The 143,783-nt window shown below is 53.2% G+C and overlaps 2 protein-coding genes across 2 annotated transcripts; one reads left to right on the top strand and one right to left on the bottom strand.

Annotated features, from left to right (window-relative positions):
• Positions 1–55,892: 55,892 nt before the first annotated feature.
• On the bottom strand, positions 55,893–58,309 carry h2bk1 (H2B.K variant histone 1). Its single transcript, XM_085992091.1, has 2 exons — positions 58,101–58,309; positions 55,893–56,239 (listed from the first exon to the last, which is right to left on the bottom strand). Exons 1-2 carry the CDS (start codon positions 58,218–58,220, stop codon positions 56,003–56,005), a joined length of 357 nt encoding a protein of 118 aa, XP_085848217.1. The 5' UTR covers positions 58,221–58,309; the 3' UTR covers positions 55,893–56,002.
• A 39,756-nt stretch (positions 58,310–98,065) lies between these two features.
• Positions 98,066–142,699, top strand: LOC147114487 (SWI/SNF-related matrix-associated actin-dependent regulator of chromatin subfamily D member 3-like). Its single transcript, XM_085992196.1, is given in 15 exon segments — positions 98,066–98,403; positions 110,382–110,575; positions 115,081–115,123; positions 116,799–116,921; positions 117,390–117,494; positions 117,496–117,513; positions 118,968–119,042; positions 119,045–119,065; positions 126,288–126,389; positions 128,265–128,426; positions 133,509–133,606; positions 134,372–134,507; positions 135,796–135,918; positions 137,715–137,816; positions 140,899–142,699. Coding segments are annotated over 15 exon segments (1,434 nt in total). The 5' UTR covers positions 98,066–98,325; the 3' UTR covers positions 140,953–142,699.
• The last annotated feature ends 1,084 nt before the right edge of the window (positions 142,700–143,783 follow it).

Here is a 143,783-nt window from a genome sequence, read left to right as displayed (position 1 = left end):
ATTCAGCCTGTCCAGGCCTGCCATAATTTTATATGTTTCGATGAGATCCCCTCTCAATCTTCTAAACTCCAGTGAGTACAAGCCCAAACTATTTAATCTCTCTTCGTAGGTCATTCCCGCCATTCCAGGTATCAGCCTGGTGAATCGCCGTTGCACTCTTTCCATGGCAAGAACATCCTTCCGCAGATGGGGCGACCAAAACTGTACACAATACTCCAGATGCGGTCTCACCAGCACCTTGTACAGCTGTAGTAAGGTATCCCTATTCCTATACTCGAACCCCCTTGATATGAAGGCCAACATACCATTTGCCTTCTTAATCGCCTGTTGCACCTGCATGCTCTCCTTCAGTGACTGGTGCACAAGAACACCCAGGTCCCTCTGCACTTCCCCATCTCCCAATCTATTGCCATTTAGATAATAATCTACCCTCCTGTTTTTACCCCCAAAGTGGATAACCTCGCATTTATCCACATTATAGTGCATCTGCCACGTATCCGCCCATTCCCCCAACCTGTCCAAATCGCACTGTAGCCTCCTGACATCCTCATCAGAGCCCACCCCTCCTCCTAGTTTAGTGTCGTCAGCGAATTTGGAAATATTGCATCCAATTCCCTGATCCAGATCATTTATATATATTGTGAACAGCTGGGGTCCCAGGACAGATCCTTGCGGCACCCCGCTGGTCACTGCCTGCCACTCCGAAAACGAGCCGTTTATTCCAACTCTCTGTTTTCTATCCGCCAGCCAGTTCTCTATCCACGTTAATACTTTGCCCCCAATTCCATGAGCCTTAATTTTGCATGATAATCTTTTGTGTGGAACCTTATCGAAGGCTTTCTGGAAGTCAAGGTACACCACATCCACTGGCTCTCCCCCATCTATTTTACCAGTTACTTCCTCAAAAAATTCCAGCAGATTAGTCAAACACGATTTACCCTTTGTAAATCCATGTTGACTCTGTCCGATCCTTTCCCCATTTGTCAAGTGCTCCGCTATTTTATCCTTAATAATGGACTCTAGCATTTTGCCCACAACCGATGTAAGGCTTACTGGTCTATAATTCCCTGCTTTCTCTCTACCCTCCTTTTTAAATATTGGGGTAACATTAGCTACCCTCCAATCCACGGGTACTGTTCCCAGTCAATGGAGTTCCGGAAGATGATCCTTAGAGCATCTGCTATCTCCAGGGCCACCTCCTTAAGTACCCTAGGATGTAGTTTATCAGGCCCCGGGGATTTGTCGGCCTTCAGTCCCCTCAACTTACCCAACACCATATCCCTAGAGATACTAATTTCTGTCAGCTCCTCCCTCTCATTAGTCCCTATGTTTGCCGATATTCCTGAGAGGTTATTTGTGTCCTCCTTTGTGAATACAGAACCAAAGTATGAGTTTAATTGGTCTGCCATTTCCTTATTCTCCATTATATATTCTCCCGAATCGGACTGCAAGGGACCGACTTGGGATTTTACCAGTCTTTTCCTCCTGATATACCGATAAAAGCTTTTGCAGTCTGTCTTTATGTTTGCTGCAAGTTTACTTTCGTATTCTATTTTCCCCTTCCTGATTAATCCCTTTGTCCTCTTTTGCTGTATCCTGTACTGCCCCCAATCTTCCGGTCTGGTGCTTTTTTTTGCCAGTTGATATGCCCTTTTTTTTTATTTTATGCTGTCCCTAATTTCCCTCGTTATCCACGGTTGAGTCACCTTTTTAGGTTTATTTTTATGCCAAACCGGTATAAACATGTTCTGGAATTCTTCCATTCTATCTTTGAATGCTTGCCATTGTCTATCCACTGTCAATCCCCCCAGAAACACCACCCAATCAATCTTACCCAATTCCCGTCTCATACCCTCGTAATTCCCTTTATTTAAGTTCTGGACCTTAGTCTCTGATTCAATTTCCTCACTCTCCATCTCGACTGAGAGCTCGATCATATTATGATCGCTCTGACCCAAGGGGCCTCATACAAGAAGATTGCTGATAAGTCCCTTCTCATTGCACAATACCCAGTCTAAAATGGCCTGATCTCGAGTCGGCTCCTCGACATATTGGTCCAGATAACCGTCCCGAAAACATTCCAGGAATTCCTCCTCCTCAGAATTTTTACTAATTTGGGTAGTCCAATCAATATGTAAATTAAAGTCACCCATGATGACAGCTGTGCTCTTATCGCACGCTTCTCTAATTTCCCTTTTTATGCCTTCCCTCACCTCCATATTACTATTTGGAGGCCTATATATCACACCCACTAACGTTTTCCTCCCCTTGCTATTTCTCATTTCTACCCATACAGATTCCGTTTCATCCGAGTTAATATCCTTCCTTTCCATTGCATTAATCCCCTCCTTTACCAGCAATGCTACCCCACCTCCCCTACCTTTTTGCCGATCCTTCCTAAATATTGTATATCCCTGGATGTTAAGTTCCCAGCCTTGCCCACCCTGCAGCCACGTTTCTGTAATCCCAATCAAATCATACTTGTTTACCTCTATTTCCACAACTAATTCATCCACCTTGTTCCTAATGCTTCTAGCATTAAGATACAAAGCCTTCAGGCTTGCTTTTTTCACACTCTCATTATGAATTAGTTTGGCCCTTTGTGTTTCTCTCCTTTGCTTATTGCTTCTCACCTTTCTACCATCTATTTCTGACTTCATATGACTTCCCTCTTTTCCACTACCTAGGTTCCCATCGACGAGACTACGAGCGGCTATTCTCACACATACCCTTGAGAGAGACATCCATCGTCTTGACAACGTATACGGGGCAAAAAGTATACCCCAGAGGAAAAATAAGGGTGCCTGTCGAATACAACGACAAGAAAATACGGAAATTGTATCTCTACATACCGCAAAATGGTGGACCACCGTTATTGGGACGTGAATGGATCAGGAAGATAAGCTTAGATTGGCACTCCATTCATGCAATGACGGTGGACGGTAAAAAAGATGAAGACGTCACTCCTGGACGATTGTCAACAATCTTAGCTAACGCCAAAGAGGTATTTCAACAAGAACTGGGCACTCTTAAAGGCGTAACCGCCTCGATAAAAATAGAAGAGAATGCAATTCCCAAGTTTTTCAAAGCAAGACCGGTACCATATGCAATTCGCCCAGCCGTCGAGGCAGAGCTGGAGAATCTGGAGAAGGCAGGCGTGTTGTCTAAGATCGACTGGAGCGACTGGGCGACACCCATCGTTCCTGTCATGAAGAAAACATTAAGCAATAAGTCTGAGGAGCCAAGGAAGGTTCGCATCTGTGGGGATTTCAAGGTGACGGTGAACCCAATCCTTCACACAGTACAATATCCTCTTCCAAGGATAGAAGACATCTTCGCCTCACTGTCTGGAGGGAAGCGTTTTACAAAACTTGACCTAGCACAAGCATATTTGCAGATGGAGGTTGAAGAATCCTCTAGGAAGTATCTCACGATAAACACTCACAAAGGTCTTTACCAGTATCATCGATTGGTATTCGGAGTAGCATCAGCTCCGGCGATATGGCAAAGAGCGATGGAACAAGTCCTGCAAGGGATTCCGGGGACTCAGTGTTACTTGGACGACATCCTTGTGACAGGTGAAGATGACAGTGAACACCTTAACAACCTAGAACAGGTGCTCACTAGACTACGGGAACATGGGCTACGAGCCAACCGCACCAAGTGCGAGTTTTTTAAGAAACAGATATCGTATTGTGGCCACGTGATTGATGAAGAGGGGTTACATAAGTCCCCTGACAAAATTGAAGGGGTTGTTAAGGCCCCAGCGCCTGAAAATGTGTCGCAACTGAGGTCATTCCTCGGATTGGTAAATTACTACCATAAGTTTTTGCCGAATTTGTCGACAATCCTGCACCCACTGAACGACCTGCTACGAACGGGGGTAGCATGGAAATGGAGCGATGATTGTAAGCGGGCCTTTCAGAAGAGTAAGGACTTAATCACTTCAAGAGAAGTATTGGCTCACTACAACCCAGCACTGCCGATCAGGCTGGCGTGTGATGCGTCTCTCTACGGCATTGGGGCGGTACTGTCACATAAATTCCTTGATGGTTTAGAGAGGCCGATAGCTTTTGCGTCACGCTCGTTAACTTCTGCCAAGCGTAACTATGCCCAGATTGACAGAGAGGCCCTCAGCCTAGTGTGGGGGGTGAAGAAGTTCAATCACTACCTGCACGGTCAAAAATTTACTCTACTAACCGATCATCAACCTCTTGTCTCCATTTTCAACCCTCAGAAGGACGTACCAATAATGACAGCGCAACGGCTGCAGAGGTGGTCCCTTTTCCTAGGGGCACACCAATATGACATCAAGTACAAAGGAACTAAACAGCATGGGAATGCTGATGGATTGTCACGCCTACCGTTGCCGACGGTGGAAGAAGAAGACCTTGCAGTGGATCCAATGGAGTTATTCCACTCGACAATAGTCGAATGTCTCCCTGTGACGAATGCAAACATAGAAAAGGAAACACGGAATGGCCCGACACTATCACGGGTCTATGATTTAACGGTGAAGGGATGGCCAGCACATGGCGAACCACTGCTGCCAGCATTCTCGCCGAGAAGAGAACAGCTGTCAGTGTGCAGAGGAACCTTGATGTGTGGATCCAGAGTAGTAATTCCACCTAAGTTGATGGATAGAGTGCTCCATGAGCTTCATGAGGGTCATCTGGGTAGGGTAAAAATGAAGAACTTAGCCAGAGCGTTTGTGTGGTGGCCGGGAATCGATAGAGAAATCGAAGAGATGACCAAGAGCTGTGCAGGATGCCAGAAGGTCCAAAACGCCCCACCACAAGCTCTTCTACATCCATGGGAGTGGCCCTCATCTCCATGGCAAAGGGTGCACATTGATTTTGCTGGTCCCTTCATGGACTCGATGTTTTTAATTGCGGTGGATGCACATTCAAAGTGGCCAGAGGTAATAAAAATGTCTTCAACCACCACGGAAAAAGCTATCACAGTTTTACGAACCATATTCGCCAGGAATGGGCTGCCTGAACAGATTTGCTCTGACAATGGACCACAGTTTGTGTCTGAAGAGTTCCGGAGGTTCTTAAAGAACAATGGTGTTAAGCATTACACATCTGCCCCATATCATCCAGCCACTAATGGATTGGCCGAGAGGTTTGTTCAAACATTCAAGAAGGCTATCAAGGCAATGTGTAATGAAGATATACCCCTACAACACAAGGTGGACAACTTCTTGTTTGCCTACCGGAATGCGACACATGCGGTTACCAACCAAACTCCAGCCATGATGTTCTTCAATCGAAGACTACGATGCCGCTTGGATTTGGTTAAGCCAAACGTCCGAAGAGAATATGAATATTTCAGAATATGAATGAAAGGCCGACCAGGAGTTTTAAGATAGGTCAACCAGTTTTGGCCCGAGACTACCGCACGGAGAAATGGCAGCCAGGAACAATTTGTACACGGCAAGGACCTCTAATGTATACCATGGACGTTGGAGAGAGCATTGTAAGACGCCATGCTGACCAGATTCTGGAGTCACTGGAAAACGTCAACTCCACACCACGATCTGATACACCTGGTAATGAAATCGACGTACCAATTGCAGCTACCGCAGAATCGGTGATATTGGAAGCAGATGAACCAAACAACGACATTGATCCCAACTCAACCTTGCCAGAAGAACCTGATACCCCAAAGAGGCGCTATCCAGACAGAATCAGGAAGCCTCCTCAAAGACTGAACTTATAATTGCTTAAGCTTAACCAATGTATTTGTGATTGTAATTAGTTATCATTTAGTTGTTAAATGAATGTTATGTACTGTTTATCTAAAAGGGGAGGAATTGTTGTGTATGTACCTTTAAGAGAATAACTGGTCTCAGACTGCAGTACCGGCAGTGACCACCCCTGTATAAAAGGCGCTAGTAAGCCTCTGTAGTTTCAGTTTCTCGATTGACTCCATTCAGTAAAGACTTGTTTTGTTCAGCTCCTGCTGTCCGTGTCTCAATCATACACGGACATAATAAAACCGAGGAACGATGGAGAAAGAAATCGGGTGAATTAAAGTCAAATCAGGTGCAGAAAGATAAATAAAGAGGGGGAAAGAAAAATTGGATTGAGAGAGACAGAAAGAGACAGAAAAAGCAAGAATAAAATTTAAAATTTGATTTTTTTATAATCTTCAACAACAATTGACTATCTGCAGGAATGAGACTCCACAGTTTAAATTTTTTTTATTCGTTCATGGGATGTGGGCGTCACTGGCAAGGCCAGCATTTATCACCTGTCCTTAGCTGCCCTTGAGAAGGTGGTGGTGAGCCACCTTCTTGAACCGCTGCAGTCCGTGTGGTGAAGGTGCTTCCACAGTGCTGTTAGGGAGGGAGTTCCAGGATTTTGACCCAGCAACGATGAAGGAACGGCCGATATATTTCCAAGTCAGGATGGTGTGTGACTTGGAGGGGAACTTGGAGGGGGTGGTGTTCCCTGTCTAGGCCAGAGAGGTTGATTGGTATTGCATTAACAATCATCAATCATCGATAGTGGGGAAAATGCTAGAGTCCATTATAAAAGATGTAATAGCAGAGCACTTGGAAAACAGTGACAGGATCGGACAAAGTCAACATGGATTTACAAAAGGTAAATTATGCTTGACTAATCTACTGGAATTTTTTGAGGATGTAACTGGTAGAATAGATAAGGGAGAACCAGTGGATGTGGTGTATTTGGACTTTCAGAAGGCTTTCGATAAGGTCCTGCATAAGAGATTAGTGTGCAAAGTTAAGGCACATGGGATTGGGGGCAAGGTACTGACTTGGATAGAGAACTGGTTGGCAGACAGGAAGCAAAGAGTTGGAATAAACGGGTCTTTTTCCGAGTGGCAGGCAGTGACTAGTGGGGTACCGCGGGGATCGGTGCTACGACCCCAGCTATTCACCATATATATATATATATATATATAATTAATGATCTAGACGAGGGAACTAGATGTAAAATCTCCAAGTTTGCAGACAACACAAAGCTGGGTGGGCATGTGTGCTATGAGGAGGATGCTGAGAAACTCCAGTATGATTTGGACAGGTTGGGTGATTGGGCAGATGCATGGCAGATGCAGTATAATGTGGATAAATACGAGGTTATCCACTTTGGTGGCAAAAACAGGAAGGCAGATTATTATCTGAACGGCAATAGATTGGGAGATGGGGAAGTGCAACGAGACCTGGGTGTCCTTGTGCATCAGTCACTGAAGGTAAGCATGCAGGTGCAGCAGGTGGTTAAGAAGGCAAATGGTATGTTGGCCTTCGTAGCGAGAGGGTTTGAGTACAGGAACAAGGATGTCTTGCTGCAGTTGTACAGGGCCTTGGTGAGACCACACCTTGAGTATTGTGTGCAGTTTTGGTCGCCTTATCTGAGGAAAGATGTTCTTGCCATGGAGAGAGTGCAGCGAAGATTCACCAGGCTGATACCTGGGATGGCAGGAAAGATGTATGAGGCGAGATTGGGTCGATTGGGCTTATACTCGCTGGAGTTTAGAAGAATGAGAGGGGATCTCATTGAAACTTATAAAATTGTAACAGGACTAGACAGACTAGATGCTGGAAGGATGTTCCCGATGGTGGGGGAGTCCAGAACCAGGGGTCACAGTCTAAGGATAAGGGGTAAGCCATTTAGGACAGAGATGAGGAGGAATTTCTTCACCCAGAGAGTGGTGAACCTGTGGAATTCTCTACCCAGAAGGCAGTTGAGGCCAATTCATTAAATATATTTAAGAAGGAGTTAGATATATTTCTTAATGCTAAAGGGATCAAGGGATATGGGGAGATAGCAGAGACAGGGTACTGAGTTTGGATGATCAGCCATGATCGCATTAAATGGTGGAGCAGGCTCGAGGGGCCGAATGGCCTACTCCTGCTCCTATCTTCTATGTTTCTATGTTTCTATCATGTTAAAAGGGTCCTTAAACAGTTAATCACCAGCCCTAACTTGCTGCAGCGAGTTTAACGGGCAATTAATGTGCAAATCCAACAATTCTTAAAAATAACAGAGGCGGAGGGCGAGATGCCATTTGTGCGTTGTTAACAGCGGAGCGGCATGAATCGACCAGCAAGTTCTGGAGATTGGTAACTCACGGCTGTTGTGTATTTTGAATGTTGTATTTGAATTGTCCCACATAGCTTACCGTAGTTGTGATGTGCAATGCACTATGGGAAATAGTGCATGAAGTTGAGAAGATTCTGGAAAGTGTTGGCTGTTAACTGAACTCTGTCTCCTGCGTACTCTTTTAATTGTTATACAAGCAAGGTTATTAAACTCTTGAGATTTAACAAAAGTGGCGACGAGGACGTCTGAACGTACGTGGCTCTGCTGTGCGGAAGATAGTCGGGTTTTACGTGTTTAAAACTGTTATTTTTGCCGTGGACAGTTAATTAAAGTGAGGCTGGCTCGAGGATAAAGGAGCTTGCAATGGCGGGAAGACGAGACGGCGTATAAGGTACTAACGACTTGAGGAAGGGGAGGAAAAGCAGTGAGTAAATCGGGAAGGACATTTATTCAACTGCGAAACGATCTGTGAATTGAAGCACTAAATAACTGATAGTGATTTTAGTCGAGTTCAACATTGGAAGGATCCTTAGTGAATGATAATTAGGAGCCTGAGAGAAGGAAAATGGCTGGAATTATCGGTAACATTGGACCGTTTGATGAGAATGTCGAACAATGGAGCTCATACACAGAACGATTTGAATACTTCACACAAGCAAATGACATTGGAGGGAACAAAGTAGTACCTACATTGTTAAGTGTGATGGGCCCAAAGACTTTCAATCTTTTGCGTACTTTAGTGCATCCAGATAAACCAGGGACTAAACAATATAGCGAAATTGTGGAGATACTAAAAGGGCATTTTTCACCCAAACCCCTAGTCATAGCTGAGAGGTTTAGGTTCCACAGGCGTAAGCAGGAAGAAGGAGGAACAGTGACCATGTTTGTAGCTGCACTAAAAAGACTATCAGAGCACTGTGAGTTTAATGACGTGCTAAATGATACTATAAGAGACAGGCTAGTGTGTGGTATGAGAACTGAAGCCATACAGAAGAGACTATTAACAGAGAGTAATCTGACACTACAAAAGGCCATTGAAATCAGTATTTCCATGGAATTAGCAGCTAAGGAAGCTCAACAGTTGGGTGCAACAGAAAAAGTGCACAAAGTAAGAACAGAGAGCCAAGGGCCATGCTTCCGTTGTGGCAAAACGGGGCATCTTGCATCTGCATGCTGGTGTGTGGACATGGATTGCCACAGCTGTAGTAAAAAGGGACATATTCAGCGCACATGCAGAAATAAAAAGGACACAGAGAAAACGTCAAAGACGGAAGAAAGACAAAAAACATTCAGACAAAAGACAAAGCAGCATGTCCGCTCTGTAGAACAGGACAAAACAGAGGCAAGTGACACGTCAGAGGAGGAACTATTACTGAACATGCTGACTGTAGCTGGGGATTCGCATGGCTACTGGGTCTCACCCTTGCTAGAGGGGCAGCCAGTGCGAATGCAGATCGATACCGGGGCAGCAGTATCTCTTATGTCAGAGACAGTCTACAAAAAGACATTAAAGCACCTTCTACTTCAGCCAGCTAACATAGCGTTAAAGACATATACCGGTGAAAGAGTAACCGTGAGAGGTATCACTGAGGTCACAGTTCAGTTGAATGGACAAACTAGGAAGTTACCACTCTACGTAGTTAAAGGAGACTACCCCTCCCTGCTGGGACGTTCGTGGATGGAGAGAATAAAATTAGACTGGTCATCAGTCTACATGATGTCACACAATGATTCAGGCTTACCCGCCATCTTAAAGAAACATGCAGAAGTCTTTAATGGAGAACTGGGTAGCATGAAAGATATTACTGTGAAACTTCGTATTAAGCAGGATAGCAAACCCAAGTTCATGAAGGCACGACCCGTACCTTATGCCATCAGACCAAAAGTCGAGGCTGACTTAGAAGCCCTAGCAGAGCAGTCAGCGTGAGTGAATGGGCAATGCCCATCGTACCAGTGCTCAAGAAAGGGGGTGGAGTTAGGATATGTGGAGATTTTAAAGTAACTGTTAACCCTGTATTGTCAGTGGAGCAATATCCACTCCCCCATATTGATGATTTGTTTGCGGGACTTGCTGGGGGCCAGAAGTTTAGCACAATCGACCTCTGTCAAGCCTACCTGCAAATGCATGTCACGAGAAATGCTGACTATTGTGACGCACAAGGGCCTATTTAGGTATCGTCGGCTTCCTTTCGGAATTACATCAGCTCCAGCGCTTTTCCAACTTGCTATGGACCAGATCCTTAGTGGATTGCCTGGAGTCCAGTGCTACTTAGATGATATCACCTTAGTTACTGGGTGTGATGACCAAGAACCATCTGCGTAACTTGGACGCAATGCTACAGAGACTGAGGGATTATGGACTCAGAGTTCGCAGGAATAAATGCGATTTTTTTTTTTCAGGCATCAGTTGAGTACCTCGGTCATGTGATCGATGCCACAGGCCTTCACAAGGCACCATCCAAGACCAAGGCAATCGTGGATGCCCCAGCACCTGAAAATATCAGCCAGCTGTATTCTTTTCTAGGGATACTGAACTACTATGGACGGTTCATACCGAACCTAGCCTCGATGCTGAGGCCGCTACATTGGTTGCTACGTAAAGACAAGAAGTGGGAATGGACTAACAAGTGCCAGGAGGCGTTCATGACAGCAAAGGACACGCTCCTGAAGTCAGAGGCTTTGACGCATTTTAACCCTTCATTACCAATACAGTTAGCTTGCGATGCATCGTCATATGGTGTGGGAGCGGTCGTTTCTCATATCATGCCAAACGGAGAAGAGAAGCCGATAGCATTCGCATCTAGGACTTTGAACAGAGCTGAAACTAACTACGCCCAAATAGAATGAGAAGCACTGAGCATCATTTTTGGCGTTCGCAAGTTTCACCAATATTTGTACGGGAGACAGTTCACCCTACTGTCGAATCCATGAATGTTAATGGGCCAGATCAATCTTAGTGAAGCGTTTCCCTCCAGATAGCGAGGCGAAAATATCTTCAATCCGCGGAAGTGGATATTGTACAGTGTGAAGGACTGGGTTCACTGTCACCTTAAAATCCCCACAGATGCAGACCTTCTTTGGTTCCCCAGGCGTATTACTCAACGACCTCTTCATTCCAGGAATGATGGGTGTCGCCCACTCGCTCCAGTCCACTTTGGATAGCACTCCTGAACGTTCCAAACCTTCCAGCTCTGCTTCGACGGCTGGGCGGATCGCATAAGGTACCGGTCTGGCCTTAAAAAACTTTGGGCTTGCATTTTCCTCTATTTTGATCGTTGCTGTTATGCCTTTTAGTGTTCCGAGTCCCTCCTGGAACACTTCTTGTGCGTCAGTTAGCATTTTTGACAGTCGTCCCGGTGTGACGTCATCATCCTTTTTGGCATCTACAGTCAGTGCTTGTATGGAATGCCAATCTAGCTGTATCTTCCGGATCCATTCACGCCCTAGTAATGGTGGTCCTCCATCTGGCAATACATATAGGTCCATTTTTGGTGTTTCCTTGCCGTTGTATATCACTTTCACCCGTATTTTTCCTTTGGGGTAGACTTTTTGCCCCGTGTACGTCTTCAAGACAATCTCTATATCTCTCAAGGGTATATGTGAGAATAGCCGCTTGTAGTCCCTTAGGTTTATGACTGTTAGGGCTGATCCTGTGTCCAATTCCATTTTCACTTGGACTCCGTCTATCTTGAGCGTGGCCCAGATAGTTTGGTGATCCTCCGTTTTGATTACATGATGTAGTTTCAGACAACCCAGCTCCTTGCTTCCGGAGTCTGTATCACTTTTCTGTTCGTCTGAACTACTCTCCGTCACCTTATATACCTTTTTGTACTTCTCCTGTGGAGATTTCTTGCTGCTGGTTTTCTTTCCCGACCTGCAGACACTTGCTCTGTGTCCTACTTTTCCACACTGTCTGCACACTTTGTCATTGAACCAACAGTCCTTGTGGTTGTGTGTTGTTTTGCCACAGCGATAACACTTCACTGCTCCATATGACATTTCATTTGTGCCATATTCTTGCAATCTCCGTTGTATCTCTGCAGCACCCCGTGCGGCTGCTTCGTGTGATACTGCCATGCTGAAAGCCTTGTCCAGCGTAAGATCCTTTTCTGATAGAAGCCGTTTCTGGGTTCCTTCACTTTGAAGCCCACACACAAACTTGTCCCTTAAAGTATCTGCTAGTCCCGTTCCAAACTGGCAGTGTTTCGATAGTTTGCGCAGTTCCGTTAAATACTCAGCATTACTTTCATCTTTATGCTGGTTCCTTTTGTGAAACTTAAATCTTTCGGCTATCAGCAGCGGTGTGGGGTTTAAGTGGTCCTGTAGGATTGCCACTATGCTTTCAAAATCCTTTTCCACTGGCTTCTCTGGAGTTATTAGGTTTCGCAGTAAGCCGTACGTTTTTGCACCCATGGAATTCAACAATACCAGTGCTTTCCTGGCATCTGGCACTTCATTCGCCTTGCAGTACACTTCTACACGTTCTATATATGTTGCCCAATCTTCGACTTCATTGTCGAATGCTGTGACACTGCCACTCTTCTGCATCCTTGGGTGTGGTTAGACTGGCTATAAATGGCGTCTCCCGCGCTCTCCCTTCTTCTCCGCCGGCTCAAAATGGCGTCTCCCGCGCTTCTTTCCTCCCCCGCGGACGCTGCTCAGCCCTTGAAACCCCGGCCGCGCTCTGCATGTTTTCCCTTCTCTCATTGACGCCGCTCGGTCTTCAAACCTGGCTGTGCCCTGTGCGCTTCACCCTCTCTCTTACCCCGTCGATGCTGCTCGGCCTTTTTGTGTGCTGACGATCAGCTCCAGCCGCTGCCGTCCGGGAAGGGTCTGCGCCGTACCTGCTGCCAGCCCGCTGTACTGGATCGTCTCGACTGGGGAACCAAGCCCAGCTCTCCACAGCCTCCTCTGCGATGTTCAAGTCCTCTCCGGATGGTCAGCGCCTGCACTGGTGGAATCGGCCTTCTTTTACAGAATTGCAGGTAGGTTCGAATCAACTCATCACCACTGTTGAATCCGTGAATGTTAATGTATGGTATTCTTCAATAAATCGACAGAGACTGCAGAGGAACAATTAACAGGTGTTTACTGGATGCAGGTTACTCAAAAACTAAAGTACAGATCCCTACTCAGGGTTTATATACCGGTGTGGTCACTGCCAGTACTACAGTATACAGGAGCTGTAAAAAGTAGTTCTCCCCTTAAAGGTACATACACTACACCTACTAACCCTCTCACGACCATCTTCGGGCCACATACAGGGATTCCGTCACTTACTGCGAGGGAACTGGCTGTCAGATAGAAAACAGAGAGTTGGAATAAACGGCTCATTTTCTGAATGGCAGGCAGTAACAAGTGGGGTACCACAGGGATCTGTCCTGGGCCCCCAGCTGTTCACAATTTACATTAATGACCTGGATCAGGGAGTCGGATGCAGCATTTCCAAATTTGCAGACGACACTAAACTAGGAGGGGGGGTGGGCTCAGAGGAAGAGACCAGGAAGCTCCAGAGCGATTTGGACAGACTGGGCGATTGGGCGGATAAATGGCAGATGCACTATAATGTGGACAAGTGCGAAGTTATCCACCTTGGGTGCAGGAACGGGAGGGCAAATTATTATTTAAATGGCAATAGATTGGGAGAGGGGGAAGTACAGAGAGACCTGGGTGTTCTTGTACACCAGTCACTGAAGGCGAGCATGCAGGTGCAACAGGCGGTCAAGAAGGCAAACGGTATGCTGGCCTTCATAGCAAAAGGGTTAGAATACAGGAACAGGGATACCTTGCTGCAGCTGTACAGGGCACTGGTGAGACCACACCTCGAGTACTGTGTACAGTTTTGGTCGCCTCATCTGAGGAAGGATGTTCTTGCCATGGAGGGGGTGCAGCGGCGATTCACCAGGCTGATACCAGGAATGGCGGGAATGACCTATGAGGAGAGACTATGTAGTTTAGGGATGTACACACTGGAGTTTAGAAGATTGAGAGGGGACCTCATAGAAGTGTATAAAATTCTGACAGGTCTAGACAGACTGGATGCAGAAGGAATGTTTCCCTTGGCGGGTGAGAACAGAACTAGAGGACATAATTTAAGGATAAGGGCTAAACCATTTAGGACAGAGATGAGGGGGAATTTCTTCACTCAGAGAGTGGTGAACCTGTGGAACTCATTGCCACAGAGGGCAGTGTATGCCAGCTCATTAAATATATTTAAGAGGGAATTAGATATATTTCTACGGGCAAAAGGGGTTAAGGGTTACGGAGAGAAGGCGGGGACGGGATACTGAATTAAAGGATCAGCCATGATCTCATTAAATGGCGGAGCAGGCACGAAGGGCCGAATGGCCTACTCCTGCTCCTATCTTCTATGTATCTATGTATCTATGAATGCAAAGGTGGGCGCTGCTGTTGTCTGCACACACATTTGACATTAGATACCGCAAGTCTGACCTGCACGGCAACGCCGACGGTCTTTCCAGGTTGCTGCTGCCTGTCACCAAGCCTATGACGCGTAGCATGGGCATCTGCTATTTTAGGCAGGTGGAGAACGTGCCTGATACTTCGACACAGGTTCGACAAAACACCAGAAACGACCCAGTGTTGTCTGCAGTGCTGGACATTATCGTCAGGGGCAAGCTTGACAGCGATGTCCCAAACCTGAAACCATATCTCTTAAGGATAAACGAACTGTCGGTGCAATCTGGATGTTTGCTGTGGGGGAGGAGAGTGGTTATTCCACCATCGCTACAGAAACCAGTGTTACAGCAACTACACTCCGGACACTGCGGAATGGTTCGTATGAAAGAAATAGTTAGGAGCTACTTCTGGTGGCCGGGTATGGATGGACAGATTGAGGACAAAGCTAAAACCTGTTCCTCATGTCAGAGAGTTTGTAATGTGCCACAGCTTGCACCTCTTCACCCCTGGGACTTTCCGGAGGAAGCATGGCACCGCATCCATGTAGATTTTGCAGGTCCATTCGAGGAGAGAATGTTCCTGGTGGCTGTTGTCGCACACAGTAAGTGGCCAGAGGTTGTTGGGGACTCTTGAATTTCACCTTGACCTGTTCTCCGGAACCACAGCTGCCACGGTCCAGTCCAGTCTGCACAATACACGTCTAAAACACGAGTTTGACATGACTGCCGGAAGGGGCATTGTCCCCGAGAGGCCCACAGCACAGGAGGTAGACATTCAGCCCATCTTATGGGTGCCACCTCTTTGCTAGAGCAATCCCAAACTAATCCCAATGTCCCGCTCTCTCCCCTTAGCTCTGTATTAATCCCAAACTAACCCCACTGCCCCACTCTCTCCCCATAGCCCTGTATCAATCCCAAACTATTCCCACTGCTCCGCTCTCTCCCCATAGCCCGGTATCAATCCCCAAACTAATCCCACTGCCCCCCTCTCTCCCCATAGCCCTGTATCAATCCCAAACTAATCCCACTGCCCCACTCTCTCCCCATAGCCCTGTATCAATCCCAAACTAATCCTACTGCCCCGCTCTCTCTCAATAGCCCTGTATCAATCCCAAACTAATCCCACTGCCCCGCTCTCTCCCCATAGCCCTGTATCAATCCCAAACTAATCCCACTGTCCCGCTCTCTCCCCATAGCCATGTATCAATCCCAAACTAATCCCACTGTCTCGCTCTCTCCCCATAGCCCTGTATCAATCCCAAACTAATCCCACTGCCCCACTCTCTCCCCATAGCCCTGTATCAATCCCAAACTAATCCCACTGCCCCACTCTCTCCCCTTAGCCCTGTATCAATCCCAAACTAATTCCACTGCCCCGCTCTCTCCCCATAGCCCTGTATCAATCCCAAACTAATCCCACTGCCCCCTCTCTCCCCATAGCCCTGTATCAATCCCCAAACTAATCCCACTGCCCCGCTCTCTCCCCATAGCCCTGTATCAATCCCAAACTAATCCCACTACCCCGCTCTCTCTCAATAGCCCTGTATCAATCCCAAACTAATCCCAATGCCCCACTCTCTCCCCATCGTCCTGTATCAATCCCAAACTATTCCCACTGCCCCGCTCTCTCCCCATAGCCCGGTATCAATCCCCAAACTAATCCCACTGCCCCGCTCTCTCCCCATAGCCCGGTATCAATCCCCAAACTAATTCCACTGTCCCGCTCTCTCCCCATAGCCCTGTATCAATCCCAAACAACTCCCACTGCCCCGCTCTCTCCCCATAGCCATGTATCAATCCCAAACTAACCCCACTGCCCCACTCTCTCCCCAAAGCCCTGTATCAATCCCAAACTATTCCCACTGCCCCACTCTCTCCCCTTAGCCCTGTATTAATCCCAAACTAACCGCACTGCCCTGCTCTCTCCCCATAGCCCTGTATCAATCCCAAACTAATCCCACTGCCCCGCTCTCTCCCCATAGCCCTGCATCAATCCCAAATATAATCCCACTGCCCCGCTCTCTCCCCATAGCCCTGTATCAATCCCAAACTAATCCCACTGCCCGCTCTCTCCCAATAGCCCTGTATCAATCCCAAACTAATCCCACTGCCCCACTCTCTCCCCATAGCCATGTATCAATCACAAACTAACCCCACTGCCCCACTCTCTCCCCATAGCCCTGTATCAATCCCAAACTATTCCCACTGCCCCACTCTCTCCCCTTAGCCCTGTATTAATCCCAAACTAACCCCACTGCCCAACTCTCTCCCCATAGCACTGTATCAATCCCCAAACTAATCCCACTGCCCCGCTCTCTCCCCATAGCCCGGTATCAATCCCCAAACTAATCCCACTGCCCCGCTCTCTCCCCATAGCCCTGTATCAATCCCAAACTAACCCCACTGCCCCACTCTCTCCCCATAGCCCTGTATCAATCCCAAACTAATCCCACTGCCCCGCTCTCTCCCCATAGCCCTGTATCAATCCCAAACTAACCCCACTGCCCCACTCTCTCCCCATAGCCCTGTATCAATCCCAAACTAACCCCACTGCCCCATTCTCTCCCCATAGCCCTGTATCAATCCCAAACTAACCCCAGTGGCCCACTCTCTCCCCATAGCCCTGTATCAATCCCAAACTAATCCCACTGCCCCACTCGCTCCCCATAGCCCTGTATCAATCCCAAACTATTCCCACTGCCCCGCTCTCTCCCCATAGCCCTGTATCAATCCCAAACTAATCCCACAGCCCCGCTCTTTCCCCATCATCCTGTATCAATCCCCAAACTAATCCCACTGCCCCGCTCTCTCCCCATAGCCCTGTATCAATCCCAAACTAATCCCACTGCCCTGCTCTCTCCCTATAGCCCTGTATCAATCCCAAACTAATCCCACTGCCCTGCTCTCTCCCCATAGCCAGGTATCAATCCCAAACTAACCCCACTGCCCCACTCTCTCCCCATAGAACGGTGTCAATCCCAAACTAATCCCACTGCCCCACTCTCTCCCCATAGCCCTGTATCAATCCCAAACTAATCCCACTGCCCCGCTCTCTCCCCATAGCCCTGTATCAATCCCCAAACTAATCTCACTGCCCCACTCTCTCCCCTTAGCCTTGTATCAATCCCAAACTAATCCCACTGCCCCGCTCTCTCCCCATAGCCCTGTATCAATCCCTGTGGTAAACCACTGTTTGTATTCCACTGTGTACATGCCTGGACATGCCTCGGCTGACTCCTCCCACAAGTCCTAGTATAAAGGTGACTGCTCCCCAGCCCTTTGTATTCTGGACCGGTCGACCACTCGAGGCAGACCTTCATTCTTTTGTTAATAAAAGCCTTTAGTTACTCTCTTAACTCTCAGTCTTTTATGAGTAGTTGATAGCGCATCAATTTTATTAACAAAATTTTTATAATGGAGAAGATCCTCACACCAGCATGCCTGGACTTAGATCATCGGGAGGCGGACTCATCCACCAAGTTTACTCACTGGCTTAAGTGTTTTGAAAAATTCCTGACCGCCTCCGCAGCAATCAAATCGGACGAGGACAAACTGGATGTCCTGACCTCCAAAGTGAACCACCGAGTGCACTCGGTCATCCAAGACGCGACCTCGTACGCGGACGCTATCAAGCTCCTCAAGGACCAGTACACGCGCCCAGTGAACGAAGTGTACGCCAGGCACCTTCTGGGGAGTCGTAAACAACAACCTGGGGAATCGACCGTGGAATACCTTCAGGCACTGTCTGTGCTTGGCCGGGCCTGTGGTTGTAAGGATGTAAAGGCCGCCGTGTACACAGAGGAACTTATCCGGGACGCTTTTGTAGCGGGCCACAGATCCAATTACACCCGACAGCGACTGTTGGAGCAGAGTGACCTCGACCTCAACAAGGCCTCTGAACTCGCACTATCATTGGATGCAGCCTACCAGGGCATGGATGCCTACTCCTCTGCACCGTGGACGCCGCGCGGAATGACAGCCTGGGACACGGTAGGACCGCCTCATAGCGCCGTGCCACCCCAGCCACACCCCAGCAACGGCCCAACTACCGCAGCAGTGTCCCAAGGCCAGACAGCAGTCCCCCAAGGCCAGAAATGCTACTTCTGTGGCCAGGCAAAACACCCCAGAGCGCGCTGCCCAGCGAAAAACGCGATCTGCTCGGGCTGCGGGAAGAAGGGACACTACGCCAGCGTCTGCAGGGCCAAAGCCACCCCGAACCCCAGCAGCGCCGCGTGTGGGCCATGCGGGCCGCCATCTTGGGCCTCCCCGGCCATGTGCGAACCACCGGTACAGCAGCCATTTTGGACGCCTCCAGCCACATGGGGATCATGGACGCCGCCATCTTGGACAACAGCCGGAACGCAGCAGGCCCCCAACACCGCCTCATCTGATACCCGCAGCGACACACCGACCCCTATGCTGGCATCCGTTACACTGGACCAAGCGAGACCGCACCAGCTGGCCAGTTCCACAATGGACATTAAGGTAAATGGTCACGATACAATCTGCCTTTTTGACTCTGGGAGCACGGAGAGCTTCATCCACCCCGACACGGTGCGGCGTTGCTCTCTCCCAGTCCTGCCTGCGCACCAGCGGATTTCTATGGCCTCCGAGTCCCAGTCGGCGGACATCGGCGGCTACTGCGTGGTGACACTCGTAGTAGACGGGACTGTGTACGATCATTTTAAACTTCTGGTCCTGCCCGACCTCTGCGCTGCCGTCCTGCTGGGGTTAGATTTTCAGTGCCACCTTAAAAGTGTTACGATGGCGTATGGAGGACCCCTACCCCCACTCACAGTCCGCAGCCAGCAGCTTCCAAATTGCCCGCCGCGCACCAGGTGCAACCTCTCCACACTCAGAGTCACCCCCCCCACACTGTTTGCTAACCTCACCCCCGACTGTAAGCCCATCGCCACAAAGAGCAGGCGATACAGTGCCGGGGACAGGGTTTTCATTAAAACCGAAGTGGAGCGGCTCCTGAAGGAAGGGATTATTGAGGGCAGCACCAGCCCCTGGCAAGCCCAGGTTGTGGTCGTTAAGACCGGCGAGAAGCAGCGCCTGGTCATCGACTACAGCCAGACAATAAATCGCTACACCCTGCTGGACGCCTACCCACTCCCCCGCATAGCTGATATGGTCAACCAGATCGCGCAGTACCGCGTCTTCTCGACCATTGACCTGAAATCAGCGTACCACCAGCTCCCTATCCGCCCTGAGGACCGCCAGTATACTGCCTTTGAGGCAAACGGCCGCCTCTATCACTTCCTTAGGGTTCCCTTTGGCGTCACCAACGGGGTCTCCGTCTTCCAAAGGGAGATGGACCGGATGGTAGATCAAAATGCGTTGCAGGCCACTTTCCCATATCTGGACAATGTGACCATCTGCGGCCGTGACTTGCAGGACCATGACGCAAACCTTGAAAAATTCCTCCGCACCGCCCAACTCCTGAACCTGGCATATAACAAGGAGAAGTGCATATTCCGCACAAACCGCCTCGCCATCCTTGGCTGTGTTGTGGAACACAGAGTCATCGGCCCCGACCCCGACCGGATGCGTCCCCTTATGGAACTCCCACTGCCCCACTGCCTCAAGGCCCTGAAGAGGTGCCTAGGGTTTTTCTCCTATTACGCCCAGTGGGTCCCCTACTATGCGGACAAGGCCCGTCCGCTGATCAAGTCCACCTCTTTTCCCTTGACGGCAGAGGCCCGCTTAGCCTTCCACCGTATCAAGGAGGACATTGCCAAAGCCACCATGCACGCAGTGGACGAATCCATCCCCTTCCAGGTGGAAAGCGACGCGTCCGACTTTGCCCGGGCCGCTACCCTCAATCAGGCGGGGAGACCCGTGGCCTTCTTTCACGAACCCTCCAAGGCCCGGAGACCAGACACTCCGCTGTTGAGAAGGAGGCCCAGGCGATTGTGGAGGCTGTGCGTCATTGGAGGCACTACCTGGCCGGAAAACGATTTACCCTGCTCACTGACCAGCGTTCAGTTGCTTTCATGTTTAACAACAAGCAGAGGGGCAAAATCAAAAATGACAAGATCTTGAGGTGGAGAATCGAACTTTCCACCTACAATTACGAGATCTTGTACCGGCCCGGGAAGCTCAATGAACCCCCGGATGCGCTATCGCGTGGCACCTGCGCCAGCGCGCAGATCGATAGACTGCGGGCCCTCCACAATTACCTCTGCCACCCGGGGGTCACCAGGTTCTTCCACTTCATCAAGGCCCGCAACCTGCTTTACTCTATTGAGGAGGTCAGGACCATGACCAGGAACTGCCAAGTCTGCGCTGAGTGCAAACCGCACTTTTATAGACCAGACAGGGCCCACCTGATAAAAGCCACTCGCCCCTTCGAGCGCCTGAGCGTTGATTTTAAAGGGCCTCTCCCCTCCTCCGACCGCAATGTGTACTTCCTCAATATTATTGATGAGTACTCCCGTTTCCCGTTCGCCATTCCCTGCCCGGACATGACCAGTGCCACGGTCATTAAATGTCTGAACGACCTCTTCACCCTGTTCGGTTTCCCCAGCTATATCCATAGCGACCGGGGCTCATCGTTTATGAGCGACGAACTCCGTCAGTACCTGCTAACTAGGGGTATTGCCACAAGCAGGACCACCAGTTACAACCCCCGGGGGAATGGACAGGTGGAAAGAGAAAATGCGACAGTTTGGAAGGCCGCCCTGCTAGCCTTAAAGTCTAGGGGCCTTCCAACCTCCCGCTGGCAAGATGTGCTCCCCGATGCGCTCCACTCTATTCGGTCACTGCTCTGCACTGCCACTAACGCCACCCCTCATGAGAAAATGTTTGTCTTCCCAAGGAAGTCCACATCGGGGACATCGCTACCGCCATGGCTGACGTCCCCAGGGCCGGTCCTACTGAGAAGACACGTGAGGACCCATAAAACGGACCCCCTGGTCGAGAGGGTCGACCTCCTCCACGCCAACCCCCAGTATGCTTACATTGCACACCCGGACGGGCGGGAGGACACAGTCTCCATAAGAGACCTTGCACCCTCGGGGGCCGCAGTAACCCACTACCCACTACCACCCCCCCCGCCACGATCCGATATCCAGCCCCAGCAGACGGCAGACCTGGGCCCCGCGACCCGCTCGACATCTACGAGAACGACACGCCTGTGCCACAGCCTACGCAGGACTCGACGCCGGAAGCTCCACTACCCCTGCCGTCGCCACGCCGATCACAGCGGCAGACAAGACCTCCGGAGAGACTCCAATACACTAACTTTTAATACACTTCACCCCGCCGGACTCAATTTTAAACAAGGGGTGAATGTGGTAAACCACTGTTTGTATTCCACTGTGTACCTGCCTGGACATGCCTCGGCTGACCCCTCCCACAAGTCCTAGTATAAAGGTGACTGCTCCCCAGCCCTTTGTATTCTGGACCGGTCGACCACTCGAGGCAGACCTTCATTCTTTTGTTAATAAAAGCCTTCAGTTACTCTCTTAACTCTCAGTCTTTTATGAGTAGTTGATAGCGCATCAATCCCCAAACTAATCTCACTGCCCCACTCTCTCCCCTTAGCCCTGTATTAATCCCAAACTAATCCCACTGCCCCACTCTCTCCCCATAGCCCTGTATCAATCCCAAACTAACCCCACTGCCCCGCTCTCTCCCCATAGCCCTTTATCAATCCCCAAACTAATCCCACTGCCCCGCTCTCTCCCCATAGCCCTGTATCAATCCCAAACTAATCCCACTGCCCTGCTCTCTCCCCATAGCCCTGTATCAGTCCCAAACTAATCCCACTGCCCCGCTCTCTCTCCATAGCCCTGGATCAATCCCAAATTAATCCCACTGCCCTGCTCTCTCCCCATAGCCAGGTATCAATCCCAAACTAACCCCACTGCCCCGCTCTCTCCCCATAGCCATGTATCAATCCCAAACTAATCCCACTGCCCCGCTCTCTCCCCATAGCCCTGCATCAATCCCAAACTAATCCCACTGCCCCGCTCTCTCCCCATAGCCCTGTATCAATCCCCAAGCTAATCCCACTGCCCCGCTCTCTCCCCATAGCCCGGTATCAATCCCCAAACTAATCCCATTGCCCCGCTCTCTCCCCATAGCCCTGCATCAATCCCAAACTAACCCCACTGCCCCACTCTCTCCCCATAGCCCTGTATCAATCCCAAACTAATCCCACTGCCCCGCTCTCTCCCCATAGCCCTGTATCAATCCCAAACTAACCCCACTGCCTCACTCTCTCCCCATAGCCCTGTATCAATCCCAAACTAATCCCACTGCCCCACTCTCTCCCCATAGCCCTGTATCAATCCCAAACTATTCCCACTGCCCCGCTCTCTCCCCATAGCCCTGTATCAATCCCAAACTAATCCCACTGCCCCGCTTTCTCCCCATCGTCCTGTATCAATCACAAACTAATCCCACTGCCCCGCTCTCTCCCCATAGCCCTGTATCAATCCCAAACTAACCCCACTGCCCCACTCTCTCCCCATAGTCCTCTATCAATCCCAAACTAATCCCACTGCCCCACTCTCTCCCCATAGCGCTGTATCAATTCCAAACTAATCCCACTGCCCTGCTCTCTCCCCATAGCCAGGTATCAATCCCAAACTAACCCCACTGCCCCACTCTCTCCCCATAGACCGGTATCAATCCCAAACTAATCCCACTGCCCCACTCTCTCCCCATAGCCCTGTATCAATCCCAAACTAATCCCACTGCCCCGCTCTCTCCCCATAGCCCTGTATCTATCCCCAAACTAATCTCACTGCCCCACTCTCTCCCCTTAGCCCTGTATCAATCCCAAACTAATCCCACTGCCCCACTCTCTCCCCATAGCCCTGTATCAATCCCAAACTAATCCCACTGCCCCGCTCTCTCCCCATAGCCCTGTATCAATCCCCAAACTAATCTCACTGCCCCACTCTCTCCCCTTAGCCCTGTATTAATCCCAAACTAATCCCACTGCCCCACTCTCTCCCCATAGCCCTGTATCAATCCCAAACTAACCCCACTGCCCCGCTCTCTCCCCATAGCCCTGTATCAATCCCCAAACTAATCCCACTGCCCCGCTCTCTCCCCATAGCCCTGTATCAATCCCCAAACTAATCCCACTGCCCCGCTCTCTCCCCATAGCCCTGTATCAATCCCAAACTAATCCCACTGCCCCGCTCTCTCCCCATAGCCCTGTATCAATCCCAAACTAATCCCACTGCCCCGCTCTCTCCCCATAGCCCTGTATCAATCCCAAACTAATCCCACTGCCCCGCTCTCTCCCCATAGCCCTGTATCAATCCCAAACTAATCCCACTGCCCTGCTCTCTCCCCATAGCCCTGTATCAATCCCAAACTAATCCCACTGCCCCGCTCTCTGTCCATAGCCCTGGATCAATCCCAAACTAATCCCACTGCCCCGCTCTCTCCCCATCATCCTGTATCAATCCCCAAACTAATCCCACTGCCCCGCTCTCTCCCCATAGCCCTGTATCAATCCCAAACTAACCCCACTGCCCCACTCTCTCCCCATAGCCCTGTATCAATCCCAAACTAACCCCACTGCCCCACTCTCTCCCCATAGCCCTGTATCAATCCCAAACTAATCCCACGGCCCCACTCTCTCCCCATAGCCCTGTATCAATCCCAAACTATTCCCACTGCCCCGCTCTCTCCCCATAGCCCCGTATCAATCCCAAACTAATCCCACTGCCCCGCTCTCTCCCCATCGTCCTTTATCAATCCCCAAACTAATCCCACTGCCCCGCTCTCTCCCCATAGCCCTGTATCAATCCCAAACTAACCCCACTGCCCCACTCTCTCCCCATAGCCCTGTATCAATCCCAAACTAATCTCACTGCCCCACTCTCTCCCCATAGCCCTGTATCAATCCCAAACTAACCCCACTGCCCCACTCTCTCCCCATAGCCCTGTATCAATCCCAAACTAATCCCACTGCCCCACTCTCTCCCCATAGCCCTGTATCAATCCCAAACTAATCCCACTGCCCCGCTCTCTCCCCATAGCCCTGTATCAATCCCCAAACTAATCTCACTGCCCCACTCTCTCCCCTTAGCCCTGTATCAATACCAAACTAATCCCACTGCCCCGCTCTCTCCCCATAGCCCTGTATCAATCCCCAAACTAATCTCACTGCCCCACTCTCTTCCCTGAGCCCTGTATTAATCCCAAACTAATCCCACTGCCCCACTCCCTCCCCATAGCCCTGTATCAATCCCAAACTAACCCCACTGCCCCGCTCTCTCCCCATAGCCCTGTATCAATCCCCAAACTAATCCCACTGCCCCGCTGTCTCCCCATAGCCCTGTATCAATCCCCAAACTAATCCCACTGCCTCGCTCTCTCCCCATAGCCCTGTATCAATCCCAAACTAATCCCACTGCCCCGCTCTCTCCCCATAGCCCTGTATCAATCCCCAAACTAATCTCACTGCCCCACTCTCTCCCCTTAGCCCTGTATCAATACCAAACTAATCCCACTGCCCCGCTCTCTCCCCATAGCCCTGTATCAATCCCCAAACTAATCTCACTGCCCCACTCTCTTCCCTGAGCCCTGTATTAATCCCAAACTAATCCCACTGCCCCACTCCCTCCCCATAGCCCTGTATCAATCCCAAACTAACCCCACTGCCCCGCTCTCTCCCCATAGCCCTGTATCAATCCCCAAACTAATCCCACTGCCCCGCTGTCTCCCCATAGCCCTGTATCAATCCCCAAACTAATCCCACTGCCTCGCTCTCTCCCCATAGCCCTGTATCAATCCCAAACTAATCCCACTGCCCCGCTCTCTCCCCATAGCCCTGTATCAATCCCCAAACTAATCTCACTGCCCCACTCTCTCCCCTTAGCCCTGTATCAATACCAAACTAATCCCACTGCCCCGCTCTCTCCCCATAGCCCTGTATCAATCCCCAAACTAATCTCACTGCCCCACTCTCTTCCCTGAGCCCTGTATTAATCCCAAACTAATCCCACTGCCCCACTCCCTCCCCATAGCCCTGTATCAATCCCAAACTAACCCCACTGCCCCGCTCTCTCCCCATAGCCCTGTATCAATCCCAAACTAATCCCACTGCCCCGCTCTCTCCCCATAGCCCTGTATCAATCCCCAAACTAATCTCACTGCCCCACTCTCTCCCCTTAGCCCTGTATCAATCCCAAACTAACCCCACTGCCCCGCTCTCTCCCCATAGCCCTGTATCAATCCCCAAACTAATCCCACTGCCCCGCTGTCTCCCCATAGCCCTGTATCAATCCCCAAACTAATCCCACTGCCTCGCTCTCTCCCCATAGCCCTGTATCAATCCCAAACTAATCCCACTGCCCCGCTCTCTCCCCATAGCCCTGTATCAATCCCCAAACTAATCTCACTGCCCCACTCTCTCCCCTTAGCCCTGTATCAATACCAAACTAATCCCACTGCCCCGCTCTCTCCCCATAGCCCTGTATCAATCCCCAAACTAATCTCACTGCCCCACTCTCTTCCCTGAGCCCTGTATTAATCCCAAACTAATCCCACTGCCCCACTCCCTCCCCATAGCCCTGTATCAATCCCAAACTAACCCCACTGCCCCGCTCTCTCCCCATAGCCCTGTATCAATCCCCAAACTAATCCCACTGCCCCGCTGTCTCCCCATAGCCCTGTATCAATCCCCAAACTAATCCCACTGCCTCGCTCTCTCCCCATAGCCCTGTATCAATCCCAAACTAATCCCACTGCCCCGCTCTCTCCCCATAGCCCTGTATCAATCCCCAAACTAATCTCACTGCCCCACTCTCTCCCCTTAGCCCTGTATCAATACCAAACTAATCCCACTGCCCCGCTCTCTCCCCATAGCCCTGTATCAATCCCCAAACTAATCTCACTGCCCCACTCTCTTCCCTGAGCCCTGTATTAATCCCAAACTAATCCCACTGCCCCACTCCCTCCCCATAGCCCTGTATCAATCCCAAACTAACCCCACTGCCCCGCTCTCTCCCCATAGCACTGTATCAATCCCCAAACTAATCCCACTGCCCCGCTGTCTCCCCATAGCCCTGTATCAATCCCCAAACTAATCCCACTGCCTCGCTCTCTCCCCATAGCCCTGTATCAATCCCAAACTAATCCCACTGCCCCGCTCTCTCCCCATAGCCCTGTATCAATCCCCAAACTAATCTCACTGCCCCACTCTCTCCCCTTAGCCCTGTATCAATACCAAACTAATCCCACTGCCCCGCTCTCTCCCCATAGCCCTGTATCAATCCCCAAACTAATCTCACTGCCCCACTCTCTTCCCTGAGCCCTGTATTAATCCCAAACTAATCCCACTGCCCCACTCCCTCCCCATAGCCCTGTATCAATCCCAAACTAACCCCACTGCCCCGCTCTCTCCCCATAGCCCTGTATCAATCCCAAACTAATCCCACTGCCCCGCTCTCTCCCCATAGCCCTGTATCAATCCCCAAACTAATCTCACTGCCCCACTCTCTCCCCTTAGCCCTGTATCAATCCCAAACTAACCCCACTGCCCCGCTCTCTCCCCATAGCCCTGTATCAATCCCCAAACTAATCCCACTGCCCCGCTGTCTCCCCATAGCCCTGTATCAATCCCCAAACTAATCCCACTGCCTCGCTCTCTCCCCATAGCCCTGTATCAATCCCAAACTAATCCCACTGCCCCGCTCTCTCCCCATAGCCCTGTATCAATCCCCAAACTAATCTCACTGCCCCACTCTCTCCCCTTAGCCCTGTATCAATACCAAACTAATCCCACTGCCCCGCTCTCTCCCCATAGCCCTGTATCAATCCCCAAACTAATCTCACTGCCCCACTCTCTTCCCTGAGCCCTGTATTAATCCCAAACTAATCCCACTGCCCCACTCCCTCCCCATGGCCCTGTATCAATCCCAAACTAACCCCACTGCCCCGCTCTCTCCCCATAGCCCTGTATCAATCCCCAAACTAATCCCACTGCCCCGCTGTCTCCCCATAGCCCTGTATCAATCCCCAAACTAATCCCACTGCCTCGCTCTCTCCCCATAGCCCTGTATCAATCCCAAACTAATCCCACTGCCCCGCTCTCTCCCCATAGCCCTGTATCAATCCCCAAACTAATCTCACTGCCCCACTCTCTCCCCTTAGCCCTGTATCAATACCAAACTAATCCCACTGCCCCGCTCTCTCCCCATAGCCCTGTATCAATCCCCAAACTAATCTCACTGCCCCACTCTCTTCCCTGAGCCCTGTATTAATCCCAAACTAATCCCACTGCCCCACTCCCTCCCCATAGCCCTGTATCAATCCCAAACTAACCCCACTGCCCCGCTCTCTCCCCATAGCCCTGTATCAATCCCCAAACTAATCCCACTGCCCCGCTGTCTCCCCATAGCCCTGTATCAATCCCCAAACTAATCCCACTGCCTCGCTCTCTCCCCATAGCCCTGTATCAATCCCAAACTAATCCCACTGCCCCGCTCTCTCCCCATAGCCCTGTATCAATCCCCAAACTAATCTCACTGCCCCACTCTCTCCCCTTAGCCCTGTATCAATACCAAACTAATCCCACTGCCCCGCTCTCTCCCCATAGCCCTGTATCAATCCCCAAACTAATCTCACTGCCCCACTCTCTTCCCTGAGCCCTGTATTAATCCCAAACTAATCCCACTGCCCCACTCCCTCCCCATAGCCCTGTATCAATCCCAAACTAACCCCACTGCCCCGCTCTCTCCCCATAGCCCTGTATCAATCCCCAAACTAATCCCACTGCCCCGCTGTCTCCCCATAGCCCTGTATCAATCCCCAAACTAATCCCACTGCCTCGCTCTCTCCCCATAGCCCTGTATCAATCCCAAACTAATCCCACTGCCCCGCTCTCTCCCCATAGCCCTGTATCAATCCCCAAACTAATCTCACTGCCCCACTCTCTCCCCTTAGCCCTGTATCAATACCAAACTAATCCCACTGCCCCGCTCTCTCCCCATAGCCCTGTATCAATCCCCAAACTAATCTCACTGCCCCACTCTCTTCCCTGAGCCCTGTATTAATCCCAAACTAATCCCACTGCCCCACTCCCTCCCCATAGCCCTGTATCAATCCCAAACTAACCCCACTGCCCCGCTCTCTCCCCATAGCCCTGTATCAATCCCCAAACTAATCCCACTGCCCCGCTGTCTCCCCATAGCCCTGTATCAATCCCCAAACTAATCCCACTGCCTCGCTCTCTCCCCATAGCCCTGTATCAATCCCAAACTAATCCCACTGCCCCGCTCTCTCCCCATAGCCCTGTATCAATCCCCAAACTAATCTCACTGCCCCACTCTCTCCCCTTAGCCCTGTATCAATACCAAACTAATCCCACTGCCCCGCTCTCTCCCCATAGCCCTGTATCAATCCCCAAACTAATCTCACTGCCCCACTCTCTTCCCTGAGCCCTGTATTAATCCCAAACTAATCCCACTGCCCCACTCCCTCCCCATAGCCCTGTATCAATCCCAAACTAACCCCACTGCCCCGCTCTCTCCCCATAGCCCTGTATCAATCCCCAAACTAATCCCACTGCCCCGCTGTCTCCCCATAGCCCTGTATCAATCCCCAAACTAATCCCACTGCCTCGCTCTCTCCCCATAGCCCTGTATCAATCCCAAACTAATCCCACTGCCCCGCTCTCTCCCCATAGCCCTGTATCAATCCCCAAACTAATCTCACTGCCCCACTCTCTCCCCTTAGCCCTGTATCAATACCAAACTAATCCCACTGCCCCGCTCTCTCCCCATAGCCCTGTATCAATCCCCAAACTAATCTCACTGCCCCACTCTCTTCCCTGAGCGCTGTATTAATCCCAAACTAATCCCACTGCCCCACTCCCTCCCCATAGCCCTGTATCAATCCCAAACTAACCCCACTGCCCCGCTCTCTCCCCATAGCCCTGTATCAATCCCCAAACTAATCCCACTGCCCCGCTGTCTCCCCATAGCCCTGTATCAATCCCCAAACTAATCCCACTGCCTCGCTCTCTCCCCATAGCCCTGTATCAATCCCAAACTAATCCCACTGCCCCGCTCTCTCCCCATAGCCCTGTATCAATCCCAAACTAATCCCACTGCCCTGCTCTCTCCCCATAGCCCTGTATCAATCCCAAACTAATCCCACTGCCCCGCTCTCTCTCCATAGCCCTGGATCAATCCCAAACTAATCCCACTGCCCTGCTCTCTCCCCATAGCCAGGTATCAATCCCAAACTAACCCCACTGCCCCACTCTCTCCCCATAGCCCTGTATCAATCCCAAACTAATCCCACTGCCCCACTCTCTCCCCATAGCCCTGTATCAATCCCAAACTAATCCCACTGCCCCGCTCTCTCCCCATAGCCCTGTATCAATCCCCAAACTAATCTCACTGCCCCACTCTCTCCCCTTAGCCCTGTATCAATCCCAAACTAATCCCACTGCCCCGCTCTCTCCCCATAGCCCTGTATCAATCCCCAAACTAATCTCACTGCCCCACTCTCTCCCCTTAGCCCTGTATTAATCCCAAACTAATCCCACTGGCCCACTCTCTCCCCATAGCCCTGTATCAATCCCCAAACTAATCCCACTGCCCTGCTCTCTCCCCATAACCCTGTATCAATCTCAAACTAATCCCACTGCCCCGCTCTCCCCAAAGCCCTGTATTGATCCCAAACTAATCCCACTGCCCCACTCTCTCCCCCAGCCCTGTATCAATCCCAAACTAACCCCACTGCCCCACTCTCTCCCCATAGCCCTGTATCAATCCCAAACTAATCCCACTGCCCCGCTCTCTCCGCATAGCCCTGTATTAATCCCAAACTAACCCCACTGCCCCACTCTCTCCCCATAGCCCTGTATCAATCCCAAACTAATCCCACTGCCCCGCTCTCTCTCAATAGCCCTGTATCAATCCCAAACTAATCCCACTGCCCCACTCTCTCCCCATAGCCCTGTATCAATCCCAAACTAATCCCACTGCCCCGCTCTCTCTCAATAGCCCTGTATCAATCCCAAACTAATCCCACTGCCCCACTCTCTCCTCATAGCCCTGTGTCAATCCCAAACTAATCCCACTGCCCCGCTCTCTCCCCATAGCCCTGTATCAATCCCAAACTAATCCCACTGCCCCGCTCTCTCCCCATAGCCACGTATCAATCCCAAACTAATCCCACTGCCCCGCTCTCTCCCCATAGCCATGTATCAATCCCAAACTAACCCCACTGCCCAATTTCTCCCCATAGCCCGTTATCAATCCCAAACTAATCCCACTGCCCCACTCTCTCCCCATCGTCCTGTATCAATCCCAAACTAATCCCACTGCCCCGCTCTCTCTCCATAGCCCTGTATCAATCCCAAACTAATCCCACTGCCCCACTCTCTCCCCATAGCCCTGTATCAACCCCAAACTAATCTCACTGCGCCACTCTCTCCCCATAGCCCTGTATCAATCCCAAACTAATCCCACTGCCCCGCTCTCTCCCCATAGCCCTGTATCAATCCCAAACTAATCCCACTGTCCCGCTCTCTCCCCATAGCCCTGTATCAATCCCAAACTAATCCCACTGCCCCGCTCTCTCCCCATAGCCCTGTATCAATCCCCAAACTAATCCCTCTGCCCCACTCTCTCCCCATAACCCTGTATCAATCCCAAACTAATCCCACTGTCCCGCTCTCTCCCCATAGCCCTGTATCTTCCTCTACTTTAAATATTTACCTTCATTTCCTTAAAAGATGCGAAGGTCTCTGCCTCAACCACTCCCTGTGGAGAAGCATTCCATACTGCAACAACCCTCTATGTAAAGAAGTTTCTCCTCACTCTCTCAGAGACTATTTTAAACTGACGTCCCCTCGTCACTGACCAACCACAGGAAATAGTCTTTCCCTATTCACTCTATCAAAACCCTTGGTAATTTTTTTTTAAATGTATTCGTTTATGGGATGTAGGCGTCGCTGGCATTTATTGCCCATCCCTAATTGCCTCTTGAGAAGGTGGTGGTGAACCGCTGCAGTCCGTGTGGTGAAGGTACTCCCACAATGCTGTTAGGGAGGGAGTTCCAGGATTTTGACCCAGCCACGATGAAGGAGCGGCTGATATACTTCTAATTCAGGATGATGTGTGACTTGGAGGGGAACTTGGAGGTGGTGGTGTTCCCAAGCGCCTGCTGCCCTTGTCCTTCTCGGTGGAAGAGGTCGCTGGTTTGGGAGGTGCTGCCGAAGAAGCCTTGGCGTGTTGCTGCAGTGCATCTTGCAGATGGTACACATTGTAATTATAAATGCTCTATTAAATCTCCTCTCAACCTTCCCTGCTCCAGTGGGATCAGTCCCAGGATCTCAAGTCTCTCCAAATAACTATAGTTACCCATCCCTGGGATCACCTGGTGAATCGCCACTGTCCACTCCATGCCTTTAATGTCTTTTCTATAACGGGCACCCAAACTGCACACAGTTTCGAACTCAGGCCTGAACAATAAACTCGGCATTACCTCTTTCCTCTTTGACCTATTAATTAAGTCCAAAACTCTACCGGCCTTTTATTTGGCTCTATTTCCCTGCACTCACACGCTGAATGATTCTGCACTTGATCCCCTCGGTTTATCCATGCCCTTTTCAGGGAGCGTATATTCCCATTCTTTCACTTATACCCAAAATGTTTTGATTCTCACTTACCCGCGTTAAACTGCAGTTGCTGTCTGCTGCCCACCCCACGAATCCGTCTAGGCCTCCCTGATCAGTCCTCATCACCCCATCCCAAACCTCCTACCGTTTGTCACCAGTATATTATGAGAATGTGCTCCTTATGCCCAAGTCCCAGTCATCCACATATACTCTTCAAAAGGTCAGTGGCCATCAAGCACTTTGGGAGAGAGCTGGGTTAGCAAACAAAACGAATTGAATGCACGGATACGGGAGATGCAGTGATTGTTTTACTGGACGAGTAATCCCGAGAACGGGAATTCAAATCCATCTCTCTTGGCAAGTTTGAGAATTTGAATTCAATTTAAAAATAAACTGGTCTCAGTAAAAGTGACCGTGAATCTCTCGGATTGTCATTAAAACCCATCTGGTTCACTGATGTCCTTTAGGGAAGGAAATCTGCCGCCCTTCCCCGGTCTGGCCGATATGTGACTCCAGACCCACAGCAATGTGGTTGACTCTTAACTGCCCTCTTTTTTTAAAATTTATTCGTTTATGGGATGTGGGTGTTGCTGGCAAGGCCGGCATTTATTGCCCATCCCTAGTTGCCCCTCGAGAAGGTGGTGGTGAGCCGTCTTCTTGAACCCACATCCCAAGAATGAATAAATGAATCTATAAAGTCAGGATGTTGCTCGTGACTCATACTGATCCATCGCCACCGGGCTCCGCTCCTCATGACTCGAGTTTGCTCTGATATATTTTTCACTGAAACACCTCACGGGAATCGGGTTTCATATTCGGAGAGAGTATGAGAATAGATTCGCAGGCAACATCAAAAGGAATCCAAAAGTCATTTACAAACACAAATAGTAAAAGGGCTTCATAAATAGAAGACATAGGCCTAGAAATTCGGTATCGCCCCGTTTGGGGCACTAGTCCTGGCGAAGCGCAAAGTTTAGCGCCAGGCGCAATTTAGCGCCACCTAGCGCGATATTGGGCTGCAGCGCCCCTAAAGGTGATTGCGCCGCTAAATCAGGCGCTGCACGCTACTCTTAAGGCGCTAACCCGGTGGCTGAACCCAATTTCGCGGCGGCGGGGCGCAGCGAGGGTGCTTTCAATAATCACTTTCCCTGAGACACACTGGCGCCGGCCACCTCTTAAAGGGGCAGGTCAATTGGCATCACCAGACACACTCACTGCCTTGTAGGCCTTCAAAGCAGTGGGAGCCTACCTGTGGCGCACCAGCCTAGCAAGACATGGAAAGGGTGAGGCAGAGGGCGGAACGCCTCACTGATGGGACATTGGATGCTTTGGTTGGCGCAGTGGAATCAAGGCCAAGGAAGATGGTCGGAATGTGATTTATGTTTTGGACAGTCTCCCGGGTGTGAGAGGCAGTTATGTGTCAGTGTATTAGTTTTGCTTTCTGTTGCCATTGCTTTCTCATGTTTGAAGGAATCACATTTTGTGTAATGAAACACTTTCTTCATTTACATTGGCTATGCCTGCTATTTACATGCATCTTGCCCCTCACGGGCTTGGGGGTATCAGACCGGTTCCATTCCTGTTCTTGGAATGGCAGCAAGCATTCCGTGAGAGGGGCCTAGAAGCTACTTCTGATCAGCCTCTGACGCGCAGCCTGAGAAGAGCCGCTCATGTAGAAGTTCAGGCCAGCAGGCATCTTCTCAGCCACCGACAGAGATGTCCTGCATTTTATCTGAGGCTGCAGATCTGGCTGAAACAGCTGGCACAGCTCAGTCACCACCTCCTTTCTAAATCGCAGCCTTCTGACACACTGCTCCTCCGGCATGTTCACAGAATCACAGAAACCCCACAGTGCAGATAGAGGCCATTTCGGCCCATCGAGCCTGCACCGACACATATCCCACCCGATCCCCGTAACCCCTACACCAACACATATCCCACCCTATCCCCGTAACCCCATGTATTTAATCCCCCTAACACTAAGGGTCAATTTATCATAGCCAATCAACCTAACCCGCACATCTTTGGACTGTGGGAGGAAACCGGAGCACCCGGAGAAAACCCACGCAAACATGGGGAGAATGTGCAAACTCCACACAGACAGTCGCCCGAGGCCGGATTCGAACCCGGGTCCCTGGCGCTGTGAGGCAACAGTGCTAACCCTGTTCATGTAGGAAAACTGCTGTCGGGAAACCCTGCCAGCTAAGGTCTGCTGTGGCGATGTCTGTTGGTCCTTCTCCGTCTGGCCATGCCTGCCCCCCTCTCCCAGTGTCTCAGTGCTGTAAAGTCCGCGCCTCAGTAATACACGGACTTCGGGAGAACAGTTTAACAGGTACTTTACTGAACAAGAAGCAGCTTGAAACTGAAACTACAGAAGCCTGCTAGGGCCTTTTATACAGGGGTGGTCACTGCCGGTACTGCAGTCTAAGACCAGTTATTCCCTTAAAGGTACATACACAACAATTCCTCCCCTTTTAGATAAACAGTACATAACATTCATTTAACAACTAAATAATAACTAATTACAATTCCAATTTTCTCAGTAATATATACATCAACTGAAATAGTCATTTATAAGTTCAGCCTTTGAGGAGGCTTCCTGATCCGGACTGGATAGCGCCTTTCTCGAGTATCCTGTTCTGGCGGTGGAGTCAATTCTGGCTCATTGTCATTGGTTGGTTCGTTAGCTTCCAATACCCCTGCTTCTGAGGTAGACGCAATCTGTACTTCGGGCTCATTACCAGGTGCACATGCTTGTGGTACAGGTTTGGCTTGTTCCTGTGACTCTAGAATCTGGTCAGCATGGCATCTCACGACGCTCTCTCCAACGTCCACTGTGTACATTAGTGGTCCCTGCTGTGTGCATATCGTGCCTGGCTGCCATTTTTCTGTTCGGTAGTCGTGGGCCAAGACTGGTTGCCCTATCTTGAAGCTCCTGGTTGGCTTCTCATTTATGTGCTGGAACTGCTTATCCTCAACATCTCGTCTTATGTTTGGTTTGAGCAAATCCAAGCGACATCTTAGTCTCCGGTTGAAAAACAGTACGGCTGGAGTTTGGTTGGTTACTACATGTGTCGCATTCCGGTAAGCAAACAGGAAGTTACCCACCTTGTGTTGCAGTGGTATGTCGTCATTATACATTGCCTTTATGGCCTTTTTAAAGGTCTGAACAAACCTCTCAGCCAATCCATTTGTGGCTGGATGATATGGGGCAGATGTGTAGTGTTTCACCCCATTATTCTTCAGGAACCTCCGGAAATCCTCAGACACAAACTGTGGGCCATTGTCGGAACAGATCTGTTCTGGCAACCCATTCCTGGTCCTTAGGACTGCAATAGTTTTCTCTGTGGTGGTGGAGGACATTTTAATGACCTCTGGCCATTTCGAATGGGCGTCCACAGCGATTAGAAACATTGGCCTAGAAATTGGGTATAGCCCCGCTTGAGGCGTTAGAACTGGCGATGCGCAAAGTTTATAGCCAGACGAAACTTATCGCCGCCTGCCGCGACATTGGGTTGCATCGCCCCCAAAGGGGATTGAGGTGCTAAATCAGCCGTTGCACAGTGCTCTTAAGGTGCAAAAGGTCAGGCGCTACTCAATATTGACGCGGACGGGCGCAGCGCAGGTGAACTCAATTACGGGAAAGCACGAGACCTCCAGGCGCCGGCCGGCTCTTAAAGGGGTGGGTCAGTCAGCCTGAGCTTCAACACCCAACGCCCTGTAGGCCTCAGATTCGGCACTCGCCCTTGTCTGGCGGTACAAACTTGTTCATCATGGAGAAGGTTAGACAGAGAGCAGAGCGCTTCAGCACTGAGGCTCTGGACCACTTGGTGGCTGCAGTTGAACACCGTCGAGAGGTCCTGTATCTGGATAATGGCAAGAGGCCGAATCAGAAGGCTTACCGACGATCTTGGAGGGAGGTTGCTGTGAGGGTGAATTCCAGCAGCATGGTGACCAGGACCCCTGTTCAGTGCAGGAAGAAATTCAACGACCTCACATGGATCGTTAGGGTGAGTGATGGGTTACCAAACTTGTGCTTCCCTCCATCTGCAGCTGACTTCGGGCACCCTGTTGCCATGATGCCCCAATGGCCATCTGTCAGCAAGCACCCATGGCCCTTTCTGGCCACACACATGGACAGATGTCTCAAGGCCTCATGTAAGGGCTCTTGCACCATGGGGGGCATGCGATGAGGTCTCAAGGCCTCATGTAAGGGCTCTTGCACAATGGGGGGCATGCGATGAGGTCTCAAGGCCTCATGTAACAGAACCTCCCCTTCTTTCCCCTGCAGTCCAAGCTGGCGATGATTCGAAAGGAGCAGCGTCAAACCGGTGGCGGACCTCCACAAGTGGTCACTCTCACGGATCTGGAGGAGAGAGTGCACCAGATACTTGGAGGACGTCTGTCTGGTCCTGTGACCACTGCATCTGCCGACCCCATTACCGACAGCGAGGGTAAGACTTTCACCTTTGCCACCTGATGCCTTCCACTTGGTCCCCCCGCCAGCATGCATCCTCAGTATGCAGCCATGTCAGAGCCTTGCCGCAATCTGGCATGCCTTTCAGCAAAGCTGTCCTTTTGCTAAAGCCACTCTTCCACCTCCCACTTTCAGATGAAGCAGCACCAACTCGGGCTCAACGCGCTGAAGCTGCCAGCGCCAGTGCCACCGGAGGCGAGGACCAGGAGGAATCTGGACCAGCCATTGCAGAATCCGGGGAGCTGAGACATCTGCAGACTGGGGATAGTAGTCCCCTGGAGGGGAGGGGGGGCGCTCTGAGGATGAACCAGTTGCCGGACCAAGCGGCATGGAGCAACGCAGGGGGGATAGGCAAGTGCGGCCACCGTCTCCCCGCAGGGCAAGGCAGGTCGTCATGACTGCTGCACAGAGTGCAGATGAGGTCCGTTGCCTGGCTGAGATGAGCAAACAGGCCCGGCTCAGACACACGGAGCTGATGGCTGCAGTGGAGAAGATGCCTGAGTCAATAGATTCATTGGCTAGGAGTATGTTGGACTTCGGGGCAACAACGGAGAGGACTCTGCAGGGCTTTGGGGCAACAATGGGGAGGTCTCTCCAGGTGTTCGGGGAAACAATGGACAGGTCTATCCAGGGCTTCGGGGCAACAATGGACAGGACTATCCAGGGCTTCGGCCCAACAATGGAGAGGACTGTCCATGGCTTTGAGTCGGCAATGGAAAGGACTGTTCAGGGCGTCGGACAATCCCTGGAAAGGTCTGTGCAGGGCTTGTCTGAGGCAGTGGAGCGGTCGGCACCTGCCTTGTCCGAAGCAATGGGAAGAACTGTCCAGGCCTTCTCCGAAGCACTGGCACCTGGCACACAGGTCCTCACTGTTGCCACGCAGTCACTTGCTGGGCTCCTCCACAGCCAGATTGACGCAACGCGATCTCTCACTGCAGCCACCCTCTCTGCATCAGACAGGATCACCCCGGGCCCTTCCACTCCCGTACAATGCCAGGAATCCGTGGAGCATGCGATTGTGGCGGATGAGCTGAACCGCTCCCCTCAGATAGCCAGTGTGTCGTCCGACCATGGTGCAGGTGTCCTCTCTCGGCAGGAGACCATTGCACATGCCAGCGCTGGGATGCCTGCATTGCAGCTGCCACCACCTGCAGGCCACACTGCTTCCAGCCATGGTCACAGCAAGCATCCTGCGTCCGCACCCTCCAAGCCCAGAGGTCGGCCAGCCCGTCCCTCAGGGGGTTCTGCGCTTCCAGTCAGGAGGCGTCCCCCAGCCTTGAGCCCGCCACTGGGGTCCAATTACGTAGGAGCAGCAGGGAGGGAAGGGGCCGGGCGCAAAAGAGAAGTCGTTCTCCCTCAAGGGGCCAGTTGTAGAGGGAGGTGCTGAGACGTTTGTTTGTCCAAATTCAAGGACACCCTCACCTGCTGTTATATTTGCAGAAGATTGGTTGAGTTTTTCGGCTTTGCCGAACAGTTCACGGTTATTTTGAAAGTTATGGTTTCTGCTGACATTACGTTGTTTAGCTGTAATGAAAGACTTTTGTGTCAATAAACAGAAGTTTCAATGTTGCTTGGTGCATGTGACTACTTTCAGTGATGCTGGCATTCAGAGGCCCTCAAACATCCAAAGTGCGCATGAGTTAAGACTCTCATCATTCCGCCACAGGGGTGTCGACAGGAGTCCAGAGGAGCCTCTGACGTATGGACCTTCCACTTTCAGCAGCCCTTCCATCTTCCTCTTCCTCCGCCTGCTCTTCCTCCTCATCCTCCTCCTCATACTCCTCCTCTGCCTGCTTGTGCAGGGTCCGAGGGAAGGTAATGAATTAACGCGTTCGCCTATAAAGGGCATCTGTCACTTGCCGGATGCAACAGCGGACTGCAGCCTGAGCGTCAGTCGCATTGTCCCCAATGGCTGACTGAAGGCCTCCATTTTTATGCCAATGGATCCTATCAGTCAGTGTAGCCATCACGGACAGAGAGGTTCTGCAGCGTTCACACGGCTGCAGATCCTGACCAAGCAGGTGGCACAGATCAGTAACAATGTCCCTCCAGATTCGGAGCCTTCCCAAACACTGCTCCTCCGACATGTCAAGGCTTGTCACCTGCTGCCTAAAGACCCTCGCAGCATCCCGTCGGATTGGCCGACCTCCATTGCCCCTCCTCCTTCTGGCCAATCCCGGCCCTCTCTCCCGCCGTCTCTCTGCCCCTTCACAGTGTTGGGCGATGAGGCCGTCGCCCTCCAAACAAGCTCCCATTCCGATGCCAGTTGGTCAAAAGGCTTTTAGGTGTAGTGCTGCAAGTGCTTCGGACAGGGTTGAAGGTCCCAAGTACTGTGAAGCTCAAATCCCAGAACTCCGCTCCACATTAGCTCGCCAACTCTCTCTAGCAGCGTTCGCAATGAGCAGGCCAAGTGGCAGAAGATTCTGCACTAGAGCTGTCCCCTTTAAATAGCGCCCCCCTACTCCGAGAAGGGCCTGTTAGCCCTCCCTCGAACTGTCACTAATAGCGCTGGGCGCAGAAGCTCCGGGCACCACCCAATATGCGCTCAGGCGCTCCTAAAAAGCGTTGCACACTGAAATGGCATCATGAGCTGCTTGCGCTCGCGGGCGCGCGCAAACACTTAGCGCAGGCGCTAAATGTATAGTCAATATCTGAGTTGGCGCTATCCTCGTAGCGTCCGCCCCAACATAGGGCTTCGCCCCAATTCTAGGTCTCTTTAGGCGCTCAGCGCCGGCGCTACCAACCCAATTTCTAGGCCATTGAGTCCATAAATGGACCAGCGAAATCAATGTGTACCCGCTGCCATGGAGATGAGGGCCACTCCCATGGATATAGCGGGGCCTGTGGTGGAGCGTTTTGGACCTTCTGGCATCCTGTGCATCTCTTGGTCATATCCTCGATTTCTTTATCGATTCTCGGCCACCACACAAATGCCCTGGCTAGGCTCTTCATTTTTACCCCTCCCAGACGACCCTTGTGAAGCTCATTGAGTACTCTATCTCTCAACTTGGGTGGAATTACTACTCGGGATCCACACATCAAGGTTCCCCGGCACACTGACAGCTGTTCCCTCCTTGGCGAGAATGCTGGCAACAGTGAGTCGCCATATGCTGGCCATCCCTTCACCGTCAAATCATAGACCCGAGAGAGTGTCGGGTCATTTCGGGTTTCCTTCTCAATACTTGCATTTGTAACAGGCAAACATTCGACTATGGTCGCATGGAATATCTCCACAGGGTCCACTGCAGGTGCTTCTTCCGCCGTAGGCAACGGTAGGCGCGACAGCCCATCAGCGTTTCCATGCTGTTTCGTACCTTTTTACTCTATGTCATACTAATGTGCCCCTAGAAACAGTGACAATCTTTGCAGCCGTTGCGCCGTCATCACCGGAACGCCCTTCTTTGGGTTAAAAATTGAGACCAGGGGTTGATGATCAGTCAGTAGGGTGAATTTCTGCCCGTGCAGATAGTGATTGAACTTCTTCACCCCCCACACCAGGCTGAGGGCGTCCCTGTCAATCTGGGCGTAGTTACGCTCGGCTGAGGTTAGCGAGCGTGATGCAAAGGCTATTGGCCTCTCTGAACCGTCACGGAATTTGTGTGACAGCACCGCTCCAATGCCGTAAGGTGACGCATCACATGCCAACCGAATCGGTAGTGTTGGGTTGTAGTGGGCCAATACTTCTTCTGAAGTGATTTGGCATTTACATTCCTGAAAGGCACGCTTACACTCATCACTCCATTTCCATGTTACACCAGTTTGAAGGAGGGCATTCAGTGGGTGCAGAATTGTAGATAAATTCGGCAAGAACTCATGGTAGTAGTTCACCAACCCGAGGAACGACCTCAGTTGCGACACATTTTCTGGTGCTGGAGCCTTGACTACAGCCTCAATCTTGTCCGGTGACTTATGCAACCCTTCCTCATCAATCACGTGGCCACAATACGAGATTTGTCTCCTGAAGAACTCGCATTTGGGACGGTTGGCTCGTAGCCCATATTTCTGTAATCTAGTGAGCACCTGCTCCAGGTTGGCAAGGTGTTCATTGTCATTTTCGCCCGTAACCAGGATGTCGTCCAAATAGCACTGGGTCCCCGGGATCCCTTGCAGGACTTGTTCCATTGCCCTCTGCCACATAGCCGGGGCCGATGCTACCCCAAATACCAGTCGATTGTACTGGTAAAGGCCTTTGTGAGTGCTTATCGTGAGGTATTTCCTAGGTGCTTCTTCCACCTCCATTTGTAGATACGCTTGAGCCAGGTCAATCTTTGTAAAACGTTTCCCTCCAGATAGTGAGGCGAAAATATCTTCTATCCGCGGAAGTGGATATTGTACTGTGTGCAGGAATGGGTTCACAGTCACCTTGAAGTCCCCACAGATGGGAACCTTCCTTGGCTCCCCAGGCGTGCTGCTCAATGCTTTCTTCATTACAGGAACGATGGGGGTGGCCCACTCACTCCAGTCCACCTTAGACAGCACCCCCGAACGCTCCAGACTCTCCAGTTCAGCTTCCACAGCTGGGCGTATCGCGTATGGCACCGGTCTGGCCTTGAAAAATTTTGGGGTTGCGTTATCCTCAATATTTATGGTTGCCTTTACTCCTTTTAGAGTCCCAAGTCCTTGTTGGAACACCTCTTCCGCATCAGATAGAATTTGTGACAGACGTCCAGGTGCGACGTCATCATCTTTTTTGTCAGTCACAGTTAGTGCCAGAATGGATTGCCAATCCAATTGTAGTCTTCGGATCCATTCACGTCCCAATAATGGTGGTCCTCCATCTCGTAGTATATACATGTATAGTTTCTGTGTTTCCTTTCTGTTATATTCAACTGGCACCCTTATTTTTCCTCTGGGGTAGACCTTTTGCCCCGTGTATGTCTTCAATACAATTGACGTGTCCTTTAAGGGTATGTGTGAGAATAGCCGCTCATAGTCTCGTCGATTCATGACAGTTAGGGCTGATCCTGTGTCCAATTCCATCTTCACTGGGGACCCTGCTATCATGAGGGTGACCCAAATGGTTCGGTGATCTTCTTTTGCAATCACGTTGTGTAACTTTAAACAACTTAGTCGCCTGCTCCCGGAGTCCTTATCACTCTCCTGATCTTCTGAACTACTATCTGTCAGTTTCTTTATTTTCCTGTACTGTTCCTTAGTAGTTCTTGTCATGTTGGTCTTCTTTCCCGACCTGCAGACTTTGCTATATGTCCTATTTTCCCGCATTGCATGCATATTTTGTCTTTAAACCAGCAGTCCTTCTGCTCATGGGTTGTTCTGCCGCAGCGATAGTACTTTTCGGCTCCATACGCCATTTCGTTAGCGCTGTATTCTTGTGGTTTCTGTTGTATTTCCGCAGCTCCCCGTGCTGCTGTTTTGTAGGATACTGCCACGCTGAAAGCCTGTTCTAGCGTCAGGTCCTTTTTTGAAAGTAGTCGTTTCTGGGTTCCTTCACTCTGGAGCCCGCAGACAAACTTATCCCGTAAGGTGTCTGCCAGTCCTGCTCCGAACTGGCAGTGCTTCGATAACTTGCGTAGTTCTGTAAGATAGTCAGCATTGCTCTCATCTTTGTGCTGGTTTCTTTTATGGAACTTGAATCTTTCTGCTATCAGCAGTGGTGTAGGGCTTAGGTGTTCCTGTAAGATATGAACAATCTCCTCAAAACTTTTCTCCATTGGTTTAGCTGGGGTAATTAAATTCCGCAATAGGTCGTATGTACTCGCACCCATCAGATTTAATAATACCGATGCCCTCTTTCCATCAGCCACCTCATTTGCCTTGCAGTACACTTCAATTCTTTCCACATACGTGGTCCAGTCTTCTACCTCGTTGTCGAAAGCAGTGATACTGCCACTTTTCGGCAACTTGGGCGATTTAAAATGGCGCCTCCCGCGCTTTTGCTTCTTCCCCAATGGAATAAAATGGCGCCTCCCGCGCTTTTGCTTCTTCCCCAACGGAATAAAATGGCGCCTCCCGCTCTTTTGCTTCTTCCCCTTACTGCCACGCTGCTCCTAGCGTTCTACGGGGTAATGGCGGCGACCCGCAGCTTCGGCGTGTCTCGCTTTCCTTCCCCCCCGTTTAGTTTCTCTCCGCTGTCCTGTTGTCGAGCACCGACATCGCCCTGTGCGCTCCACCCTCTCTCTCTTGTTTTCTTTGCCCGGCAATGCTGCGCGGCCCGATTTGTAGAGCCGCTCGATCGAGCTTGAGCCCGCCGCAGTCCGGAAGGGTCAGCGCGCTACCTGCTATCAGCACAATTCGCTGGAACCACAGTCTCTCCCGCAATTCTCCAAACACCGATGGATTCTTTGGGCGGTTGCCCTCGGTCGACGCCCATTGCTCAGACTACGACCTTCCAGGACCTTCCTTTCAGGCGAGATCCCCGTGAGATGATGCCACACTGCAGGTGAGTTCGAACTTACTCGTCGCCACTGTAAAGTCCGCACCTCAATAATACACAGACTTCGGGAGAACAGTTTAACAGGTACTTTACTGAACAAGAGGCAGCTTGAAACTGAAACTACAGAAGCCTGCTAGGGCCTTTTATACAGGGTGGTCACTGCCGGTACTGCAGTCTAAGACCAGTTATTCCCTTAAAGGTACATACACAACAAGTGCTCTTTCCAGATAATTCAGCAGCAGGACGTTCCCCTCCAATGCAGCCCCCATAATAAGTGCCCACAGGAAGGTCCCCTGTTGTCAAGGCTCACCAACAGCAAGCAGATGGTCAGAAGGCTGAAGATCGTCTGCCTGCGCTGGCTCAGTGGTCAAATGGCTCTCAGTGTGCAGCTCAGCAACTCTTTGTAGCTCTCGAGAAAGTTGTGCTCCAAAAATGGCTGCCGCTTTTAAACCACACCGGTCCCCTTTAAATAACGCTCCTCCAGCCCGAGAGCGACTTGGTAAGGTTCCAGGTAAGCTGTCACTATTAGTGCCAGGTGCTACGGAGGGGGGCGCCACTGAATTTCTGGTCCGGGGCACCCAAAAGGCGTTGCACACTCAAATGACGTCATAATCAGCCTGCGCCCATGAGCGGGCGCTAAGATTTAGCGCCGGCGCTAAATGCATGCTCAATATGGGGCGAGGCGCTAGGCGCCTTGCGCCCGCCCGGAAATTGGCTAGCGCCCCACTTCTCGGCCTCTTTAGGCGTTAATCGATGGTGCTAACAACCAAATTTCTCCCCCAGAGAGTACAAAAGCAAGGAAGTTACGATGAAACTTTATAAAACACTGGTTCGGCCTCAACTGGAGTATTGTGTCCAATTCTGGGCACCGCACTTTAGGAAGGATGTGGAGGCCTTAGAAAGGAAGCAAAAACGATTTAAGAGAATGGTTCCAGGAATGAGGGACTTCAGTTACGTGGATAGACTGGAGAAGCTGGGGTTGTTCTCCTTGGAGCAGAGAAGGTTGAGAGGAGATTTGATCGAGGTGTTCAAAATCATGAGGGGTCTGGACAGAGTAGATAGAGAGAAACTGTTCCCATTGGCGGAAGGGTCGAGAACCAGAGGACACAGATTTAAGGTGATTGGCAAAAGAACCAAAGGCGACAGGAGGAAAAACTTTTTTACTCAGCGAGTGGTTATGATCTGGAATGCGCTGCCTGAAAGGGTGGTGGAGGCAGATTCAATTGTGGCTTTCAACCGGGAATTGGATAAATACTTGGAGGAGAAAAAATTGCAGGGATATGGGGAAAGAGCGGGGGAGGGGGACTAATGGGATTGGTCTTCGGAAGAGCCGGTGCAGACTCGATGGGCCGAATGTAAAGTGCTTTGGGATGTCCTGAGGTGGTGAAAGGCGCTATAGAAATGCAGGTACATTGTGTGGTTCTTTACCTGTTTACCCCAGGGGCTTCCGAGTGTTGCAGCCTCGTGCGTCTGATCCGAATAATTAATTTGCATCTCCAGAGTCTCAGACAGACGTCTGTGTTGACGTCAGTCACCAGGCAGCAGTCTACCCCAGCACAGGAAGGAAAAAGGGGTAAAGATTTTTTTTTAAACTTGGTTACATCCAGTTTTGGGGCAAGCTCGGAGCCCTGTACCCCAACCAGGGAGGCCAGAGGCTTCATCCAGAACTAGGCCTCGGCAGATTAGGTAGTGGCAGCTCAATCCATCGGCCGGCATTCCGGTTTCAGGCCTCCTGCCTCACGGGTTACACCCCCGGGGCAAGTCCCGGGGGAAGGGGGCAGGTGTGGGAGGGGCGATCACCAATTCTGGTTGTAACATCGCCCGTCTCCGCTCTTGCCTCAGCTCATCCGCTGCTGAAACCCTCATCCAAGCCTTTGTGACCTCTAGACTCGACTATTCCAACACACTCCTGGCTGGCCTCCCATGTTCTACCTTATGTAAACCTGGGGTCATCCAAAACTCAGCTGCCCGTGTCCTAACTCGCACCAAGTCCCGTTCACCCATCACCCCCTGTGCTCACTGACCTACATTGGCTCCCGGTTAAGCAATGCCTCGATTTCAAAATTCTCGTCCTTGTTTTCAGATCCCTCCATGGCCTGGCCCCTCCCTATCTCTGTAACCTCCTCCAGCCCCACAACCCCCCCCCAAGATATCTGCGCTCCTCTAATTCTGCCCTCTTGAGCATCCCTGATTATAAATCGCTCCACCATCGGTGGCCGTGCCTTCTGTTGCCTGGGCCCTAAGCTCTGGAATTCCCTGCCTAAACCTCTCCACCTCACTCGCTCTCTGCTTCTTTAAGATGCTCCTTAAAACCTCCCTCTTTGACCAAGCTTTTGGTCACCTGTCCTAATTTCTCCTTGTGTGGCTCGGTGTCTTATATCGCTCCTGTGCAGAGCCTTGGGACGTTTTACTACGTTAAAGGCGCTATATAAATACACGTTGTTGTTGACATATTCCAGGAGGATTCATCAGGCGACCTCCCACCTCCAACCCTGCACCCAGTCACATGGCCGACCCCCACTCCCAATAAATTCACAACTAAAACTAGAAAGTGTTTTTAATTGTCCCGGTGAATTTTCTCCCAGGTTTTGCTCTCCGCCGTGACCAGGATATTAATCTTTAATTCCTGGAGACCCTAGGGGTGTCTCCCTGGAGCAAGGGCTTGATTCGGTGTTAAATTACGTTCCGGTGGAGAGCGCGGCTTAGGTCACAGTGACCACTGAAGAATCCCGAGCAGAACAGGCCCGAGCCCGAGCCCGGTCCGCTCAATCACTCACTAATTTAGTGCCAGGCTCCCCAGACAGGAGTTAGGCCCTTCCGTATATAAATGAGGAGGTTTAAGAACATAAGAAATAAGAGCAGGAGTTGGCCATTCGGCCCCTCGAGCCTGCTCCGCCATTCAATAAGATCATGGCTGATCTTCTACCTCAGCTCCACGTTCCTGCACTATCCCCATATCCCTTGTAAGAAGTCACACAACACCAGGTTATAGTCCAACAGCTTTATTTGAAATCACAAGCTTTCGGAGCGCTGCTCCTTCTTCAGGTGAAGTGGAGAAATGCATAAAGACACAGCTTATATAGTCAGAGAATCATGTCAGATGTTTACAGGTAACCTTTCCAACTGCCATTTATCACGCCTCGGCAGAGAGATAATCACAGCAGTCAAAGGTGTGAATGGTGTCCAAACAGGTCAGTCAGGGAAACATTACATCAAAGAACAATGAGGTGGGGTCACAAGGGGTCAAATATTGCAGATGCTGGGGTCTGTATGAAAAACAAAAAAAGACAAAAAACATTTTTTTTGGCTGGAAATCACAGCAGGTCCAGCCGCATCTGTGTAGAGAGAACAAGCCAATGTCGCTCGAGTCTGGATGACCCTGCATCAGGTGGGGTTACATGTAGCGTGACATGAACCCAAGATCTCGGTTGAGGCCGTCCTCATGGGTGCGGAACTTGGCTATCAGTTTCTGCTCGACGATTTTGCGTAGTCGTGTGTCTCGAAGGCCACCTTGGAGAATGCTTACCCGAAGATCGGAGGCTGAATGTCCTTGACTGCTGAAGTGTTCCCCGACTGGGAGGGAACACTCCTGCCTGGTGATTGTTGCGCGGTGTCCGTTCATCCGTTGTCGCAGTGTCTGCATGGTCTCGCCGATGTACCATGCTCCGGGGCATCCTTTCCTGCAACGTATGAGGTAGACAGCGTTGGCCGAGTCACATGAGTATGTACCATGTACCTGGTGGGTGGTGTCCTCACGTGTGATGATGGTATCTGTGTTGATGATCTGGCATGTCTTGCAGAGGTTGCTGTGGCAGGGTTGTGTGGTGTCGTGGTCGCTGTTCTCCTGAAAGCTGGGTAATTTGCTGCGAACGATGGTCTGTTTGAGGTTAGGCAGCTGTTTGAAAGCGAGTAGTGGAGGCGTGGGGATGGCCTTAGCGAGGTGTTCATCGTCATCGATGACATGTTGAAGGCTGTGAAGAACATGCCGTAGCAGGAAAGGATGCCCCGGAGCATGGTACATCGGCGAGACCATGCAGACACTGCGACAACGGATGAACGGACACTGCGCAACAATCACCAGGCAGGAGTGTTCCCTCCCAGTCGGGGAACACTTCAGCAGTCAAGGACATTCAGCCTCCGATCTTCGGGTAAGCATTCTCCAAGGTGGCCTTCGAGACACACGACAACGCAAAATCGTCGAGCAGAAACTGATAGCCAAGTTCCGCACCCATGAGGACGGCCTCAACCGAGATCTTGGGTTCATGTCACGCTACATGTAACCCCACCTGAAGCAGGGTCATCCAGACTCGAGCGACATTGGCTTGTTCTCTCTACACAGATGCGGCCGGACCTGCTGTGATTTCCAGCCAAAAAAAATGTTTTTTGTCTGTTTTTTTGTTTTTCATACAGACCCCAGCATCTGCAATATTTGACCCCTTGTGACCCCACCTCATTGTTCTTTGATGTAATGTTTCCCTGACTGACCTGTTTGGACACCATTCACACCTTTGACTGCTGTGATTATCTCTCTGCCGAGGCGTGATAAATGGCAGTTGGAAAGGTTACCTGTAAACATCTGACATGATTCTCTGACTATATAAGCTGTGTCTTTATGCATTTCTCCACTTCACCTGAAGAAGGAGCAGCGCTCCGAAAGCTTGTGATTTCAAATAAAGCTGTTGGACTATAACCTGGTGTTGTGTGACTTCTTACATTTGTCCACCCCAGTCCAACTCCGGCATCTCCACACCATGGCCCATATCCCTTGATTCACTTAATATCCAAAAATCTATCGCTCTCTGTCTTGAATATACTCAACGACTGAGCCTCCACAGCCCTCTGGGTTAGAGAATTCCAAAGATTCACAACCCTCTGAGTGAAGAAATTTCTCCTCATCCCAGTCCTAAATAGCCGACCCCGTATCCTGAGACTGTGACCCCTGGTTCTAGACTCCCCAGCCAGGGGAAACATCCTCCCTGCATCTACCCTGTCAAGCCCTGTAAGAATTTTGTATGTTTCAATGAGATCACCTCTCATTCTTCTAAACTCTAGAGAATACAGGCCTAGTCTACTCAATCTCTCCTCATAGGACAATCCCCCCATCCCAGGAACCAGTCTGGTGAACCTTCGTTGCGCTCCCTCTATGGCAAGTATATCCTTCCTTAGGTAAGGAGACCAAAACTGTACACAATACTCCAGGTGTGGTCTCACCAGGGCCCTATATAATTGCAGTAAGACGTCTTTACTCTTATACTCAAATCCTCTTGTAATAAAGGCCAACATACCATTTGCCCAATTAAGGTACCTAGACCCCCCCCCCACGGCACTGCTCAGCACAGGGGGTGATGCTCCCCCAAAATTGCCCCTCTTTACACCCATTTTACAAGTGTGATATCGGGCACAAGGTCCAACCCCCCCAGAATCGGAGAACTCGTTCACTAAACTTGTTCCTATTAAGGTTCTGGGTCAATGTCCTAGGCTGGCACTGCCCCCTGCTGGCTGTTGATTAGTGAGCGCCCACCTCACTGCTGCACAACCTTGGGGCGGCCAATCCTCAAACACAACTTCGCACAAAGACTCGGCGCCCTGGTGCTCGTGTCCCAGAGTCGATCTGTTCCCCAGCACACAAACCCTGGGGCCTTCGGTTTATGCATTTAGCTTTTATCATAAATTGAAGGAGAAGGAGGCAACGTGAGGGAGCGAGGATCAGGGGTGGATCAGGGACAGGAGCCGAGGCCCTCATTGTCTCTACCCCACCAGTCGCACATATTCAACAATAGAGGAGGTGGCCCTTCGGCCCATCGCATCAGTGCTGGCTCTCTGAAAGAGCTCTCCTTTCAGTCCCATTCACCTGCTGTTTCCTATGCTGGGGGAGTCCAGAACAAGGGGGCTTAACCTTACAATTAGAGCCGGGTCGTTCAGGAGCGATGTCAGGAAGCACTTCTTCACACAAAGGGTGGTGGAAATCTGGAACTCTCTCCCCCAAAAAACTGTTGAGGCTGGGGGTCAATTGGAAATGTCAAAACTGAGATTGATAGATTTTTATTGAGTAAGGGTATTAAAGGATATGGAGCCATGGCAGGTAAATGGAGTTAAGATAAAGTTCAGCCACGATCTAATTGAATGGTGGAACAGGCTCGAGGGGCTGAATGGCCTCCTCCTGTTCCCATGTGGCTAATCACAGGGGCTGATGGGCTGAATGGGGAAAGTGAATGGGACGGAGGGGCAAGCGATTTCAGAGTGAGGGTATCAGGAGGCAATGGGCCAAATGGCCTCCTTCTGTGCAGTGCAAGTCTAAAGTCCCGGGTCTGTCGCCTGGGCCTCCTTCAGTCTGCCTCCAGGAGGCCGCGAGGTGGCTCCCGGTACTGAGGCAAGTGGTTGAGGGGAGGGGGGGTGGTTAAAGGAGGGCCTCGCGGTCAGTGGGAAGGGATGGATGCCGGGGACGGGGGAGACCTAAACTTCCCTGGTGGGCCCAGAGAAGAACACAAGAACTAGGAACAGGAGCAGGCCACGCGGCCCCTCGAGCCCGCTCCGCCGCACGAGCCCGCTCCCCCTCACGGCCCCTCGAGCCCGCTCCGCCGCACGGCCCCGCTCCCCCTCGAGCCCGCTCCGCCGCACGGCCCCTCGAGCCCGCTCCGCCGCAAGGCCCCGCTCGGCTGCACGGCCCCGCTCCCCCTCGAGCCCGCTCCGCCGCACGGCCCCGCTCCCCCTCGAGCCCGCTCCGCCGCACGGCCCCGCTCCCCCTCGAGCCCGCTCCGCCGCACGGCCCCGCTCCCCCTCGAGCCCGCTCCGCCGCACGGCCCCGCTCCCCCTCGAGCCCGCTCCGCCGCACGGCCCCTCGAGCCCGCTCGGCCCCTCGCGCCCGCTCCGCCGCACGGCCCCTCGGGCCCGCTCCGCCGCACGGCCCCTCGAGCCCGCTCCGCCGCACGGCCCCTCTCCACCGCTCGGCCCCCGCTCGGCCCCTCGAGCCCGCTCCGTCGCACGGCCCCTCGAGCCCGCTCCGTCGCACGGCCCCTCGAGCCCGCTCCGCCGCACGGCCCCTCGAGCCCGCTCCGCCGCACGGCCCCTCGAGCCCGCTCCGCCGCACGGCCCCTCGAGCCCGCTCCGCCGCACGGCCCCTCGAGCCCGCTCCACCGCACGGCCCCTCGAGCCCGCTCCACCATTCAATAAGACCATGGCTGATCTTCGACCTCAAATCCACTTACCCGCCCGATCCCCATATCCCTCGATTTCCTTTAGGGAAAGAGGCTCTCCTGTTCCTCCTGGCCCCACACGTAAAAGGATGAAAATCTGGTCACCTCTGCCAGCCTCTCCTGGCCTCAGACCCGCCTCCGGTCAGGCCCATTCTGTACATTTAAAAGAAAGGGCCCAGCACCAGGCCCCAATTGCGGTTGGACATATTCCTGCAGGTTTCATCACATGACTTACGCACTCGGTCAAATAGCCTTTCCCCACCTGGCCTTCACTATTTTTATAATTAATAAACCAAAAAAACACCGGTGGTGGAGGGAGTGAATGTTTAAGGTGGTGGATGAGGTGCCAATCAAGCGGGCTGCTTTGTCCTGGATGGTGTCGAGCTTCTTGAGTGTTGTTGGAGCTGCACTCATCCAGGCAAGTGGAGAGTATTCCATCACACTCCTGACTTGTGCCTTGTAGATGGTGGAAAGGCTTTGGGGAGTCAGGAGGTGAGACACTCACCGCAGAATACCCAGCCTCTGGCCTACTCTTGTAGCCACAGTATTTATGTGGCTGGTCCAGTTAAGTTTCTGGTCAATGGTGACCCCCCAGGATGTTGACGGTGGGGGGATTCCTGGAGAGACCTGGGGGTATATGTGCACAAATCATTGACGGTGGCAGGGCCGGTTGAGAAAGCGGTTAAAAAAAAACCACACAGGGTCCTGGGCTTCATAAATAGAGGTATAGAGTACAAAAGCAAGGAAGTTATGAAGAATCTTTATAAAACCCTGCTTTGACCTCAACTGGAGTATTGTGTCCAATTCTGGACACCGCACTTTAGGAAGACTGTGAAGGCCTTAGAGAGGGTGCAGAAAAGATTTACAAGAATGATTCCAGGAATGAGGGACTTCAGTTAAATGGATAGACTGGAGAAGCTGGGGTTGTTCTCCTTAGAGCAGAGAAGATTGAGAGGAGATTTGATGGAGATGTTCAAAATCATGAGGGGTCTGGACAGAGAGAAACTGTTCCCATTGGCGGAAGGGTCGAGAACCAGAGAGGACACAGATTTAAGGCGACATGAGGAAAAATGTTTTTACGCAGCAAGTGGTTAGGATCTGGAATGCGCTGCCTGAAAGGGTGGTGGAGGCAAACTCAATCATGGCTTTCAAAAGGGAGTTGGATAAGTACTACAGCGAAAGGGCAGGGGAGTGGGACTAGCGGAAATGCTCGCAGAGACCTGGCACGACGTGCTGAATGGCCCCCTCCTGTGCTGTAACTATTCTATGAGGTAACGCCATTGAGTGTCAAAGGGAAGTGGTTAGACTTTCTTGTAGATGGTCACTGCCTGGCACTTAGAGCAAATGTTACTTGTCATGCATCAGCCCAAGCCTGAAAGTTGTCTTGCTGCATGTGAGCACGGAGTGCGTCATTACCGGAGGAGTTGCGATGGGAGTTGAACACCCCCACTTGACCTTATGTTGGAGGGAAGGTCATTGATGAAGCAGCTGAAGATGTTTGGGCCTGGGACACTGCCCTGAGGAACTCCTGCAGCGATGTCCTGGGGCTGAGATGATTGACCTCCAACCGCCACAACCCTCTTCCTTTGTGCAAGGTCTGACTCCAGCCAGTTTAACTGGGAGCTTTTCTTGTTTTCTCCACCCCGCTGCCCTGGAGACTCATTATTCATTCACAGGATGTGGGCATCGCTGGAAAGTCAAGCATTTATTGCCCATCACCAATTACCATCGAGAAGGTGGCTTGCTGGAGGGCAGTTAAGAGTCAACTACACTGTTCTGGATCTGGAGTCACATAGAAAACATAGAAGATAGGAGCAGGAGGAGGCCATTCGGCCCCTCGCGCCTGCTCCGCCATTCAATGAGATCATGGCTGATCATCCAAATTCAGTACCCTGTCCCTGCCTTCTCCCCATATCCCTTGATCCCTTTAGCCTTAAGAAATATATCTAACTCCTTCTTGAATATATTTAATGAATTGGCCTCAACTGCCTTCTGCGGTAGACAATTCCACAGGTTCACCACTCTCTGGGTGAAGAAATTCCTCCTCATCTGCCCTAAATGGCTTACCCCTTATCCTTAGACTGTGACCCCTGGTTCTGGACTCCCCAACCATCAGGAACATCCTTCCTGCATCTAGTCCTGTTAAGTTTCAATGAGATCCCCTCTCATTTCTTCTAAACTCCAGCGAATATAAGACCAATCGACCAATTCTCTCCTCATAAGTCATTCCTGCCATCCCAGATATCAGTCTGTTGAATCTTCGTTGCACTCCCTCCATGGTAAGAACATCCTTCCTCAGATAAGGCAACCAAAACTGTACAATACTCAAGGTGTGGTCTCACCAAGGCCCTGTACAACTGCAAGACATCCTTGTTCCTGTACTCGAACCCTCTTGCTACGAAGGCCAACATACAATTTGCCTTCTTAACCGCCTGCTGCACCTGCATGCTTACCTTCAGCGACTGGTGCACAAGGACACCCAGGTCTCGTTGCACGTCCCCTTCTCCCAATCTATTGCCAGTCAGATAATAATCTGCCTTCCGGTTTTTGCCACCAAAGTGGATAACCTTGCATTTATCCACATTATACTGCATCTGCTATGCTTCTGCCCAATCACCCAACCTGTCCAAATCATCCTGGAGTTTCTCGGCATCCTCACAGCACACACGCCCACCCAGCTTTGTGTCGTCTGCAAACTTGGAGATATTACATCTAGTTCCCTCGTCTAGATCATTTATATAGTGAATAGCTGGGGTCAGAGCACCGATCCCTGCGGTACCCCACCAGTCACTGCCTGCCACTCGGGAAAAAGACCCGTTTATTCCAACTCTGCTTCCTGTCTGCCAACCAGTTCTCTATCCAAGTCAGTACCTTACCCCCAATCACATGTGCTTTAACTTTACACGCTAATCTCTTATGCAGGACCTTATCGAAAGCCTTCTGAAAGTCCAAATACACCACATCCACTGGTTCTCCCTTATCTATTCTAGGCCAGACTGAGTAGGGAAGGACATCTGCCATCCTTAAAGAACATTAGTGAACCAGATGGGTTTTTAATGACAATCCAATAGTTTCATGGTCACCATTACTGATCCTCACTTTTTTTTTTTTAATTCCAAATTTATTTATTAACTGAATTTAAATTTCCCAGCTGCCGTGGTGGGAATTGAACTCATGTTACTGGATCATTAGTCCAGGCCTCTGGATTACTAGTCTAGTGACATTACCACTTTACTACCATTCCCATGTAATCCCAGAGGGTGAGTAACCCTAACTCAGTCAGCAGGTGCCCCCTCACCCACATCAGGTTAAGCTTGGAACCCACAGGCAGACAGTGGGACCTCAGTGGGCCAAACCCCGTGGGCCATTCTAACCGTGGGTCAAACCCCGTGGGCCATTCTAACTGTGGGCAAAACCCCGTGGCCCATACCCCGTGGGCCAGCCAGCCTGGTTCCCACCCTGTTGAGTTGGGTTAAAATCAGCCCGTAACAAGATCGATTTAGTCCCCGGTGGAGGGCAGCCATGAGCACTCGGCATGTCCGGGAGCCGAGGGTGCGGCCGGGGCCTCAATGTGCCAACTTCCTGGTCAAAGATGGCCCAGAATCAGTGGGAAGCAGCCACTGGCTGTTGAAAACAGGCAGTTTGGAGGCTGCGGGGGGGGGGGGGGGGGGGGGCAGTAAACAGGCCCCTGGACAAGATCAGTGGGGTTTGGGAAGGAGAATCACACTCGGTATCAACACTAGGGGGACAGCAAGTCAAATTGGATAAATACTCGTTAGCGGGGCTGTGGGACTAATTGAAGAGCTCTGTCAGAGCTCGCACGGCACGATGGGCCAACGGTGCGAGATCAGAAACTTGGCACGTTTGTGCTTGTGCTGGCTATGCTTAACCCCACAGCCTCCACTCGTGTCGGTAACCATCAGTTCCTCATCAAGCACCCACCTCCATTAAAATTGATGCAATCAGCTTCCACCACCTGGTCAGGTCGCGCGTTCCAGATCCCGACAACGGAGGTGAAAATTTCTTCTCTCCGCTCTCAATCTTGTTCCAATGATTTTGAATATCAATCGATTCTATGAAGTAACCAACCAGGATCCAGCGACCAGAATGGGGGTCACCACCCAACCAGCCATGGACAGTCTGCGGCACATCGCTTCAATTTAACTACACCTTCCTCCTCCTCTGTTGTCCAACTCATTGATGAGCTCGCTCAGTTCCAATCTTCCCTAATCAGCCATTGCATCTTCAACAATGGCCTCTCTCCCAGACAGGATATATCCAGATTCCCTCATCAACACCATCTACAGCCAGGGTCGGCTTCCACCGCCCCCCCCCGCACCATCCCCACTGCCAACATCCAGTCTGGGAGGAGATTCAATTTTCCAGATAAGAGTTGGGAAAGCCATAGTCTTCCATCGCCACCCCATCACCCTCCCCAGACACAGCCCCGAGAGCCAGACTGTTGGCAATCTGCATTCCAGTTGACCCCCTCCCCCTGCTGAATTTCTGATCCCATCATCCTCGCCATCACCAAGACTGCCTAATTTCACCTCAGTAACATCACCCGTCTCCATCCCTGCCTCAACCCATCTGCTGCTGAAGCCCTCATCTATGCTTTGTTAACATTAGTACATTTACACCAAATGAGTGTGCAGACAACCTCAGCAAGTCTCTGCTCTGCACTGTACAAGAGTGAAGACCAAACTAAAGATGGAGCAGGGCTACTGCCAGTGAAGAGGTACAATAACTCCAAGAGTGCGAGTGCACAGGAGGAGGCCATTCGGCCCATCGCGCCAGCTCTTTGAAGAGCTCTCCAATTAGTGTCACACCCCTCGCTCTTTCCCCACAGTCCTGCAATTTCCCCCCCCCCCCCCCCCCCCCCCCCAAGACCACATTTATGCAACTCCCTTTTGAAAGTTACTATTGAATCTGCTTCCACTGCCTTTTCCAGCAGCACGTTCCAGATCATAGTTTGCTAACATTTCTCATCTCACTTGTTTCTTTTGCCAGGATAAAGTGGCACTTGCTGTACACAGGAAGGTCTGGAACTCACCTCAAGTCACCCAAGCTGGAGGCCATTCAGCCCCTCCATATTTATTTATTTATTTTTAATTCGTGCACGGAATGTGGGAGTCTCTGGCAAAGCCAACATGTTTTGCCCATCCCCAATTGCCCCTTAAGGTGGCGGCAAGCCCCCTTCTTGACAACCAAGTGTCACGCTAGGCCATTTCAGGGGGCCGAGAGAAAGCCCATCCCAGTTGTCAGATGTTGGTGGAACCGCAGCAGATACAACCGAGTGTCTCGCTAGGCCACTTCAGAGGGCAGTTCAGAGTCAACCATGTAGGTGTGGGGGCTGGAGTCACACAAGCCCAGACTGGGTAAGGACGGCAGGGTTCCTTCCCTAAAAAGGACATTAGTGAACCAGTTGGGTTCTTAAGACAGGCTTCATGGTCACTTAATTTCATGACTGAATTCAAATTCTCAAACAGCTAATGGTGGGATTTGAGCCGATGTTCTCTGAATTAGTCCAGCAGCGCAGCCACTGCAGCCCCGTACCTGGCCGCACCCCCCCACCCCCGTACCTGGCCGCACCCCCCCACCCCCGTACCTGGCCGCACCCCCCCACCCCCGTACCTGGCCGCACCCCCCCACCCCCGTACCTGGCCACACCCCCCACCCGGCCGCACCCCCCCCGCACCTGGCCGCACCCCCAGACACCACACTGATGATTTTGTAGTAAAAGTGAAGCCTTTATTGGATTGTACACTTTCCAAATCGCACCCACTCTTTCTTGGTGTACTTGGCGAGGAGGACACCTCCACTCCTCAGATCCCACCCACTATTTGGCACTGGTGTATTTGGTGACTGCCTTCGTCCCCTCAGAGACCGCGTGTTTGGCCAGCTCTCCGGGGAGCAGCAGTCGGACCGCGGTCTGCACCTCGCGGCTGGTGATGGTGCTGCGCTTGTTGTACTGAGTCAGGCGCGAAGCTTCAGTCGCAATCCGTTCAAAAACATCGTTCACAAAGGAGTTCATGATGCTCATGGCCTTGCTGGAGATCCCAGTGTCGGGGTGGACCTGTGGACACAGCAGGAGAACGTCAGGCCTACACTCCCATTCCAAAACCAAACCAAACTAGGCCAGCATTGACTCAATTTTAAAATTCTCATCCTGGTTTTCAAATCCCTCCACGGCCTTGCACCTCACTATAGCTAAACTCCACCATCCCTTCTCTAATCTCCTCAGCCCTACAACCCTCAGATCTCTGCACTCCAATTTTGGCCCCTTGAGCAGCCCCAATTGCCTTCACTCCACCATTGGTGACTATGCCTAGGCACTCCCCCCCCCCAGCTCTGGGATTCCATCCCTAAACCCCTTTTCCTCCTTTAAGACGCTCCTTAAAACTTACCTCTTTGACCAAGCTTTAGGTCACCTGTCCGACTATCTCCTCAGTGTCAGGTGAAGCACCTTTGGACTTTACTACATTAAAGGCACTATATAAAATTGTAAAAAAACACCACGACCTGAACACTTGCTGTTCTTTGTAAGAGTACCAGAGCTAGTATGGCCTCACCCCTCCCTAGCTCTAACTGCCTCACTTCCAAACACCCCATTCTTGCCTCACTGCTTGTACCTATTCCTGCCACACTCCCTGACCATTGGTGACTATGCTGGGTCACTCAGGCCCCACACTCCAATCCCATCCCTAAACCCACCTACCTCTCCTCCTTGAGGAAGCTTGATCAGAACTCCAGCTCGCTAGGTTTTGACTACACCTCAAAAAAAAAAATTTTTCTACATTAAAAGTGCATCGCGGTCCAACACAGGTTACAACTGTAGACAGTGGAGCAGATACACTGGCATCAAGGCATTCATCAAGTAGGGCAATGGGGGTGAGCTGGCACCTTTACAAGTTTTACTGGGACTGAAATACAACCATTAGCAAACACAAGTTAGCAAGGGAAAGCCAAGAGGAACAAGGAAACAGGTCCATCACAAATTAATTCTTGATACAATCACAGCACAGGAGGCCACCATTTGGCCCATCTTGCCTGTGCCAGCTCTTGGCTAGAGCTATCCAAATGTGGGCATCACCGGCAAGGCCAGCATTTATTGCCCATCCCCAACTGACCAGGAGAAGGTGGTGGGCCGCCACCTTGAACCGCTGCAGTCCGTGTGGTGAAGGTTCTCCCACAGTGCTGTGCAGGAGGGAGTTCAAGGATTTTGACCCAGCGACGATGAAGGATTGACAATATATTTCTAAGTCAGGATGGTGTGTGTGACATGAGGTGGTGGTGTTCCCAACCGCCTGCTGCCCTTGTCCTAGGTGGAAGAGGTCGCGGGTTTGGGAGGTGCTGCCGAAGAAGCCGTGGTGAGTTGCTGCAGTGCATCTTGTAGATGGTACACACTGCAGCCACGGTGCGCCGGTGGTGGAGGGAGTGAATGTTCACTTGAGCACCAAGGGGGAAAACTAAATCACTTCATAAACCCTTCCACCACAGGAACAGTAACCTGCATTTATATAGCAACATTAACAGAAAAGCATCTCAGGACACAACACACACGCAGCAAACAAGGCAAGGATAAGGGAGGAGAGGTGACCAAGGCAAGGTGCAAGGAAGGTTGAGGGGTTTAAGGGGAGAGAGTTTCAAAGAGTGGGATATAACTGAAAGCTCAGCAATCAGGGAAAAATGCACATGGGGCCAGAGTCCACATAGTACATCAACCAAGCACAGTTATCAATATACACAAGAGGAAACACCAGCCCAAATGGAAACATATAAGCTGTGCTAAAGAGATACAAGCAAGGAGGTTTGGATATTCAGGAATAGAAAATGATTGAAGGAGGGATCACAAGTTGGAGGATCAAGAGCTTTGATACATTGCAGATTTTAGCAGAGTATTGGGAAAGAGCAGAGTGTTGACATTGGTGGATTACCTGTTTGAGGACCTTGTAGATATAGACAGAATAACTCTCCTTCCTCTTCGCTTTGCGCTTGGAAGGTTTCTTGTCCCCAGTGGGAGCTTTTGGAGTTTTCTTCTTCACCTCATTAACCATTTTTATTCTTTAACAACTAGGACTGAACTATAAACCCAGACCTGACTCTCACTCTCACCAAACAAAGTGGCAGAACTTAGCCCCAACTCAAATCTTTAAATAGGGGCTCTACACTTCACTGCCAATTAAGCAATTGTCAAATTCTCCCCTTCCCTAATCCAGTCACACTCCCCAATCATGTGTTACAATCAAAAGCTTGACCCTCATCAATTAAATCCAACCATTCCTTAATCCCCCCAAAGTGGTTCTATTGAGAGCCACAAGAGCCAGTTTGATCCAATATTTGAGTCCAGTCAATCCCAAGCTCAGATTCTGGTTTTCAATGAATGATTAAATATATGAGTGACATCGTTGGAAAGACAACATACCGACAACTGGAGCAGTTCAGCAAGAAATTAAGGGATGAGGGAGCAAATCAGCCCTTAATTCACCACAAATTAATACTGATTACCATCTTTCCAAGAACTGTCCTCAGGATGACTGGTGTGGTCTTCTGTGGTTTTTTGTGGTTGTACAGTTTATCTGCAACTTAAGAAAACGTCAAATAAAGCTTATCAACTCAGATTAGAATAACATCGGCCAGGGAGATGATGCACTCCAGTCCCCGCGGCGCCCACCGGTCGCGGAAGGCCTCGAGCGTGCCGGCGGACACCGCGTGCTCCATCTCCAGGGCCACCCGGGCACGAACATAGCCGCAAAAGGCAGGCAGGCAATCGGGCCGGGCGGCCCCCTCAGTCACCCGCTGCCTGGACCTGTTGATGGCCATTTTGGCCAGGCCCAGGAGCAGTTCCACGAGGAGGTCCTCCGACCTGCCTGCTCCCCTCCGCACCAGGTTACCATAGATCAGGAGCGTGGGACTGAAGTGCAGCCAAAAATCGAGGAGCAGCCCCTTTAGGTAGTGGAAGCAGGTTGACTGGTGTGAGGAATGAGAGAGTGTCACATTGGTGCAGTAGGGGGTGGCCATCTCAGGCACCAGTAACAGGGACTGTGTAGAGGGAGCTTTACACTGTATCTAACCCCGTGCTGTACCTGCCCTGGGAATGTTTGATGGGACAGTGTAGAGGGAGCTTTACTCTGTCTCTAACCCGTGCTGTACCTGCCCTGGGAGTGTTTGATGGGACAGTGTAGAGGGAGCTTTACATAGAAACATAGAAGATAGGAGCGGGAGTAGGCCATTCGGCCCCTCGAGCCTGTTCTGCCATTTAATGAGATCATGGCTGATCATCCAAATTCAGTACCCTGTCCCTGCTTTCTCCCCATATCCCTTGATCCCTTTAGCCTTAAGAAATATATCTAACTCCTTCTTGAATATATTTAATAAGTTGGCCTCAACTGCCTTCTGTGGTAGAGAATTCCACAGGTTCACCACTCTCTGGGTGAAGAAATTCCTCCTCATCTCTGTCCTAAATGGCTTACCCCTTATCCTTAGATGTGACCCCTGGTTCTGGACTCCCCCGCCATCGGGAACATCCTTCCTGCATCTAGTCTGTCTAGTCCTGTTAGAATTTTATAAATTTCAATGAGATCCCCTCTCATTCTTCTAAACTCCAGCGAGTATAAGCCTAATCGACCCAATCTCTCTTCATACGTCATTCCTGCCATCCCAGGTATCAGTCTGGTGAATCTTCACAGCACTCCCTCCATGGCAAGAACATCCTTCCTCAGATAAGGCGACCAAAACTGCACACAATACTCAAGGTGTGGTCTCACCAAGGCCCTGTACAACTGCAGCAAGACATCCTTGCTCCTGTACTCGAATCCTCTCGCTATGAAGGCCAACATGCCATTTGCCTTCTTAACCGCCTGCTGCACCTGCATGCTTACCTTCAGCGACTCGTGCACAAGGACACCCAGGTCTCATTGCACTTCCCCTTTTCCCAATTTATTGCTGTTTAGATAATAATCTGTCTTCCTGTTTTTGCCACCAAAGTTGATAACCTCGCATTTATCCACATTATACTGCATTTGCCATGCATCTGCCCAATCACCCAACCTGTCCAAATTGTACTGGAGTTTCTCTGCATCCTCCTCACAGCACACACGCCCACCCAGCTTTGTGTCGTCTGCAAACTTGGAGATATTACATCTAGTTCCCTTGTCTAGATCATTAATTTATATTGTGAATAGCTGGGGTCCTAGCACCGATCCTTGCGGTACCCCACTAGTCACTGCCTGCCACTCGGAAAAAGACCCGTTAATTTACTCTATATCTAGCTCATGCTGTATCTGCCCTGGAGATTAATTGCCTGGCCTCTGAGATCAATGGTCAAGACGTTGTTTGTTTCATAGAATGTACAGCACAGAAACAGGCCATTCGGCCCCACTGGTCCGGGCCGGTGTTTATGCTCCACACGAGCCTCCTCCCACCGCTCTTCATCTCACCCTATTGACATCTCCTTCTATTCCTTTCTCCGTCATGTACTTATCTAGTTTCCCCTTAAATGCATCTATATTGTACATAGGAACAGCAGGAGGCCATTCAGCCCCTCGAGCCTGTTCCACCAGTCAGGTGTGATCATGGCTGATCTGTGACCTAACTCCACCCACCTGCCTTGGCTCCAGATCTCTTTAAACGCTTGACTAACAAAAATCTATCGCTCTCAGATTTAAAATTATTAATTGAGCCCCAGCATCGACTGCTCTTTGTGGGAGAGGGTTCCTCACTTCCGCAACCCTTTGTGTGAAGAAGTGTTTCCTAACTTCTCTCCTGAATGGCCTGGCTCTGATTTTAAGGTCATGTCCCCTTGTCATAGACTCCCCCACCAGCAGAGAAAGTTTCTCTCTATCTACCTTATCCGTTCCTTTCAAAACCTTAAAACCCCCCCAATCAAATCACCCCTTAACCTTCTATATTCCTGGGAACACAAGCCTAGTTTATGTGATCTCTCCCCATAATCTAATCCTGGGAGCCCTGGTCACATTCTGGTGAATCTGCGCTGCACTCCTTCCAAGGCCAGTACATCCTTCCTAAGGTGTGGTGCCCAGAACTGCTCCCAGTGCTCCAGGTGTGATCTAACCAGGGCTTTGGAGGAGGCCCAAGTGGAACATAAACGCCGGCATGGACTGGTTGGGCCGAATGGCCTGTTTCTGTGCTGTTTATCCTGTGTAATCCTATACCTCAACCACTCCCTGTGGTAGCGAGTTCCACATTCTCACCACTCTCTGGGTAAAGAAGTTTCTCCTGAATTCCCTTATTGGATTTATTAGTGACCATCCTATATTGACGGCCCCTAGTTCTGGTCCCCCCACAAGTGGAAAGATTGGGCTGGATTTTCTCAATGGAGACGTGCTGGAGGCGGGACTTCTGGTTTCCGGGTTTCAGTCTTGCCCCCAGCGACATCTGACCAACCCACGCTATTTTTCCTTGATTGGCCTTGTTAAGACCGCCCTGCGGGCCTACCGGCCAATTAAGGGAAAGCCAGTGACAGATGACGTTAGCGTATGACGCTTCATCTGTCGAAAATTTTTTGACAGATGAGTTGACAGTTTTGAGAAGCTGTCAAACACTGACAATCTCTGTTCTCAGGTGAGCCCTTGCACACAGGCTCACCAAGACCTCTCTCCTCAGCAGAAAGCAGATGGCTGCTGCATCTGAGAATGCAGCAGCCTTTCTGTCATCTCTGCCGTTGAGATGAGGCACCTCCGGATCCTCAAAGGTTGAAGCCTGCAGGAAGAAGCAAAGGTAAGGAAACCTTTTCCAACACTTTACACTCACCTCTCATAGTTACCTGTCCACACTTGCACCCATCACTCACCTCTACAGCTGACATTTTGACCCCTCTCACCCCCGCAGGCAGCTAATTGGCTCTAATCCCCTTCCCACCTTGAGGAGACGGGTCCCTGTGCGAGTTGAGGACCCGCCTCCCGGGAAGATGGTTCGGAGGCAGGTTGGGAGCGGGATTGGGACCCGTTCCCAATTTTTCCCATTTTCCCAGTAGTCCCGCCTCCAAACCCGCCTCCTCAGGGCTGGTAAAATCCAACCCTTATTCTCTACGTCTACCCATCAAGCCACTTCATAAATTCAAAGACCTCTATCGGGTCACCTCTCAGTCTTCTCTTTTCTAGAGAAAAGAGCCCCAACCTGTTCAATCTTTCCAGATAGGTATAACCTCTCAGTTCTGGTATCATCCTTGTAAATCTTTCTTGCACCTTCTCCAGTGCCCCTATATCCTTTTTGTAATATGGAGACCAGAACTGTACACAGTAACTCCAAGTGTGGTCTGATCAAGGTTCTGTCCAAGTTTAACATAACTTCCCTACTTTTCAATTCTATCTCTAGAAATAAACCCGAGTGGCTGGTTTGCTCATTAACCTGCTTCGCTACTTTTAGTGATTTGTGCACCCCTAGATCCCATTGCTCCTCTACCCCATTTAGACTTATTATCCAAGCAGTATGTGGCCTCCCTATTCTTCCCACCAAAATACATCACCTCCCACTTACCTGTATTGAAATTCCTTTCCCATTTACATTCCCGTTCTGCAAGTTTATTAATGTCTTCCTTTATTTAGTCGCAGTCCTCCTCTGTACTAACTACCCCCCCCACTGCCCCCCCCGCCCCCCCCACCGCCCCTCCCACCGCCCCCCCACACACACCGCCCCCCCCACACACACCGCCCCCCCACACACACCGCCCCCCCCACACACCGCCCCCCCCGCCCCCCCACACACACCGCCCCCCCCCACACACCGCCCCCCCACACACACCGCCCCCCCACACACACCGCCCCCGCCACACACACCGCCCCCCCCACACACACCGCCCCCCCCACCGCCCCCCCCACACACACCGCACCCCCCACACACACCGCACCCCCCCCACCGCCCCCCCCACACACACCGCCCCCCCCACACACACCGCCCCTCCCCACCGCCCCCCCCACACACACCGCCCCCCCACACACACCGCCCCCCCCACCGCCCCCCCACACACACTGCCCCCCCCACACACACCGCCCCCCCACACACACCGCCCCCCACACACACACCGCCCCCCCCCCACACACACAATTTGGTGTCTTCTGCAGATTTTGAAATTGTACTTCCGATTCCCGAGTCCAAATCATTCATGTAAATGGTGAACATAGAAACATAGAAACATAGAAGATAGGAGCAGGAGTAGGCCATTCGGCCCCTCGAGCCTGCTCCGCCATTCAATGAGATCATGGCTGATCATCCAAATTCAGTACCCGGTCCCTGCCTTCTCCCCATATCCCAACAAGAGTGGTCCCAGCACCGATCCCTGTGGAACATCACTTCCCACCTTTCACCAGTCTGAGCAACTACCTTTAACCCCATCTCCCCGTTTCCTATTTTGTAGCCAGCTCGCTGTCCATTCTGCTGCCTGTCCCCAGACTCCACATGCTCTGGCCTTAGTCATGAGTCTACTTTGCGGTAACTTATCAAAGGCCTTTTGAAAATCCATGTATATTACATCTACTGCATCACCCTTGTCTATTCTTTCTGTTACTTCTGTCAATGGGGCCAGCAAATTGTGACTGGTAACGCAGTGACCTGCCCCCCCAACCCCCGCCCCCCCTCACCCCCACCCCCAGGCAAAAGGGACTTCAGTGATGCGGAGAGACTGGAGAAGCTGGAGTTGTTCTCCTTAGCGTAGAGCAGGTTAAGGGGAGATTTAATAGAGGTGATCAAAATTATAAAGGGTTTTGTTACAGAAACTGTTTCCAGTGGGAGCAGGATCGGCAACCAGAGGACACAGGTTTACAGTAATTGGCAAAAGAACCAGAGGGGAGATAAGGAGAATTATTTTTACACAGCGAGTTATGCTGATCTGAATGCACTGCCTGAAAGGATTTTTTTTTAATTCATTCACGCGGTGTGGGCTTCGCGGGCAAGGCCGGCATTTATTGCAACAATGGGCAGGACGTGGAAGTGGCGCTAATCAATACATTTTATGTGATGTTATAAAAAGCAATTTATAAAACGTTATTAACTCACGCTTCCTACCACCTCCGCATGGCGGATCCCGTGCGGCTTCAGCAGCGGTAGAGGCCGGCTGCTCAGATCCCTGTCCTGACTGCTGAGATGCTCTTGGCCGACGACCTCTGGGTTTCGGAGCCCCTGAGAGCCCCGCGATAGACTGCTCCACCTGCACCTGTGCCGGGGCAGCACCGGCCATCTGGAGACGAGGCATGTTGGGTACTGGCTGAGGGGGAGGGCAACGGGTGAGAAGTGGGAGCGCTTTAAGAGGAGTTCCCATTGCCATGTCCCCTTTCACTATAGAATCATGATAACTTGCAGCACAGGAGGTGGCCATTCGGCCCGTCGTGCCTGTGCCATCGTGCTCAGTCCCACACTCCCACGTATTGTCCATAACCCTGTCAGTTCCTCACCCTCAAGAACCCGTCCAACTCCCTTTTAACATTATTGACGGATTCAGCCTCCACCACCTTTTCAGGTCGAGCGTTCCAGATCCCCACAACTCAGAAAAACATTTCTCCTCATCTCCCCTCTCGAACTTTTCCCAATGATTTTGAATCGATGACCTTTGGTTATTGACCCACTCGCCAGAGGGAACAGTTTTTCTCTCTCTACTCATTCAAAACCTCATCATCTTGAAAACCTCTATTCGGTCACCTCTTAACCTTCTCTGTTCCAGGGAAAACAGTCCGAACTTTTCCAACCTCTCCTCATAACTCAAGCCCCCCATGGCCTCTCTCCTGGGCTAGTGCCACGGCACTCCTACCGCTCTGCTACACACCAGCTTGCTGAAGATCAGTGATGTCTTGTTAGGCCATGGATACGGTATCTGTCATCCTCTTTAAGGCGGCAGACATGTTGGCACCCAAAGTCTGCACGGCCGTGGCCATAGCCTGCATGGACTCATTGGAGAGCTGGGCATGAAGCTCAATGGAGACAGCCACTCTCCATTGCAGGGATCGGTGCTAGGACCCACGCCACCAAACAATTACTGCTGGAGTTTTTTATATTTCTATTTATTCATTCACGGAATGCGGGCGTCGCTGGCAAGGCCAGCATTTATTGCCCATCACTAATTGCCCTCGAGAAGGTGGTGGTGAGCCGCCTTCTTGAACCGCTGCAGTCCGTGTGGTGAAGGTGCTCCCACAGTGCTGTTAGGGAGGGAGTTCCAGGATTTTGACCCAGCGACGATGAAGGATCGGTGATATATTTCCAAGTCAGGATGGTGTGTGACTTGAAGGGGAACTTGGAGGTGGTGGTGGCCCATGCACCTGCTGCCCTTGTCCTTCTAGGTGGTAGAGGTCGTGGCTAGTTCTGGAGCACACGTCTTCATCACGACAGACGGGATGTTGTCGGGGCCCATAGCGTATGCTGTATCCAGTGCACTCAGCCATTTCTTGATATCACGTGGAGTGAATCGAATTGGCTGAAGACTGGCTTCTGTGATGGTGGGGACCTCAGGAGGAGGCCGATATGAATCATCCACTCAGCACTTCTGGCTGAAGATGGTTACAGGCGCTTCAGCCTTGTCTTTTGCACTCACGTGCTGGGCTCCACCATCATTGAGGATGGGAATATTCGTGGAGCCTCCTCCTCCCGTTAGTTGTTTAATGGTCCACCACCATTTATGACTGGATGTGGCAGGACTGCAGAGCTTTGATCTGATCCGTTGATTGTGGGATCGCTTAGCCCTGTCTATAGCATGCTACTTCCCTTTTTAGCATGCATGTAGTCCTGTGTTGCAGCTTCCCCAGGGTGGCACCTCATTTTTAGGTACGCCTGGTGCTGCTCCTGGCATGCTCTTCTACACTCCTCATTGAACCAGGGTCGGTCCCTGGCTTGATGGTAATGGTAGAGGGATATGCCGGGCCATGAGATTACAGATTGTGGTGGAATACAATTCTGCTGCTGCTGATGGCCCACAGCGCCTCATGGATGCCCAGTTTTGAGCTGCTAGATCTGTTCTGAATTTATCCCATTTGGCATGGTGGTAGTCAGTGTTCCCTGTAAGGAGCGTGGCCGCTGCAGGGAACCTGCGCAGTCGGCATTTCAATATAAAAGCCGCTCATGCACGGGATTTCTAATGTCCCGTGCGGCGCAGGGCCAAAGAAATTGACAGGGAACATAGGTGGAAGTGCCACACAACGATGGAGGGCGGTGGAAGCAGATCCAATAGTAACTTTCAAAAGGGAGGTGGATAAATAGTTGAAAAGCAGAAATTTGCAGGGCTCTGGGGAAAGGGCAGGAAGTGGGACTAATTGGAGAGCTCGACCAAAGAGCTGGCACAGGCACGATGGGCCGAACGTCGGCCTCCTGAGCTGTATAACTCTATGACAGGTATGATGGGCCGAAGGGCCTCCCCCTGAGCTGTATCATTTTCTGAAACCTGGTTTACATGACTATCCGTGATTTCTGCCAACGTTACGGTAGCCTATCAGGAGAGGCCCCAGAGGAAATTCCCAGCGATGGCCTTTGTTGTTGAAGAAACAGTCATAGAATCATAGAAATTTACAGCACAGGGGGAGGCCATTCGGCCCATCGTGTCAGCGCCGGCCGACAAAGAGCTCTCCAGCCTAATCCCACTTTCCAGCTCTTGGTCCGTAGCCCTGTGGGTTACGGCACTTCAAGTGCACATCCAAGTACTTTTTAAATGTGATGAGGGTTCCTGCCTCTCCCACCCTTTCAGGCAGTGAGTTCCAGACCCCCACCACCCTCTGGGTGAAGAAAGTTCTCCTCAACTCCCCTCTAATCCTTCCACCAATTACTTTAAATTTATCGCCCCCGGTTACTGACCGCTCTGCTAAGGGAAATAGGTCCTTCCTGTTCACTCTATCTAGGCCCCTCATAATTTTATACACCTCAATTAAATCTCCCCTCAGCCTCATCTGTGCCAAAGAAAACAACCCCAGCCTCTCCAATCTTTCCTCATAGCTAAAATTCTCCAGCCCAGGCAGTCATTTCAAGACTGTCCCTAACATGGCAACAACTAGTCTTTGCTTTTGAATGAAGGGTGTGATTTTTAGACCGTCCCTTACACAGACATCTATTCTTCGTTTTTTACATACAGGGCGTGATTTGCAGACAACCCCTTACATGGTGATGCCGAATCTTTCGCTTTGGAAACCAGCAGCGTTAATTCTCGGGGTTAAATCTCCGCTTTTGCTGGGAGGGTGTGATTTGCAGACGGCCCCTTTGCCGCAATGCGCAAAGACCGGCGGACGGGACGCTCCCGACCCTGGCATTCTGCGCTTGTGCGGCTGCACGACGCTCCCTGGGAGGCTGCTGCACCTGCGCAGTGAGCCTGGGTGTTGCAACCCTCTCCCCTTCACTGACAGCCCACCCCTCCCTTTAAACTGCCTCCCTCCCTCCCTCCCTGCCCCTTAGCTGTGCATCCCACCTCCTTCTCCTCTCCTACAGACAGCAGCCAGAGTGGGAACTAGAGCCCAGCTTCCCCACAGACACAGCCATGGAGAGGAAGGTAAGAGGCAGAAAGCCAGGCATGAACCCAGCCCCAAACCATCTCCATCATCATCACCCCTTTCACCAACCATCACACATCCCCTCCCTCCCTCCGCACCCCCTCCCTCCCTCTGTCTCTCTCTCTGCATCCCCTCCCTCCCTTCCTCCCTCTCTCTCTCTGCATCCCCTCCCTCCCTCTGTCTCTCTGCATCCCCTCCCTCCCTCCCTCCCTCTGTCTCTCTGCATCCCCTCCCTCCCTCCCTCTGTCTCTCTGCATCCCCTCCCTCCCTCCCTCCCTCTCTCTCTCTGCATCCCCTCCCTCCCTCCCTCTGTCTCTCTACATCCCCTCCCTCCCTCCCTCTGTCTCTCTGCATCCCCTCCCTCCCTCCCTCTGTCTCCCTCTCTGCATCCCCTCCCTCCCTCTGTCTCTCTGCATCCCCTCCCTCCCTCTGTCTCTCTGCATCCCCTCCCTCCCTCTGTCTCTCTGCATCCCCTCCCTCCCTCCCTCTGTCTCTCTGCATCCCCTCCCTCCCTCCCTCCCTCCCTCCCTCCCTCTGTCTCTCTGCATCCCCTCCTCCCTCTGTCTCTCTGCATCCCCTCCCTCCCTCCCTCCCTCCCTCCGTCTCTCTGCATCCCCTCCCTCCCTCCCTCTGTCTCTCTGCATCCCCTCCCTCCCTCTGTCTCTCTCTCTGCATCCCCTCCCTCCCTCCCTCTGTCTCTCTGCATCCCCTCCCTCCCTCCCTCCCTCCCTCCCTCTGTCTCTCTGCATCCCCTCCCTCCCTCCCTCCCTCTGTCTCTCTCTCTCTCTTTCTCTATTTGTCTCTCTCTCCATCCCCCTCCTTTCCCTCCCTCCCTCCGTCTGTCTGCAAACAGTGACGTGATCAGCATCTCTAGCAGCCCATCAGCTAGGTAGCAAGCAGCCTTGCATTGCCAGTCTCTCTCACAAACTGCCCCTGAATGCCAGGCACTGCCCTGCTCAGGAATGCCCCCTCTCTCCCTCCCTCTCCCTCCTTCCCTCACTCTCTCTCTCCATTCTTCTCTCTACCTTTGCTTACCCTCAGTGATAGAAACCCTCTCTTGTTATAATGCAGGGAGGCCAGTACAGGGGGCACTGCTGCTGTTTCCTCTCTGACAGGGAAGGATTTTTTTCCGTGTGTGTTTGTTTTGCTATCGAGATTTATTTTATCTCCTCCTCCCTTCCTCGACTCCCTCCCCCTCCACATCCTCGCGGATCACATAGGCACAATTATTTTTTTTTAAAAGGGAGAATTCACACCGTCGTCTTAAAACAAAGCAGAAGTGCTTGTGATTTTTCAAGCACTGTCTGTTTGTGTTGCTGTTAACCTTTTGTTCCTGTTTCGGTTGGGTATCTGGTGGAATACTGAGGGAGCGCCGCACTGTCGGTGGGGCAGTACTGAGGGAGCGCCGCACTGTCGGAGGGGCAGTACTGAGGGAGCGCCGCACTGTCGGAGGGGCAGTACTGAGGGAGCGCCGCACTGTCGGAGGGGGCAGTACTGAGGCAGCGCCGCACTGTCGGAGGGGGCAGTACTGAGGGAGTGCTGCACTGTCGGAGGGGCAGTACTGAGGGAGCGCCGCGCTGTCAGGGGCAGTACTGAGGGAGTGCCGTGCTGTCGGACTGGCAGTAGTGAGGGAGAACCGCGCTGTCGGAGGGGCAGTACTGAGGGAGAACCGCACTGTCGGAGGGGGCAATACTGAGGGAGCGTCGCGCTGTCGGAGGGGCAGTACTGAGGGAGCGCTGCACTGTCGGAGGGGCAGTACTGAGGGAGCGCCGCACTGTCGGTGGGGCAGTACTGAGGGAGCACCGCACTGTCGGAGGGGCAGTACTGAGGGAGCGCTGCACTGTCGGAGGGGCAGTACTGAGGGAGTGCTGCACTGTCGGAGGGTCAGTACTGAGGGAGCGCCGCACTGTCGGAGGGGCAGTACTGAGGGAGCGCCGCACTGTCGGAGGGGCAGTACTGAGGGAGCGCCGCACTGTCGGAGGGGCAGTACTGAGGGAGCGCCGCACTGTCGGAGGGGCAGTACTGAGTTAGCGCCGCACTGTCGGAGGGGCAGTACTGAGGGAGCGCCGCACTGTCGGAGGGGCAGTACTGAGGGAGCGCCGCACTGTCGGAGGGGCAGTACTGAGGGAGCGCCGCACTGTCGGAGGGGGCAGTACTGAGGCAGCGCCGCACTGTCGGAGGAGCAGTACTGAGGGAGTGCTGCACTGTCGGAGGGGCAGTACTGAGGGAGCGCCGCGCTGTCGGAGGGGCAGTACTGAGGGAGCACCGCACTGTCGGAGGGGCAGTACTGAGGGAGCGCCGCACTGTCGGAGGGGCAGTACTGAGTTAGCGCCGCACTGTCGGAGGGGCAGTACTGAGGGAGCGCCGCACTGTCGGAGGGGCAGTACTGAGGGGGGGCAGTACTGAGGGAGCGCCGCACTGTCGGAGGGGCAGTACTGAGGGAGCGCCGCACTGTCGGAGGGGGCAGTACTGAGGCAGCGCCGCACTGTCGGAGGAGCGGTACTGAGGGAGTGCTGCACTGTCGGAGGGGCAGTACTGAGGGAGCGCCGCGCTGTCAGGGGCAGTACTGAGGGAGTGTTGGACTGGCAGTAGTGAGGGAGAATCGCGCTGTCGGAGGGGCAGTACTGAGGGAGAACCGCACTGTCGGAGGGGGCAGTACTGAGGGAGCGTCGCGCTGTCGGAGGGGCAGTACTGAGGGAGCGCCGCACTGTCGGAGGGGCAGTACTGAGGGAGCGCCGCACTGTCGGAGGGGCAGTACTAAGGGAGCGCCGCACTGTTGGAGGGGCAGTACTGAGGGGGCGCTGCACTGTCGGAGGTGCAGTAATGAGGGACCGATGCACTGTCGGAGAGGCAGTACTGAGGGAGCGCTGCACTGTCGGAGAGGCAGTACTGAGGGAGCGCTGCACTGTCGGAGAGGCAGTACTGAGGGAGCGCTGCACTGTTGGAGGGGCAGTACTGAGGGAACACTGCACTGTCGGAAGGGCAGTACTATTGGGGGCGCTGCACTGTCGGAGGGGCACTACTGAGGGAGCGCCGCACTGTCGGAGGGGCAGTACTGAGGGAACTCTTCACTGTCGCAGGGGCAGTACTGAGGGAGCACTGCACTGACGGAGGCGTGAGTACTGAGGGAGCGCCGCACCTTTGGGGGGGCAGTACTGAGGGAGAGCTGCACTGTCGGAGGGATAGTACTGAGGGAACACTGCACTGTCAGAGGGGCAGTACTGAGGAGGCGCTGCACTGTCGAAGCGTCAGTACTGAGGGAGGGCTGCACTGTGGGAGAGGCCGTACTGAGCGAGCGCTGCACTGTCGGAGGGGCAGTATTGAGGGAGTGCTGCACTGTTGGAGGTGCTGCACTGTCGGAGGGACAGTACTGTGGGAACACTGCACTGTCGGAGGGGCAATACTCGGAGTGCTGCACTGTCGGAGGGACAGTACTGAGGGAGTGCTGCGCTGTCGGAGGGGCAGTACTGAGGGGGCGCTGCACTGTCGGAAGGACAGTACTGAGGAGTGCTGCACTGTCGGAGGGATAGTACTGAGGGAGGGCTGCACTATCGCACGGGCAGTACTGAGGGAGCGCTGAACTGTTGGAGGGGCAGTACTGAGGGAGCACTGCACTGTCGGCGGGGCAGTACTGAGGGAGCGCTGCTCTGTCGGAGGGCCAGTACTGAGGGAGTGCTGCACTGTCGGAGGGGCTGTACTGAGGGAATGCCGCACTGTCGGAGGGGCAGTACTGAGGGGGTGCTGCACTTTCGGAGGGGCCGTACTGAGGGAGTGCCGCGCTGTCGGAGGGGCAGTACTGCGGGAGCGCTGCACTGTTGGAGGGTGATGGGCCTTCAATAACCACAAAACTAGAAGTTATAGACTTAAACAAGTTGGCTTTTAATCACTAAGATCAGAGCTAACATCTCAACACGCCGACTGGTTCACAGGAATGAGTCATACAGATCCTGGGATCTTTATGTAAAAGAAGTCAGGGGCGGAGCCAAGAGCCAAGACCTGGAACCTCCCAGGTTAGTCGGGAAAGAGGAAGTGAAACTATACACAGTGGGGGAGGGTAATATACATGAGTGCAAGACGAATACAGGATCAAGACAAACAGATTTCATTACATTCACCCCTTCTATAGATTTAGTCCATCGGGGTGATGTTTCTTAAAAGTTGGTATAAGTGAGTCTGTCAGGAGGTTTTGCAGTTCTCAGTGATCGGCGCAAAGCCGGTTAGGGTGCCTCTAGGGGAGTGGATTCTGGTTCCTCCGCTGTCCGGGCCTCCGCAGTGTTTTCCAGGTTATCTGCAGTGTATTCCAGGTTAAAGTTGGGTATTGATACCTCTGGGCGTCCTGTCTCTTTGTAGTGTAGGTCTTCATCGGGTAGTCTCCCATCGTTCTCTCCGCTACCCGAGGGAGCGAGGTCTTTTATGGAAACAGTGTCCTCTCGCCCGTCAGAGTATTCAATATAGGCGTACTGAGGGTTTGCATGGAGGAGCTGTACCTTTTCCACAAGGGGATCCATTTTATGGCCTCTCACGTGCTTCCGCAATAGTACTGTCCCCGGAGACGTCAGCCACGCGGGTAGAGATATGCCCGAGGTCGATTTCCGGGGGAAAACGAACATCTTTTCGTGAGGGGTAGCGTTAGTGGCTGTACATAACAGAGACCTTATGGAGTGGAGCACGTCTGGGAGGACTTCCTGCCAGCGGGAGGTCGGAAGGCCTTTTGACTTTAAGGCTAATGTGACAGCTTTCCAAACAGTAGCATTCTCCCTTTCCACTTGCCCATTACCCCGGGGGTTGTAGCTAGTGGTTCTGCTAGTGGCTATCCCCTTCGAGAGCAAGAACTGGCGCAGCTCGTCACTCATGAATGACGTCCCCCTATCGCTGTGTATGTAGTTCGGCATGCCAAACATGCAGAATAGATTACAGAGACACTTGATGACCGTGGCACTGGTCATGTCTGGGCAGTGAATGGCGAAGGGGAAGCAGGAATATTCATCAATGATATTGAGGAAGTATACGTTACGGTCGGCAGAGGGAAGGGGTCCCTTGAAGTCCAGACTTAGGCGCTCGAATGGCCGTGTGGCTTTGATAAGGTGTGCACGGTCAGGCCTATAGAAACGAGGCTTGCATTCCGCACAGATGCGGCAGGCTCTGGTCATTGCCCTGACCTCCTCGATGGAGTGGGGCAGATTGCGGGACTTTATAAAATGGTATAGTCGGGTGACCCCTGGGTGACAGAGGTCGTTGTGGAGACCCTGTAATTTGTCCGTATGAATGCTGGCACACATTCCCCGCAATAGGGCGTCTGGGGGTTCATTAAGGGCTCCCGGCCTGTACATAATATCATAGTCGAACGTGGATAGTTCGATCCTCCACCTGAGTATTTTGTCATTCTTGATTTTCCCCCTTTGTTATTAAACATGAAAGCCACCGACCGCTGGTCGATGAGCAGGGTGAAACGTTTGCTGGCTAGGTAGTGTCTCCAGTGCGGTAGTGTCTCCAGTGCCGCACTGCCTCCACTATAGCCTGTGCCTCCTTCTCGACAGAAGAGTGCCTGATTTCAGGTCCCTGAAGGGTTCGGGAGAAGAAGGCCACAGGTCTCCCAGCCTGATTGAGGGTCGCAGCTAAGGCAGTCTGACGCATCGCTTTCGACTTGAAAGGGAATGCATTCGTCCACTGCACACGCTGCAGCCCTTTCAATGTCCTGTTTAATACTGGTGAAAGCCTCCCGAGCTTCGGCTCATAGTGGGAAGGACGTCGATTTAATGAGGGGTCGGGCCTTATCAGAGTAATTGGGCACCCATTGGGCATAATATGAAAAAAATCCCAGGCACCTTTTTAAAGCTTTGGGATTGTGTGGCAGGGGCAGTTCCTTTAGGGGGCGTAATCGGTCAGGGTCCGGTCCAATTACCCCATCTTCCACCACACAGCCGAGGATACAGAGACGGGTTGTGTTGAAGACACATTTGTCTTTGTTGTAGGTTAGATTCAGCTTTAGGGCAGTTTTTAAAAATCTCGCAAGATTTAGATTGTGGTCTTGCTGGTTGTGCCCGCAGATAGTGACATTGTCCAGATAGGGGTAGGTAGCTTGTAGTTTATTCTCGTCAACCATGCGGTCCATCTCACGTTGGAAGACCGAGACCCCATTTGTTACTCCGAAGGGCACTCTGAGAAAATGGTAGAGGCGCCCGTTCGCCTCGAAGGCGGTGTATGGGCGGTCCTCCGTTCTAATGGGGAGCTGGTGATACGCGGATTTGAGGTCGATAGTCGAGAAGACTCGGTATTGCGCAATCTGGTTGACCATTTCTGATATGCGGGGTAACGGGTAGGCGTCCAGCTGGGTATAAATATTAACAGTCTGGCTGTAGTCAATTACCATCCGTTTCTTTTCGCTATTTTTAACTATGACTACTTGGGCACGCCACAGGCTGGTACTGCATTCAATAATGCCTTCCCGCAGGAGTCTGTCCACTTCCGCCTTGATAAAGTGTCTGTCTTCCAGACTGTACCGTTTACTTTTGGTCGCTATGGGCCTACAGTTCGGAGCGAGATTAGCAAATAAAGAGGGCGGGCTGATTTTTAAGGTTGATAGGCCACAGACTGTGAGTGGCGGCTGGGACCCGCCATATGCTAGCGTGACACTTTCGTGGTGGCACTGGAAGTCCAGGCCCAAGATTACATTAACACAAAGTTCTGGCATCACGAGGAGTTTAAAATCCTTGTAGTCCGTGCCTTTTACAGTCAGTGTTACCACACAGTAGCCCAAAATGTTCGAAGTGTGGGGCTTAGCAGCCATAGCAATTCTGCTCCGTGTAGGGGTTACCGTTAATGAGTGCCGCCGTACCAGGCTAGGGTGGATAAAACTCTCAGTACTCCCACAGTCAATTAAACATTTCATTAAATTCCCGTTTACCTGTATGTCCATCACGGATTTTGTCAACGGGTGTGGCCTGGATTGATCCACCGTGATCGAAGCCACTGTTGGGCCCTGGGCGGCCGTTGAGTCGGGAAAAGATGGCGGATCCCAAGATGGCGGCCCGCACGGCACGCACAAGGCGGTGACGGAGTTGGAAATCGGATTCCCCCTGCAGACTTTGCTAAAATGCCCCTTTTTCTTACATTTGAAGCATGTAGCGTCCTTCGCTGGGCATCGTTGTCTGGGGTGCTTGGCCTGGCCGCAGAAGTAGCATTTCGGGCCTCGAGACATTGCTGCTGTAGTAGGACTCCTGGGTGAACTTCTGTGTGGGGACTCCGGCGGCGTAGAGCTGGTCTGAGACCTGGATGGGGAAGATGGCTGATTCCAAGATGGCGGCCCCCTCGGCGCGCACGAGGCGGTGAGGACCGCATGGCCGGAAGAATAAGAGTCAGAGTTTTTCTGGGCCACGTCCAGCGATCGCGCAGTGGCCACTGCCTTTTTTAAGTCCAGGACCTCCTTCTCCAGCAGTCTCTGCCGGATATAATTCGATTTGAGGCCCGTGATGAAGGAATCGCGAACCAATTCATCAGAGTACGCATTGGCCGTCACGGCCTTGCAGTTACAGTCCCGGACCAGGTCCTTTAGGCCCTGTAAGAAATCGTCCATTGATTCCTCTGGTCGCTGCCTGCGTGTAGCCAGCAGATGTCTGGCGTACACTTCGTTTACCGGCCTCTGGTATTGGGCCTTCAGGATAGTGATGGCCTCCGTGTAAGCGTTGGCGTCCCGGATGAACGAATAAATCTGATGACTTACGCGAGTAGTCAGTAGACTCAGTTTATCTACTTCGCTAGCGGATGAGGCCCCCGCGAAGAGTTCGAAGCATTTGAGCTAGTGTCCAAATTGATTTGATGCTTCAGCAGAATGTGGATCCAAGTCCAGACGCTCTGGTTTTAGGAGTTGATCCATCCTAGTATTCTTTAGTGATTAAAATTGATGGGCCTTCAATAAGCACAAAACTAGAAGTTATAGACTTAAACAAGTTGGCTTTTAATCACTAAGATCAGAGCTAACATCTCAACACGCCGACTGGTTCACAGGAATGAGTCATACAGATCCTGGGATCTTTATGTAAGAGAAGTCAGGGGCGGAGCCTAGAGCCAAGACCTGGAACCTCCCAGGTTAGTCGGGAAAGAGGAAGTGAAACTATACACAGTGAGGGAGGGTAATATACATGAGTGCAAAACGAATACAGGATCAAGACAAACAGATTTCATTACAGAGGGGCAGTACTGAGGGAGTGCTGCATTGACGGAGGGGTGAGTACTGAGGGAGCGCCGCACTTTTGGAGCGGCAGTACTGAGGGAGGGCTGCACTGTCGGAGGGGCAGTACTGAGGGAGCGCAGCGCTGTCGGAGGGGCAGTACTGAGGGGGCGCTGCACTGTCGGAAGGACAGTACTGAGTGCTGCACTGTCGGAGGGGCAGCACTGAGGGAGCTCCGCACTGTCGGAGGGGCAGTACTGAGGGAGGGCTGCACTGTCGAAGCGTCAGTACTGAGTGAGAGCTGCACCATTGGAGGGGCACTACTGAGGGAGTGCTGAACTGTTGGAGGGGCCGTACTGAGGGAGCGCTGCACTGTCGAAGGGGCACTACTGAGGGAGCGCTGCACTGACGGAGGGGTGAGTACTGAGGGAGTGCTGCACTGTCGGAGGGGCACTACAGAGGGAGTGGTGCAATGTCGGAGGGGTGAGTACTGAGGGAGCTCCGCACTGTCGGAGGGGCAGTACTGAGGGGGCGCTGCACTGTCGGAGGGGCAGTACTGAGGGAGCGCTGCACTGTCGGTGGGGCAGTACTGAGGGGGGGCAGTACTGAGGGGGGGCGCCACACTGTCGGAGGGGGAGTACTGAGGGAGCGCCGCACTGTCGGAGGGGCAGTACCGAGGGGGTGCTGCTCTGTCGGAGGGACAGTACTGCGGGTGCATTGCACTGTCGGAGGGGCAGTACTGAGGGAGCGCTGCACTTTTGGAGGGGCAGTACTGAGGGTGGGCTGCACTGTTGGAGGGGCAGTACAGAGGGAGGGGCAGTACTGAGGGGGTGCTGCAATGTTGGAGGACAGTACTGTGGGAGCGCTGCACTGTCGGAGGGGCAGTACTATTGGGGGTGCTGCACTGTCGGAGGGGCAGTACTGAATGAGGGCTGCACTGTCACGGGGCAGGAGTGAGGGAACTCTTCACCGTTGCAGGGGCAGTATTGAGGGAACTCTTCACTGTCGCAGCGCAGTACTGTTGGAGCGCTACACTGTCTAAGTGGCAGTACTGTTGGAGGGCTGCACTGTCGCAGGGGCAGTACTGAGGGAGAGCTGCACTGTCGGAGGGGCAGTACTCGGGGTGCTGCACTGTCGGAGGGGCAGTACTGAGGGAGCGCTGCACTGTCGGGGCAGTACTGAGGGAGTGCTGCACTGACGGAGGGGCAGTACTGAGGGAGCGTTGCACTGTCGGAGGGGCAGTACTGAGGGAGCGTTGCATTGTCGGAGGGGCAGTACTGAGAGAGCGCTGCACTGTCGGAGGAGCAGTACTGAGGGAGGGCTGCACTGTCGGAGGGGCACTACTGAGGGAGGGCTGCACTGTCGGAGGGGCAGTACTGAGGGTCCGCTGCACTGTCGCAGGGACAGTACTGATGCAGCGCTGCACTGTCGCAGGGGCAGTACTGAGGGAGAGCTGCACTGTCGGAGGGGCAGTACTGAGGGAGCACCACGCTGTCGGAGGGGCAGTACTGAGGGAGCACTGCACTGACGGAGGGGTGAGTACTGAGGGAGCGCCGCACTTTTGGGGGGGCAGTACTGAGGGAGAGCTGCACTGTCGAAGCGTCAGTACTGAGGAGGCGCTGCACTGTCGGAGGGGCAGTATTGAGGGATTGCTGCACTGTCGGAGGTGCAGTACTGAGGGAGAGCTGCACTGTCGGAGGTGCAGTACTGAGGGAGAGCTGCACTGTCGGAGGGGCAGTACTGAGGGACTGCTGCACTATCGGAGGGGCAGTACTGAGGGAGCGCTGCACTGTCGCGGGGCAGGAGTGAGGGAGCTCTTCACCGTCGCAGGGGCAGTACGGTTGGAGCGCTACACTGTCGAAGGGGCAGTACTGACGGGGCGCTGCACTGTCGGAGGGGCCGTACTGAGGGAGCGCCGCGCTGTCGGAGGGTGAGTACTGAGGGAGCACCGCACTTTTGGAGGGGCAGTACTGAGGGAGCGCTGCACTGTCGGAGGGGCAGTACTGAGGGAACACTGCACTGTCGGAGGGGCAGTACTCGGGGTGCTGCACTGTCGGAGGTACAGTAATGAGGGAGCTCCGCACTGTTGGACGGGCAGTACTGAGGGAGGGCTGCACTGTCAGAGGGGCAGTACTGAGGGAGTGCTGCACTGTTGGAGGTGCAGTACTGAGGGAGCGCTGCGCTGTCGGAGGGGCAGTACTGAGGGAGAGCTGCACTGTCGGAAGGACAGCACTGAGGGAACACTGCACTGTCGGAGGGGCAGTACTGAGGGAGCTCCGCACTGTCGGAGGGGCAGTACTGAGGGAGCTCCGCACTGTCGGAGGGGCAGTACTGAGGGAGTGCTGCACTGTCGGAGGGGCAGCACTGAGGGAGCGCCACACTGTCGGAGGGACAGTACTGAGGGAGCGCCGCACTGTCGGAGGGGCAGCACTGAGGGAGCGCCGCACTGTCGGAGGGACAGTACTGAGGGAGCGCCGCACTGTCGGAGGGTCAGTACTGAGGGAGTGCCGCACTGTCGGAGGGGCAGTACTAAGGGAGCTCCGCACTGTCGGAGGGGCAGTACTGAGGGAGTGCCGCAATGTCGGAGGGGCAGTAATAGGGTTGCAAATTTCCGGGAATTTTTAAAAGAGGAAACTTCCCATGGGAATTTTCAGGAATTTGGGAAATTTGAGTTTTTTTGTTCACTGATGGTTTTTGTATCTGACCCTTATATTATCTTTGTCATCAAAATAGACATACTGTTCCATACAAATAAAAACAGGCTTTCAAAACTTTACTTAGGTTATAATTTTGAACTTTATTGAACCCCACAAAAAAGACCCATCTAAAATAAAATAAAGAGCGTCCGCTTATTTAGCCGGTAATTTGTCCTTATTTTGTCCCTTTGAGTCTTCTACTCCTCATTGCTCCTCCTGATTCTCTGACTCTGGCTCTGATGTGTCCATTTCCTCCTCTGTGTCACTGTCTAGCTGTGTGGTGGACACTTCTGTATCTGGCTCAATAAGTTGTAGGTTCGCCCGGATAGCCACCAGTTTCTCCACTCTCTTGTTAGTCAGCCTGTTGCGCACCTTTGTATGCGTATTCCCAAAAAGTGACCAGTTTCGTTCAGAGGCCGCTGATGAAGTCGGGATTAGGAGTATCAATGGGTGACAGGGCCTCAGATGCACAAAGTCCCTTCCACCAGTGTAGTGGCGCTTCTTAGTTTCCAAACAGGCAGCCACTGAGCTGTGGGGTTTTTAACAACGAGTAGACGCGTGTCGAAATAAAACGTTCCCAAACGTAGCTTTGTCTTTTAAACTGTTTACTATAACACTTAACAAACGGAATTACAAAGCAAACACGTATAAACGAACACGGTCAAAAACTGTACTGCTCCAAACCTCACAGCTTCTGCCTCCTTCAACCACGTGCAGTTTAAACTGTAAAATGGCTGCACCCATGTGTGGCTTAGGGACTGTTCCATTGTGGCAAGAATGAAGGGGGTGTCGGACTATACTACTGGAGCAAGAAAGTAGGAGTTTCTTAATACAATAAGTCGGTCAGGTAAATTAACTGTATTATGCCATTTAACCACTATTTTAAAGTATTTTCTTAAGCTTTTATGGCTCTTACAACCAGGAATGTGCACTGATATGCTTGCGTGATTCCCATATCCCGTCCCCATTCCAAAGGCCTTGCTTGGTAGAGAACTTTGCCAGACTTCCCAGAACTTTGCCCACGTCCAGATTGAGGTGGCGTGAGAGGGTAGAAATCAGCTTCCAGCAAATAAGTAGACAAAGCATGTCTGGTGGGAGGACAGTATGCAGGGCGAATAACATTGAAAAATCTCTTCCAGTACACATTGGCTGTGAGCATGAGGGGTGAGCCTGTCGCATATACAGCTCGAGCAAGGCACTCGTCTGCATTCTTCTGGCTATGGTTATCCATTGTATCAAAGAACCTTCTAAGTGGGCCAGGAGTTGCTGATGATAAGGAGCCTGATGCTGAATGTGAACCATAATCTTCTTGAATGGAAACAGAGGAACTCTGGGCTGACTGCTGTGAGCTTTGAGTGAAGCTGTTGCATTTGGATAAATGCTGCTGCATCTTTGTGGCATTCTTTACATATGGCTTTGTACAGTGTTTGCACATGTACACAGTCTTTCCATCTTTAATGCCTGGGGTAAAATGCTTCCACACATCCGACGGTAAACGTGGCATTGTTCTATGCAGAGAAATAAAGGGCATTCGTCTCTGTGTCGAACTGCGGTCGATCAGCACGATTGCAACAGGGTGAGTAAATTTTTCCTGATGCTCCATGTGATGGAAGCATGACCTGTGCATGCACGACGCTACATCACCAATAGAGGGAACTAATCACTCATCCAACCAATCAGGACACATTTGTTCACAGTCACACACAAAACTTGTAATTATTAAAACAAGCCAAGTAAGAAGATAAACATATATTGATTAAGAAATTCCTTAATAATTAAGATTCCATCTCTGTTAATAATTTTATTAAGAGAGGACCTGTGGAAAAAAAAATGAAAGAAATACAAAAAAAACAAAAAACAATATTATGCTAGCATGTGCTTTTTTGGGCAAAATTCCCAAGCTAAACTTCCCGTGGAAAATTTCTGGAAATTTACCGGAAACTTTCCACCCCTTTGCAACCCTAGGCAGTACTGAGGGAGCGCTGCACTGTCGTAGGGGCAGTACTGAGGGAGCGCTGCACTGTCGGAGGGGCAGTACTGAGGGAGAGCTGCACTGTCGGAGGGGCAGTACTGAGGGAGAGCTGCACTGTCGGAGGAGCAATACTGAGCAAGTGCTGCAATGTCGGACGGGCAGTACTGAGGGAGCGCCGCACTGTCGGAGGGGCATTACTGAGGGAGCGCCGCACTGTCGGAGGGGCGATACTGAGGGAGCGCCGCACTGTCGGAGGGGCAGTACTGAGGGAGCGCCGCGCTGTCGGAGGGGGCAGTACTGAGGGAACGCTGCACTGTCAGAGGGGCAGTACTGAGGGAGCGCCTCGCTGTTGGAAGGGCAGTACTGTGGGAGCGCCGCACTGTCGGAGGGGTAGTACTGTGGGAGCGCCGCACTGTCGGAGGAGCAGTACTGAGGGAGCGCTGCACTGTCGGAAGGGCAATACTGAGGGAGCGCCTCGCTGTCGGAGGGGCAGTACTGAGGGAGCGCTGCACTGTCGGAAGGGCAGTACTGAGGGAGCGCCTCGCTGTCGGAGGGGCAGTACTGAGGGAGCGCTGCACTGTCGGAAGGGCAGTACTGAGGGAGCGCCTCGCTGTCGGAGGGGCAGTACTGAGGGAGCGCTGCACTGTCGGAAGGGCAGTACTGAGGGAGCGCCTCGCTGTCGGAGGGGCAGTACTGAGGGAGCGCTGCACTGTCAGAGGTGACATCTTTCTAAGACGCTAAACCGAGGCTTCGTCTGCCCGCTCAAGTGAACGTAAAAGATCCCATTCCTGTATTTCGAGAACAGCAGAGTTATCCCTGGTGTCCTGGGCCAGTATTTATCCCTCCTGGATATTTGTGGGATCTTAATACGCGCAAGACGGCCTTCATCACTGCGGGGGCTCGGGGTCTTGATGTCGGGGGTCTCGGGGTATTTATATCAAGTGCTTCAGTTTGTTGTGTTTGTGACATTGGATTTAGTTGCACGTCGGGAAACTTTAATCATCAACAACTTGTATTTATATAGCACCTTTAACATTGTAAAACGTCCCAGGGTGCTTCACAGGAGCGATTATCAAACACAATTTGACACCGAGTCACGTAAGTAGATGTTAGGAGGCGACCAAAGGTTTGCTCAAAGAAATCGGTTTTAAGGAGCGTCTTAAAGGAGGAGAGGCGGAGAGGTTTAGGGAGGGAATTCCAGAGCTCGGGGCCCAGGCAGCTGAAGGCACGGCCGCCAATGGTGGAGCGATGGGAATCGTGGTTGCGCAAGAGGCCAGAATTGGAGGAGCGCAGAGATCTCGGCGGGGGGTTGTGGGGCTGGAGGAGGTTACAGAGATAGGGAGGGTTGTAGGGGCTGGAGGAGGTTACAGAGATAGGGAGGGTTGTGGGGCTGGAGGAGGTTACAGAGATAGGGAGGGTTGTAGGGGCTGGAGGAGGTTACAGAGATAGGGAGGGTTGTGGGGCTGGAGGAGGTTACAGAGATAGGGAGGGTTGTAGGGGCTGGAGGAGGTTACAGAGATAGGGAGGGTTGTGGGGCTGGAGGAGGTTACAGAGATAGGGAGGGTTGTAGGGGCTGGAGGAGGTTACAGAGATAGGGAGGTTGTAGGGGCTGGAGGAGGTTACAGAGATAGGGAGGGTTGTAGGGGCTGGAGGAGGTTACAGAGATAGGGAGGGTTGTAGGGGCTGGAGGAGGTTACAGAGATAGGGAGGGTTGTAGGGGCTGGAGGAGGTTACAGAGATAGGGAGGGTTGTAGGGGCTGGAAGAGGTTACAGAGATAGGGAGGGTTGTAGGGGCTGGAGGAGGTTACAGAGATAGGGAGGGTGGTGGGGCTGGAGGAGGTTACAGAGACAGGGAGGGTTGTAGGGGCTGGAGGAGGTTACAGAGATAGGGAGGGTTGTAGGGGGCTGGAGGAGGTTACAGAGATAGGGAGGGTTGTAGGGGCTGGAGGAGGTTACAGAGATAGGGAGGGTTGTGGGGCTGGAGGAGGTTACAGAGATAGGGAGGGTTGTAGGGGCTGGAGGAGGTTACAGAGATAGGGAGGGCTGTAGGGGCTGGAGGAGGTTACAGAGATAGGGAGGGTTGTAGGGCTGGAGGTTACAGAGCTAGGGAGGGTTGTGGGGCTGGAGGAGGTTACAGAGATAGGGAGGGTTGTAGGGGCTGGAAGAGGTTACAGAGATAGGGAGGGTTGTAGGGGCTGGAGGAGGTTACAGAGATAGGGAGGGTTGTAGGGGCTGGAGGAGGTTACAGAGATAGGGAGGGTTGTGGGGCTGGAGGAGGTTACAGAGATAGGGAGGGTTGTAGGGGCTGGAAGAGGTTACAGAGATAGGGAGGGTTGTAGGGGCTGGAGGAGGTTACAGAGATAGGGAGGGTTGTAGGGGGCTGGAGGAGGTTACAGAGATAGGGAGGGTTGTAGGGGCTGGAGGAGGTTACAGAGATAGGGAGGGTTGTGGGGCTGGAGGAGGTTACAGAGATAGGGAGGGTTGTAGGGGCTGGAGGAGGTTACAGAGATAGGGAGGGTTGTAGGGGCTGGAGGAGGTTACAGAGATAGGGAGGGTTGTAGGGGCTGGAAGAGGTTACAGAGATAGGGAGGGTTGTAGGGGCTGGAGGAGGTTACAGAGATAGGGAGGGTTGTAGGGCTGGAGGAGGTTACAGAGCTAGGGAGGGTTGTGGGGCTGGAGGAGGTTACAGAGATAGGGAGGGTTGTAGGGGCTGGAAGAGGTTACAGAGATAGGGAGGGTTGTAGGGGCTGGAGGAGGTTACAGAGATAGGGAGGGTTGTGGGGCTGGAGGAGGTTACTGAGATAGGGAGGGTTGTAGGGGCTGGAGGAGGTTACAGAGATAGGGAGGGTTGTAGGGGCTGGAGGAGGTTACAGAGATAGGGAGGGTTATGGGGCTGGAGGAGGTTACAGAGATAAGGAGGGTTGTAGGGCTGGAGGAGGTTACATAGATACATAGATACATAGAAGATAGGAGCAGGAGTAGGCCATTCGGCCCTTCGTGCCTGCTCCGCCATTTAATGAGATCATGGCTGATCCTTTAATTCAGTATCCCGTCCCCGCCTTCTCTCCGTAACCCTTAACCCCTTTTGCCCGTAGAAATATATCTAATTCCCTCTTAAATATATTTAATGAGCTGGCGTACACTGCCCTCTGTGGCAATGAGTTCCACAGGTTCACCACTCTCTGAGTGAAGAAATTCCCCCTCATCTCTGTCCTAAATGGTTTAGCCCTTATCCTTAAATTATGTCCTCTAGTTCTGTTCTCACCCGCCAAGGGAAACATTCCTTCTGCATCCAGTCTGTCTAGACCTGTCAGAATTTTATACACTTCTATGAGGTCCCCTCTCAATCTTCTAAACTCCAGTGTGTACATCCCTAAACTACATAGTCTCTCCTCATAGGTCATTCCCGCCATTCCTGGTATCAGCCTGGTGAATCGCCGCTGCACCCCCTCCATGGCAAGAACATCCTTCCTCAGATGAGGCGACCAAAACTGTACACAGTACTCGAGGTGTGGTCTCACCAGTGCCCTGTACAGCTGCAGCAAGGTATCCCTGTTCCTGTATTCTAACCCTTTTGCTATGAAGGCCAGCATACCGTTTGCCTTCTTGACCGCCTGTTGCACCTGCATGCTCGCCTTCAGTGACTGGTGTACAAGAACACCCAGGTCTCTCTGTACTTCCCCCTCTCCCAATCTATTGCCATTTAAATAATAATTTGCCCTCCCGTTCCTGCACCCAAGGTGGATAACTTCGCACTTGTCCACATTATAGTGCATCTGCCATTTATCCGCCCAATCGCCCAGTCTGTCCAAATCGCTCTGGAGCTTCCTGGTCTCTTCCTCTGAGCCCACCCCACCTCCTAGTTTAGTGTCGTCTGCAAATTTGGAAATGCTGCATCCGACTCCCTGATCCAGGTCATTAATGTAAATTGTGAACAGCTGGGGGCCCAGGACAGATCCCTGTGGTACCCCACTTGTTACTGCCTGCCATTCAGAAAATGAGCCGTTTATTCCAACTCTCTGTTTTCTATCTGACAGCCAGTTCCCTATCCACGCCAAAACTTTCCCCTTTATCCCATGAGCCTCAATTTTCCATGCTAATCTTTTATGTGGGACCTTATCGAAGGCCTTTTGGAAGTCCAGGTACACCACATCTACTGGCTCTCCCCCATCTATTCTACCAGTTACTCCCTCAAAAAATTCCAATAGATTAGTCAAGCACGATTTACCCTTTGTAAATCCATGTTGACTCTGTCCTATCCTGTCCCCATTTGCTAAGTGCTCCGCTATTTCATCCTTAATGATGGACTCCAGCATTTTGCCCACAACTGATGTAAGGCTTACAGGTCTGTAATTACCTGCTTTTTCCCTACCCCCCTTTTTGAATAGTGGGGTAACGTTAGCTACCCTCCAATCCATCGGCACTGTTCCCGAGTCTAATGAATTCTGAAAAATCATCCTTAGTGCATCCGCTATCTCTAGGGCCACCTCCTTCAGTACCCTAGGATGCATGTTATCAGGCCCTGGGGATTTGTCCACCTTCAATCCCTTTAGCTTCCTTAACACCATATCCTTAGAGATATTGATTTGCGTCAGTTCCTCCTTTGCCAATGTCCCTATTTTTCCCGATATCCCAGGGAGGTTTTTTGTGTCTTCCTTCGTAAAGACTGACCCAAAGTATGCATTTAGTTGATCTGCCATTTCCTTATTTCCCATTATATATTCCCCCGTATCTGACTGCAATGGACCAACTTTGGTTTTCACCAGTCTTTTCCTTTTGATATATTGTTACAGAGACCTCGGGGGGCTGTGGGGCTGGAGGAGGTTACAGAGATAGGGAGGGTTGTAGGGCTGGAGAAGGTTGCAGAGATCTTGCGGGGTTGTGGGGCTGGAGGAGGTTACAGAGATAGGGAGGACAGTCTCACCGAAAGAGGCATCGAGAGTATTAGAAGCTTCGCTGTTCTGAATAAGCGTCGACGCCTCCTTCACCAAACTGGTTTTCTGCGATCGCAACCGAACTGCGGCTACTTTAAGGGGAAGGCTACAGAATGTGGAGCCGGGAGAACAGAAGTGGTCCCCGCCCCGTGACCCCACGTTCAAACCAGACGGGACGCTGCTCAGCCCCCACCCCACCCCCAAATTCACTCATCACCCCCCCGAACCCGATCACTGCCTCTCCCCCACACACCGTGCGGAACAGACCTCGCTTCACCCAATCCTGAGCACGTGCAAACTGAGGGTCTAAATGCCTCAACATCCCCTTTCCCCACGGGCCAGTCCTGGTGGTCCCCAGCAGGGAATGCCCTCCCACCCTGTGCTCGCTGACCTACATTGGCTCCCAGCCTGGCAACCCCTCGATTTAAAAATTCCCATCCTGGTGTTCAAATCCCTCCATGGCCTCGCCCCTCCCTATCTCTGTAAGCTCCTGCAGCCCTAAACCCTCCGAGATCTCTGCGTTCCTCCAATTCAATCCTCTTGCGCATCCCCGAGTTTAATCGCTCCACCATTGGCGGCCGTGCCTTCAGCTGCCTGGGCCCTAAGCTCTGGAATTCCCTCCCTAAACCTCTCCGCCTCGCTACCTCTGCTCCTTTAAGATGCTCCTTAAAACCGACCTCTTTCACCAGTCCTAATATCTCAATCTTTGGCTCGGCATCCATTTTGTTTTTCATTGATTAGACTCTGGGTTGAGCCCCGGTGTTAAAGGTGCTGTATTAACGCGAGGCACTGCCTGGGGAGACAGCCTGGTGAAGCAGTGTGGCCCTGAAGCAGTTAGCAAGGGTTCCAGGGGCGGGGACTTCCCCCCCCACCACCACCCCACCCCCCGCCGCACCGCCTCCACTCCAGTCTCTCTCTGCAGCCTGTGGATTATCAGTCTCTGGGCTGGTACATGGCGTTCCCAGGCTCTGAAGGACACTCGCTTGCCTTGTTGCCCTTTGGTGGAGTTTGGAATGTGCACACAGGCTGGGCCAGTTGGCAGGGCTTGATGGAGCTCACAGGCTGCAGCTGTCACTGCACAGGCTGAGCATAGAGAGCAGGAAACAGGCCTCCGAGCAGCCCACCCGAGCCCGGAGTTAAACAGGGCTTTCATTCCTTATTAACTCCAAGGGGCACCTCACTGCCCAGCAGACAGCTGGCATCAGTGGATTGATGCACCCCGCTCCCCACTACACACCCAACCGGACTTCCCTTCCCGATAAAAGCTTAAACTTAGAGCCAGGCCGTTCAGGGGTGATGTCAGGAAACACTTCTTCACACACAGGGTCGTGGAAATCTGGAACTCTCTCCCCCCTCCCCCCCCCACCCACCAAATAGCTGTTGAGGTTGGGGGTCAATTGAAAATTTCACAACTGAGATTGATCGATTTTTGTCGGGTAAGGGATACGGGGCAAAGGTGGGTGGATGGAGTTGAATCATAGAAGTTTATGGCACAGAAGGAGACCATTCGGCCCATCGTGTCTGTGCCGGCCGACAAAGAGCTCTCCAGGCTAATCCCACTTTCCAGCTCTCGGTCCGTAGCCCTGTAGGTTACGGCACTTCAAGTGCATATCCAAGCACTTTTTAAATGTGATGAGGGTTCCTGCCTCTCCCACCCTTTCAGGCAGTGAGTTCCAGACCCCCACCACCCTCTGGGTGAACAAAGTTCTCCTCAACTCCCCACTAATCCTTCTACCAATTACTTTAAATCTCTGCCCCCTGGTTATTGACCTCTCTGCGAAGGGAAATAGGTCCTTCCTGTTCACTCTATCTGGGCCCCTCATAATTTTATACACCTCAATTAAATCTCCCCTCAGCCTCCTCTGTTCCAAAGAAAACAACCCCAGCCTCTCCAATCTTTCCTCATTGCTAAAATTCCCCAGCCCAGGCAACATCCTCGCAAATCTCCTCTGCACCCTCTCTAGTGCAATCACATCTTTCCTGTAATGTGGTGACCAGAACTGTACGCAGTCCTCTAGCTGTGGCCTAACTAGTGTTGTAGATAGTTCAGCCATGAACTAATTGAATGGTGGAACAGGCTCGAGGGGCTGAATGGCCTCCTCCCATTCCTATTAGTGATTAAAGGCAGGAATGTTAGTTATTCATTTTTCTCTGTCCCTCACTCCCTATCCCAGGGGTCACTCTCCCTCATTCCCTATCCCAGGGGTCACTCTCCCTCATTCCCTATCCCAGGGGTCACTCTCCCTCACTCCCTATCCCAGTGGTCACTCTCCCTCACTCCCTATCCCAGGGGTCACTCTCCCTCACTCCCTATCCCAGGGGTCACTCTCCCTCACTCCCTTTCCCAGGGGTCACTCTCCCTCACTCCCTATCCCAGGGGTCACTCTCCCTCACTCCCTATCCCAGGGGTCACTCTCCCTCACTCCCTATCCCAGGGGTCACTCTCCCTCACTCCCTATCCCAGGGGTCACTCTCCCTCACTCCCTATCCCAGGGGTCACTCTCCCTCACTCCCTAGCCCAGGGGTCACTCTCCCTCACTCCCTGGCCCAGGGGTCACTCTCCCTCACTCCCTATCCCAGGGGTCACTCTCCCTCATTCCCTATCTCAGGGGTCACTCTCCTTCACTCCCTATCCCAGGGGTCACTCTCCCTCACTCCCTGGCCCAGGGGTCACTCTCCCTCACTCCCTATCCCAGGGGTCACTCTCCCTCACTCCCTGGCCCAGGGGTCACTCTCCCTCACTCCCTATCCCAGGGGTCACTCTCCCTCATTCCCTATCTCAGGGGTCACTCTCCTTCACTCCCTATCCCAGGGGTCACTCTCCCTCACTCCCTGGCCCAGGGGTCACTCTCCCTCACTCCCTATCCCAGGGGTCACTCTCCCTCACTCCCTGGCCCAGGGGTCACTCTCCCTCACTCCCTATCCCAGGGGTCACTCTCCCTCACTCCCTGGCCCAGGGGTCACTCTCCCTCACTCCCTGGCCCAGGGGTCACTCTCCCTCACTCCCTATCCCAGGGGTCACTCTCCCTCATTCCCTATCCCAGGGGTCACTCTCCCTCATTCCCTATCCCAGGGGTCACTCTCCCTCACTCCCTATCCCAGGGGTCACTCTCCCTCATTCCCTGCCTGGCCCAGTGGTCACTCTCTCACCCACTGAGCTAAGCCGGCTGCATTGCTTGTCATTTAATGTGTTCGGGGCGTTTCGCAAGCCCGCGTTTATTGACACTCGCTCGTCGCGTTGCCCTTTTGACAAATGAGGGGTTTCCGAGACCACCTCAGACCACATGGTGTGGGGCGGGACTGGGCCCCCGCCCTCCAGCATTGCCCGGGTGTCTCCAGGAATTAAAGACTAATCTCCAGGGCACTGCTGTGAGAAAACCCGGGAGAGAAATCATCGGGGATTTTTTTTTAAATCCAGGGTTCTTTTCATTTTCAGTTTCACTTTTGTTTATTAGTGATAAGAACTATTGACAATGGAAAGACTTGCATTTCTCTAGCGCCTTTCACCACCTCAGGGCATCCCAACGCGCTTCACAGCCAATGAAGTACTTTTTGAAGTGGAGTTATAATGTAGGAAATGCGGCACCCAATATGCGCACAGCAAGCTCCCACAAACAGCTGTGTGATAGTGACCAGATAATCTGTTTTACTGATGTTCATTGAGGGATAAATATTGGCCCCAGGACACCAGGGAGAACTCCCCCTGCTCCTCTTCGAAATGGTGCTGTGGGATCTTTTACACCCACCTGAAAGACGGCCCCTCCGACAGTGCGGCGCTCCCTCAGTACTGCCCCTCCGACAGTGCAGCGCTCCCTCAGTACTGCCCCTCTGACAGTGCGGCGCTCCCTCAGTACTGCCCCTCCGACAGTGCGGCGCTCCCTCAGTACTGCCCCTCCGACAGTGCGGCGCTCCCTCAGTACTGCCCCTCCGACAGTGCGGCGCTCCCTCAGTACTGCCCCTCCGACAGTGCGGCATTCCCTCAGTACTGCCCCTCCAACAGTGCAGCGCTCCCTCAATACTGCCCCCTCCGACAGTGCAGCGCTCCCTCAGTACTGCCCCTCCGACAGTGCAGCGCTCCCTCAGTACTGCCCCTCCGACAGTGCGGCGCTCCCTCAGTACTGCCCCTCCGACAGTGCAGCACTCCCTCAGTACTGCCCCTCCGACAGTGCAGCACTCCCTCAGTACTGCCCCTCCGACAGTGCAGCACTCCCTCAGTACTGCCCCTCCGACAGTGCAGCACTCCCTCAGTACTGCCCCTCCGACAGTGCGGCAGTCCCTCAGTACTGCCCCTCCGACAGTGCGGCAGTCCCTCAGTACTGCCCCTCCGACAGTGCGGCGCTCCCTCAGTACTGCCCCTCCGACAGTGCAGCGCTCCCTCAGTACTGCCCCTCCGACAGTGCGGCGCTCCCTCAGTACTGCCCCTCCGACAGTGCAGCGCTCCCTCAGTACTGGTTCTCCGACAGTGCGGCGCTCCCTCAGTACTGCCCCTCCGACAGTGCAGCACTCCCTCAGTACTGGTTCTCCGACAGTGCGGCGCTCCCTCAATACTGGTTCTCCGACAGTGCGGCGCTCCCTCAGTACTGCACTGGGAGTATCAGCCTGGATTTGTGTGCTCAAGTCACTGAGTCAGAAGGTTGTGGGTTCAGTTCCCACTGTCGAGCTGAGAGTGCTGCCCACTCAGCCGTGGCTGACGAGGACTGACACTCCAGAATCATCCAATCAGGATACAAAGTGTCTGTTCCCTTCCCAATTGGCTTGGGAAGGTGGGAGTATGGGGGCAGGGTGGCTGGAGGTCATGTGACGATCTCCTGGAATACAGTACAACCAGAGGTGCCGTTCCCTGGACTGGAGTCACGTGCAGGCGCAGACTGGGCTAGGGGTGGCAGTTTCTCTTCCCTGAGGGGCATTCTTTGGGTTTTCATGGTCAATTTGTTGTGGTACCAGCCCAAAAATTACGAGATTTATTGGATTTAATTTCCCAACCTGCCATTCCACAGCGCCAATGCTGGTGGGAGGATGTATTACAGCATTACTTGTTTACATAGGATAGTTTCCAGTCTAGCTGTGGATAGGGCAATTTAGAGCGGAAATGTATAAAAATAAGGACAGAATGTATGGCTTTAAAATGAGAACTGAATTACATCTGTCTTGCTCCCCACCCTCTAACCCTGCTTCAGCTAAAGACTACACTTGGTCTTAACTCCCTGTGTGCAATGTCATACTATATCTTAGCAAAAATCTTGCAAATGGTTATACACTTCCTGTCCACAAACCTCACTTCCTGTTGTCACGGTGCTTGGTCACATTTTTTTGTCATCATTTGTCATTGTAAACGTTCCCCATTCAATGTTCCGATGTCAACTGTCACGGTGCAGTTGCACGGTCTGGCCATTAGGGGCTCACTGAAGAACATTTCTGCAACCACGCGTAACAAGAATTGCTCAACTAGACCGGGGAAACTTAATAGTTTACATTCAAATATTGAGAACATGAATAATTCAGCTCCTCGCCATTTTTATCTTTTATTTTAATATTTCTGACTTTCATTTACTTTTTTCTTGACCAACACTGTCTCTCATCATAATTTCAACTGAATTATTAGCTTTAAACATATACTGGTCCTTTTCCGTCTACACTTGGCTCAGTACAGCACGGGTTAGATACAGAGTAAAGCTCCCTCTACACTGTCCCATCAAACACTCCCAGGGCAGGTACAGCACGGGTTAGATACAGAGTAAAGCTCCCTCTACACTGTCCCATCAAACACTCCCAGGGCAGGTACAGCACGGGTTAGATACAGAGTGAAGCTCCCTCTACACTGTCCCATCAAACACTCCCAGGGCAGGTACAGCACGGGTTAGATACAGAGTAAAGCTCCCTCTACACTGTCCCATCAAACACTCCCAGGGCAGGTACAGCACGGGTTAGATACAGAGTAAAGCTCCCTCTACACTGTCCCATCAAACACTCCCAGGGCAGGTACAGCACGGGTCAGATACAGAGTAAAGCTCCCTCTACACTGTCCCATGAAACACTCCCAGGGCAGGTACAGCACGGGTTAGATACAGAGTAAAGCTCCCTCTACACTGTCCCATCAAACACTCCCAGGGCAGGTACAGCACGGGTTAGATACAGAGTAAAGCTCCCTCTACACTGTCACATCAAACACTCCCAGGGCAGGTACAGGGGGTTAGATACAGAGTAAAGCTCCCTCTACACTGTCCCATCAAACACTCCCAGGGCAGGTACAGCACGGGTTAGATACAGAGTAAAGCTCCCTCTACACTGTCCCATCAAACACTCCCAGGGCAGGTACAGCACGGGTTAGATACAGAGTAAAGCTCCCTCTACACTGTCCCACCAAACACTCCCAGGGCAGGTACAGCACAGGTTAGATACAGAGTAAAGCTCCCTCTACACTGTCCCATCAAACACTCCCAGGGCAGGTACAGCACGGGTTAGATACAGAGTAAAGCTCCCTCTACACTGTCCCATCAAACACTCCCAGGGCTGGTACAGCACAAATTCTTGCAATGATTTCCTGGGACTGTGTTTAGGGCAGGCCAGGTAGGGAAGGACATTAGTCCAGTCCCTCCACCACCGGCGCACCGTGGCTGCAGTGTGTACCATCTACAGGATGCACTGCAGCAACTCGCCAAGGCTTCTTCGGCAGCACCTCCCAAACCTGCGATCTCTTCCACCTAGAAGGACAAGGGCAGCAGGCGCATGGGAACACCACCACCTCCAAGTTCCTCTCCAAGTCACACACCATCCTGACTTAGAAATATATCGACCGATTCTTCATTGTCGCTGAGTCAAAATCCTGGGACTCCCTCCCTAACAGCACTGTGGGAGCACCTTCCCCACACGGACTGCAGCGGTTCAAGGTGGCGGCTCACCACCACCTTCTCCAGGGCAACTAGGGATGGGCAATAAATGCTGGCCTTGCCAGCGACGCCCACATCCCAGGAACGAATTTTTTTTTAAGTTAGGTTTTCTGACCTGTACCAGATGTAAGGAGAAGGCTGAGGGGTGACCCAATAGAGGCCTTTAAAATTATGAGAGGTTTTGATCGAGTGGATACAGAGAGAGTGTTTCCACTTGTGGGGAAGAGCAAAACTAGGGGCCATCAATATAAGATAGTCACCAAGAAATCCAATAGGGAATTCAGGAGAAACTTCTTTACCCAGAGAGTGGTGAGAATGTGGAACTCGCTACCACAGGGAGTGGTTGAGGCGAATAGTATCGATGCATTTAAGGGGAGGCTGGACAAACATATGAGGGAGAAGGGAATCGAGGGTTACGCTGATAGAGTTAGATGAGGAAAGACGGGAGGAGGCTCGAGTGGAGCATAAACGCTGGCATGGACTGGTTGGGCCGAACGGCCTGTTTCTGTGCTGTTTATCCTATGTTTGGGGGTTTCTGAGACTCCAGATGTTAGGTTTCTGGGGTACCAGATGTTAGGGGGTTTTTAAATAGTGAGAAACTATTAAATGTTGGTGTTCAGAGAGATTTAGGTGTCCTTGGACAGGAAACACAGAAAGTTAGCATGCAGCTACAGCAAGCAATTAGGAAGACCAATGGCATGTTGGCCTTTATTACAGGGGGTTGAGTATAAGAGTAAGAAACATAAGAAATAGGAGCAGGAGTCGGCCATTCGGCCCTTCGAGCCTGCTCTGCCATTCTATAAGATCATGGCTGATCTTCTACCTCATCTCCACTTTCCTGCACTATCCCCATATCCCTTGATTCACTTAATATCCAAAAATCTATCGATCTCTGCCTTGAATATACTCAACGACTGAGCCTCCACAGCCCTCTGGGGTAGAGAATTCCAAAGATTCACAACCCTCTGAGTGAAGAAATTTCTCCTCATCTCAGTCCTAAATGGCCGACCCCTTATTCTGAGACTGTGACCCCTGGTTCTAGACTCCCCAGCCAGGGGAAACATCCTCCCTGTATCTACCCTGTCAAGCCCTGTAAGAATTGTGTGTGTTTCAATGAGATCACCTCTCATTCTTCTAAACTCCAGAGAATATAGGCCTAGTCTACTCAATCTCTCCTCATAGGACAATCCCCCCATCCCAGGAACCAGTCTGGTGAACCTTCGTTGCACTCTCTCTATGGCAAGTATATCCTTCCTTAGGTAAGGAGACCAAACTGTACACAATACTCCAGGTGTGGTCTCACCAGGGCCCTATATAATTGCAGTAAGACGTCTTTACTCTTATACTCAAATCCTCTTGTAATAAAGGCCAACATACCATTTGATTTCCTAATTGCTTGCTGTACCTGCATGTTAACTTTCAGTGATTCGTGTACAAGGGCACCCAGGTCCCTCTGAACACCAACATTTCCCAATCTCTCACCATTTAAAAAATACTCTGCTTTTCTATTTTTCCCTACCAAAGTGGATAACTTCACATTTCTCCACATTCTATTCCATTTGCCATGTTCTTGCCCACTCACTTAGCCTGTCGAGATCCCCTTGAAGCCTCCTTGCATCCTCCTCACAACTTACATTCCCACCCAGCTTTGTATCATCAGCAAACTTGGATATATTACATTTGGTTCCCTCATCCAAATCATTGATGTAGATTGTGAATAGCTGAGGCCCAAGCACTGATCCTTGCAGTACCCCACTAGTTACAGCCTGCCACCCCGAAAATGACCCATTTATTCCTACTCTCTGTTTTCTGTCCATTAACCAATCCTCAATCTATGCTAGTATATTACCCCCAATCCAGTGAGCCCTAATTTTGTGTGGCACCTTATCGAAGGCCTTCCGAAAATCCAAATACACCACATCCACTGGTTCCCCCTTATCTATTCTGCTAGTTACAACCTCAAAAAACTCTTAACAGATTCATCAAACACGATTTCCCTTTCATAAATCCGTGTTGACTCTGCCCAATCCTATTATTATTTTCTAAGTGCTTTGTTACCACGTCCTTAATAATAGATTCCAGCATTTTCCCTACTACTGATGTCAGGCTAACTGGTCTGTAGTTCCCCATTTTCTCTCTCCCTCCTTTCTTAAATAGTGGGGTTACATTTACTACCTTCCAATCCGCAGGAACCGTTCCAGAATCTATGGAATTTTGGAAGATGACAACCAATGCATCCACTATCTCTACAGACACCTCTTCCAAAACCCTAGGATGTCGGCCATCAGGTCCAGGGGATTTATCGGCTTTCAGTCCCACTAATTTCTCCAGTACTATTTACTAATCCTAATTTCTTTCAGCTCCTCATTCTCGCTAGACCCTTGGTTCTCCGCTATTTCTGAAATGTTTTTTGCATCTTCTTCCGTGAAGACCGACACAAAGTATTTGTTTCATTTCTCTGCCATTTCCTTATTCCCCATTATAATTTCTCCTGTCTCAGCCTGTAAGGGACCCACATTTACTTTCGCTAATCTTTTCCTTTTTACATACCTATAGAAGCTTTTACAGTCTGTTTTTATGTCTCTCGCTAGTTTACTCTCATATTCTATTTTACCCTTTCTTTATCAATTTCTTGGTCTTCTTGCTCCAATTGTACAGGGCCTTGGTGAGACCACACCTGGAGTACCGTGCACAGTTTTGGTCTCCTTATCTAAGGAAGGATATACTTGCCTTGGAGGCGGTGCAACGAAGGTTCACTAGATTGATTCCTATAATGAGAGATTGAGTAGAATGGGCCGATACTCTCTGGAGTTTAGAAGAATGAGAGGTGATCTCACTGAAACATACAAGATTCTGAGGGGGATTGACAGGGTAGATGCTGAGAGGATGTTTCCCCCTGGCTGGAGAGTCTAGAACCAGGGGTCACAGTCTCAGGATAAGGGGTCGGCCATTGAGGACTGAGATGAGGAGAAATTTCTTCACTCAGAGGGCTGTGAATCTTTGGAATTCTCTACCCCAGAGGGCTGTGGAGGCTGAGTCAAATTCAAATTCCAATTCAAATGCTTTATTGGCATGAAAGTTTACAGAGAACCATATTGCCAAAGCTTACATAGCAAAAAGGTACTTTTTCAAACATTTTGTAGGTGTCAATCGATTTGACATTTGTTGGGTACATACAATATTACTTTTAAACAATATTAATTTTAAACAGTCTTTGTACTTCATTTGGTACGTTCAATATTAATTTTAAACAGTCTTAATTTTAAACAGTCCTCAGGTTGTGACATGTTGTTACATATTTGGCCCCAAGGTATGGTCTGTCTCCTTCTCCTAGGACTAATCTCAATTTTGACAGGTCATCCAATTCCTTGAAATCTGGGGTTGTTTGGCTTAGCTTGTTGAATAATATGTTTCTTGATGTGTTGAATTTTTCGCATTTTAGGAGGAAATGCATTTCTGTTTCAACCTCGCCGGCCAGACATTGATCGCATATTCTATTCTCTCTAGGCTGCCAGGATTTCTTGTATCTGCCTTTTTCAATTTCCAGTTGGTGGTCGCTTAGTCTGTACCTGGTGAGGGTCTGTCTCTGTTTTGTGTCTCTGATGGTCGTGAGGTAGTCTGCCAGTTTATATTCTCTTTTTAGGGCCCGGTAACATTCTAATCTGCTTTGGCTTTCGGTTATTTTGTTCCAATGTTCCAGGTAGGTTTCTTTGCATTGTTTAATGATTTGGTTCACTCGGATTGGTGTTTGGACGGCTGTGTTGGTCTGGGGTTGGTCAGGGTCTGGCTGAGTACTTAGTTTCAGTAGCAGCTGACTCAGGGGACTCTTTTCTGGGTTTAGCTCTTGGGTCTGAAATGCTTTGAAATGAAGGGTGTCTGGGGAGCTAGATTTGAGGTGATTTAGGAAGTTTAGTGCTCGTTTTTGGATGTTTATTATCAGTGGGTATCTGCCTAGTTCGGCTCTGCATGCATTTGTTGGCGTTTTTCTTTGGATGCGAAGGATGCTTCGGCAGAATTCTGCATGTAGGGCTTCTATTGTGTGTTTTTCCCATTTGGTGTAGCTTTGGTGATTTAGCGGGCCCCATACTTCACTACCGTACAGTGCAATGGGCAGGATTATGCTGTCAAATAATTTGAGCCAGATTTTGATTGGGATTTGGATGTTGTAGAATTTTCTTTTTATTGCATATAGGGCTCTTCGGGCTTTTTCTTTTAGTGCATTCACTGCTATGTTGAAGCTCCCTGATGCTGTAACAGTTAGACCAAGGTAGGTGTAGCTCATAGTGTGTCCTATAGTGGTATCACTGAGGGTAAACTGGTATTTGTTTTCCTGACATCTGGGCCTTTTTTGAAAAATCATGATGTTGGTTTTTTTTAGATTTACTGTTAGAGCCCAATTTTGGCTTTGAGTCTTTGAGTATATTCAAGGCTGAGATCGATAGATCTTTGGACTCTAGGGGAATCGAGGGATATGGGGCTCGGGCGGGAAAGTGGAGTTGAGGTCGATGATCAGCCATGATCTTATTGAATGGCGGAGCAGGCTCGAAGGGCCGTATGGCCGACTCCTGCACCTATTTCTTAAGTGCTTATGTTTCTGATCATACCAGATGTTGGGGGTTTCTAACCTCCGGGTTTGAGTTACTGACCAGTTTTGAATTTTGCCCCTTTGGACATGACTCTCTGGCCACTCTCCGACTTCGCCCGGGGGTCAGGGGTTGTGACCAGGGCTGGACGCTGCCCATTCGGACACCTGATTTACCCAGGGTGGTCCCTGGAGGAGGCGTACTGTCGCTGACCGCTGACCGCTCCACCTACCGCTGGTGCCTGTGATCTCGGACAGAAGCCCAGCTTCTGTTTGAAAGGGGCCGTGTAACCGTGCTCGGTCACCCCATGGGACGGTGAAGGAATCGCCGATACCCGCACGGGATCCGGCACAGTCACGTGGGGTGTATCCAGGAGGGTCAGTGAGGCTGTGGGAGGAGTCTGGGTACGAACAGGTTAAACCCAGTCCCCACTCTCTCTCTCTCCTGTACTTTCTCTCCCTCTGCTTTTGAATAGTTTTTCTCTATCTCTTTCTCCCTGCTTTTCTCTCTCCTTTTCTTTCTCTGTCTCTTGTCTTTCTGTCTCTCACACTCTCACTCTCTCCTTTTCTCTCTGTCTCTTTCTCTCCCTCTCTCTCTCTCGCTCGCTATCTTTGATCCTTTTAGCTAGGCCAGGAGCTGACCTTCAGTGTGCCTGAGAGGGACAGCACGCATGCTCCTGTCTGTGAGGCTATCTGTACCCCAAGGACTCGTGGATAGAGAGAGAGGCAGTGTCCTGAAGGGGGGAGCGAGTGTGCACCGACACTCGGGCCTCCCACCTTCCACCTCGGGCACTGACACAGCCACACTTCAGAGTGCAGTTGTCACTCTTGCCTTGCCCCTTCGATAGAGGTTTTACCCCCTCGTTCATTGGCTCGATCCTGCAGTTTTGCTTGCTGCTGTCTAGTGGGGGAGAGGGAAGGAGGCTCCCCAGCTAGCCCGTCAACACTGCGCTCCAGCCAGGGAAAGCTGCCTGCTTTTGACCCTTCACCCACATTGCCACCTTGCCCTTGGCCCGGCAGTCTGCTCACCGGGAGGGGCAATCGTTGGCGTTTGGGCGACTGGCATCGTGGAGCGAGAGAGCGGAGGGAAAAACCTCTCCGCGTATCGCTGCCCCCTTCTCAAATAAAAAAGCCTCTCTCCCTCTCTCATTTTTAAATAATCAATCCGTTTATCCCTTTTTTGTTTTCTGTGACTTGCTGAAACAGCCGTGACACTCGGTGTGGTTCAGTGACGGAACGTGACAGCTGTTTGATCGCCGGTGCTGTCCGTCAGGAGCCCCCCTCGAGAAACCCCTGCCACCCACCCACCCCCTACCTCCCCCCCACTCTCGCTTCGCATTGAAAGAGTGCACTATTAAAAGTGTGAGAGAGAGAGCAGGATTTAGCATTGGAGGAGTGCAGGACAGAGAGAGAGAGAGAGAGAGAGAGAGAGGGAGAAGAGGAGATTGAAATGTCTGCGGAGGAGTTGAGTGGAGGAGCGAGGAAGGCAACAAAGAGCAAACTGTTTGAGTTTCTGGTGCACGGAGTGGTGAGTCGGAGCAAAACTCCGCGGCTGTTGATGGGGGACAAGAGCTCCCAGATGGTAAATGAGTTTAGCCGTGTGAGAGATTTGTACAACTCCTGACTACAACTGGGGGGGGAGAGGGGGACGGAGAGAGAGAGAGGGGGGGAGAGAGAGGGGGGAAAGAGAGAAGGGGAGAGGGGGGAAAGAGAGAAGGGGAGAGGGGGGAAAGAGAGAGAGAGAGAGAGGGGGGAGAGAGAGAGAGAGGGGGGAGAGAGAGAGAGAGAGAGAGGGGGGAGAGAGAGAGAGAGAGAGAGAGGGGGGGAGAGAGAGAGAGAGAGAGGGGGAGAGAGAGAGAGAGAGAGGGGGGGAGAGAGAGAGGGGGTGAGGAGAGAGAGAGAGAGAGGAGAGGGGGGAGAGAGAGAAGGGGGAGAGAGGGAGGGAGGGGGAAGAGAGAGGGAGGGAAAGAGAGAGGGGGAAAGAGAGAGGGGGAAAGAGAGCAAGAGAGGGCTGAGAGAGACGGGGTGAGAAATAGAGAGAGGGAGAGGGGTGTGAGAGAGAGAGAAGAGGGTGAGACAAAGCGTGAGCGAGTGAGCACGAGATGCAGAGAGAGAAAGAGTGTGAGGCGGGGGGGTGAGCAAGAGTGAGAGAGAGAGAGGGAGAGGGGGGTGTGAAAGAGAGCGTGTGTGTGAGAGAGAGAGAGAGCGATAGGTCGTGCTTCTATCAGTACCCTGACAACAGCTGTGAAAACTACAGTAAAACCCCCTGGTAACATGGGTGGTCAGAGTGGGGGTCTCACGAATGGAAAATCGCTCCTCACACTAACCTCAACACACCAGTTTTTTCCTCAATCGTTTTTTTTGGGATGCAGGGGAATATTAACGGTTTAATTTTTAGCTCCTTTTGGCGGGTTTTGCTCAGGGTTCCCCCTTCCTCAGTACTGCCCCTCCGACAGTGCGGCGCTCCCTCAGTACTGCCCCTCCGACAGTGCAGCGTTCCCTCAGTACTGCCCCTCCGACAGTGCGGCGCTCCCTCAGTACTGCACCTCCGACAGTGCGGCGCTCCCTCAGTACTGCCCCTCCGACAGTGCAGCGTTCCCTCAGTACTGCCCCTCCGACAGTGCGGAGCTCCCTCAGTACTGCCCCTCCGACAGTGCGGCACTCCCTCAGTACTGCCCCTCCGACAGTGCAGCACTCCCTCAGTACTGCCCCTCCGACAGTGCAGAGCTCCCTCAGTACTGCCCCTCCGACGGTGCGGCGCTCCCTCAGTACTGACCCTCCGACGGTGCGGCGCTAACTCAGTACTGCCCCTCCGACGGTGCGGCACTCCCTCAGTACTGTACTGGGAGTGTTGGCCTATATTCTGTGCCCCAGTCTCTGGAGGGGTCATGAACCCACAAGCTTCTGACTCGGAGACGAGTATGCTGCCCACTGAGCCATGGCTGTGTTTTGTTATTCAGTTTTCCTCCTCCTCTCACTAACTCCTGCTGTGAGGGACGTACCAAACATTGGCTGCACTGCCCACCCCGTCCCAAAAACCTTACACAGCTGCTGCAAACGGCTACTTGACTGCCGAAGGCTGCGCCGTAGAACTGAATCGATCCTCCCACGATTTCCTAAATGCAGCTTTTCCCACGGAGCAACTGACCAAGAGGTGATTATTATTTAATTAGTTTATGGGATGTGGGCGTCGCTTGAAAGGCCAACATTTATTGCCCATCCCTAACCATTTGAGGCCTGGGGTCCGGAGTCCCACAAAATCCCAACTGCCACATCAAAAGCCACGAATTAAACATGGGTGCCCCAGCTGTATAACATGGGTACAGTACTGGTGGGTACAGGTCTGTCACTGTATAACACTGGGGTACAGTACTGGTGGGTACAGGTCTGTCGCTGTATAACACTGGGGTACAGTACTGGTGGGTACAGGTCTGTCACTGTATAACACTGGGGTACAGTACTGGTGGGTACAGGTCTGTCACTGTATAACACTGGGGTACAGTACTGGTGGGTACAGGTCAGTCAGTGTATAACACTGGGATACAGTACTGGTGGGTACAGGTCTGCCAGTGTATAACACTGGGGGACAGTACTGGTGGGTACAGGTCTGTCGCTGTATAACACTGGGGTACAGTACTGGTGGGTACAGGTCTGTCACTGTATAACACTGGGGTACAGTACTGGTGGGTACAGGTCTGTCACTGTAAAACACGGGTACAGTACTGGGGGGTACAGGTCTGTCACTGTATAACACTGGGATACAGTACAGGTGGGTACAGGTCTGTCACTATAACACTGGGGTACAGTACTGGTGGGTACAGATCTGTCATTGTATAACACTGGGGTACAGCACTGGTGGGTACAGGTCTGTCACTGTATAACACTGGGATACAGTACTGGTGGGTACAGGTCTGTCACTGTGTAACACTGGGGTACAGTACTGGTGGGTACAGGTCTGTCACTGTATAACACTGGGGTACAGTACTGGTGGGTACAGGTCTGTCACTAACACTGGGGTGCAGTACTGGTGGGTACAGGTCTGTCACTGTATAACACTGGGGTACAGTACTGGTGGGTACAGGTCTGTCACTAACACTGGGGTACAGTACTGGTGGGTACAGGTCTGTCACTGTATAACACTGGGATACAGTACTGGTGGGTACAGGTCTGTCACTGTATAACACTGGGGTACAGTACTGGTGGGTACAGGTCTGTCACTGTATAACACTGGGGTACAGTACTGGTGGGTACAGGTCTGTCACTGTATAACACTGGGGTACAGTACTGGTGGGTACAGGTCTGTCACTAACACTGGGGTACAGTACTGGTGGGTACAGGTCTGTCACTGTATAACACTGGGGTACAGTACTGGTGGGTACAGGTCTGTTACTGTATAACACTGGGGTACAGTACTGGTGGGTACAGGTCTGTGACCGTATAACACTGGGGTACAGTACTGGTGGGTACAGGTCTTCCACTGTATAACATGGGTACTGTATTGGTGGGTACAGCTCTGTCACTAACACGGGTACAGTACTGGTGGGTACAGGTCTATCACTAACTCTGGGGTACAGTACTGGTGGGTACAGGTCTGTCACTGTATAACACGGGTACAGTACTGGTGGGTACAGGTCTGTCACTGTATCACACTGGGGTACAGTACTGGTGGGTACAGGTCTGTCGCTGTATAACACTGGGGTACAGTACTGGTGGGTACAGGTCTGTCACTGTATAACACTGGGGTACAGTACTGCTGGGTACAGGCCTGTCACTATAACACTGGGGTACAGTACTGGTGGGTACAGATCTATCACTGTATAACACGGGTACAGTACAGGTGGGTACAGGTCTGTTATTAACACTGGGGTACAGTACTGGTGGGTACAGGTCTGTCACTGTATAACACGGGTACAGTACTGGTGGGTACAGGTCTGTCACTGTATAACACTGGGGGACAGTACTGGTGGGTACAGGTCTGTCGCTGTATAACACGGGTACAGTACTGGTGGGTACAGGTCTGTCACTGTACAACACTGGGGGACAGTACTGCTGGGTACAGGTCTGTCAGTAACACTGGGGTACAGTACTTTGGTGGAACCGTTGGTCAGAATCACGGCTTGCATGTTGTCGTGAAGCAGGCGGCAGATAGTGACAAACTTTTGAGGGCAGCCAAATTTGAGGAGGACACTCCATAATCCCTCACGGTTGACAGTGTCGAAGGCCTTTGTGAGATCAAAGAAGGCCATGTACAGCGGTTGGTGCTGTTCCCTGCATTTCTCTTGTAATTGACGTGCGGTGAAGATCATGTCCATTGTGCCCCTTAGTGGGCGGAATCCGCATTGCGACTCTGGGAGGAGCTCTTCGGCCACTGGGAGAAGGCGATTGAGGAGGATTCTTGCAATGACTTTCCCTGTGGCAGACAGCAGGGAAACTCCTCTGTAATTACCGCGATCGGACTTGTCACCTTTCTTGAAGATGGTCACAATTACAGCGTCTGAGATCCCCCGGCATGTTCTCCTCCCTCCAGATAAGAGAAATGAGTTCATGAATTCGCGCCAGTAGTGCTTCTCCGCCATGCTTTAGTGCCTCGGCGGGGATTCCATCTGCACCTGAGTTCATGTTCTTCAGTTGTCGGATGGCCTTTTCAACCTCATGCCGGGCTGGGGTTGTGCTGAGATGGTTGCGGGTAGCATTCTGTGGGATGGAGTTCAGGACACTCATGTCGAAGACAGAGTCGTGGTTAAGGACCATGTACAGCAGGCACCTCAAAGCACTGGAGCGGTACCACTAACGCTGCCTCCACAAGATCCTGCAAATCCATTGGCAGGATAGGCGCACCAACGTCAGTGTTCTTGCTCAGGCCAACATCCCCAGCATTGAGCGTGGTCAGAGCTTCGATCAGCTCCGATGGACGGGTCACATTGTCCGCATGCCCAATATGAGACTCCCAAAACAAGCGCTCTACTCGGAGCTCCGGTGCGGCAAGAGAGCCCCAGGTGGGCAGAGGAAACACTTCAAGGACACTCTCAAAGCCTCCTTGAAAAAGTGTAACATCCCCACTGACACCTGGGAATCCCTGGCCCAAGACCGCACAAAGTGGAGGAGAAGCATCCGGGAAGGCGCGGAACACCTTGAGTCTCTTCGCCAGGAGCAAGCGGAAGCCAAGCGCAGGCAGCGCAAGGAGCGCACGTCAACCCAAGCACCCCACCCACCCGCCCCTTCAACCACCGTCTGCCCCACCTGTGACAGAGACTGTAGGTCCCGCACTGGACTCATCAGTCACCTGAGAACTCATTTTTAATGTGGAAGCAAGTCATCCTCGGTTCCGAGGGACTGCCTAAGAGAAGAAGAAGGTGGTACAGCACTGGTGGGTACAGGTCTGTCGCTGTATAACACTGGGGTACAGTACTGGTGGGTACAGGTCTGTCACTGTGTAACACTGGGGTACAGTACTGGTGGGTACAGGTCTGTCACTGTAACACTGGGGTACAGTACTGGTGGGTACAGGTCTGTCGCTGTATAACACTGGGGTACTGTCCTGGTGGGTTCAGGTCTGTCACTATAACACGGATACAGTACTGGTGGGTACAGGTCTGTCACTGTATAACACTAGGGTACAGTAATGGTGGGTACAGGTCTGTCACTATAACACTAGGGTACAGTAATGGTGGGTACCGGTCTATAACTAACACTGGGGTACAGTAATGGGTACAAGTCTGTCACTGCAACACGGGTACAGTACTGGTGGGTACAGGTCGGTCGCTCTATAACACTGGGGTACAGTACTGATGGGTACAGGTCTGTCGCTGTATAACACTGGGGTACTGTCCTGGTGGGTATAGGTCTGTCACTATAACATGGGTACAGTATTGGTGGGTACGGGTCTGTCACTGTATAACACGGCTACAGTACAGGTGGGTACCAGTCTGTCACTAACAGTGGGGTACAGTACTGGTGGGTACAGGTCTGTCACTGTATAACACGGGTACAGTACTGGTGGGTACAGGTCTGTCACTGTATAACACTGGGGTACAGTACTGGCGGGTACAGGTCTGTCACTAACAAGGGTAGAGTACTGGTGGGTACAAGTCTATCACTGTATAACACTGGGGTACACTAATGGTGGGTACAGGTATATCACTAACACTGGGGTACAGTACTGTTGGGTACAGGTCTGTCACTGCATAACACTGGGGTACAGTACTGATGGGTACAGGTCTGTCACTGTATAACACTGGGGTACAGCACTGGTGGGTACAGGTCTGTCATTAACACGGGTACAGTACTGCTGGGTACAGGTCTGTCACTGTATAACTCTGGGGTACAGTACTGGCGGGTACAGGTCTGTCACTGTATAACACTGGGGTACAGTATTGGTGGGTACAGGTCTGTCACTAACTGGGGTACAGTACTGGTGGGTACAAGTCTATTACTGTATAACATGGGTACAGTACTGGTGGGTACAGGTCTGTCACTAGCACTGGGATACAGTACAGGTGGGTACAGGTCTATCGGTGTATAACATTGGGCTACTGTACTGGTGGGTACAGATCTGTCGCTGTATAACACGGGTACAGTACTGGTGGGTTCAGGTCTGTCACTATAACATTGGTGTACAGTAGTGGTGGGTACATATCTGTCACTGTATAACACTGGGGTACAGTACTGGTGGGTACAGGTCTGTCACTGTGTAACACTGGGGTACAGTACTGGTGGATACAGGTCTGTCACTATAACACTGGGGTACTGTACTGGTGGGTACAGGTCTGTCACTATAACACTGGGGTACAGTACTGGTGGGTACAGGTCTGTCACTGTGTAACACTGGGGTACAGTACTGGTGGATACAGGTCTGTCACTATAACACTGGGGTACAGTACTGGTGGGTACAGGTCTGTCACTGTATAACACGGGTACAGTACTGGTGGGTACAGGTCTGTCACTGTATAACACGGGTACAGTACTGGTGGGTACAGGTCTGTCACTGTATAACACTGGGGTACAGTACTGGTGGGTACAGGTCTGTCACTGTATAACACTGTGGTACAGTACTGGTGGGTACAGGTCTGTCACTGTATAACACGGGTACAGTACTGGTGGGTACAGGTCTGTCACTGTATAACACTGGGGTACAGTACTGGTGGGTACAGGTCTGTCAGTGTATAACACTGGGGTACAGTACTGGTGGGTACAGGTCTGTCACTGTATAACACTGGGGTACAGTACTGGTGGGTACAGGTCTGTCAGTGTATAACACTGGGGTACAGTACTGGTGGGTAGAGGTCTGTCACTGTATAACACTGGGGTACAGTACTGGTGGGTACAGGTCTGTCACTGTATAACACTGGGGTACAGTACTGGTGGGTACAGGTCTGTCACTGTATAACACTGGGGTACAGTACTGGTGGGTACAGGTCTGTCAGTGTATAACACTGGGGTACAGTACTGGTGGGTACAGGTCTATCACTATAACATGGGTACAGTACTGGTGGGTACAGGTCCATCGGTGTATAACATTGGGCTACTGTACTGGTGGGTACAGATCTGTCGCTGTATAACACTGGGGTACAGTACTGCTGGGTTCAGGTCTGTCACTATAACATTGGGGTACAGTAGTGGTGGGTACAGATCTGTCACTGTATAACACTGGGGTACAGTACTGGTGGGTACAGGTCTGTCACTGTGTAACACTGGGGTACAGTACTGGTGGATACAGGTCTGTCACTATAACACTGGGGTACTGTACTGGTGGGTACAGGTCTGTCACTGTGTAACACTGGGGTACAGTACTGGTGGATACAGGTCTGTCACTATAACACTGGGGTACAGTACTGGTGGGTACAGGTCTGTCACTGTATAACACTGCGGTACAGTACTGGTGGGTACAGGTCTGTCACTGTATAACACTGGGGTACAGTACTGGTGGGTACAGGTCTGTCACTGTATAACACTGGGGTACAGTACTGGTGGGTACAGGTCTGTCACTGTATAACACTGGGGTACAGTACTGGTGGGTACAGGTCTGTCATTGTATAACACTGGTACAGTACTGGTGGGTACAGGTCTGTCACTATAACATTGGGGTACAGTAGTGGTGGGTACAGATCTGTCACTGTATAACACTGGGGTACAGTACTGGTGGGTACAGGTCTGTCACTATAACATTGGGGTACAGTACTGGTGGGTACAGGTCTGTCACTGTATAACACTGGGGTACAGTACTGGTGGGTACAGGTCTATCACTATAACATGGGTACAGTACATGGGTACAAAGCTGGGTGGGCGTGTGTGCTGCGAGGAGGAGACTGAGAAACTCCAGGATGATTTGGACAGGTCGGATGAATGGGCAGAAGCGTGGCAGATGAAATATAACGTGGATAAATGCGAGGTTATCCACTTTGGTGTCAAAAACAGAAAGGCAGACTATTATCTGAATGGCAATAGATTGGGAGAAGGGGAAGTACAACGAGACCTGGGTGTCCTTGTGCACCAGTCGCTGAAGGTAAGCATGCAGGTGCAGCAGGCGGTTAAGAAGGCAAATGGTATGTTGGCCTTCGTAGCGAGAGGATTCGAGTACAGGAGCAAGGATGTCCTGCTGCAGTTGTACAGGGCCTTGGTGAGACCACACCTTGAGTACTGTGTGCAGTTTTGGTCACCTTATCTGAGGAAGGACGTTCTTGCCATGGAAGGAGTGCAGCGAAGATTCACCAGGCTGATTCCTGGGATGGCAGGAATGACGTATGAGGAGAGATTGCGTCGATTGGGATTATACTCGCTGGAGTTTAGAAGAATGAGAGGGGATCTCATCGAAACGTATAAAATTCTGACAGGTCTGGACAGACTAGATGCAGGAAGGATGTTCCCGATGGTCGGAGAGTCCAGAACCAGCGGTCATAGTCTAAGGATAAGGGGTAGGCCCTTTAGGGCAGAGATGAGGAAGAATTTCTTCACCCAGAGAGTGGTGAACCTGTGGAATTCTCTACCACAGAAGGCAGTTGAGGCCAAGTCTTTAAATATATTCAAGAAGGAGTTAGAAATATTTCTTAGAGCTAAAGGTACCAAGGGGTATGGGGAGAAAGCAGGGGCTGGATACTGAATTTGGATGATCAGCCATGATCTCATCAAATGGCGGAGCAGGCTCGAGCGGCCGAATGGCCTACTCCTGCTCCTATCTTCTATGTTTCGATGTACAGGTCTGTCATTGTATAACATGGGTACAGTATTGGTGGGTACAGGTCTGTCACTAACACGAATACAGTACTGGTGGGTACAGGTCTGTCACTGTATAACACGGGTACAGTACTGGTGGGTACAGGTCTGTCACTGTATAACACTGGGGTACAGTACTGGTGGGTACAGGTCTGTCACTAACACGAATACAGTACTGGTGGGTACAGGTCTGTCACTGTATAACACGGGTACAGTACTGGTGGGTACAGGTCTGTCACTGTATAACACTGGGGTACAGTACTGGTGGGTACAGGTCTGTCACTAACACGAATACAGTACTGGTGGGTACAGGTCTGTCACTGTATAACACTGCGGTACAGTACTGGTGGGTACAGGTCTGTCATTGTATAACACTGGGGTACAGTACTGGTGGGTACAGGTCTGTCACTGTATAACACTGGGGTACAGTACTGGTGGGTACAGGTCTGTTGCTGTATAACACTGGGGTACAGTACTGGTGGGTACAGGTCTGTCACTATAACACTGGGGTACAGTACTGGTGGGTGCAGGTCTGTCACTGTATAACAGGTGCAGTACTGGTGGGTGTAGGTCTGTCACTATAACATGGGTACAGTACTGGTGGGTACAGGTCTGTCACTGTAACACTGGGGTACACTAATGGTGGGTACAGGTCTGTCACTGTAACACTGGGGTACAGTACTGGTGGGTACAGGTCTGTCGCTGTGTAACACTGGAATACAGTACTGATGCATACAGGTCTGTCACTGTATAACACTGGGGAACAGTACTGGTGGGTACAGGCCTGTCGCTGTATAACACTGGGGTACAGTACTGGTGGGTACAGGTCTGTTGCTGTATAACGGGTACAGTACTGGTGGGTACAGGACTGTGTGTATAACACGGGTACAGTACTGGTGGGTACAGGTCTGTCACTATAACACTGGGGTACAGTACTGGTGGGGACAGGTCTGCCACTATAACACGGGTAGAGTACAGGTGGGTACAGATCTGTCACTGTATAACACTGGGGTACAGTACTGGTGGGTACAGGTCTGTCACTGTATAACACTAGGGTACAGCACTGGTGGGTACAGGTCTGTCACTAACACTGGTACAGTACTGGTGGGTACAGGTCTGTCGCGGTATAACACTGGGGTACAGTACTGGTGGGTACAGGTCTGTCGCTGTATAACACTGGGGTACAGTACTGGTGGGTACAGGTCTGTCGCTGTATAACACTGGGGTACAGTACTGGTGGGTACAGGTCTGTCACTGTACAACACGGGTACAGTACTGGTGGGTACAGGTCTGTCACTGTACAACATTGGGGTACAGTACTGGTGGGTACAGGTCTGTCACTATAACACTGGGGTACAGTACTGGTGGGTACAGGTCTGTCACTGTACAACACTGGGGTACAGTACTGGTGGGTACAGGTCTGTCGCTCTATAACACTGATACAGTACTGGTGGGTACAGGTCTGTCACTGTAACACTGGTACAGTACTGGTGGGTACAGGTCTGTCACTGTACAACATTGGGGTACAGTACTGGTGGGTACAGGTCTGTCACTATAACACTGGGGTACAGTACTGGTGGGTACAGGTCTGTCACTGTACAACACTGGGGTACAGTACTGGTGGGTACAGGTCTGTCACTGTACAACACGGGTACAGTACTGGTGGGTACAGGTCTGTCACTGTACAACATTGGGGTACAGTACTGGTGGGTACAGGTCTGTCACTATAACACTGGGGTACAGTACTGGTGGGTACAGGTCTGTCACTGTACAACACTGGGGTACAGTACTGGTGGGTACAGGTCTGTCGCTCTATAACACTGATACAGTACTGGTGGGTACAGGTCTGTCACTGTATAACACTAGGGTACAGCACTGGTGGGTACAGGTCTGTCACTGTACAACACGGGTACAGTACTGGTGGGTACAGGTCTGTCGCTCTATAACACTGATACAGTACTGGTGGGTACAGGTCTGTCACTGTATAACACTGGTACAGTACTGGTGGGTACAGGTCTGTCACTGTATAACACTGTGATACAGTACTGGTGGGTACAGGTCTGTCACTGTATAACACTGGGGTACAGTACTGGTGGGTACAGGTCTGTCGCTGTATAACACTAGGGTACAGTACTGGTGGGTACAGGTCTGTCGCTGTATAACACTGTGATACAGTACTGGTGGGTACAGGTCTGTCGCTGTATAACACTAGGGTACAGTACTGGGGCGTACAGGTCTGTCACTGTATAACACTGGGGTACAGTACTGGTGGGTACAGGTCTGTCGCTGTATAACACTGGGGTACAGTACTGGGGCGTACAGGTCTGTCACTGTATAACACGGGTACAGTACTGGGGGGTACAGGTCTGTCGCTGTATAACACTAGGGTACAGTACTGGTGGGTACAGGTCTGTCACTCTAACACGGGTACAGTACTGGTGGGTACAGGTCTGTCGCTGTATAACACTAGGGTACAGTACTGGTGGGTACAGGTCTGTCACTGTATAACACTAGGGTACAGTACTAGTGGTTACAGATACATTATCAAGCAGATCTATGAGCATTGCCACGGGATGTCTGCGAGTAAGGTATGCAAGAGGTTTGGCACATTCTGTACGATTTGCACTCATTTTCTGTCCCACTTTTCCATCACCATGAACCTCCCTGATTCTTTCCCTGTGCCGTTGGTCTGTACGGTAGGTGGCAATGGGGACCTCACAGCCCCGTCTGCCTGACTGGTGGCACTACCGTCCCGGTGGAATCACTCCTGACCTCTGACCTAGTTCCATTTACTCGGCCACTGTTGGGCTCCACAGCTCACAAGCAACCTATTCTCATTTAACATGTTTTCTGGTCCCAGCTGTTGCCTCGGCCTTGAGCTCTGGAAGTCCCTCCCTAAACCTCTCCGCCTCTCTTTCCTGCTTTAAGATACTCCTTAAAACCGACCTCTTTGACGCAGCTTTTGGTCACCTGCCCTAATATCTCCTTATGTGGCTCGGTGTCCAGCTTTTTGTCTTAAAATACTCCTGTGAAGTGCCCTGGGACGTTTTACTATGTTAAAGGCGCTATATAAATATAGGTTGTTGTTGTTACACTGGAGTGCCAGCCTGGATTATGGGCTCCAGTTTCTGGAGTGGGGACTTGAACCCACGACCTTGTCTCTCGGTGGCGAGAGAGTGCTGCCCACTGAGCCACGGCCGACACCCGTTGTTGGGTTGTTCGGTGAATCGGCGCGTCGCTGGCCGGTATTATTTGTTGTAAGCGTTTCCGTCATTTCTGTTTGTTTTTTCCTTCCAGCGCCCAGGGATGCCCTCGGCTGCCCGGATGGCACCGCAAGGATCTGCGATGGGGCCCCCGGGACCCCCGTACGGAGGCAGCCCCGCGGTGCGCCCGGGAATGCCTCAGCCCGTGCTGGACCAGACCCGCAAACGCTCGGCCCCCCAGCAAGTCCAGCAGCAGCAGCAGCAGGCGGTGCAGAGCCGCACCCGCAGGTAGGGGGCGTCGCGGGGGGGCGAAGAGGGGTCTGGCGGGAGGGGGGCGGGGGGAGAAGAGGGGTCTGGCGGGAGGGGGGTGGGGGGAGAAGAGGGGTCTGGCGGGAGGGGGGTGGGGGGAGAAGAGGGGTCTGGCGGGAGGGGGGTGGGGGGAGAAGAGGGGTCTGGCGGGAGGGGGGTGGGGGGAGAAGAGGGGTCTGGCGAGAGGGGGGTGGGGGAGAAGAGGGGTCTGGCGAGAGGGGGGTGGGGGGAGAAGAGGGGTCTGGCGAGAGGGGTGTGGGGGGAGAAGAGGGGTCTGGCGAGAGGGGTGTGGGGGGAGAAGAGGGGTCTGGCGGGAGGGGGGTGGGGGGAGAAGAGGGGTCTGGCGAGAGGGGGGTGGGGGGAGAAGAGGGGTCTGGCGAGAGGGGGGTGGGGGGAGAAGGGTCATGGGGAAGAGGGGCACGATGGGGTTAAACACCCATGAGGACTTCGGGCTCCAATAGGGTCACGACCCTCCAGGATTGGAACTGTGGGGGAGCCAAGAGATTGAGGAATCCAAATTCCAAAATCACCAGAAGCTGGTGGACAAGTACAAAAAAATAATTCAAAAAAGGGCCAATGGAATGTTGGCCTTTATCTCGGGGGCGGGAATACAAAGGGGAGGGAGTGATGCTTCACCTGTACACAGCTCTGGTTCGACCCCCGTCTGCAGTCACTGCGTTCAGTTCTGAGCCCCGCACCTCAGGACGGATATACTGGCCTTGGAGGGGGCAGCGCAGATTCACCAGAATGGTACCGGGGCTGAAAGGTATTAAAGGATGAATATTGGTTGCACAGACGAGGCTCGTATTCCCTCGAGTTTCGAAGATGTAGGGCCCCGGGTCAGTCACTGCTTCACCCTGGGGTGGTAACTGAGGCGATTGGACACCGCAGGGGTGGCAGGTTCAGTGCCGGTGGCGTGTGGTGAGGGGTCGGGAGCTGAGGTCAATCACGTCCTCATCATGCCTCCCTGCCTCCGATGATTGGAGGGTGGGAATCATAACATAAGGAATAGGCCATTCGGCCCCTCGAGCCTGCTCCGCCATTCAATAAGATCATGGCTGATCATCGACCTCACTCCACTTTCCCGCCCGCTCCCCCTAACCCTTGACTCCCCTGTTGCTCAAATATCTGTCAATCTCCGCCTTGAATATATTCAATGACCCAGCCTCCGCAGCTCTCTGGGGTAGAGAATTCCAAAGATTCCTCCTCATTTCCATCTTCAATGGGCGACCCCTTATCCTGAAACTATGCCCCCTAGTTCTAGATTATCTGCATCCTAGGGTACTTAAGGAAGTGGCCCTAGAAATAGTAGATGCATTGCTGGTCATCTTCCAAAATTCTATAGACTCTGGAACAGTAGCCATGGATTGGAGGGTAGCTAATGTTACCACACTATTTAAAAAAGGTGGTAGAGAGAAAACGGGGAATTATAGACCGGTAAGCCTGACATCGGTAGTGGGGAAAATGCTGGAGTCCATTATAAAAGATGTAATAGCAGAGCACTTGGAAAACAGTGACAGGATCAGACAAAGTCAACATGGATTTACAAAAGGTAAATCGTGCTTGACTAATCTACTGGAATTTTTTGAGGATGCAACTGGTAAAATAGATAAGGGAGAACCAGTGGATGTGGTGTATTTGGACTTTCAGAAGGCTTTCGATAAGGTCCCGCATAAGAAATTAGCATGTAAAGTTAAGGCACATGGGATTAGGGGCAAGGTATTGACTTGGATAGAGAACTGGTTGGCAGACAGGAAGCAAAGAGTTGGAATAAACGGGTCTTTTTCCGAGTGGCAGGCAGTGACTAGTGGGGTACCACAGGGATCGGTGGACCCCAGCTATTCACAACATATATAAATGATCTAGACGAGGGAACTAGATGTAATATCTCCAAGTTTGCAGACAACACAAAGCTGGGTGGGCGTGTGTGCTGTGAGGAGGATGCCGAGAAACTCCAGTATGATTTGGACAGGTTGGGTGATTGGGCAGAAGCATGGCAGATGCAGTATAATGTGGATAAATGCGAGGTTATCCACTTTGGTGGCAAAAACAGGAAGGCAGATTATTATCTGAACGGCAATAGATTGGGAGAAGGGGAAGTGCAACGAGACCTGGGTGTCCTTGTGCACCAGTCGCTGAAGGTAAGCATGCAGGTGCAGCAGGCGGTTAAGAAGGCAAATAGTATGTTAGCCTTCGTAGCGAGAGGGTTTGAGTACAAGAACAAGGATGTCTTGCTGCAGTTGTACAGGGCCTTGGTGAGACTACAGCTTGAGTATTGTGTGCAGTTTTGGTCGCCTTATCTGTGGAAGGATGTTCTTGCCATGGAGGGAGTGCTGCGAAGATTCACCAGACTGATACCTGGGATGGCAGGAATGACGTATGAGGAGAGATTGGGTCGATTGGGCTTATACTCGCTGGAGTTTAGAAGAATGAGAGGGGATCTCATTGAAACTTATAAAATTCTAACAGGACTAGACAGACTAGATGCTGGAAGGATGTTCCCGATGGCCGGGGAGTCCAGAACCAGGGGTCACAGTCTAAGGATAAGGGGTAAGACATTTAGGACAGAGATGAGGAGGAATTTCTTCACCCAGAGAGTGGTGAACCTGTGGAATTCTCTACCACAGAAGGCAGTGGAGGCCAATTCATTAAATATATTCAAGAAGGAGTTCGATATATTTCTTAAGGCTAAAGGGATATGGGGAGAAAGGGACAGTGTACTGAATTTGGATGATCAGCTATGATCTCATTGAATGGCGGAGCAGGCTCGAGGGGCCGAATGGCCTACTCCTAATCTTCTATGCTTTTATTCCCCCATGAGAGGAAACATCCTCTCAGAATCTTATGTTTCAATAAGATCACCTCTCATTCTTCTAAACTCCAGTGAGTATAGGCCCAACCTGCTCAACCTTTCGTCATAAGACAACCCCTTCATCTCCGGAATCAACCTCGTGAACCTTCTCTGAACTGCCTTCAATGCAAGTATATCCCTCCTTAAATAAGGAGACCAAAACTGTACGCAGTACTCCAGGTGTGGTCTCACCAACGCCCTGTACAGTTGTAACAGGACTTTCCCTACTTTTATACTCCATCCCCCTTGCAATAAAGGCCAACATTCCATTTGCCTTCCTGATTACTTGCTGTACCTGCATGCTAACTTTTTGTGATTCATGTACGAGGACCCCAGATCCCTCTGTACCGCCGCATTCTGTAGTCTCTCTCCATTCAGATAACATTTTGCTTTTCTATTCTTCCTACCAAAGTAGATAACCTCACATTTTCCCACATTATACTCTATCTGCCAAATTTTTGCCCACTCACTGAACCTCTCTATATCCTTTTGCAGACTCTGTGTCCTTCTCACAATTTGCTTTCCCACCTATCTTTGTATCATCAGCAAATTTGGCTACAGTACACTCGGTCCCTTCATCTAGGTCATTAATATAGATTGTAAATAGTTGAGGCCCCAGCGCTGATCCCTGTGACACCCCACTAGTTACAGATTGCCATCCTGAAAATGACCCATTTATCCCGACTCTCTGCTTTCTGTTAGTTAGCCAATCCTCTATCCATGCTAATATATTACCCCCAACCCCATGAGCTCTTATCTTGTGCAGTAACCTTTTATGCGGCACCTTATCGAATGCCTTCTGGAAATCCAAATACACCACATCTACTGGTTCCCCTTTATCCACCCTGCTCGTTACATCCTCAAAGAACTCCAATAGATTTGTCAAACACGATTTCCCTTTCATAAAACCATGCTGACTCTGTTTGACTGTATTATGATTTTCTAATCATGGCCGAGAGTCTTCCCTCGGGCACCGGCTAAGATCACAGACCGCGGGCTGGACCCTGGGAGCTTCCCGGGATACCATCGTAACCCACTCGGAAAATAAAGGGAGTCTCCTTGCCTCCTTCAACACACCCCCTCCCTCCCGCCCGCTCTCTGGACCTCCCGCCCCCCCCCCCTCCCCCCCACCGGCTCTCTGGACCTCCCCCCCACCTCCCTCCCGCCCGCTCTCTGGACCTCCCACCCCCTCCCTCCTGCCTGCTCTCTGGACCTCCCCCCCCCCCCCCCCCCCCCACCGGCTCTCTGGACCTTCCCCCCCACCGGCTCTCTGGACCTCCCACCCCCTCCCTCCTGCCTGCTCTCTGGACCTCCCCCCCCCCCCCCACCGGCTCTCTGGACCTCTCTTCCCCCCCCACCCCCCCCCCCCCCCCCCCCCACCCCACCGGCTCTCTGGAGCTCCCACCCCCTCCCTCCCGCCCGCTCTCTGGACCTCCCACCCACCCCCCTCCCCACCGGCTCTCTGGACCCCACTCTCTCCAGACCCCCTTCCTCTGTCTCCAGACCATGCTCCAACCCGCTCTCCGGACACCCCCGCCCACACTCCTGGTGGTGTTGCAATTTAGTTTAGTGCTGCCTAGTTGCCGGGTCATCACTTGTTGTCACAGTAATTATTTCTGTTAAACTTTCGCAGTGCCAAGAGACGGAAGATGGCGGACAAGATTCTACCCCAGAAGGTGAGTGAGTCGGAGGGCGGGCGGGCGCGAGAGTCGGACAGGGGGTCAGTGCCTGGGTCATTGGGGAAAGGTCCGGCAGATACTGGGTGGGATTGGTCCATCAGAGTCTGAAGTCTTGAGGAACGGTTGAGGAATTTGGGTTTGTTGCTTTGGAAGAGCCGGAGGTGAGAAATTTGGATTTTCAGGATTATGAAGGAAATGAACAGATGGTGTCTGAGGCACCAGTTCCCGTGCGGTGAGAGGGACGCGGGGAGAAGGCAAGGAGTCGGTGTGGGGGGAGGTTTCAGCAATGGCTGAGCCAGTTTATTTGGGGGGACACTTGAGGCAGGCAGTGTAAATAAGGGCAATTCAATGTGTTTCTGGAGACAGGAGAGACTGAGGGATAAAGTGATTAGGTGGGGTTGAGGGCTATGGGCTACTAACACTACTAACAATAACCAGCCCAGGACAGTGACAGCGTAACACAAAGAATTCGACCCAACACAATCGTCGCTAAGCAAAAGGAAAAATATCTGACATATGGGCAGAAACAACAAAAACCCAAAGCAAACTCAATTGCTACTTGGCCCTAAACAGACAATACAACATAGCTGATTACCTGACCATGGTAAAGGATAACAAACTGAGAAGAACCTTGACAAGGTACAGACTTAGCGAACATAGCCTAGCGATCGAAAAAGGCAGACACAGGCAGACCAGGCTGCCAAGAGAAGACAGGATATGCTCTCACTGCAATCAGGGAGTAGTGGAGACAGAGATGCACTTCCTCACAGCCTGTGGAAAATATCAGGACATCAGGGAGAATTTCTACTACCAAAATTCTCACAAATATGCCCTGAATTCAGAAATCTGAATGACAACCAAAAACTCCCATACCTACTGGGGAGGAGAGAAGCTGTGTAGCACTGGCGGCACACTATGTTACAGCTTGCCATGAACAGAGGGACAACCAGTAAACTAAGAAAAGAGTATATATAAATAATGCGAATGTATATTTATACACTCGGGATATACCTGTTTATACACTGTATGAATAGAACTGCGTTTATGTGTTCAACCATAAATGTATTTTGATGCTTTGGCAACATAAGATGTACCTTATCATGCCAATAAAGCGATTTGAATTGAATTGAATTGAATTGAATTGAATTGAGTAGGTGGGAGTGAGGGATATTGCTTGTTTGGCATTGTCCGGTTGCGATGTTCTGTTACGGGAGTCACGCTGTATAACGTGGAAGAATCTTCAGTCCCAGCATCGCTCGCCCAGCGAGAAGATCCCTTGAAGGTTCTCTCTTTCAAACCCCGCCTCTCTCTGAATTCGCCAGGTGTGAATTGGTCAGGGCTGCAGTGGACTCGGTGTGATGCACTTCACAGTGGATCAGCCGGCCAATCTCACACATCTCCATTTACCCGCCTTGGTTCCGTAACCCTTAATACCCTTACCCAACAAAAATCTATCAATCTCAGTTTTGAAATTTCCAATTGACCCAACAGCTTTTTGACACGGAGTTCCAGATTTCCACCACCCTTTGTTGGTTTGTGGTGGGACTTGAGTTCTGGACCGAGGGGTTGGAGCCCCGTCCCACAAACACTGCCGCCCAACGTCTGCGGGAGGGAAGGGGCAGGGGCGGGGCAGTGAATGCTGTTGGGGTACGAGCTTGTCCTTGTTCCCTAGATCCGGGAGCTGGTTCCCGAATCCCAGGCCTACATGGACCTCCTGGCCTTCGAGAGGAAGCTGGACCAGACCATCATGAGGAAGAGGGTGGACATCCAGGAAGCTCTGAAGCGACCAATGAAGGTACAGACTTGGGAGAGGAGGGGGTGGAGCGAGGGTCAGCGGAGTGGGGGGAGCGAGGGTCAGCGGAGTGGGGGGAGCGAGGGTCAGCGGAGTGGGGGGAGCGAGGGTCGGAGGGGAGTGGGGGGAGCGAGGGTCAGCGGAGTGGGGGGAGCGAGGGTCAGTGGGGGCGAGGTTCAGCGGGGGGGAGGGGGCGAGGGTCGGAGGGGGCGAGGGTCAGCGGGGGAAGGGGCGAGAGTCAGCGGGGAGGGAGGGGGCGAGGGTCAGCGGAGGGGGAGGGGGTGAGGGTCAGCGGGGGGAGGGGAGGAGGGGGGAGGGTCAGCGGAGGGGGGGGAGCCGGGGGTCAGCGAGGGGAGTTTGGGTGGAGTCCTGGTCAGTGCTGGTTCACTGTGGGGGGTGTGAGTGAGGTGCGGGGGACGCTGGGAATTATTTGTGTTCCTCTTGTTAACCGTTTCTTGCCTGGTTTTGCAGCAAAAGCGGAAACTCCGACTTTACATCTCGAACACCTTTAACCCCGCCCGGCCTGACGCAGAGGACTCCGACGGCAGCATCGCATCCTGGGAACTCCGCGTGGAGGGGGAAGTTGCTGGAGGATGTGAGTGTCATGTCTCCTCCTCCTCTCGTTGCTTTTGTACTCTATGCCTCTATTTCTAAGCCCATATTTTTTTTTAACTGCCTCATCAACTTTTACTGTTTCAGTGTGTTAACTACCATACTCATCTGAAAGGCGGCCCCTCCCGACAGTGCGGCGTTCCCTCAGTACTGCCCCTCCGACAGTGCAACGCTCCCTCAGTGCTGCCCCTCTGACAGTGCAGCGCTCCCTCAGTACTGCCCCTCCGACAGTGCGGCGCTCCCTCAGTACTGCCCCTCCGACAGTGCGGCGCTCCCTCAGTACTGCCCCTCCGACAGTACTGCCCCTCCGACAGTACTGCCCCTCCGACAGTGTGGCGCTCCCTCAGTACTGCCCCTCCGACAGTGCGGCGCTCCCTCAGTACTGCCCCTCCGACAGTGCGGCGCTCCCTCAGTACTGCCCCTCCGACAGTGCGGCGCTCCCTCAGTACTGCCCCTCCGACAGTGCGGCGCTCCCTCAGTACTGCCCCTCCGACAGTGCGGCTCTGCCTCAGTACTGCCCCTCCGACAGTGCGGCGCTCCCTCAGTACTGCCCCTCCGACAGTGCGGCGCTCCCTCAGTACTGCCCCTCCGACAGTGCAGCTCTGCCTCAGTACTGCCCCTCCGACAGTGCGGCACTCCCTCAGTACTGCCCCTCTGACAGTGCGGCTCTGCCTCAGTACTGCCCCTCCGACAGTGCGGCACTCCCTCAGTACTGCCCCTCCGACAGTGCGGCACTCCCTCAGTACTGCCCCTCTGACAGTGCGGCACTCCCTCAGTACTGCCCCTCCGACAGTGCGGCTCTGCCTCAGTACTGCCCCTCCGACAGTGCGGCACTCCCTCAGTACTGCCCCTCCGACAGTGCGGCGCTCCCTCAGTACTGCCCCTCCGACAGTGCGGTGCTCCCTCAGTACTGCCCCTCCGACAGTGCGGCGCTCCCTCAGTACTGCCCCTCCGACAGTGCAGCGCTCCCTCAGTACTGCCCCTCCGACAGTGCGGCTCTGCCTCAGTACTGCCCCTCCGACAGTGCGGCTCTGCCTCAGTACTGCCCCTCCGACAGTGCGGCTCTGCCTCAGTACTGCCCCTCCGACAGTGCGGCACTCCCTCAGTACTGCCCCTCCGACAGTGCGGCACTCCCTCAGTACTGCCCCTCCGACAGTGCCGGCGCTCCCTCAGTACTGCCCCTCCGACAGTGCGGCACTCCCTCAGTACTGGCCCTCCGACAGTGCAGCGCTCCCTCAGTACTGCCCCTCAGACAGACAGTGCGGCGCTCCCTCAGTACTGCCCCTCAGACAGACAGTGCGGCGCTCCCTCAGTACTGCACTGGGAGTGTCGGCCTAGATTTTGTGCTCAAGTCTGGAGTGGGACTTAAACCCATGACCTTCTGTGTCAGAGGCGAGGGTGCTAATTAATTAATTTTAATATATTTTTATATTCCAGCCTGGCAAACAGAAGAGAAAGTTCTCCTCGTTCTTCAAGAGTCTGGTGATCGAGCTGGACAAGGATCTCTACGGGTCCCGGACAATCACTTGGTGGAGGTGACACAATTAATCTTCATCCTTGTCCCCCAACAAATTTCAAACTCTCGTCCTTGTTTACAAATCCCTCCAGGGCCTCGCCTCTCCCTCTCTCTGTAACCTCCTCCAGCCCTACACCCCTCGCCCCTCCCTATCTCTGTAACCTCCTCCAGCCCTACACCCCTCGCCCCTCCCTCTCTCTGTAACCTCCTCCAGCCCTACACCCCTCGCCCCTCCCTCTCTCTGTAACCTCCTCCAGCCCTACACCCCTCGCCCCTCCCTCTCTCTGTAACCTCCTCCAGCCCTACACCCCTCACCTCTCCCTCTCTCTGTAACCTCCTCCAGCCCTACACCCCTCGCCCCTCCCTCTCTCTGTAACCTCCTCCAGCCCTACACCCCTCGCCCCTCCCTCTCTCTGTAACCTCCTCCAGCCCTACACCCCTCGCCCCTCCCTCTCTCTGTAACCTCCTCCAGCCCTACACCCCTCGCCCCTCCCTCTCTCTGTAACCTCCTCCAGCCCTACACCCCTCACCTCTCCCTCTCTCTGTAACCTCCTCCAGCCCTACACCCCTCGCCCCTCCCTCTCTCTGTAACCTCCTCCAGCCCTACACCCCTCGCCCCTCCCTCTCTCTGTAACCTCCTCCAGCCCTACACCCCTCGCCCCTCCCTCTCTCTGTAACCTCCTCCAGCCCTACACCCCTCGCCCCTCCCTATCTCTGTAACCTCCCCCAGCCCTACACCCCTCGCCCCTCCCTCTCTCTGTAACCTCCTCCAGCCCTACACCCCTCGCCCTCCCTCTCTCTGTAACCTCCTCCAGCCCTACACCCCTCGCCCCTCCTCTCTCTGTAACCTCCTCCAGCCCTACACCCCTCGCCCCTCCCTCTCTCTGTAACCTCCTCCAGCCCTACACCCCTCGCCCCTCCCTCTCTCTGTAACCTCCTCCAGCCCTACACCCCTCGCCCCTCCCTCTCTCTGTAACCTCCTCCAGCCCTACACCCCTCGCCCCTCCCTCTCTCTGTAACCTCCTCCAGCCCTACACCCCTCGCCCCTCCCTCTCTCTGTAACCTCCTCCAGCCCTACACCCCTCGCCTCTCCCTCTCTCTGTAACCTCCTCCAGCCCTACACCCCTCGCCCCTCCCTCTCTCTGTAACCTCCTCCAGCCCTACACCCCTCGCCCCTCCCTATCTCTGTAACCTCCTCCAGCCCTACACCCCTCACCCCTCCCTCTCTCTGTAACCTCCTCCAGCCCTACACCCCTCGCCCCTCCCTATCTCTGTAACCTCCTCCAGCCCTACACCCCTCGCCCCTCCCTATCTCTGTAACCTCCTCCAGCCCTACACCCCTCGCCCCTCCCTATCTCTGTAACCTCCTCCAGCCCTACACCCCTCGCCCCTCCCCTATCTCTGTAACCTCCTCCAGCCCTACACCCCTCGCCCCTCCCTATCTCTGTAACCTCCTCCAGCCCTACACCCCTCGCCCCTCCCTCTCTCTGTAACCTCCTCCAGCCCTACACCCCTCGCCCCTCCCTATCTCTGTAACCTCCTCCAGCCCTACACCCCTCGCCCCTCCCTATCTCTGTAACCTCCTCCAGCCCTACACCCCTCGCCCCTCCCTATCTCTGTAACCTCCTCCAGCCCTACACCCCTCGCCCCTCCCTCTCTCTGTAACCTCCTCCAGCCCTACACCCCTCGCCCCTCCCTATCTCTGTAACCTCCTCCAGCCCTACACCCCTCGCCCCTCCCTATCTCTGTAACCTCCTCCAGCCCTACACCCCTCGCCCCTCCCTATCTCTGTAACCTCCTCCAGCCCTACACCCTCGCCCCTCCCTATCTCTGTAACCTCCTCCAGCCCTACACCCCTCGCCTCTCCCTATCTCTGTAACCTCCTCCAGCCCTACACCCCTCGCCCCTCCCTATCTCTGTAACCTCCTCCAGCCCTACACCCCTCGCCTCTCCCTCTCTCTGTAACCTCCTCCAGCCCTACACCCCTCGCCCCTCCCTATCTCTGTAACCTCCTCCAGCCCTACACCCCTCGCCTCTCCCTCTCTCTGTAACCTCCTCCAGCCCTACACCCCTCGCCCCTCCCTATCTCTGTAACCTCCTCCAACCCTACATCCCTCGCCCCTCCCTATCTCTGTAACCTCCTCCAGCCCTACACCCTCGCCTCTCCCTCTCTCTGTAACCTCCTCCAGCCCTACACCCCTCGCCCCTCCCTATCTCTGTAACCTCCTCCAGCCCTACACCCCTCGCCCCTCCCTATCTCTGTAACCTCCTCCAGCCCTACACCCCTCGCCCCTCCCTATCTCTGTAACCTCCGAGATCTCTGCGCTCCTCCAATTCTGGCCTCTTGCGCATTCTTGATTATAATCGCTCCACCATTGGCGGCCGTGCCTTCAGCTGCCTGGGCCCCGAGCTCTGAAATTCCCTCCCTAAACCTCTCCAACTCTCCGCCTCTCTCCCCTCCTTTAAGACGCTCCTTAAAACCTCCCTCTTTGACCAAGCGTTTGATCATCTGTCTTAATATCTCCTTATGTGGCTCGGTGTCGAATTTTGTTTGATAATCGCTCCTGTGAAGCGCCTTGGGACGTTTTACTACGTTAAAGGCGCTATATAAATACTGTTGATTGGCTGTGGATATGTTCCCGGGGCAGTGAGAGGTACCGAATGTTGGGGATAATGCCACACGGTGTTGGTTTAAAGTAATGCGGCGTCTCCCCGATGGGTAGCGGGTAAATTCACCGCCGGGTGCAATTCTGAGTCGGACACAACCAGACCGACCCCGACCTCACTCCCCGGTCTGTGTTAAAGTCACTGATATCAACCTAGGCAACGGGCAGCCCTGGAATGGACAAGGAGCAAGAATCAGATGGGTTCCTGTTCCGAATCGTGATCCAGTGACCCCCTTGCCCGTGGAGACGGGATCAGGCTGGACTGTGAAGCCCCCTATAGTTAAATGTCTCCTGCCCCTCCCCCCTCCCCCCCACTTTCACTCACACAAGCAGAACAGTCACTTGGGCACCTGTGCTCTGAACACTGGGGAGACGGGGTGGGGGGCGGGGTGTTGGGTCCGGGGGGATGGTGTTGGGTGGGGGTGGAGTGGGGGGCGGGTGTTGGGTCCGGGGGGGGGAGTGGGGGGCGGTGTTGGGGTGGGGGTCGGGGAGAGGGGGGCGGTGTTGGGTGGGGGGGTCGGGGGGTGGGGGGACGGTGTTGGGTGGGGGGTCGGGGGGTGGGGGACGGTGTTGGGTGGGGGGTCGGGGGAGAGGGGGGCGGTGTTGGGTGGGGGGTCGGGGAGAGGGGGGCGGTGTTGGGTGGGGGGTCGGGGGGGTGGGGGACGGTGTTGGGTGGGGGGTCGGGGAGAGGGGGGCAGGTGTTGGGTCGGGGAGTGGGGGGCGGTGTTGGGTGGGGGGGTCGGGGAGAGGGGGGCGGTGTTGGGTGGGGGGTCGGGGGGGTGGGGGACGGTGTTGGGTGGGGGGTCGGGGAGAGGGGGGCGGTGTTGGGTGGGGGGTCGGGGAAGAGGGGGGCGGTGTTGGGTGGGGGGGAGTGGCGGATGGTGTTGGGTGGGGGGGGGAGTGGGGGGCGGTGTTGGGTGGGGGTTCGGGGAGAGGGGGGCGGTGTTGGGTGGGGGGTCGGGGAGAGGGGGGCGGTGTTGGGTGGGGGGTTGGGGGGTGGGGGACGGTGTTGGGTGGGGGGGTCGGGGAGTGGGGGGCGGTGTTGGGTGGGGGGGAGTGGCGGATGGTGTTGGGTGGGGGGGGATAGTGGCGGACGGTGTTGGGTGGGGGGTCGAGGAGTGGGGGGCGGCGTTGGGTGGGGGGGTCGGGGAGAGGGGGGCGGTGTTGGGTGGGGGGTCGGGGAGAGGGGGGCGGTGTTGGGTGGGGGGTCGGGGAGAGGGGGGCGGTGTTGGGTGGGGGGTCGGGGAGAGGGGGGCGGTGTTGGGTGGGGGGTCGGGGAGAGGGGGGCGGTGTTGGGTGGGGGGGTCGGGGAGAGGGGGGCGGGTGTTGGGTGTGGGGGGGTCGGGGAGAGGGGGGCGGTGTTGGGTGGGGGGTCGGGAGAGGGGGGCGGTGTTGGGTGGGGGGTCGGGGAGTGGCGGACGGTGTTGGGTGGGGGTTCGGGGAGAGGGGGGCGGTGTTGGGTGGGGGGTCGGGGAGGGGGGGGCGGTGTTGGGTGGGGGGTCGGGGAGAGGGGGGCGGTGTTGGGTGGGGGGTCGGGGGGTGGGGACGGTGTTGGGTGGGGGTCGGGGAGTGGGGGGCGGTGTTGGGTGGGGGGGGAGTGGCGGATGGTGTTGGGTGGGGGGGAGTGGCGGACGGTGTTGGGTGGGGGGGTCGAGGAGTGGGGGGCGGCGTTGGGTGGGGGATCAGGGAGAGGGGGGCGGTGTTGGGTGGGGGGTCGGGGAGTGGGGGGCGGTGTTGGGTGGGGGGTCGGGGAGAGGGGGGGCGGTGTTGGGTGGGGGGTCGGGGAGAGGGGGGCGGTGTTGGGTGGGGGGTCGGGGAGAGGGGGGGCGGGTGTTGGGTGGGGGGTCGGGGAGAGGGGGGCGGGTGTTGGGTGGGGGGGCGGGGGAGGGGGGGGGCGGTGTTGGGTGGGGGGTCGGGGAGAGGGGGGCGGGTGTTGGGTGGGGGGTCGGGGAGAGGGGGGCGGTGTTGGGTGGGGGGTCGGGGAGAGGGGGGCGGTGTTGGGTGGGGGGTCGGGGAGAGGGGGGCGGTGTTGGGTGGGGGGTCGGGGAGTGGCGGACGGTGTTGGGTGGGGGGTCGGGGAGAGGGGGGCGGTGTTGGGTGGGGGGTCGGGGAGAGGGGGGCTGTGTTGGGTGGGGGGTCGGGGAGAGGGGGGCGGTGTTGGGTGGGGGGTCGGGGAGAGGGGGGCGGTGTTGGGTGGGGGGTCGGGGAGAGGGGGGCGGTGTTGGGTGGGGGGTCGGGGAGAGGGGGGCGGTGTTGGGTGGGGGGTCGGGGAGAGGGGGGCGGTGTTGGGTGGGGGGTCGGGGAGAGGGGGGCGGTGTTGGGTGGGGGGTCGGGGAGAGGGGGGCGGTGTTGGGTGGGGGGTCGGGGAGAGGGGGGCGGTGTTGGGTGGGGGGTCGGGGAGAGGGGGGCGGTGTTGGGTGGGGGGTCGAGGAGTGGGGGCGGCGTTGGGTGGGGGGGAGTGGGGGATGGTGTTGGGTGGGGGGGGAGTGGCGGATGGTGTTGGGTGGGGGGGGAGTGGGGGATGGTGTTGGGTGGGGGATGGTGTTGGGTGGGGGGGGAGTGGGGGATGGTGTTGGGTGGGGGGGGAGTGGGGGACGGTGTTGGGTGGGGGGGGAGGGGGGGGCGGTGTTGGGTGGGGGGTCGGGGAGAGGGGGGCGGTGTTGGGTGGGGGGTCGGGGAGAGGGGGGCGGTGTTGGGTGGGGGGTCGGGGAGAGGGGGGCGGTGTTGGGTGGGGGGTCGGGGAGAGGGGGGCGGTGTTGGGTGGGGGGTCGGGGAGAGGGGGGCGGTGTTGGGTGGGGGGTCGGGGAGAGGGGGGCGGTGTTGGGTGGGGGGTCGGGGAGAGGGGGGCGGTGTTGGGTGGGGGGTCGGGGAGAGGGGGGCGGTGTTGGGTGGGGGGTCGGGGAGAGGGGGGCGGTGTTGGGTGGGGGGTCGGGGAGAGGGGGGCGGTGTTGGGTGGGGGGTCGGGGAGAGGGGGGCGGTGTTGGGTGGGGGGTCGGGGAGAGGGGGGCGGTGTTGGGTGGGGGGTCGGGGAGAGGGGGGCGGTGTTGGGTGGGGGGGAGTGGGGGATGGTGTTGGGTGGGGGGGGGAGTGGCGGATGGTGTTGGGTGGGGGGGGAGTGGGGGATGGTGTTGGGTGGGGGATGGTGTTGGGTGGGGGGGAGTGGGGGATGGTGTTGGGTGGGGGGGGAGTGGGGGATGGTGTTGGGTGGGGGTTCGGGGAGGGGGGGGCGGTGTTGGGTGGGGGTTCGGGGAGAGGGGGGCGGTGTTGGGTGGGGGGTCGGGGAGAGGGGGGCGGTGTTGGGTGGGGGGTCGGGGAGAGGGGGGCGGTGTTGGGTGGGGGGTCGGGGATAGGGGGGCGGTGTTGGGTGGGGGGTCGGGGAGAGGGGGGCGGTGTTGGGTGGGGGGTCGGGGAGTGGGGGGCGGTGTTGGGTGGGGGGGAGTGGCGGATGGTGTTGGGTGGGGGGGAGTGGCGGATGGTGTTGGGTGGGGGGTCGGGGAGAGGGGGGCGGTGTTGGGTGGGGGGGAGTGGGGGATGGTGTTGGGTGGGGGGGGAGTGGGGGATGGTGTTGGGTGGGGGGGGAGTGGGGGATGGTGTTGGGTGGGGGGGGAGTGGGGGATGGTGTTGGGTGGGGGGGGAGTGGGGGATGGTGTTGGGTGGGGGGGGAGTGGGGGATGGTGTTGGGTCCGGGGGGGGAGTGGGGGATGGTGTTGGGTGGGGGGGGAGTGGGGGATGGTGTTGGGTGGGGGGGGAGTGGGGGATGGTGTTGGGTGGGGGGGGAGTGGGGGATGGTGTTGGGTGGGGGGGGAGTGGGGGATGGTGTTGGGTGGGGGGGGAGTGGGGGATGGTGTTGGGTGGGGGGGGAGTGGCGGATGGTGTTGGGTGGGGGGGGAGTGGCGGATGGTGTTGGGTGGGGGATGGTGTTGGGTGGGGGGGGAGTGGGGGATGGTGTTGGGTGGTGGGGGAGTGGGGGATGGTGTTGGGTGGGGGGTCGGGGAGGGGGGGGCGGTGTTGGGTGGGGGGTCGGGGAGAGGGGGGCGGTGTTGGGTGGGGGGTCGGGGAGAGGGGGGCGGTGTTGGGTGGGGGGTCGGGGAGAGGGGGGCGGTGTTGGGTGGGGGGTCGGGGAGAGGGGGGCGGTGTTGGGTGGGGGGTCGGGGAGTGGGGGGCGGTGTTGGGTGGGGGGGAGTGGCGGATGGTGTTGGGTGGGGGGTCGGGGAGAGGGGGGCGGTGTTGGGTGGGGTGTCGGGGAGAGGGGGGCGGTGTTGGGTGGGGGGTCGGGGAGAGGGGGGCGGTGTTGGGTGGGGGGTCGGGGAGAGGGGGGCGGTGTTGGGTGGGGGGTCGGGGAGTGGGGGGCGGTGTTGGGTGGGGGGGAGTGGCGGATGGTGTTGGGTGGGGGGTCGGGGAGAGGGGGGCGGTGTTGGGTGGGGGGTCGGGGAGAGGGGGGCGGTGTTGGGTGGGGGGGGAGTGGGGGATGGTGTTGGGTGGGGGGGGAGTGGGGGATGGTGTTAGGTGGTTGCGGGGCTTCTTCATTCCAACCGTTTGGTTATTTTTGAACTATCTGTTTCTGTGTTCCTGAAGTGGCACCGGACTCCCACAACACAGGAGACGGACGGGTTCCAGGTGAAGAGGCCGGGGGACGTCAGTGTCAGGTGCACGCTCCTGCTGATGCTCGACTATCAGGTGGGCACTTCGGACTGAGGGAGGTGCCTCGGGAGAGGCGGGGCTGTGGGGATCGGGGACGGGCTTCGAGTGGGGGCGGGGCTGTGGGGATCGGGGAGGGGCTTCGAGTGGGGGCGGGGCTGTGGGGATCGGGGAGGGGCTTCGAGTGGGGGCGGGGCTGTGGGGATCGGGGAGGGGCTTCGAGTGGGGGCGGGGCTGTGGGGATCGGGGAGGGGCTTCGAGTGGGGGTGGGGCTGTGGGAATCGGGGAGGGGCTTTGAGTGGGGGCGGGGCTGTGGGGAGGGGCTTTGAGTGGGGGTGGGGCTGTGGGGAGGGGCTTCGAGTGGGGGCGGGGCTGTGGGGATCGGGGAGGGGCTTCGAGTGGGGGCGGGGCTGTGGGGATCGGGGAGGGGCTTCGAGTGGGGGCGGGGCTGTGGGGAGGGGCTTCGAGTGGGGGCGGGGCTGTGGGGATCGGGGAGGGGCTTCGAGTGGGGGCGGGGCTGTGGGGATCGGGGAGGGGCTTCGAGTGGGGGCGGGGCTGTGGAGAGGGGCTTCGAGTGGGGGCGGTGCTGTGGGGATCGGGGAGGGGCTTCGAGTGGGGGCGGGGCTGTGGGGATCGGGGAGGGGCTTCGAGTGGGGGCGGGGCTGTGGGGATCGGGGAGGGGCTTCGAGTGGGGGCGGGGCTGTGGGGATTTTACCACATTACATGCGAGTGTATTCGGGACAGTTTCTCGAACAATATGTTCTTGAATCAACAAGCGAACAGGCCATGTTGTATTTATAATGAGCAGTGAGCCTGGAAGAACAGGCTGGGGCTCTTTTCTCTGGAAAAGAGAAGGCTGAGGGGTGATGTAATAGAGGTCTTTAAAACTATGAAGGGTTTGATAGGGTAGACGTAGAGAAGATGTTTCCACTTGTGGGGGAGACCAGAACTAGGGGCCATCAATATAAGACAGCCACTAATAAATTCAATCGGGAATTCAGGAGAAACTTCGTCCCCCAGAGAGTGGTGAGAATGGAACTCGCTACCACAGGGAGTGGTTGAGTTGAATAGTGTGGATGCTTTTAAGGGGAAGCTAGATAAACACATGAGGGAGAAAGGAATGGAAAGGTATGCTGATAGGGTGAGATGAAGAGGGGTGAGAGGAGGCTCGTGTGGAGCATAAACACCGGCACGGACCAGTCAGGCTAAATGGCCTGTTTCTGTGCTGTAGACTCTCTGTAATTAAGTCAATAATCTAACGATAAGGGAACACCTGGCTAACAGTGACCATAATATGAGGATAGAATTCGATATTCAATGGTTTGGGGGTTCGGGAGTTGATGGGATGGTTTGGTGGTTCGGGAGTTGATGGGATGGTTTGGGGGTTCGGGGGTTTGACGGGATTGTTTGGGGGTTCGGGTGTTGATGGAATGGTTTGGGGGTTCACGGGGGATGACTGGATGGCTTGGGGGTTTGGTGTTGACGGGATGGTTTGGGGGTTCGGTTATTGACGGGATGGTTTGGGGGTTCACGGTTTAACTGGATGGTTTGGGGGTTCACAGGGTTTGACGGGATGGTTTGGGAGTTCAGGAGTTTGACGGGATGGTTTGGGGGGTTGACGGGATGGTTTGGGGGTTCGGGGGGTTGACGGGATGGTTTGGGGGTTCGGGAGTTTGACGGGATGGTTTGGGGGTTCGGGTGTTGATGGGATGGTTTGGGGGTTGACAGGATGGTTTGGGGGTTCGGGGGTTGATGGGATGGTTTGGGGGATTCGGGGGGTTGACTGGATGGTTTGGGGGTTCGGGGGGTTGACGGGATGGTTTGGGGGTTCGGGGGTTTGACTGGATGGTTCGGGGGGTTTGACGGGATGGGGGTGATGTTCTCCATTAATGTTTTGGGGCGGGTGTATTGCAGCCGCCACAGTTTAAGTTGGACCCGCGGTTGGCCCGATTACTGGGAATTCACACACAGACTCGATCGGCCATCGTGCAGGCGCTCTGGCAATACATCAAAACCAACAAGCTGCAGGACTCGCACGACAAGGAGTATATCAGCTGTGACAAGTACTTCCAGCAGGTAACCGGCAGGGGGCAGGGTAATGGGGCGGACCGGGGGCGGCGGGGGGGGACGACAGACCGGCCGGGGGGCGGGAGGGCGGGGGAGACTGGGAATGGGTCACTGGGGGCGGGGGAGACCGGGAATGGGTCACTGGGGGCGGGGGAGACCGGGAATGGGTCACTGGGGGCGGGGGAGACCGGGAATGGGTCGCTGGGGGCGGGGGAGACCGGGAATGGGTCGAATGGGTCACTGGGGGCGGGGGGGAGACCGGGAATGGGTCACTGGGGGCGGGGGGAGACCGGGAATGGGTCACTGGGGGCGGGGGAGACCGGGAATGGGTCACTGGGGGCGGGGGAGACCGGGAATGGGTCACTGGGGGCGGGGGAGACCGGGAATGGGTCACTGGGACCGGGGGAGACCGGGAATGGGTCACTGGGGGCGGGGGAGACCGGGAATGGGTCACTGGGGGCGGGGGAGACCGGGAATGGGTCACTGGGACCGGGGGAGACCGGGAATGGGTCACTGGGGGCGGGGGAGACCGGGAATGGGTCACTGGGCCTGGGAACGCGATGCGTAATTCGGATTAGTGCTCAAGTGCAGGTAACGAGTAGAAGCAGCTAAAGCGAATCATGCTGTGAATCGAGACAGTCACAGAACGAGACAGACCTTGGTAGACGGGGAATCTCCCAGATCCCGGTGATGGTGGGGGGTCTCCCCGAGCGGGAGCGGCGATGGCTAACACCTTCTCTGAGAAGCAATGCCTGACTCACCCTGGGCAGGTTGGGAGTGTGATAACTCCTCCCGGTTAGTGTAAGCGTGGGCAAGGCTCAGAGCCCACAAACCCGCTGTACGCATAACAGGGACTGTGCTTAACATCCACTCGCATAAGCCTCTTATCGAAATGGTGACTGAGCATCGGAAACAAGGCGGGAACCATGCCCCCTTCGCCATAAACACAAAGTAAAGCTCCCTCTACACTGTCCCATCAAACACTCCCAGGGCAGGTACAGCACGGGTTAGATACAGAGTAAAGCTCCCTCTACACTGTCCCATCAAACACTCCCAGGGCAGGTACAGCACGGGTTAGATACAGAGTAAAGCTCCCTCTACACTGTCCCATCAAACACTCCCAGGGCAGGTACAGCACGGGTTAGATACAGAGTAAAGCTCCCTCTACACTGTCCCATCAAACACTCCCAGGGCAGGTGCAGCACGGGTTAGATACAGAGTAAAGCTCCTCTACACTGTCCCATCAAACACTCCCAGAGGCAGGTACAGCACGGGTTAGATACAGAGTAAAGCTCCCTCTACACTGTCCCATCAAACACTCCCAGGGCAGGTACAGCACAGGTTAGATACAGAGTAAAGCTCCCTCTACACTGTCCCATCAAACACTCCCAGGCAGGTACAGCACAGGTTAGATACAGAGTAAAGCTCCCTCAACACTGTCCATCAAACACTCCCAGGGCAGGTACAGCACGGGTTAGATACAGAGTAAAGCTCCCTCAACACTGTCCCATCAAACACTCCCAGGGCAGGTACAGCATGGGTTAGATACAGAGTAAAGCTCCCTCAACACTGTCCCATCAAACACTCCCAGGGCAGGTACAGCACGGGTTAGATACAGAGTAAAGCTCCCTCAACACTGTCCCATCAAACACTCCCAGGGCAGGTACAGCATGGGTTAGATACAGAGTAAAGCCCCCCTACACTGTCCCATCAAACACTCCCTGGGCAGGTACAGCACGGGTTAGATACAGAGTACAGCTCCCTCTGCACTGTCCCATCAAACACTCCCAGGGCAGGTACAGCACGGGTTAGGTACAGAGTAAAGCTCCCTCTGCACTGTCCCATCAAACACTCCCAGGGCAGGTACAGCACGGGTTAGATACAGAGTAAAGCCCCCCTACACTGTCCCATCAAACACTCCCTGGGCAGGTACAGCACGGGTTAGATACAGAGTACAGCTCCCTCTGCACTGTCCCATCAAACACTCCCAGGGCAGGTACAGCACGGGGTTAGATACAGAGTAAAGCTCCCTCTACACTGTCCCCTAAAAGAACACCTTTCCTACGGATGTGTGACATTTTTGCATTTCTCTTTCCGTGGGTGATTGATTTGGGTTAATGTTGAATTGGGGCAGTTTTGAGATGAGAGACATTGCTCAGTAGGAGCGGAAACACCCGCTGATCCTGAACTAGATTTGGCCCCAGGTGAACTGAGAGTTTCGAACTCAGTGCTGCGTCCACACACCGTCACCGCTTCCAGTCCAGCTCTGAATGTACCAGAGTCACAAACTCTGCCTGGGCTGTACTGAGGGCATCTGGTCAGTTCTTACATAGAATGACATACAATGTACAGCACAGAAACAGGCCATTCGACCCAACGGTCCGTGCCGGTGTTTATGCTCCACACGAGCCTCCCCCCACCCCTCCTCATCTCACCCCATCACCATATCCTTCTATTCCTTTCTCCCTCATGTGTTTATCCAGCTTCCCCTTAAATGCATCGATACTATTCGCCTCAACCACTCCCTGTGGTAGCGAGTTCCACATTCTCACCACCTTCGGTAAAGAAGTTTCTCCTGAATTCCCCATTGGATTTATTAGTGACGATCTTATATTGATGCCCCTAGTTCTGGTCTCCCCCACAAGTGGAAACATCTTCTCTACATCTACCCTATCGAACCCTTTCATAATCTTAAAGACTTCTATCAGGTCGCCCCTCAGCCTTCTCTGTTTCTAGCGAAAGGATTCCCAGCCTACTCAGTCTTTCCTGATAGTTATAACTTGTCAGTTCTGGTGTCATCCTTGTAAAATCATCTTTATTCAACTTCCTCTGTGAGGGGATTGTCACATCACAGAATCACAGAAACCCCACAGTGCAGATAGAGGCCATTTCGGCCCATCGAGCCTGCACCGACACATATCCCACCCGATCCCCGTAACCCCTACATCAACACATATCCCACCCGATCCCCGTAACCCCTACACCAACACATATCCCACCCTATCCCCGTAACCCCACGTATTTAATCCCCTAACACTAAGGGTCAATTTATCATAGCCAATCGACCTAACCCGCACACCTATGAGGAGAGATGAGTAGACTAGGCCTATATTCTCTAGAGTTTAGAAGAATGAGAGGTGATCTCATTGAAACACACACAATTCTTACAGGGCTTGACAGGGTAGATGCAGGGAGGGTGATTCCCCTGGCTGGGGAGTCTAGAACCGGGGTCACAGTCTCAGAATAAGGAGTCGGCCATTTAGGACTGAGATGAGGAGAAATTTCTTCACTCAGAGGGTGGTGAACCTTTGGAATTCTCTACCCCAGAGGACTGTGGAGGCTCAGTCGTTGAGTATATTCAAGGCAGAGAGCGATAGATTTTTGGATATTAAGGGAATCGAGGATTATGGGGATAGTGTAGGAAAGTGGAGATGAGGTAGAAGATCAGCCATGATCTTATTGAATGGCGGAGCAGGCTGGAGGGGCTGTGTGGCCGACTCCTGCTCCTATTTTTTATGTTCTTAGAGTCATGGGGGAAAAATTCAGAATTGCCCCATTTGGGGCGCCGTTATCGGCCGTGCGCAAAGTTTAGCGCCTGGCGCTAATTATCGCCTCCGACAGCAAACTTGGCTTTTATTGCCCCTGGAGGTGATTGGAGCGTTAAATCAGGCGCTTCACACCTGTCTTAAGGCGCAAAGGCCGAGGAGCGAGGCGTTACCTCAGAGCGCTGGCGAAACAAGGAAGGGCAAATCAAAATGAACCTGCAAAGTGCTGCTCAGTACCCAAAACTCCTTCACACAGCATTGAATCTCTCCAGAAGTCTCTCTCTCTCTCTCTCAGAATGCGTGGCGCAAAAAATGTCACTGACAAAAAAGGCAGGAAGCGGCCGCCTTTAAATAGCGCTCCCCAGTCCCTTCCCGACTGCAAAACGCTCCCCTCAACCTGTCGTTGCTAGCGGCAGGCGGTAAGGCAGGGGGCGCCACTCAATATCCGGTCCGGGGTGCTACCGGGGCGTTGCGCACTCGACTGACGTCACAATCTGCCGACGCAGGAGATCGGGGCGGTAGTGTTTAGCGCCGCCGCAAAATGTCTCGTTAATTTCGCGAGCGGCGCAAACATCGCCGCGCCCGGGCACTAGTTGCTTTACGCCCCATTAGCGCCCTCTTAAAGCGTTAACGGGAGGCGCAAACCAACTGAATTTTTCCCCCACAGAGTCATAGAGTTATACAGCACAGAAAGAGGCCCTTCGGCCCATCGTGTCCACACCGGCCATCAAGCCCTGTCTATTCTAATCCCATTTTCCAGCACTTGGTCCGTAGCCTTGTATGCTATGGCGTTTCAAGTGCTCATCTAAATGCTTCTTGAATGTTGTGAGGGTTCCTGCCTCTACCACCCTTTCAGGCAGTGAGTTCCAGATTCCAACCACCCTCTGGGTGAAAAAGTTTTTCCTCAAATCCCCTCTAAACCTCCTGCCCCTTACCTTGAAACTATGCCCCCTGGTTATTGACCTCTCTAGTAAGGGGAAATGTTCCTTTCTATCTACCCTATCTATGCCCCTCATAATTTTGTACACCTCAATCAGGTCCCCCCTCAGCCTTCTCTGCTCCAAGGAAAACAACCCCAGCCTGTCCAGTCTCTCTTCATAGCTGAAGCGCTCCAGCCCAGGTAACATCCTGGTGAATCTCCTCTGCCCCCTCTCCAATGCAATCACATCCCTCCTATAGTGTGGCGACCAGAACTGCACACAGTATTCCAGCTGTGGCCTAACTAGCGTTTTGTACAGCTCCATCATAACCTCCCTGCTCTTATATTCTATGCCTCGGCTAATGAAGGCAAGTATCCCATATGCCTTTTGAACCACCTTATCTACCTGTCCTGCTGCCTTCAGGGACCTATGTACATGCACACCAAGGTCCCTCTGATCCTCTGTCCTTCCTGGGGTCCTACCATTCATTGTGTATTCCCTTGCCTTGTTAGTCCTCCCAAAATGCATCACCTCACACTTTTCAGGGTTAAATTCTTATGTCCTTGTTGCTGTCTGTGTTTCGGGGAGTCTCATCGTCCCGTTATTTGTTTCTGTCGGCCTCGCAGATATTTGATTGCCCCCGGTTAAAGTTTTCTGAGATCCCTCAGCGACTCACGAACCTGCTGCTGCCGCCAGATCCCATCATCATCAACCATCTCATCAGGTAAGAGCAGATGGCCACCCAATTACTGACTGCACACGGAGCCCTCCCATGCACACCCTGCCCTGGGTCTGAGGGGTGAGGGTGTTAGACCAGCCCTGGGCTCAGTCCCCAGTGAGGTTCGTGACCACCAGCACTGCACGACGTCCCACTCTCTGCCTCTAGATGGTGCTGCATCCACTGATTTCTAATAGCTCGGCAGCGCCACCAACAGATTCTCTGCTCAACTGCGGCTCGGCGTGGACAGTATATGTGCAGGAGCTGACACTGAGACACACACACGGGCCGTACAGGAGCTGACACTGAGACACGCACACGGGCCGTACAGGAGCTGACACTGAGACACACACGGGCCGTACAGGAGCTGACACTGAGACACACACGGGACGTACAGGAGCTGATACTGAGACACACACGGGCCGTACAGGAGCTGATACTGAGACACACACGGGCCGTACAGGAGCTGACACTGAGACACACACGGGCCGTACAGGAGCCGACACTGAGACACACACGGGCCGTACAGGAGCTGACATTGAGACACACACGGGCCGTACAGGAGCCGACACTGAGACACACACACGGGCCGTACAGGAGCTGACACTGAGACACACACACGGGCCGTACAGGAGCTGACACTGAGACACACACACGGGCCGTACCGGAGCTGACACTGAGACACACACGGGCTGTACAGGAGTGGGCGGGAGTGAATCGTTCCCTTTCCCTGTAGGTTGGGTGTGACCCCCTGGTGTTTGCTGTACACAGTGTAGACCCGAATGACCAGAAGAAGACGGCCTGTTACGATATCGATGTGGAGGTCGACGATCCCCTGAAAGGTCAGATGAGCAGCTTCCTCCACTGCACGGCCAACCAGCAGGAGATAGCCAGCCTCGACAACAAGGTGATTCATTTAATTATAAATACCGGGGGCGCAGGTTGGGAACTGGAGGGTGCCGTGGGTAGGGTAAAGTCCTTTCTATGTCAACAGATACTTCACCCACTTCGAGCCCATAAAGAGGCGGTGAAGGAGTTCAGATCAGAGACTGCCCTCGCTCTTTGCTTCTAATCCTGATCCAGCTCATTCTTCATCACGAGCGACGGCCATTTGACCATGGGGTGCAACACAGGCAATGACTGATCTCCTCCGCTAATTTACACTCGCAATACACACACGACACACACATGCACAATACCCACGCACAACACACATGTTCATGCGCACACACGCTCACACTCACACACTCGCTCATGCTCACACGCTCATACACACGCTCTCACACACAGACACACTCACACTCACACACTCGCTCACACTCTCACACACACACATGCATCCCAGCAGGAGTCACTGAACTGTAATGTAAGTGATTTCCTTTCCCTGGGCAGGGAGGCTAATTGTAACATCTCTTGCACCGACCCAGCTGCTCCGATCACTTGGCACAAACCAAGGAGCACGTGAGTGCGGAGCCCAGTACCGCAACATTCACCCCCTTCATCTGTAGGCGGTTACTCGGGTTTGTTGCGCAATCGTGGCATTGGATGGCGCAAAACTGACCGAGCGCTTTACCCTCACTCGAAGCTCGACACCATCCAGGACAAAGCAGCCCGCTTGATTGGCCCCCCACCCACCACCTTAAACATTCACTCCCTCCACCACCGGCGCACCGTGGCTGCAGTGTGTGCCATCTACAAGATGCACTGCAGCAACTCGCCAAGGCTTCTTCGGCAGCACCTCCCAAACCCATGACCTCTGCCACCTAGAAGGACAAGGGCAGCAGGCGCATGGGAACACCACCACCTCCAAGTCACACACCATCCTGACTTGGAATATATTTCCATTCCTTCATCGTCACTGGGTCAGAATCCTGGAACTCCCTCCCTAACAGCACTGTGGGGGCACCTTCACCACACGGACTGCAGCGGTTCAAGAAGGTGGCTCACCACCACCTTCTCGAGGGGCAACTAGGGATGGGCAATAAATGCCGGCCTTGCCAGCGACGCCCACATCCCAACAATTAATGCGCAATGGCGTTGAAAAAATAAATGCAGAATTTGAACACATAATTCCGGGATATTGTCCGCGCAGAACGAATCGCAAGTGTGATGATGGAAAGCGAGAAGTTACCAGGAGTCCCTCCGAGCAAAACTAGATACATCTCCTCCTCATCGTTGTGTCTTGTCATCCCCAGATCCACGAGACCATCGAATCAATCAACCAGCTGAAGATTCAGAGAGACTTCATGTTGAGCTTCTCCAAGGATCCAAAGGGCTACATCCAGGACTGGCTGAGGTCCCAGAGTCGGGACCTGAAGGTAGGAAGTTTCATTCTGAATTTCTGTTCCCATCAAGGAGAATAGAGAAGGGTTAATCCCGGGCACTGTTTCAACTTGAGGCATGACTGCAGGGTCAGGGGTCAGAGGGAAAGGGCAAGATCAGGGTTGAGGTCAAGAGGCAGTTGGACGCTGTGATTGGGGGATATATGTCTACACTCGATGGGCCGAAATGGCCTCCCTCTGTGTACTGGTCTCCAATGTCCCTGTGGCCACTTGGAGTGAAGAGTTTCTCGTTCTGGGCTTCCAGCAGTCACCTGAGATTCATCTCGATTTCCGCACTTTGGGCAAATGCCTCTGATCGTTTAGCAAGGCACAAAGTGGACATGGAGCAGGGGGAAGGGGGAGGAGACCGAAGGCACAGCCAAATAGAAAGGTATCGAAGAGGCTCTTGAAGGCGAGGAGGGAACAACGAGGGGGGGTAGGGGTGGTGGAGGGGAGGGGGATGGGGAGGGGGTTGGAGGGGAGGGGATGGGGAGGGGAATGGGGGAGGGGAATGGGCGGTGGGGGGGAGGGGTGGGGGAGGGGAGGGGGATGGGGCGGTGGAGGGGAGGGGGATGGGTGGTGGAGGAGAGGGGGTTGAGGGAGGGGATGGGGAGGGGGAGAGGGGGAGAGGAAGAGGGGATGGGAAGGAGGAGGGGGGAGAGGGGAGGAGGGGGGAGAGGGGAGGAGGGGGGAGAGGGGGGGAGAGGGGAGGGGGTGGAGAGGGGAGAGGGGGATGGAGGGGGGGAGAGGGGGATGAGGGGAGAGGGGGATGGAGGGGGGGGAGAGGGGGATGAGGGGAGAGGGGGATGGAGGGGGGGAGAGGGGGATGAGGGGAGAGGGGGATGGAGGGGGGGGAGAGGGGGATGAGGGGGGGAGAGGGGGATGAGGGGGAGGGGGATGGGGGGGAGAGGGGGGATGAGGGGGGAGGGGAAGAGGGGAGGGGGAGAGGGGATGGGGGAGGGGAAGAGGGGAGGGGGATGGCAGAGGGGGCAGGGGGGAGGGGAAGAGGGGAGGGGGGAGGAGGGGAGGGGAGTGGGAGGGGTAGGAGCGGTGGAGGGGACGGAGATGGGGGAGGGGTGGGGGGGAGGGGATGGTGGAGGGGGCAAGGGGGATGGGGAGGGTAGGGGGGAGGGGGAGGGGATGCGTAAGGGGGAGGGGGCGGGGGGAGGGAAGAGGGGAGGGGGAGGGGGAGAGGGCGGGGAGGAGGGTGAGGAGCGGCGGAGGGGACGGGCGGTGGGGATGTGGAGGAGGGGAGGCGGAGGGAATGGGGGAGGGGCGATGGAGGGTCCAGGCACAATCCAGATGTTTAAGGTGATTAAAGGATTTGAGAGGATAGATCGAGAGAAACTATTTCCTCTGGTCGGGGGGGAGTCCAGAACAAGGGAGCAGAACCTTAAAATTAGAGCCAGGCCGTTCAGGGGTGATGTCAGGAAGCACTTCTTCACACAAAGAGTGGTGGAAATCTGGAACTCTCCCCCCAAAAGGCATAGAGGCTGGGGGTCAATTGAAAATTTCAAAACTGAGATTGATAGATTTTTGTTGGGTAAGAGTATTAAGGGTTACGGAACCAAGGCGGGTAGATGGAGTTGGGATCTAATTGAATGGTGGAACAGGCTCGAGGGGCTGAATGGCCTCCTCCTGTACCTAGTATAGTTGGGAGAAGATTGATCAGATCGGATGAAGTGAGGCCATGGAGGGATTTGTGAATAAGTACCTTCTGGGCGAGGAGGGGGTGGGGGCTGGTTCCTAACATTTGGGAATTAAATATAAAAATGATTGGTTTATTTTCCCAGATAATGACAGATGTGGTTGGTAACCCAGAGGAGGAACGACGGGCCGACTTTTACCAGCAACCGTGGTCCCAGGAAGCTGTCAGCAGATACTTCTACTGCAAGGTGATGATCATTCTTTTTTTATTCGTTCCTGGGATGTGGGCGTCGCTGGCCAAGGCCGGCATTTATTGCCCATCCCTAGTTGCCCTTGAGAAGGTGGTGGTGAGCCGCCTTCTTGAACCGCTGCAGTCTGTGTGGTGAAGGTACTCCCACAGTGCTGTTAGGGAGGGAGTTCCAGGATTTTGACCCAGCGACGATGAAGGAACGGCCGATATATTTCCAAGTCAGGATGGTGTGTGACTTGGAGGGGAACTTGAAGGTGGTGGTGTTCCCATGCGCCTGCTGCCCTTGTCCTTCTACATAAGAAAGAAATAAAAACAGGCATCGGCCATTCAGCCCCTCGAGCCTGCTCCGCCATTCAATAAGATCATGGCTGATCTTCGACCTCAACTCCACTTTCCCGCCCGATCTCCATATCCCTTGATTCCCCTAGAGTCCAAAAATCTATCGATCTCAGCTTCTAGGTGGTAGAGGTTGCGGGTTTGGGAGGTGCTGCCGAAGAAGCCTTGGCGAGTTGCTGCAGTGCATCTTGTAGATGGCACACACTGCAGCCACGGTGGTGGAGGGAGTGAATGTTTAAGGTGGTGGATGAGGTGCCAATCAAGCGGGCTGCTTTGTCCTGGATGGTGTCAAGCTTCTTGAGTGTTGTTGGAGCTGCACTCATCCAGGCAAGTGGAGAGTATTCCATCACACTCCTTACTTGCGCCTTGTAGATGGTGGAAAGGCTTTGGGGAGTCAGGAGGTGAGACACTCGCCGCAGAATACCCAGCCTCTGGCCTGCTCTTGTTGCCACAGTATTTATGTGGCTGGTCCAGTTAAGTTTCTGGTCAATGGTGACCCCCCAGAATGTTGATGGTGGGGGATTCGGCGATGGTAATGCCATTGAATGTCAAGGGGTGGTGGTTAGACTCTCGCTTGTTGGAGATGGTCATTGCCTGGCACTTGTGTGGCACGAATGTTACTGGCCAAAACCCCAATATACAGTGGTCCTAATTCCTTCCTTCCTGTCTCCTCCCATCCCAGCAACAACTGAAGTGGGTCACAAGGGTCAAACGACGGTCAGATACATTGACCCAATGGCTTGGCCAACCAAGGCACAGCCATCCAGGTTGGATTGAGTGAGTGAGACCCATTGGGTAAATTTAGATTGTGCTCCCCTCTGCAAATAAAAGGGTCCAGTGGTGCAGTGGTTATGTTACGGGACTACTAATCCTAGAGCTTGAGAGTTCCAATCCCACCATGGCAAGTTGGAATTCAGGTTTTTTTTTAATTTGGGAAATAAAAAGTTGGGATCAGTAAAAGTGACCATGAAGCTGTGGGATTGTCGTAAAAACCCAACTGATTCATTCATGTCCTTCAGGGAAGGAAGCCTGCCGTCCTTACTCGGTCTGGGTTTATACGTGACTCCAGTCCCACACCAACATGGTTGACTATTAATTACCCTCTGAAGTGGCCTAATAAGCCCCTCAGTTGTATCAAACCCAATACGGTTCAAGAAGGCGACTCACCACCACCTTCTGAGGGCAACTGGGGATGGGCAATAAATGCCGGCCTTGCCGGCGACGCCCACTCCCCGTGAGTTCAAAGAAATTGCATTGGAAAGTCAGTTGAGTGAGAAATGAACGATTAATCCCAAAGATATCTTTGGTTAGCAGTGAAACCTGGTCACCTTCACCTGGAGCTGGCCGTTTTTGGTAACTTATGATCCAGTTAGAGATTCCTGTCAACTGGAGTTTTCTTTCAATGGGTTTGTATTTTTGGTAAATTGCAATCCATCCCACCGCTTCCTGTTCCAGCAGCCCTGCCCCTACCACTCTTTAAGTAGATTATCTTTCCTACTGAAACGCCAAGGTCCCTCATTTTCTCTCTTGCAGCCCTTTTCTGCTAGCAGCAAGATCAACTTAAGTGTCAGCCACGGCTCAGTCAGTAGCACGCTCACTTCTGAGTCAGAAGATTGTGGGTTCATAGTCCCACTCCAGAGACATGAGCACAGAAATCTAGGCTAACACTCCAGTACAGTACTGAGGGAGCGCCGCACTGTCGGAGGGGCAGTACTGAGGGAGCGCCGCACTGTCGGAGGGGCAGTACTGAGGGAGCGCCGCACTGTCGGAGGGGCAGTACTGAGGGAGCGCCGCACTGTCGGAGGAGCAGTACTGAGGGAGCGCCGCAATGTCGGAGGGGCAGTACTGAGGGAGCGCTGCACTGTCGGAGGGGCAGTACTGAGGGAGCGCCGCACTGTCGGAGGAGCAGTACTGAGGGAGCGCCGCAATGTCGGAGGGGCAGTACTGAGGGAGCGCCGCACTGTCGGAGGGGCAGTACTGAGGGAGCACCGCACTGTCGGAGGGGCAGTACTGAGGGAGCGCCACACTGTCGGAGGGGCAGTACTGAGGGAGCGCCACGCTGTCGGAGGGGCAGTACTGAGGGAGTGCTCCACTGTCGGAGGGGCAGTACTGAGGGAGTGCTCCACTGTCGGAGGGGCAGTACTGAGGGAGCTCTGCACTGTCGGAGGGGCAGTACTGAGGGAGCGCCGCACTGTCGGAGGGGCGGTACTGAAGGAGCGCAGCACTGTCAGAGGGGCGGTACTGAGGGAGCGCCACACTGTCGGAGGGGCAGTACTGAGGGAGTGCAACACTGTCGGAGGGGCAGTACTGAGGGAGCGCCGCACTGTCGGAGGGGCAGTACTGAGGGAGCGCCGCACTGTCAGAGGGACAGGACTGAGGGAGCGCTGCGCTGTTGGAGGTGCCGTCTTTTGGATGAGACGTTAAACTGAGGCCCGTCTGCCCTCAGGTGGATGTACAAGATCCCACAGCACTATTTGAAGAGCAGAGTTCTCCCCGTTGACCTGGGGCCAATATTTATCCCTCAACCAACATCACTAAAACAGATGATCCGGTCATTATCACATTGCTGTTTGTGGGATCGTGCTGTGCACAAATTGGCTGCCGCATTTCCTACATTACAGCAGTGACCACACTTCAAAAAGTACTTCATTGGCTGTGAAGCACTTTGGGACGTCCTGAGGTTGTGAAAGGCGCTGGAGAAATGTGAGTCTTTCTTTCTAATGAGTTTCCATTTCCTTCTTTAGATACAACAGCGGAGGCAGGAACTGGAGCAAGCCATGGGAGTGCGCAACACCTAAAGCCTTCCCTCGGACAATCGCCACCACTGGAACAGACACAACACTGCCGTCCACTAAACTGTTACACACACCCGACAGCCCTGTGTCACAGGCTTCTTCCCGAAACCTACTCCTGTTCCTCTGCGCTGTAGTTTTGTTTTTCCAATTCCCCCTTCTCTTCCCCTCCCGCCCAATGTTCCTGGCTGGGGTCTGGTTTTGCGCTCAGCCATCAGTCTTCACCTGCGAGCCTAGGCCGGTTGGCTATTTGGCCGTGTTGAGCCCCGCGGCCCAGTTTGACCCGACCTTCTCGCCTGGTGTCTGCAGCAGGGATTGGGGAGCTGGATCCTCGCTGCTTCTGCAGCCGAGATCACCCAGGGTTCAAACTGGGACCTTCTGTACTGTTGTGCTCAGTAGCGCACCAGGCAATCCCTTTACCACAGAGCAGTTGGGGGAGAGGCGGGGGAAGGTGAAGGCTGCTTGCAGCATTGTGATCCCTCCCCCATTATTTCTTATTAAACGATGAGTATTAAATATTTCTTAAGGCTAAAGGGATCAAGGGATATGGGGAGAAAGCAGGGACAGGGTACTGAATTTGGATGATCAGCCATGATCGCATTGAATGGCGGAGCAGGCTCGAGGGGCCGAATGGCCTACTCCTGCTCCTATCTTCTATGTTTCTATGCACCGTCCCTGTGCAGGAGCTTCTTCACGGGTTAGCCAATTCTGGTCAACTGAGTGTTGCAAACATGGGCTGGAAGAGGCTCCGTCCTTGACCAGCCCACTGCTGGCTCACCACATGCCCTTGCCTTGGAGATCATTTTACTGTAACCGACCAAGCAGCCAATCATGGTCACTGTCCCCCAAAACACACGAGGACCCCAACCTAGTTGGGACCGTTGACCTCTATATACCCCTCTCTCTCTCTCGCTCGCTCGTGCAGTTCAGCTCATCAGAGAGGATGTACATCACCAGGAGGAAGCACTCAACTTGACGATGTTGAACCTCAAGCAATCACTCAAGGAACCTACAAAGTTGGACGGTTTGTGGTTTAGACTCGGCCCGTTCCCCTCTGGGATCCGGCTTCCAATCCAACTGAAAGGGTGGACGTTAAGTTCTCCTTGATCGGGTGTCTCTCTGCGTCCTCGTTGAACTGAGCTTGGATAGTCTTCATCCAGTTCCAAGTGGGAATGGGCCACAGCACACAACGGTCCCTGAATTAGCATTCTCGCTCCAGGAGGCCGCAGAATGGCTGGTGTGCGAAACGGAAAATGATCACACTCGGATTTCCTTGCCTTATGTCTGGGTCTGTTGTAGATTCATTGATAGAGATTGATTGCTGTGATTGGTCAACAACTCCATTATCATTGGATCATGTGACTACCAGGATGGTAGAGGGTGAACGAGATGGACCCTGGTCTTTATTCGCCTAGTAATTCCTATCTTCCAATGGTACTGTAAGGGGGTCTGTTCTGAGGTTGAGAATGAGACAAATTACAGTATTAGGGACCCGTATCTAACCTGTGCTGTACCTGCCCTGGGAGTGTTTGATGGGACAGTGTAGAGGGAGCTTTACTCTGTATCTAACCCGTGCTGTACCTGCCCTGGAAATGTTTGACGCGACAGTGTAGAGGGAGCTTTACTCTGTATCTAACCCGTGCTGTACCTGCCCTGGAAATGTTTGATGGGACAGTGTAGAGGGAGCTTTACTCTGTATCTAACCCGTGCTGTACCTGCCCTGGGAGTGTTTGATGGGACAGTGTAGAGGGAGCTTTACTCTGTATCTAACCCGTGCTGTACCTGCCCTGGGAGTGTTTGATGGGACAGTGTAGAGGGAGCTTTACTCTGTATCTAACCCGTGCTGTACCTGCCCTGGAAATGTTTGACGCGACAGTGTAGAGGGAGCTTTACTCTGTATCTAACCCCGTGCTGTACCTGCCCTGGGAGTGTTTGATGAGACTGTATAGAGGGAGCTTTACTCTGTATCTAACCCGTGCTGTACCTGCCCTGGGAGTGTTTGATGGGACAGTGTAGAGGGAGCTTTACTCTGTATCTAACCCATGCTGTACCTGCCCTGGGAGTGTTTGATGGGACAGTGTAGAGGGAGCTTTACTCTGTATCTAACCCGTGCTGGACCTGCCCTGGGTTTGTTTGATGGGGACAGTGTAGAGGGAGCTTTACTCTGTATCTAACCCATGCTGTACCTGCCCTGGGAGTGTTTGATGGGACAGTGTAGAGGGAGCTTTACTCTGTCTCTAACCAGTGCTGTACCTGCCTTGGAAGTGTTTGATGGGACATTGTAGAGGGAGCTTTACTCTATATCTAACCCGTGCTGTACCTGCCCTGGGAGTGTTTGATGGAGACAGTATAGAGGGAGCTTTACTCTGTATCTAACCCGTGCTGTACCTGCCCTGGGAGTGTTTGATGGGACAGTGTAGAGGGAGCTTTACTCTGTATCTAACCCGTACTGTACCTGCCCTGGAAATGTTTGACGCGACAGTGTAGAAGGAGCTTTACTCTGTATCTAGCCCATGCTGTACCTGCCCTGTGAGTGTTTGCTGGGACAGTGTAGAGGGAGCTTTACTCTGTATCTAACCCGTGCTGTACCTGCCCTGGGAGTGTTTGATGGGACAGTGTAGCGGGAGCTCTACTCTGTATCTAACCCGTGCTGTACCTGCCCTGGGAGTGTTTACTGGGACAGTGTAGAGGGAGCTCACAGTCAGTGACCACTGCTACTGACGTGGGCTGAGGACTCAGAACCTGCCACACCATCTGTGGGCCCACACAGCGTTCAAAGCAGGATCTCTGCAGGTATAGAAACAATCAGCTCACTGAGGAACTGCTGCCGTGGTCAC

This window comes from Somniosus microcephalus, chromosome 7 (assembly GCF_052327205.1).
Source record: "Somniosus microcephalus isolate GS21.2 chromosome 7, FLI_Smic_1.0, whole genome shotgun sequence".
NCBI classification, from domain to species: domain Eukaryota; kingdom Metazoa; phylum Chordata; class Chondrichthyes; order Squaliformes; family Somniosidae; genus Somniosus; species Somniosus microcephalus.
The sequence above is the reverse complement of the archived record's forward strand: the minus strand, read 5'-3'. Positions and strand labels throughout refer to the sequence as shown.

Excerpts from the sequence above, each read along its gene's own strand:
- h2bk1 (XM_085992091.1), bottom strand. The coding sequence starts at position 58,220 with ATGGTTAATGAGGTGAAGAAGAAAACTCCAAAAGCTCCCACTGGGGAC. Across the intron at positions 56,240-58,100 it reads TCTACAAGGTCCTCAAACAG|GTCCACCCCGACACTGGGAT; the intron begins GTAATCCACCAA and ends CTGTGTCCACAG.